The 144,179-nt window shown below is 39.9% G+C and overlaps 4 protein-coding genes across 5 annotated transcripts in view; 2 read left to right on the forward strand and 2 right to left on the reverse strand.

Moving 5' to 3' along the window:
* Positions 1 to 47,279: 47,279 nt before the first annotated feature.
* Positions 47,280 to 94,244, reverse strand: LOC109423553 (trichohyalin). Its single transcript, XM_019698541.3, has 5 exons — positions 93,917 to 94,244; positions 82,345 to 82,621; positions 57,805 to 58,340; positions 57,267 to 57,331; positions 47,280 to 47,840 (listed from the first exon to the last, which is right to left on the reverse strand). Exons 1-5 carry the CDS (start codon positions 94,238 to 94,240, stop codon positions 47,495 to 47,497), a joined length of 1,548 nt encoding a protein of 515 aa, XP_019554086.3. The 5' UTR covers positions 94,241 to 94,244; the 3' UTR covers positions 47,280 to 47,494.
* A 346-nt stretch (positions 94,245 to 94,590) lies between these two features.
* LOC109423569 (protein chibby homolog 1) lies at positions 94,591 to 94,996 on the forward strand. Its single transcript, XM_019698552.3, has one exon. It carries the CDS (start codon positions 94,591 to 94,593, stop codon positions 94,963 to 94,965), a length of 375 nt encoding a protein of 124 aa, XP_019554097.3. The 3' UTR covers positions 94,966 to 94,996.
* A 5,165-nt stretch (positions 94,997 to 100,161) lies between these two features.
* On the reverse strand, positions 100,162 to 118,377 carry LOC134292149 (protein hsr-9-like). The gene is made up of 4 exons (XM_062860955.1): positions 118,335 to 118,377; positions 103,842 to 104,433; positions 102,537 to 103,691; positions 100,162 to 100,321 (listed from the first exon to the last, which is right to left on the reverse strand). Exons 1-4 carry the CDS (start codon positions 118,375 to 118,377, stop codon positions 100,162 to 100,164), a joined length of 1,950 nt encoding a protein of 649 aa, XP_062716939.1.
* A 4,877-nt stretch (positions 118,378 to 123,254) lies between these two features.
* Positions 123,255 to 144,179, forward strand: part of LOC109423597 (fibroblast growth factor receptor-like 1) — a 23,017-nt gene continuing 2,092 nt past the window's right edge. The window contains exons 1-2 of one of the 2 annotated variants that reach the window (XM_062847170.1): positions 123,255 to 123,589; positions 144,108 to 144,179. The exon at positions 144,108 to 144,179 is cut by the window's right edge and continues 185 nt beyond it. In XM_062847170.1, coding sequence (XP_062703154.1) covers positions 144,163 to 144,179 — 17 coding nt within the window. In that variant the 5' untranslated portion in view covers positions 123,255 to 123,589; positions 144,108 to 144,162. Of the gene's footprint in view, positions 123,590 to 143,284 lie in introns of those variants that run through there. The other variant, XM_062847169.1, reaches the window with a different exon arrangement.

The following is a 144,179-nucleotide window of genomic DNA, read 5'->3' on the forward strand; positions in this document are numbered from 1 at the left end:
TAAAGCTGACACAAAATTCTTTATCCTCCTACAGCCCTTCTTCCATCCCGGTAAATCTTCGACTGACCTTGTGAAGAGGAGAATCCACAACCAATTCGAAGCATTTCTTTTTTTTTTGCTTGAGGAAAAAGGCTGGTAGCTTTCGAAAGCAGTGAGCACAAGTGTGAACATAAACACAATATATCCCTAGGGGGGCTTCCAGAACTAGTCACAAACGTGTTGGTGTTTATTGTCGACACAAATCGATTGAACATCACCGTCTCCAGTCCGGTGTGTGTGTGTTCCGAATGGGGCGGGGGCGTTGGCTGGCATGCATTGTCGGTTTTTCTGGCTGTTATCCCCATGTGTGTAAGATATTCCATTGGAATTTCGTACTTAACGAGGCTAAAGAATGTCTTTTATCAAATGGAATATAAGACTTCGAAATTCCTGTACAAAGATATAATAAAAAATTAGATGGACCGAGCTCACCAGTTTATCGCGTACACTGAAATCTCCATTAAGGTAGGATCCATTTAGGTAAAATCTATTTAGGTCCGTCCATTTAGGTAACGTTACCTAAATGGAATTTGATTGTGTGCAGAGTAGTTGGAGTACTCAAGATTACAGATAAAGCTAGTTTAGCCCTTTGGCGCCGGAGGCGTCATATATGACCCCAACATAGAAACGGCTGTATAAATTCAACCATTCAATAAAACAGAATACTGGGGGAATATTTGTATTTGGGACATCATCGATAACCTAGAACATCCTGAACACCATGATGTTTGGAAAAACAAAATAATTGACATACCAGCTGCTCTAAAAGCTGAACTTGGATGTGAGTTATGTTTATATGTATTCATTAAGCCTTCGTCAAGAATATCAAAAGTTGTTTTATATTCTGAGATGTTCTAGGTGTTCTAAACTGTCCTATAGTGAAGTACTTCAAATGTACACGAATAATTTTATGTATTTTTGTCACAAATAATAGCATTGCATAATCTACTGGGATCCGTGAAGTTCTTGACATCTACAATGTAATTCAAAGACACTGTAGGGATATTCCAGGTTAGCCACACTACCTTGGAGTTCAGAACTTCAGGTCTACACTCGTAACAGTAGCCACATCTGTTATACATACTTAGTAACGTTGTATAATCATCCGCAGTTACTGCAGCAATCTGTAGTCTACTAGCTTTTTATTCACCTTTGGGGCATTCAGGGTCGTCCAAACTGTTCTATAATGAAGCTCTTCAAATCTACAAGAATAACTTTATGTGTTTCCGCCATGCTGGGATCCGCGAAACCTTTGAAATCTCAAATGTTATTTAGAGACACTACAGGGATATTCCAAGTCAGCCAAACTACCTTGAAGTTCAGGACTTCAGGTCTACACTCGTAACCAAAGCCATATCTGTTATACTGAGTAACGCTGCATAATCAACCGCAGTTACTTAAGCAATCTGAAGTCTACAAAGCTTATTATTAACCTTTGGGACATTCATTGTCGTCCAAACTGTTCTATAATGAAGTTCTTCAAATCTACAAGAATAACATTATATGTTTCCGCCATGAATAATAGTACATATTGCATAATCTGCTGGGATCCGCGAAGCCCTTAAAATCTCAAATGTTATTAGAGACACCACAGGGATATTCCAGGTCAGCCAAACTCCTTTGAAGTTCAGGACTTCAGGTCTACACTCGTAACAACAGCCACATATGTTATACTGAGTAACGCTGCATAATCAAGCGCAGTTATATTTTTGTTACAATTTTCTAATCGAGTTCCTTACTGTTATAAAGCTTAGTTGATAAAAAAAACCACTGTGACATTCAGAAGACTTACTGGACATGATAGATTACAAATCGTAACTTTGTATAATGAATGAAGTTATCGTTACACCCGTAGACTTTAGGATCTAAACTCGAAAACAGTTTGGATGACCTAGAATATCCCGACTGATCTGATACTGTCTATGGAACTTTCAGAAGATTTACTGGACATAATAGATTACAAATCGTAGCTTTGTATAATGAAAGAAGTTACCGTTACACCCGTAGACTTTAGGGTCTAGACTCAAGGACAGTTTGGATGACGTAGGATATCTCAACTGGTCTGATATTTTCTATTCACCTTTCAGAAGACTTACTGGACATGATAGATTACAAATCGTTGCTTTGTATAATGAAAGAAGTTACCGTCACACCCGTAGACTTTTGGATCTAAACTCAAGAACAGTTTGGATGACCTAGGATATCCCGACTGATTTAATATTGTCTATTAACCTCTCAGAAGATTTATTGGACATGATAGATTACAAATCGAAGCTTTGTATAATGAAAGAAGTTATCGTTATACCCGTAGACATTAGGATCTAATCTCAAGAACAGTTTGGATGACCTAGAATATCCCGACTGATCTGATTCTGTCTATGGAACTTTCAGAAGATTTACTGGTCATGATAGATTACAAATCGTAGCTTTGTATAATGAAAGAAGTTATCGTTACACCCGTAGACTTTAGGATCTGAACTCAAGAATAGTTTGGATGACCACTGTCTATGGAACTTTCAGATGATTTACTGGACATGATAGATTACAAATAGTAGCTTTGTATAATGAAATAAGTTATCGTTACACCCGTAGGCTTTAGGATCTGAACTCAAGAACATTTTGGATGACCTAGAATATCCTGACTGATCCGATACTGTCTATGGAACTTTCAGAAGATATACTGGACATGATAGACTACAAATCGTAGCTTTGTATAATGAAAGAAGTTATCGTTACACCTGTAGACTTTAGGATACAAACTTAAGAACAGTTTGGATGACCTAGAATATCCCGACTGATTTAAATTTTCTATTAACCTTTCAGAAGACTTACTGGGCATGATAGATTGCAAATCGTAGCTTTGTATAATGAAAGAAGTTACCGTTACACCCGTAGACTTAAGGATCTAAACTCAAGATCAGTTTGGATGACGTAGGATATCCCATCTGGTCTGATACTGTCTATTGAACTTTCAAAAGACTAACTGGACATGATAGATTACAAATCGTAGCTTTGTATAATGGAAGAAGTTATCGTTACACCCGTAGACTTTAGGATCTGAACTCAAGAACAGTTTAGATGACCTAGAATATCCAGACTGATCTGATACTGTCTATGGAACTTTCAGAAGACTAACTGGACATGATAGATTACAAATCGTAGCTTTTTATAATGGAATAAGTTACCTTTACACCCGTAGACCTTAGGTTCTAAACTCAAGAACAGTTTGGATGACCTAGAATATCCCGACTGATCTGATACTGTCTATGGAACTTTCAGAAGATTAAAATGACATGATAGATTACAAATCGTAGCTTTGTATAATGAAAGAAGTTATCGTTACACCCGTAGACTCTAGGATCTGAACTCAAGAACAGTTTGGATGACCTAGAATATCCCGACTGGTCTGGTACTGTCTATTGATCTTTCAAAAGACTAACTGGGCATGATAAATTACAAATCGTAGCTTTATATAATGAAAGAAGTTACCGTTACACCCGTAGACTTTAGGATCTAAACTCAAGAACAGATTGGATGACCTAGGATATCCCGACTGATTTAATATTGTCTAATAACCTTTCAGAAGACTTACTGGATATGATAGATTACAAATCGTAGCTTTGTATAATGAAAGAAGATACCGTTACACCCGTTGACTTTAGGATCTGAACTCAAGAACAGTTTGAATGACCTAGGATATCCTGACTGATTTAATATTGTCTATTAACCTTTCAGAAGACTTGCTGGGTATGATAGATGACAAATCGTAGCTTTGTATAATGAACGAAGTTACCGTTACACTCGTAGTTTTTTGGATATAAACATAAGAACAGTTTGGATGACCTAGGATATCCCGACTGATCCGATGGTGTCCATTGAACTTTCAGAAGACTTACTGGACATGATAGATTACAAATCGTAGCTTTGTATAATGAAAGAAGTTACCGTAACACTCTTAGACTTAAAGATCAAAACTCAAGAATAGTTTGGATGACCTAGGATATCCAGAAAAAATATTCTGCATAATATTCTACCGTTTTCATGCTATTAACCATCCAAACTACAGCGAAACGTAGAAAATATCCATAATAATGCTTGGAAAAATTCCGGCTTCAAAGGGTTAAGCAATCAAAGCATAACGTTTACGGCGTGTTTAAGGGTTGAAAGTTTAAGAGTATCCGAGAACTCCCTGGAGTTTGGGCCATCTGATCTACAAGCGTTATCAGTGATCTATTGAAGCATTATGGATGAAATTCACGCTTACACAGCCCCATTTTGCTATGCGTTTTCAAGTGGTAAGTTCGTTGTCAGTTTGAAGATCTCCAAGAACTTCCTTGCGTATAGATCATCAAATCTACCAATGAATCATTAAGGTTCCCCAAGAACTCCCTTGGGTATAGGTCATACAATCTACGAGGGCTAGTAGTTGTATCTAAGAGCTATAAGAACGAGTCCCAGGCAGCTATGTTCTATCAAGTGATGGGTTCTATGATTGTATAGCATTTCCGAGAATTCCTAGAGTTAAGGCCATCTGATTTACACGCGTAATCCGTGATCTATTGGAGTATTATGAATGGAATTTGTGCTTGCATAGCCTCATGTAACTATGTGCTGTCAAGTGGTGAGTTCGTTGTCAGTTGAAGGATCTCCAAGAACTTCCTTGAGTATAGGTCATCGGATCAACAAACGTATTTGGCTGTATCTAAGAGATTTACGACTAAGGTTCATACTCGTCAGGTAACTATGATCTATCAAGTTTTAAGTTTGAAGAATCATCAAGGGTCTCCAAGAACTCTCACGAGTATAGGTCATCGAATCTACGAGGGCTACTAGTTGTATCTAAGAGCATTAAGAATGAGGTTTATACTCACACAGCGCCAGGCATCTACAGTCGAGTCTCTTACTAAACGAATTCCTATTAAACGGACTCCTATTAAACGAACTCCTACTAGATAGGGGTGAGCGTTATAGGAGACTAAGAGCTTATGAGATTTCGGCTTTTTGGGGGTGTGGCCTGTTATCTCGAGTGTGTTAAGAGTTAGCACAATACTATCTTTGGCAAAGTTTTAGGGCTTGATAAGATATACCATTTAGAACTTTGGTTCATATGATTAGTTGGCAACTTGGCCGCTAGAGGACCATCAACAGTTTGATGCTAAATTGCATTACAGGAACCGTATCAGGTTGTCAAGCAAACGTTACGATATGCGACAGCTCAAGACCCTGATAATTTGGAAGGATAGTGTCTTCTGGAAAGTTGTTTGGTACGCCAATAACTTACTGACGATGAGTTGCGAAGTTCGAAATTCCTCCACTGGGCGGCGCTAGTGAGCATATAAATTTTCAAAACCTCATATCTAAGAATCCCGATAACTTAGAAAGTTGGTGTCTTCGGCAAAGTTGATCAGTATGACATAAACTTACATAAAAATAAACACTTGTTTCAAAATTCTGCCACTAGGTGGCGTTTACCGGGGTTTTTCGTCTTTTTTCGACTTTTTTTAGGGGTTTTCGGCTTGGCAAAACTAGTGTAGCTCCCCCCGATAACTTAGAAAGTTGGTGTCTTTGGAAAAGTTGATCAGAATGACATAAACTCACATAAAAATAAATACTTGTTTCGCAATTCTGCCACTAGGCGGCGCTAGTGAACATGCAAATTTAGAAATCTCATAGCTCAGAATCCTGATAACTTAGGAAGTTGGTGTCTTCGGCAAAGTTGATCAGTATGATACATAATTACATAAAAATAAACACTTGTTTCGCAATTCTGCCACTAGGCGGCACTAGTGAACATGCAAATTTTAGAAATCTCATAGCTCAGAATCCTGGTAACTTAGGAAGTTGGTGTCTTCGGCAAAGTTGATCAGTATGACATAAACTTACATAAAAATAAACACTTGTTTCGCAATTCAGCCACTTGGAGGCGCTAGTAAACTTGCAAATTTTAGAAATCTCATAGCACAGAATCATGATAACTTAGAATTTTAAATCAAATGTCCCGTTTTATGTGAGTCTCTGGCATACTGATCAACATTGCCGAAGACACCATCTTTCTAAATAATCAGGACTCTGTGCTACGAGATTTCCAAAAATTTGCATGTTCACTAGCGCCTCCTAGTGGCAGAATTCCGAAACAAGTGTTCCGTTTCATGTAAGTCTCTGCCATGCTGATCAACATTACCTAAGACACCAACTTTCTAAGTTATCAACATTCTGAGCTATGAGATTTCTAAATTTACATGTTCACTAGCGCCGCCTAGTGGTGAAAATGCGAAACAAGTGTTTACTTTTATGTAAGTTTATGTCATACTGACCAACTTTGCCGAATACACCAACTTGCTAAGTTATCGGGATTCTGAAATATGAGGTTTTGAAAATTTACATGCTCACTAGCGCCGCCTCGTGGCAGAATTGCGAAACAAGTGTTCATTTTTATGTAAGTTTATGGCATACTGATCAACTTTGCCAAAGACACCAACTTTCTAAGTTATCGGGATTCTTAGATATGAGGTTTTGAAAATTTATATGCTCACTAGCGCCGCCCAGTGGAGGAATTTCGAACTTCGCAACTCATCGTCAGTAAGTTATTGGCGTACCAAACAATTTTCCCGAAGACACTTACCTTCCCAATTATCAGGGTCTTGAGCTGTCGCATATCGTAACGTTTGCTTGACAACCTGATATGGTTCCTGTAGTGCAATTTAGCATCAAACTGTTGATGGTCCCTCTAGCGGCCAAGTTGCCAACTAATCATATGAACCGAAGTTCTAAATGGTAGATCGTATCAAGCCCTAAAACTTTGCCGAAGAAAGTATTGTGCTAACTCATAACACACTCGAGGTAATAGGCCACACCCCCAAAAAGCCGAAATCCCATAAGCTCTTAGTCTCCTATTAAGCGGATTCCTATTGCGCCCCCCCGACCAGTGATTTTATAAGAGTCTCGACTGTATGTTCTATCAAGTGATGGGTTCTATGATAGTATACGATAATCTGGGCTTCTATATTCCCCTGAAACCACTCCGAAGACCATTATGACGCCTTGAAGCGCTTCGAAACGCCTCTGAACCCCCCTGAAACCACTCTGAAACCTCCTGAAACACATTGAAACGGCTTGAAACGCTTTGAAATGCCTCCAGAACCCCCATGAAACCCCATGAGCCTCTGAGGCCCCCTTAACCTTCTTGAAACGCTTTGAAGCGTCTTGAAATGCTTTGAAACGCTTCTGAAATCCCTATGAAACCTGAGAGAAATTCACCTGCGAACCTCTGGCCCCCTAGAACCTTCCTAAAATCTCCTGGCACGCCCTGCAACGCATTGAAAACATTTGAAACGCTTTGAAACACCTTTAGAACCCTTAAAAAACCTCCAAATTCACCTGAGAGCCTCCGAAGCCTAAAGTTCCTGTGAAATCTCCTGAAACGCCCTGAAACGCCTTGAAACGCTTTGGAACGCCCCCGAAACTTCCGTGAAGTTCAGCTGAGAGAATGTGAAGCCCTCTACTTAAAAGCCCTCTGAAACCTTCTGAGACGCTCTGAAACGCCTGGAAACGCTTCTGAACCCCCCCCCCCCTCCCAAACTTCCTTGAAATCCCTCTGACCATCCCCCCTTTACATCTGAACGCATTGACCCCCTCCCCTTTGCATCTGCAAGACACTTGCCCTTCTCAAACTTGTTTGCAATCTTGAAATCCATTTAAGTAATGAATGCATTTAGGTAAAAATTCTATTAAGGCAGTCCCGGCTCGTTACCTAAATGGAGGTTTGGGTGTAGTTCTATCTCATTTTTAATTAATGCGGGACAGCCATTTTATATATATACGTTTATCGAAGACAAATTCATATAGAAAACCCGGTATTAGAAATACAATCTTTTGAGCATCTGTAACACCTATGCCGCCTACCGAACGAATATCGAACTAATATCACAACTAATTGTGATCTTGCTCTATACTGGCCAATTAATTTGTATGAAGACGACATTCTCCTGTCTATCCAGTTGCTACACTTAGATACACTTGGAGATACAAGTCTTTTTGTCGCTAGGTGCCACCTCTCTCTCTTCTTGGCGTAACGTCCTCATTGGGACAAAGCCTGCTTCTCAGCTTAGTGTTCTATGAGCACTTCCACAGTTATTAACTGAGAGCTTCCTCTGCCAATGACCATTTTGCATGTGTATATCGTGTGGCAGGCACGAAGATACTCTATGCCCAAGGAAGTCAAGGAAATTTCCTTTACGAAAAGATCCTGGACCGACCGGGAATCGAACCCGTCACCCTCAGCATGGTCATGCTGAATACCCGTGCGTTTACCGCCTCGGCTATATGGGCCACCTAGCGGATGAATTTTGAAACTTTACATGCTTTCCACAAAACTAACTATTCCATTTTACAAAAAAAAAGCTATCTGAACTACTAAGTCTGTTTGACTTTCAGGGTAAAAAAAATCAGATTACGTCTCTTTACAAACGCCAACAGATTAATCATTGGTTCCTAAAACATACACTCTCACAGCTGCAATTCATCACTCCCATCGAGTCGGTTCAATTCCACGGAAATCCTCTTCGATTTCAACTGGAAAATGTCAAGCCATTCCGGCCGAATACCCATGCTGAAAAGATTACTTCACCAGGATACAGAGCACCGTCGCGCACGTTTCCCCACTTCCATTGACTAGGCTTGAATAAATCCATCACTTCCCTATCTGCAGCCCAACATCACCGTTGTGTCATTGTTTCGGAAAAAGCGAGCCTAAGCGCGGAGAAGACTCGATTGAATGTGTGTATCAAAGTTTGTTATCCACATCCCACACCCGGAGAGCCCGGTCGCTTCAGCCTTAGGCTGATATGCCTTTTATCAGTTACACCAGTCAGTCAGTAGTAGGCATCAGCTTTAGACACGACACGACACCAGTTCCCTCCGAACGACCATCACAACTTCATGACAAATGGCTCACTCGCACACACCGACACAGACATACACGACACCGGAACACGCAGCAAGTGATCACCACAGCACACATCCTCTTCCTTTTCGGATTCCCGACCTCAACCGACCCAATTCGGATCCGATTCGATTGGATTCACTCGACTTGGCGTGGATGAGGCCTGCCACGGACTAGAAACTGACTGACTGCTGCAGCACGGATGATGTTTCGAGGAAAGCACTCGTAAATACCTACGACGACGGTTTCCGGTTGTAGGACTAGTCCGTGCAGCATCGTATACTAGGATGACGACGACGACGGTTTGTCCCTTAGGGGTATCACGTCGTCGGGTCATCGAGAGGTTCAGATAATGCTGCGTTGTGTGCGAGCTTCGATATTGAAAGTTATAACTGCACATCACGTAATTTTTATGTTTGTATCAATTTGGTGCCAATTTTGCCTGAGCTTTATTTCAGTATGGTTTAAATTCATCTCAAATTTTATTTCGTTTTATCCTTCCTTGATTGTGTCTCAATTTGGCCTGAGTATCGTCTCAATCAAATCTTTAAATTGTCTCATTTTTATTTTTTTTATATTTTTTGCTTTTTAAATTTTAAATTTTATTATTTTTGTTTGATTTAATTTGTTTCATTTTTGTTTTGTTAATTTGTTTCATTTTTTCAATATTTTCTCTTTTTTTATTTCTTTTTCTTCAAAATTATCAATTTTTAAAATAGGTTCAGTCTTTTGTATATCTGTTTTTGATATCATTAAATAAATAATAACTTATTTTCATCCCATCCTAAACCATCTTAATTTTCTCTCACACCGATATCATTTTGTTTCTCTGTTTTGACTTAACTTTAACTCATATAAACAAAAATTAAATTTTATTCAATATCTTCCACATTTTCAAACAGTTTATTCCTCATTTCAATTTTGTTTCATGTTTCTCTCAAGTCTATCACAATTTAACCTTAGTTTTATCTCAATTTTCTCTTGAACAAGTATCGATATTGTCTTATTTTGTGTAAATTTTTCATTGTTTTTTTCGCCATGTTTTGATTATTTTTCAATTTTGTCTCAGTTATACTTCAATTCACTATCGATTTCATCAAAATCTGGACTCATTTTTTACTTCATTTTATCTGTTTTTCTCAATTTTATCTCAAATTATTTATTATTGTTTTTTTTTTCATCTTAATTTCTCGATTTTCTTGATTTTTTTCCAATTTTTGTGTCAATTTTGCCTCTGTTTTATCTGAGTTTGCTCTCGTTTTTCTCTGTTTAATTTCAATTTCATCCCGATTGTCTCCCTTTTATCTCACTTTCTCTTACTCCAATTTTATTTCGGATTTTTTGAAATTCGTTGTTGATTTTGTTTTTTCAGTTATTTTATTTTGCCTCATTTCAATTTTTACTTTCTTCATATTTGTCTTAATTTTTCTTCAATTTCTTTTCAAATTTTTAATCAAATTTGCCTTAATTTTATCCCCTTTTGCTTTCATTCCAAATTTCTATCAATTTTGTTTCATTTCTCTAACAATTTTGTCTGAATTTCTTTATGTTAGAACTACTGAATCCCCCATTTCAATCAATTCTGCTTCATTTGATTATATTTTTTTTCAATTTGTCTCAATTTTGTCCCAAATTTGTCTCAATTTTATGTTAGTTTTTTCTCATTTTTCCCTTAATTTTGTTTCAAAATTTCGAAGGTTTCGTTTAATTTCTTCTCAGTTTTCCCGCTTACCAATTTAATTGATTTCTAATTAATGTTTCTTCAGCTTCATCTGAATTTTGTTTTGTCTCCATTTTCTTTTGAATTTGAATCTAATTTGTTCCATTTTTATCTAAGGCGGATACAAATTTTATTTTGACTTTTTGTCTCCCCCTTAAAAAGCTTTTGGCTATATTTAGCATTTTGAGGGGGCAGATAAAAAATATTTTTCAAAATACCGGGTCGTGTTAAAAATTCTTTAACAAATCCGATGAGTTTTCAATATTTTTCAGATTAAATGACTTATTATTTTTATCCCCCCCTCGACCAGCCAAAGAGTGGTGGGACAAAAAGTGAAATAAATATTTGTAACGGCCTAATATCTTTTTGCCTTTCTCGTACACCAAGTGTACTGGAAAGGCTATATATTCACTCCAAAAATGACTTTTTGATAGGAGGCCCGGAGGGTCGAGTCACATATACCAATCAACTCAGCTTGATGAATCGAGGTGATGTCTGTGTGTGTGTATGTGTGTGTGTATGTGTGTGTGTATGTATGTGTGTATGTGTGTATGTGTACAAACAAACTCACATCACTTTTTGGCAGTAAACCTCAAACGATTTTAATGACCGACGGTTCATTCGACGCGGAATCTGGTCCCATTGTTTCCTATTGAAAATGGTTCGGATCTGTTCAGCGGTTCCCGAGTTATGGCCATTTAGGTGTTCCGGACCGGTACCCCAGGAAGGGGCCAGATATGAAAACGCTCCAAACCCATGCATGCGACACATCAAACTACGGCATTTTCGATAACTTGATGAATGGTAAGCAGGAAAATGGTCTCAGACTATATCTGAACCGGTAGTGTCCCGGAACCGGTTCCGGGTGTCCCGCTGGAAGTGGCCAAACATAAAAGCGAACTAAAACCATGCATGCGCCATATCAAACCAGATGAACGGTAAGCGAGACAATAGTCTCAGACCATATCTGAACCGGTTCTGTTTCGGAACCGGTTCCAGTGTCCCGCCGGATGTGGCCAAGTATAAAAGTTAACCAAACCTATGCATGCGACATATTAAATAGTGGCTTTTTTGATATCCTGATGAACAGTAAGCTGGAAAATATTCTCAAACCATATCGGAACCAGCAGTGATCCGGAACCGGTTCCAGGTGTTCCGCCGGAAGTGGCCAAATATAAAAATGAACTAAATCCATGCATGCGACATATCAAACCGCGTCTTTTTCAATATCCTTGTGAACAGTAAGCAGGAAAATATTCTCTGAACATATCTGAACCAGTAGCCAGAACCAGTTCCGGGTGTTCCGCCGGAAATGGCCAAATAAGAAAATAAACCAAACCCGTGCATGCAACACATCAAATCGCGGCTTTTTGGATAACCTGATGAACGGTTAGCAAGCAAGAAAATCGGCTCAGGCAACATCAGAAACAACTGGCACTGTTCCGGAATCGATTTCGGGTGCCCCGCCAAAAGTTACCAACTATTAAAGTGAACCAAACCCATGCATGCGACACATCAAATTCTGGCTTTTTAGGTGTCTTGATTTAGCAAAAAAAAAATTCCGACAATATTTGGGGCAACCGATTACGGGTGTTCCGCTGGAAGTGGTAAAATGTAAAGGAGAACAAAACCCATAAATGCGACACATAAAATTACTTTTAATACCATTAGTGTGCCGAAACCGGTTCCAGGTGGCCTGCCGGAAGTGGTCAAATGTAGAACGAAACCAAACGCATGCACGCATCACATTAAATAACGGCTTCTTCGATAACGCGAAGAGCGGTCAGCAAAAAATTGGTCACATTTAAGACTACCAGTAGTGTTCCGGAATGTGTTTTGAGTGTCTCGCCGGAACTGACGAAATGCAAAAATAAACCACACTCATGCATACGGTACAACAATTCGCGACTTTTTAGGAAAACTGTTTCACAATTGGGGTCTCCGGTTAGCCTAAGGTTATGGATTTCTAATCCGGCGACGACGGGTTCGATTTGTGTTCCGATCTGGAAAATTTTCTCGACTCCCTGGGCATATTATGTCGTTGTACTTGCCTCACAATATTCAAATTCATTAAATGGCAGGCAAAGAAAGCCCTTCAATTAATAACTAAAGAGGCAGGCCAAGTCCCAGTGGGGTCATCGAGTCGTAAAGAAGAAGATGAAGATTCACAATTGGCATGGAACTAGTCTGAGACCACATCAGGGACAATCGGTACAATCCCGGAACTGGTTCTGGGTGTCCTGCCGGAAGTGGTACATATAATGAGAAACTGCACCAAACCCATATGTGTGATACCATTAAACTACGCTAATTCGACAATGATTGCTGTCAAATTACCGGGGTAAACTTTTAATTCGACAAACTAACCCTATTTTAGTTTTTGTTTGAATTTTCGGATTCGATTGTGAACAAATCCTACAGATATTGTGGTAGTATGAATTGAAAACTTGTTTATTTTATGATTGTTGGCTTCCGAAGTTCACTGTGGTTGACCGGCAAATGGATCAGGTGTCGGATAGCACAAAATTTGAACTTCCGGAAGTAGCAGCTGCACGAGCAGCCGCTTCGGGTGTGAGTAACAGCACAATATCGGATCATTCGTGCATGAGACTGAGACACGCTTGTAAAAAAAAAAAATAAATCCTCACTCCAGTCGACTTTTTGGATTCCATTTTGGTCCCATATGAACTGTACAAAATTTCAGAGCAATCGGTGAAACCATAATTTAGCGCAAGCGATTCAAAGTTGGCATAGGATTTACTATAGGAAAAGTTACACTTCCGGACAAAAAATCCCAGAGATCTTAATTCAAATCGAACAGCGCTTATTGTATAAACATAATTTGTGAACTATTTCTTCGAAGACCGCTGTATATCACTGTGACATTTGATCATTTTTTAATTCGACAAATGTCGAATGAGCGAGGTACGAATTAAAAAGAGTCGTATTAAAAAGTGATTAATGCGGGGGGTTTGACAGTACATCAAATAGCAGCTTTTTCGATAACACGATGATCGATTCGTAAGACCATATTTTAGACAACCGGTAGTGTCCCGAAACCGGTTCTGGGTGTTCCCACTGGAAGTGGTCAAACGTAACAGTGATCCATACCCATGCACGCGATACATGAAATCGTGTATTTCTAAGTAACCTAATGAACATTAGCAATGAAATGGTCTCAGACTATACTTGGGAGACTCGGTCGGTAGTGCCCCGGAACCAGTTCCGGGTGTCCCACTGAAATTGACCAAATATACCGTGCGACACATCAAACCACGGCTTTTTTAATAACCTGAGGAACGGTCAGCTATAAAATAGGCTCACACCACATTAGAGACTACCGGTGAACAAAATCAATACAAACGATAAATATGTGGAAGAGAAACAAAATTTGACAAATTAAACCCACAAATATACAGACTATACTCACTACATATCGTTGTTGTTTTCAACGGTTGATTCAAATATTTAACAGTTCGCAATTGAACGCTTACAGCGCACGCATCGTTTGTGCTACTGTTTGACGTTTATTCACTACCGCCGTCTAGCTAGTGGATCGCAATTTGTTGCAATGAAATGTCTGTATAACTGTGATGTGCTAATCAAATCACACAATTTCAGATTCCTGAGGGGTGAAGATTATGCTTTTTGCTGAAATTCGAAGTGACCTGGGACGCGAAAATTGAGTTTTTACTTACTTTTCAGTGTCGCAACTCGATTCGGATGAGTGCATATTGTAGCTCTTAATTAGCTCAATGATGCGCAATGAAAATAATCGGTTCAAATTAATTTCGCATCTGCAACTTCGCATGTCACACGAGTCGCGATTTCGATTTGGTGATGCGACGATAATATACAGTAGGATGAGTCAACGTCGTATGGGAAAATTTGAATTTATTCGCATCAACCCCGAACAAAGGTTTCTTAATCCCCTTTTGCGTATAAAATTACTGGGTAAAATTTTAATGGACTGGTTGCGCCCTCGCGCTCTGTAAGTAGTTGAAGTTTACATGGAAAAAGTTATATCTTGGCTTGTAAAAATCGTCTTGATATTGATCGGCCTCCAGTGTTAGTGAAGATGCTCAAGCAGTCAACTGAGAAGTCTGATATTTTTCAGCTTTGCTTATACGTTGAACATAACGTCGGACTATGTGCCATCAATAAGTTTCAAGTCAATCAATTGATGGCTTTGATAAAATGCTTGCTTTTCTTGTAAAGTATTTATCAGGATTCAGAACACTTTGGCTTACAGCGACGGAAAGATCGTGAGAGCATATTCGACGAGAAAGGCACTATCACCGCTAGGTGGATTAATTTGGGTTTTTTTTTTTCATTTAGTTTTCATTTTTTATCATTTTTGTACCTATTAATTTAACCCTGTTATATTTATCCTTTGAAATATATGCGTATTTCGACTACCACTTGTAGTCAGTGCTTAAAATGTCATTTCGAGATATCCAATTTCAACCAACTACAGCTAATTTAGGAACTGAACCTGAGAATATGGTATATGAAAAACTTTTGCGGCCAGTTCTACAAGAAAGTCACGAAAAACCACTCTTTTTCAAGTTTAAGGTAAATATCACGGACTATCTTCGATTTTCGAAAAAAACGCGGGATTTCTGTGACTTTCTTGTACAGTATGACCCATAAAAAAATGCGACATTCCATTTTTTTGCAGTATTTGATGATTTTTAATGAAATAATCCCAATCAATTAAACTTTTTTGGATTAGGATACAATAAGGAGGTCATTGTCATACAGGATCTCTAAAATTTTTGTCAAAATATTCATTGGTTACGTATAGGGGGTACCTTATAATTGTTAACAATTTCTAAATAAAATCAAGTTTTCCTATAATTTTCATAGCAAAATGAACTAAAATAAAAACTTTTAAACACATGGAAACCATGAAGAAATATGTACTCTTTAATACGCCCATGTTTGAAAAATATTTTAAAAATAATTTCATGTTTAGGAAACAAAAACTAAAAAAGGTGCTACATAATAAAAACCGTATTTAAGATAAATTAATAAAAAACTTAACACTGTTAGAATTTTTCAAAACATTTTTTTGTCGATGAAGGCATATATACCTACCTTTATGATAGGTACAAATACTATGTACTTAAAAACAACTTCATGCTTAAAACATAATATTTTCTAAAAATTATCATTTGTCAAATAATTCAATTTTCACAAAATGTCTCTTAATTTATAAGTTAATATTTTTTTCGTGCTTGTCCGACGATCCAACCAACTCCTGAAGACCTTATCCAGCCATAAAAGTACTATTTTGAAAATAAAATTTGATTGAATGTGATTGAAAGCAATTGAAAGAAAATTATATCCTTAAAAAACGGCCTCTGGCGCGTGGACGATTTCGACATCCATATGTTCAACGTTATATTTCCGAAGGTATTTGCATGGAATCAGTCTATGTTCCTTTGCCATTATAAGATTAGTGGCTCTACTATACTATCCAATAGATACATGCGAGGTTAATCAGTTCGAAGTAGGGGAACGATGACTTTGAAAACTGTCGCATTTTTTTATGGGTCATACTGTAGAGCCACACAAGTTTTTCATATACAACATTCTCAGGTTCAGCTTCTAAAATGAGCTCTAGATGGTTGAAATTGAATATGTCGAAATGACATTTCCCGCACTGCACAGTGGGAAAAATTGAACCCGAAACACGACTAAATTCATTTTCTCAGCTGGGTAACAGGTTCTGCCAACGGCTGAGACCATTTTCGCTTGGAAAAAGTGTGCTGAATCGATTGGTCGAGGTCTCATTGGCCGGAGGCCTCACCCTGGCCAGCTAGAGGGCCGGAATCAATCCGAGTTCCTTACGGGAAGCAAAATCATTGTCATCCAAGAATACTTTCGCACCAGATATTTATTCTGAAGCCGCAAATCAGAAGTCAACCGCACTCCGGATAATATCAGTTGCATATTATGGTCCAATTGTGGTTCCGGAACAATCCGGGACAACCCGGAACATTAGGGTGGGGCTAATTTTAAAAAATCACTCTGGGATATGATTTCCCAAATGGAAATCGATCTACTAGTCGAAATAAGTAAGCTGTACAAAAATGAGTGGTTTTGGTTGATCTTTAGGGGTGGCGCAAAGGGTTTAAGTGATTTTTTTTTCTAGAGCAAACCTTTAAAAACATTTCAAATTAAGTTTTCAAACATAATTTTTCTAGACTAAATCGGTGATTTTAGAACCCAGTTGAGCCAAATTTGTGCTCAAAATTGCGATATCTCTATTGGTTTCTGAGATATTTGAAAAAAAAATGTTGTATTTTGGTATTTTTTGGGTTAGATACCAAAATATGCCTTTTTTAAACATCTCGGAAACCAATATAACGCAATTTTGAACACAAATTTGACCAAACTGGGTTCTCAAATCACCAATTTAGTCTAGAAAAATTATGATTGAAAATTAAATTTAAAACGTTTTTTGAAGGTTTGCTCTAGAGCTCTAGATAGCAAAAATTTTACTTTATCTTCTGAGATGCTTCCAGAATTTCCTTCTTTGCAACAATTCTTTTGAAATGCTTCTTGATTTTTTATAGGATGTTTCCAGATTCGGTCCAGGATGCTTCCAGAATCCTTTGGGTGTGCTTTCAAAATCCAACATGGATGCTTCTAGATTCCTTTATAAGCTGCTTCTAGAATCCATCTGGGTTGCTTTCAGAATTCTTTGGAAATGCTTCAAGATTAATTTTTGAATGCTTTCCGAGTTCTTCTGGGATGCTTCCAGAATAATTGTGGGATGCTCCAGAGTTCTTATGAAATCAGGGTATCTACTACTTGGAAAACGCCTGAAAACCGGGAATCTTCAGGTAATTTTATTGACCAGGGAAAACCTAAAATACTTAGAGAACTTCTGGGTACATTTCATAGCGGATAAAACAAATACTAGAAATCCGTTTTGAATTTTTAAATCAATTGTTATAATTGGGTTCTTTAGAGGTATTCGGATTGTTTAATAACCGGATTCTCCATCCAAAAATTAATCGAAATACAAAATTTCATAATGTTTGGTGTTTGGGAACAATTATTCAATTGCATTTAAAGTTTGTATGTCATTTTATCGATTGAACTGTCATGCTATCCACGAAAATAAAAACTGTTTTGTTAATTTAGGCTATAGAAAATAGCAATATTTTATTCACTGAACAATCCAATTTAATCAAACATTTTCAGTTTCTGAAAATAACCTGAATCTATCTCTGAAATACATTTTTCGGGGCTGAAATACTAAGTTAAACCATTTTGAATAAATTTCTTAACAAATCCTTAGAGAAATCGTGAAAAAATTGGATCGCAGGATGATTTTCAGGAATAATCTGAATTGGATTGATCATGAAAATACTGACTACATAAAGCGTTTCAATCGCATTTTCAAGCGCTTCTAAAAGTAATACTGGAAAAAATATTATACCATTAACAAAAATATTACTGACCAATCTTGAAGAAAAATAATAAAATAATAATCTCATAAGGAATTTGTAGGCATCCTTGAAGCAACTTGAAAGCATCCCAGAAAGTTTCTGGAAGAATACCTGAAAGATTTTTGAAGCATTGAAAACGAAATTTGAAGAAGGCATTAATGGATTTTCGAAGCATCCCAGAAGGAATATAAAAAGTATACCAGGAAAAGTTTGGGTGCATCCCAGAAGATCTCTGGAAGCATCCCAGAATCTGAAAGTATCACAAAAAAATCTGCAAGCAACAAAATCTGCAAGCAGATCTGGAAGCTTCCCATTTGGAATTTGAAAACATCTCAGAAAGATTCCGAAAGCAATCCAGAGGAACTCTTGAAGCATTCATAAAAGAGTCAGAAGAATCCTGGAAGTATCCCCGATATTATGTAATGGTAGGATTCTGGCAGCATACCTGAAGGACTTTAGAAACATCCCAGAAAGATTTTGGAAGCTTCCCATAAGGAGTTTGAAAGCAACCCAGAAAAAATTTGGAAGCAGTCAAGAACAATTCTGAAAACATCTCATTAGAATTGGTGGCATCCCAGGAAGAATCCCGGGATTCTTGTATAAGTATTCTGAAAGCACCCCAGAAGGATTCTGGAAGAATACCTACAGTATTCTGAAAGCATTCCAGAAAGATTCTGGAAGCATCGTAGAACGAATCTGCAAGCATCCTATAAGGAATCTAGAAGTATTCGAAAAGAAATCTGGAAGCATCCCAGAAGAATTTGGAAAGCATCCTAGAAAGAATCTGGAAGAATCGCAGAAAGATTTTAGAAGCAACCTAGAAGATATCTGGAAGCAACTCAGAAAGATTCTGGAAGTATCCCAGAAGGATTCTTGAGTTATCCTAGAAAGAATCTGGAAGCATCCCAGAAGAAATCTGAAATAATTCCAGAAAAATTTTGGAAACAACCCAGACAGAATCTCAGAGTAACTCTGAAGAACTTGGGAAGCATCTTTTAAAAAAATCTGGAAGCATCGTAGAAGTTTTCTGGAAGTATCCCAGAAGGATGTTAGAACCATCCTTGATGGATTATTAAAGCATGCTAGAAGAAATCTGGCAGTATTCTAGAAGAATTTTGGATGCATCCCAATAGGACTCTGGAAACATTTTAGAAGAATTCGAGAACCATCTCGAAAGAAATCTGAAAGCATCCCTGAAAGATTCTGCGAGCAACCTCGAAGAATTAGAAAGCAACCCAGAAGGAATCTGCAATCATCCCAGATTGTTTCAGGAAATATCCCTGAAGGATTATGTAAGTATCCCTGGTAGATTCTAGAACCATATCTGATGAAATCTGCAAGCATCCCAGAAGGAATCTGGTAACATCCAAGAAAAACTCGGGAAGTGTCTCAAAAGAAATCTTAAAGAATCCCATAGAGATTCTGGGAGCAACCTAGAAGAATTTTGAAAGCAACTCAGAAGAATTTTGGAAGCATCCAAGATGGAATCTGAAAGTGTCATGGAACAATTCTGGAAGTATCCATGATGGCTTCTGGAAGCATCTCAGAAGGATTCTTGTAATATTCCCGAAAATCTAGGAAATGTTCCAAAAGGAATCTGGAAGCACCCGCGATGGAATCTGGAAGTATCCCACTAGAACTTGGGAAGCATCCAGAAGGAAAACTGAAAGCATCCCAGAAGCAATCTGGAAGCATCCCAAAAGGATTCTGGAAGCATCCTATAAGTAATATGGAAGCATCTCAGAAGTATTTTGGAAGTAACCAAAAGGGTTCTTGACCCTACCTAGAAGAATTCTGGAAGCATCCCTGAGGGGTTCCGTAAGCATTTAGTCTAGAGAAATCATGTTTGAAAATTTAATTTGAAATGTTTTTTAAAGGTTAGCTCTAGAAAAAAATCACTTAAACCCTTTGCGCCTCTCCTAAAGATCAACCGAAATCGCTCATTTTTGTACTGCTTACTTATTTCGACTAGTAGATCAATTTCCACTTGGGAAATCATATCCAGAGAGATTTTTTTTTAAATTAGCCCCACCCTAATGTTCCGGGTTGTCCCGGATTGTTCCGGAACCACAATTGAACCATAATATGCAACTGATATTATCTGGAGTGCGGTTGACTTCTGATTTGCGGCTTCAGAATAAATATCTGGTGCGAAAGTATTCTTGGATGACAATGATTTTGCTTTCCGTAAGAAACTCGGATTGATTCCGGCCCTCTAGCTGGCCAGGGTGAGGCCTCCGGCCAATGAGACCCCAACCAAACGATTCAGCACACTTTTTCCAAGCGAAAATGGTCTCAGCTGTTGGCAGAACCTGTTACCCAGCTGAGAAAATGAATTTAGTCGTGTTTCGGGTTCAATTTTTACCACTGTGCACTGCTTGTAATCTTTTTCAGTGTCAGTTATTTGTACCATTTTGTCTCATGTTTATCTAAATTTTCATTTTTTTTTTTATTTTGATTTTTTACTTTTTTTTCACTTAAATTCCATTTCCAATTTTTCTCAATATTGTCTCACATTTTTCTCAATATTCCCTCAATTTTTTCTATATTTCGTCTCATGTTTGAATCAGGTTTTATTGCATTTCATCTTGATTTTGTCCCAATTAATGAAAAATAAAACAAAAACCAAATATAATTGTAACAAAATTAAGGCATTTAGCCTCTTAGTTTTCTAACGATGTCCTCCCGAGTTTGCTTTTTTTTTGTTTGTGTATTTATATCTCACTTTGTTCCTTTTTATTATTTTCACCTCAGTTTTCCCCAGTTTTCTTTTCATTTTGTTCCAGTTAACAGTTGCAACGATATTGTGGGATAATTGAGATAAATGTGGGTCAAATTGAAAAAAAAAAAAAACAATAAAAAATTGAAACTAAGAGGAAACAATTCAAAAAATAGATAAAGTTGAGACAAAACCGTTACAAATTCTAAAGAAATTTGCGACAAAACTTAGGACAAACTTGGATTATAGGATAATTAATGAAACCATGTCTCTATTAAGGAAGAAACTTGGACTAAATAGAGTCACGATTTCATTAGATCCCCATATTCTAAATTTGTCCTAGGCTTCAACTCGAATTTCTCTTGAGTTTGTATCAATTTCGTCTTATTTCTATCAAAATTTTTATTTTTTTTATTTTGATTTTTTATTTCAGTTAATATCCATTTCTTATTTTTTTTTTTTTTCAATTTTCTCTCACATTTTTCGCAATTCTTCCTCAATTTTGTCGCAATTTTGAGACACTGTTTTTACTTTCTCTCATGTTTTATTTTATTTATTTTTTGTTCTTGTTTTTTTTTTTCAATGATCAAAAAATAAAATAAAATCAAATATAATGATGACAAAACTGAGTAAAACTTGATGCATTTCTTCATTTTTTTTGGTTTTCGACTTTTTATTTAACAAAGCCATATTTTCAAAATCGTTTCCATAAAAAAAATATAAGATATCTTGATCCTTCCTCCAAATGTGCATGGGAAACAATTTTGGAAATATTGCTTTGTTATTTAATTAATATATGTCTCTCAGCACGACGAACATTTACTCACAGAATCCAAACCATAGTAGCAAAATTTTCATTGAACTTTCACTAAAGTCGACTTCAATCCCATCCAACTCATTCACCAAGTTTATTCGAATCGTGATAGCTTACCTCATAATCGAATGCAACCACCGAGCGCACGTTTTCCACAACCTCATCATCGACGGCGGACGACTACCATATTGGCTGCAGAGGGGCAAGGGTGTGCTTGCGCTATCGTTATCGCACGCACAATTTATGTAAACAACACGCTCCACGCTCTCCGGGACGTGTGGTCCATTTCGTAGCGTAGTAGGTACGTATCTCTTCATGATACACACTATACAGCCGAAGAAGCCCGGAGAAGTGCGGCGTGAGATGCATGCCAAACCAAGCGATGACGAGCGATTTCCGGTTAAGCCGGTGCGAATCGGACGGTGCAATGGTTTTCCTGCTGCTTGGTGAGCGATTTAGAGCGTCTGTAGTCTTAGTAAGTCGGTTCGGCATCGATATATTCCGGGATAGTGGGGATTATTCAAATGGAAGTTAGGTCGTACTAGACTGTTACGGGTAGTCACTGACACTGATGACAAAACTGACAAAATCCGATTAAAATGGGCCGAAATGGAAACAATCTGAAGACGAGTAATTGAACTTTTGGAGACAATGTCCAGTTTCGTGTTCAGAAGGAAACTTTTTATAATGACAACCATTTCAAATTTCTGCTGATCTGCGAACAGTTCTTAAATTAGAAAAAAATAGACAAAAATGGATCATAATTGAGATGACATTGAGAAAAGTTGAGATAAAAAAGAGACAATATTGAAACAACTCCAACATAAAAAGAGTCAAAACTAAGGTATACACCCGATTCTTAATTTGCACGATTTTTTTTGCACGGCCGTGCAAAAAAAAATGTCCATACAAAGAAAATTTTCAAACTCTTATTTTTGCATGATTCGTGAAGAAATCATATTACTTTTTGCACGGTTTTTCGAATTTTGAACCAAAAACTTTTTTGCATGGTACGCATCCCCCGTGCAAAAAAAGAATCGGGTGTATTGAGAAAACTTGGAAAAAAAGATACAAAACTAAGACAAAATAGGAACAAAATAGAGGTGAAAATGAAACGAATATGACTCTGAGGAAAAAAAAAGGTAAATATGAGTCAAAAATAAGGCAAACTTGAGGTAAACATAGTAGAAATTGAGTCGTAGCTGTAATAGTGAAAAGTAAAATGATATAAAGTATCAATATCATCGAAATAAAACAGGGCAGAGCTGAAAGGTAGATGAGTTAAAATTGAGTCATACCCTAAGACACAATTGAGACCAGAAATTGGGATGAAGTTTATAACAATTGAGGCAACATAGAAACATAACTCAAAACAAAAGTTAAAAAAAGGTCGAAAACAAAAAAAAACTAAAACAATTTTTTAAATATGATAAGTTCGGTATAGAGAGACAGAAACATAATTGAACATAAAAGCATTGCTTGCTTATTTACTTCCGTGAGAATAAAAGTTTTTGTTTATCACCTCCATGCTTTCAGCAAAGCTTGAGTATTCACAAAGGGCGGTTACGTATTGTCGTACATATCAGATGATGGTAGCTATTCTATGCAAAGTAAAATATGCTATCAATTCTGATATTTTTTATATATCTCAAAGTACACATTTTGCATTTTTAATTTTGCATGAGCACTCTGAGGCCTAGGGGTCTCCAGTTAGCCTACTGGTTAAGGCTATGAATCGCCAATCCGGAGACGGTGGGTTCGATTCCCGTACCGGTCGAGAAAATTTTCTCGACTCCCTGTTCATAATGTATCATTGTGCCCAATTGCTCAAATGCTCAAAGAATACTAAGTTGAAGAGAGGCTGGCTAAGTTCCAGTGGGAACGTATACGTAACGTATAAATAAGAAGAAGAAGGCCCTCTGGGATTCTCCTAGTACCCCATGAGACGCTTAAAAGCGCCCTGAGATCCTCTGAAACAATCCTAAAAACCCATTAAGCGTTTCTGAGACCCCTGGAGCCATTTGGAACTCCCTGAAACCACCGAAAGACCCTCTAAATGCCCCTGACCACCTAGTGCCCCGTGAAATCCCCTTGAACCCCTTGAAATGTCCCTGAGATCCCCTGGTACCTTTCGGAGAAGCCTTTGGACACCCTAAAACGCCCCTGCTCCCTCACAGTCGGCATAATCCAACTTTAAACTGAATACACAATAACCATGAAAACGGCAAATGGGCAAATTAGTGGGTCTAAAGGCTGAGCGGTACAGATTCTAAGGGAGTATTTGAAACTGGTTCCGGGGGGATATCAGAGAAGTTTAAAGGATTTCATAGATCTTGAATGGAAGTTTCAAGTGGATTGGGAGACCCAATGCGATTTTGAGGAGTTTCAAGGGTTTTCAATAAGTTTCAATGGGGTATCAGAGGGTATCGGAGGAGTTTTAGGGTGTTTCAGGGTATTTCCAGGGACGATTCAGAGTGTGTTATAGATTTCAAGGGGTATCAGAGTAATTGTCACGGGTTGTTTAGACTTTACAGCATTTCAAGAAGTTTCGAGGGTTCAAGGAGGTTTACGGGGGCATTTAAGAGCATTTCAGTGGCGTTTTAACAAAACCCTTGAGTGTTTCAAAAGCTTTGATGGACGTATTAGGGAGTTGCTGGGCGGGCTAAGGGACTCTCATGGCTTCAGGGCGATTCGGAGGGTCTCAACAAGTTTCAAGAATTTTCAGGTGGCTTCAGAAGGTATATTTGAACTGTGTCAGTCAAGTTATACGGACGATTCAAAAGAGTTTCATGTGCGTTTGAATGTAATGCAGGGGCTTTCAAGGAGGGTTTTTATGGGTGTTTTGCAGGGGTTTAGTGGCTTTAATGAGCGCTCAGAGGGTTAAACAGACCCCAAGCAGCGCACATGTCACAGAAGAGCCCCGACAGCGCAGATTTTTGGTTGCATAGGAGCTGCTGTTATGTTATGCTAGACCCAAATAACAATAAAAACTGAACAGTGGGAGTATTAGCTGAACAATAGCTGGTTAATGGTGTCAATGGCTGAACACAATGACAGCTGAATATTGGTCTGAAGTATGGCTTGTTCAACCTCTTCAATCAGCAATACAGAGATGGCTGAATATCAAGTTAAATAGAAAATTATTCATCTGGGTAACCAGCTTAAAAACATAAACCAACATGCAGAGTTAATCAATTGTTGTTCGACCTTTAATCAAATAATTTTTGACAGCTGACACAAGCATGATTTTCGTGAAGTCCACATCGCTTCTTCAGCCTCAATACAGACTTGGTTCAACTTATGCTCTTGACTGTTCAGACACAACAAGAAATGCTCTTGTTTTCGAGGATTTGTATGCAATTGTGTGTGATGTAGGTGCTAAGGTGAGTGACTATAAATCAGGAGATCCGAGTTCAATTCCCAGTTTTCCCACAGATTAATTTATACATTCCTAAATATCTCTTCTGGAAATAGACGCTGCTAATGGTAAAAATAGGCTCACGACAGTGTTTTTATTTTATTTTTACATAATTAATAAATCAATAATGAACCTCAAATCCGCTGAAGGTTGAATAAAATCACCAAAATTAGATGTTTAGGAGCTAAATAAAGGATTGTACCTCTTGTGCTAAGCTTTTCTTCAAATGAAGGTCGATTTGAAATAGTTGGAGAAACATTTGTACAGCATCAAATTGTTACCTGGAGAATTCCTTGCAAATGACTCGCGTACAATCAAAAACCTGTGCTGTCGTAACTTTCCTGTGACATGTATGTTGTTCAGAACTATTCAGGGGAATTCAGGGGAAATGAAAGGCATTTTTCTCGTCGTTTTGAATCGTACACAAACGTTTTAAGAGATTTCAGCAGGTTTCAGAGGGTTTATATTATTTATTGTTCCTGGGTGTATCAGGAGCATTTAAAGGGGGACTCGGAGAAGTTCAGGGAGTTTTCAGGACTTAAGGTGTCCTTAACCTTTCTGGACGCGTGCCATCAAGCAACCGCGCTCGCGTTGTTAGCGACAAGCGAGGTCTTTTGGTAGTGTTGTTTTTTTTACAACAGCGCGTGTCTTGAAGGGTTAAGGAAGTTTCAGGTTTTCTTTTTTTCATACTACATATGTCTGTACTATTGTCATAATTTAGTGAATTGTGAACAAGTTTTAAGTGTAGCGAGGGTAAGTTGAGAATGAGTTGAAGCTGATTCAAGGAAGTATAGAAATCGTTGAGCAGAGAGTAAAACATAAATGAGTTAAAGGGTCATGTCTTCCTCCTTCTTTTTCTCATTATTTCTTTTCTCTCATTTCCCTTCTACTTTTGTTTTTTTTTTCTTTCTCTTATTATCGTTTTTTGATATCTTCGCTATTTATTCTTTTAGCTTAACTTCTTCTTCATTTAATACTACCTTCTACGTTACTTTTTATTATCGTCCGTTTTTGTTTTCCTTCTATTTCTGCTTCATTATATTTTGTGATGATTACCATTTGTATTATAATGAATACTAGAAGTGATTTGAAATTAAGTCAAAATTACATTAGTTTCACCGAGAATGAGTTAAGGCTGATTCAAGAATAAAAAGAAAGAAAGGCGTGAGTGAAAAATGAGACAGCGCCTTATCATTCTCTCTTTTTCATATTTTTCCCTTTTCTCATTTTTCTCTTCATTTTTTGTCTCTCATCCTCCTCATCTCTTTCGTTTCATATTCTATCATTACTTTCTGTTCTAAAATATTTACGATTAATAAATTGCGAATGCCTAAGAAATGAATTGTGAATGAGTTAAGACCGATTCTAGAATGAATAGGAAATTTCTAAAATGAACAATCGGCCATTCAATAAACTTTCCCCATTAGTCTAAACACTTGCCCCAAAAGTTCCGGCCTCAACCAAGATTAATAAACAAATCCCCGAAAATCCTAGTAGTTTGTTCAATTACTTCCGCACGCAACCACGAACCGACCGGCTCAGTCAAGATCCGTAGGCGTTTAAGCACTTCTCCTATAAGCGATAATCAAACAGAGAATTTTGCGTGCCGAAAAGCACTTGACTGAACTTTTCCACGCTCCGGTAACGACGACAAGGCCCCAAAACAACGCGACTTCCTCCTCCTCGCAACGTGGTAAATAAGCGCGTAGGCGCGCGCGAAGTAGGCAATAATGGGAACATGCCGTGGTGCGCTTCGGGACCAAAGCTTTCAATGATTGATTATGGATTTAGTGCCCGGTCGTAAAGTTTCCCCGCGTGGGATTCCACAAGTCCCTCACTGAGAGCGTGGTTGGTGATAAAGCACTTGAGCAACATGTTGGGCTCTAAGCTGGAGGTGGGGATGTGGCAGAGGGGATGGAGTGATAAAAGCAAAGAAAGAATTAATTCTCAATTAGACAAATTGATATGGCCGTAGTGGTGGCTTGTGGGGGACTTTTATTAGAAATTTGCTTGGGAATTATTACAATCTTATGAAACACTGCATTGTCACGCGGAATTCTCGCAAGAATTCTCCGGGATTGATCAATCAGGATACAAGTTAGTATTATTGTACATTCAAGAGATAATTGTTAATCCATTTGGTGTAATTTTACCCTCTCGGGGTAATATCATCTTCTTAGTGTGGAATGTACCCTCTCGGGGTAATAGCACCATCTCGAAACCATTAAACCCTCTCGGGATTATTGTACACTCTAGCAATAACTTCCGTCTTCTGGAAGTGACTGTCGTTGAATAATGCATCTCTCATTGTTTTATTACCCCTCTTGCAGTAGTTGTACCCTCTCGGGGTAATTTTACTATGTTAAGAAGTATGCTTTACCCTCTCGGGGGTAGTTTTTTTTCAGCCTAATTGTAACAAGCTCTGAAGGCATTGACTTCATCATTCATGAAGCTTCCTTGACATGAAGTCTGCGCAGCTAGCGACATGCTAGTAATATTCAGTCATACACGTGCCTGTAAAACCATTACGCTATTGTTCTCGTAAGTACAGCTATTTCAGGTTTCTCGTTTCTTGATACCCGAAAAGGTCTAATTGTACACTTTCAGTATACGTTGTTGGCATGCGGCATTAGAGTCGAAATAGGACCAACCCCGCCTCATTCGAATTGTGACGATGTGTGCAGTAAAATAACTCTGCCAAAGGTCGTTCCCAATGTTTGCCAAGCTTTCTGCATCTGCACCAACTTTGGCGAGACCATCAACCTAACAATATAGCCGGAGCCAAAAGTTAGATTGCGGGTTTCGATTTTAATGCTTCGATGCTACCCGCACAGAGTGCTACAGCTGCATACTACTTTGTATATGGCACACTTTCTCGCACAGAGCCCCCAGGGGTATCGTAAAATGCACTTTGCATGCGCTCGCAAACCGCAAATCGAAAGGAGGAAAGATTCCCTGCGGATAGGAAGGATATTGCTTTGTGCATACAAATTAACTACCGGTGGTCGGATGGGATGGTATCGCATGCCACAGTTATCGTCCGTTGATGTTTGAGGTTACGGGCGTTCTGTTTTAGGAAAATCTCAAGCTCCAAGCAAGAAAAGAGTGGTTGGGTGGTTGTTCAACGACGACCACCACCACCCGGAACCGGAAGTCGGTAATTGAAGGTCTCCGGTCCGGTGTGTGGGGGGGAAAACTTTTCGGCCATTCATTTTCTTGGAAATTAGTTTCGGCTGGCAAGTGAAGGTACCAGTACGCTGCAGCATTCAATTTCCAAGGCTCCAAACGAGCCAGAATTGTGGGCCATTTTCCCACGGTAGCGATTGAAAAGTTTCGCTTTTCGCATGCCGATTATCTCTGAGTCATCGCGGAAGCATTTCTTCAGCTTTGTGAAGGCTGAGAATGGGATTTATTCACTTGCATGAGATTTGAAAACGATTGTGAGAATGAAAATTCCGTCATATAAAGTTACTTGGAATTCATTTAAAAAATTACCGTTTACTATTCGCCAATGAATGTAGCCAACCAATTGCCAAAGAAACACCCGATGTTTCGATTCATCTGCCGGGCACTTAAAACACAACTTTTTTACGTGTCGGGCAATTCCAAAAGTTGGCTCCTCAAACTCTTGAAATATCGCCTTCTTCTCTTCATTTAAAGCAATGTGCATTATCGTGGTCATCATCGTTATCATCCCACTGATTGAGCTCATCACTGCGTTGATCTATCTCGTCCGACCCCAACTTTCATCGACAGGTTCCCACGAAAAAAAAAACGGCAAGACCAACTTTTTCTCCCTAACCACTATTTCTGCGCTGTGCTGCAGTGGCAACAGCGGCACCTCAATAATGCTAGAAGTGCGTGAGACTGCTTTTTCTCGCGATGATAAAGGAATTTCCCTTTCTTCATTTTCTTACACAATCTCATCGTTGCAACATAGAAGGATACGAAATAGCTATAGCCGACCGCAGCAGAAGCAGCTATGTATACAAATCCACTGTAAAACCCTCCTGCACCCACCAGCAGAAACACTGTTTATGCGAAGAGGTTTTTGCATTGCATTACATAGAAACGGTGGTACCAACAATCTGGAACAAGTGCGAGATGGAATCGGGAAGAGCGTTTATTGTGCGAACAAGATAAATGGCAGTTGGTTTGAAAACTGGGAAGCAATAACATCGACGCCGCCGCCGCCGGGGGAAAAACTCCGGAGACTAGTGGCTGTATATGATATAATTTGAACACTCAAACACGTCAATGCAGTAACTTTGCTGATTGTTATGATCGAACTATTGAATGTCTCCATTTTTTCTAGGAATTCCTCTTATAATACCACAACTTCACAAGAGGTTTCTTTGGGAAATCTTTAGGAACTCCTGCAAAGATTCCTCCAGAAATTCTTGCTGGTATTCCTGTCTTTTCATTCCGAAGGGTTTTTTTACAAAAACTCCTCCTAGCATTACTCCGCATATTTATCCAGGAATATATCTAGAAATTCTCCTAGGGATTCTTTCAGGAATTTTTGCTGGGATTTTTCCAGAAATTGTACCGGGGAAACATCCAGGAATTTCTCCGCGGATCCTTCAAAAGATAAAAAAAATCTCTATTGGTGCCTTCCGTTATTTCTCCAGGAATTAGTCTAACGATGTGTCCAAGAATTCCTCCTTGGTATTCCTACACAAATGTATCTTGGATTTGGTTCAGGAATTTCTGCTGAAATTCCACTAGAAATTCTTGATGAAAATTCTCCTGAGTTTCATTTTGCGAACAATTTCTTCTGGGATTCCACCTCCAGAATATTTCTCAGGATTCTTTCTCAGGAATTTTAATCATTTTTCGGATATTTCAGAAATTGAATCCTCGAATTTTCCTAAGGATTCTTCTGGGGATTTCTTCGGATATAGCTCTTTTTTTGTGGTTTCTACACAAATTTCTTACGATGCCTTCAGATACTCCTGGAAGTTTTTATCCCATAATTCCTCGGGTTGTTTCTCAACGATTTTTTTTCAGGAATGCCAGAAAAGTTCACCAAAGATTTCTCCAGTGATTCCTGCTGGGATGTATCCTCTGCTGTACGTATGGTCCATGGCAGTGTGTCTCCAGTTCCGCACTGTGCGAAGGGTTCGCCAATAGTCCTCCACTTGATCGACCCACCTAGCTCGCTGCGCACCACGTCTTCTTGTACCGGTCGGATGGATCTTCTACCGTAGTCTCCCGATTTTCGCGATATGGACGATGGTTGATTCTCTCAGCAGCTGATGCAGCTCGTGGTTCATTCGCCTTCTGTAGGTCCCATCTTCCATCTGCACTCCACCGTAGATGGTACGCAACACCTTTCGAACGAATACTCCAAGGGCGCGTTGGTCCTCTGCACGAAGGGTCCATGCCAATAGAGATATCCCGGTCTAAAAAAAAATCAGCGTTTTGTACTTTGTGTGACGGCGAACTTTATTCGATCTTAGGGTTCTGCGGAGTCCAAAGTAAGCTCGATTTCCTGCCACAATGCATCTCTGAATTTCTGAGCCCAAGTACACGAATTCTTCAACCGCCTCGATTTCATCACCGTCGATAGAAAATCGGGGTGGCGGGCATGGGCACGGTGATTTTTCTCTGGAGCCCTTTGTCATCATGTACTTTGTCTTCGACACATTAATGACTAATCCAATTCGCCTGGCTTCACTCTTTAATCGGATGTACGTTTCCGCCATCGTCTCAAATTTGCGAGCTATAATATCAATATCATCAGCGAAACCAAGCAGCTGCACGGAATTCGTGAAAATCGTCCCACTCGTGTTTATTACCGCTCTCCTTATTACACCCTTAAAGGTGATGTTAAACAGCAAGCACGAAAGACCATCACCTTGCCGTAACCCTCTGCGAGATTTGAAGGGACTCGAGAGTGTCCCTGATACTCGAACTACGCTTGATCACTCGATTCATCGTCGCCTTGATCTATCGTATCAGTTTATCCGGGAATCCGTAATCGTGCATAATCTGCCATAGCTGTTCTGCCGTATTTTTGTGTCCAGATTATTTCGGGCACAGGGCTTAAGCAATATGCTGGGTAATACAGATTCAAGTCTGAATCGGAGCTGATCGAATTAAGAGAAAAAGAGTTAATAAATTTTCTTGAAGAGGGAAAATTTACGTTCAATCTGGAGATGAATTTCGATAGAAAAAGAATTATGTGGATTTATAAAGAACTATAGAAAACTCCTAGCATAGGTGGCAACTTAGGGGGTTGCATGGTTTTGTCCCCTCCATATTTTTCAGAGTACCGAAAAATCGTTCGACCGGCGCGAGTGTTTCTTGTTCAGTTCCAGCCGCATGCTTCTCCGGTGGAAGCATAATCTTTCGGGCCCAAACTCGACGCGTTACCGCGGATGCATTTAATGGTTCTTTTGAGTTTTGATTTTCTGCCTCGTTCGAGTACAAGAGACCAGGACAATCAGCGATGGAGAGATAGATGGGGGCACATGAGTGGGTGAGCTCGTTTCATACTATTGTTTACTGTAAGAAATTGAGATAATATTTTTGCAATTTCCATAGACTTTTATTGTTATTCATTTTTGTCTGTTTAGTCTATTTTTGTCTTTCTCGTACACCAAGGTGTACGAAAGGCTTTATGTTCACTCCAAAAATGAAATCTTGATAGAACCCCCGGAAGGCCAAGTCTTATATACCAATCGACTCAGTTCGAAGAGTTGAGATGATGTCTGTGTGTGTGTATGTAGTATGTATGTGTGTGCGTGTGTATGTGTGTATGTGTACAAAAATGTCACCTCACTTTTGGATAATAAATATCATCCGATTTCAATGCTTTTGGTTTCAATCGACGCGGAATATTGTCCCATTGTTTCCTAATGAAAATGGTTTGAATCGGTGCAGCCGTTCCGGAGGGTTGGCCATTTAGGTGTTCCGGACCGGTACCCCAGGAAGGGACCAGATATGAAATTGCAACAAACCCATGCATGCGACCCATCAAACCACGGCATTTTCGATTATCTGATGAACGGTAAGTATGAAAATAGTCGCAGACTATATCTGAACCGGTAGTCTCGCTGGAAGTGGCCAAATATAAAAGTGTTCCAAACTTTTGCATGCGACACATCAAATTTCGGCAATTTCGATAACCTTGTGAACAGTTGGCAAGAAAACCTTTTCAGACAATATCTGAATCGGTAGTGTTCCGGAACCGGTTCTAGATGTCCCGCTGGAAGTGGCCAAATATAAAATTGAGTAAATCCATGCATGCGACATATCAAAGCGCGACTTTTTTTGATAACCTAATGAAAGGTTGACATAGAAAAAGAATCAGACCATATCATAATCGGTAGAATCCCAGAACCGGTTCCGGATGTCTCGCTGGAAGTGTGTGTGTGTGTGTGTGTGTGTGTGTGATCCAACTAACCCCCACTGTCCGGCAGTGATATTATGGAAGAAAGATTTCTGCAATACCATATTGATGCTACTGCAAAAGGCTTTAGTCCGGGAGTTAGAAGGTGATAGCTCTATTGCAGATTCAGAGACCCATTTCAGAATGGCTGGAGAGACACGTCCATTCAGAAGTCACTTTCACTTACAATAAGCCCCGCATGTGTGCATTACCGTTATCAAATGGATAATGATACTGCAAACACACTTCCTGATTCAAAGATAATCTTCGAAACGTATTTAGTTTAATTTGTTAATTAATGATCGGAACAATCTCACCGAAAACCATCCAAGGTAGCGCTGCCATAGTGCCATCAGTGCCATCACCATGGTAACGTCTTTACGGCGCCGTCAGGTTTACTCCTCCTCTCGCCGCAATCAGGTCACTCCTCGCCACAACACCTTCGCACACGCTGTCAGTCATCATTAGAACACACGTCACTTTATCTCTATTATGGGCATGAGACCACAATGTTTGATTCTAGAACAATTCTCTAATCACTGATGGCATGATGTATTAGCCGAAAACCAAAAAACAACACAAAAAAAAACAAAATAAACACTCCAAACATGGATAGTTATCGGCTGGCAAAACGCGGAAAATTTCTGCACTCCCGATAACAATTCCGGCACCGCATGCGTTATTCGATCTGCTAGCAGCGGCATGCAATCACACACACGATAATTAATCTCCTCCGGATGGCGTAGCGCTGCCAATCGTATCACGATTTGACAGACACAATCTTCGGCAACGTGGAATTGATTTTGAAAAATGAAAATAGTTCTCCATAAATAATTCTTCCGAAACCCACGAAACACTGCACAATTCACACAGCACAAAAACTCTTCCACACGCGGATCCGGATGGCGTAGCACCGGCCAAACCGTCAGCATAATCGCGAACATAGAAAAATAAGCGGACGCGAAAAAATATGTGACGAGCAGCTCCAAACACGTCTGCACGCGGCAACGCCTACTCTCAGAACTCTCGTTCCGGATGTCTCGCTGGAAGTGGCCAAATATAAAAGTGATCTAAAACTATGCATGCGACACATCAAAATGCGACATTGTTGATAACCTGATGAACAGTTAGCAAAAAAACAATCTCAAACTATATCTGAACCGGTAATGTAACGGAATCGGATCCGGGTGTCTCGCCGGAAGTGGCCAAATATCAAAGTGAACCAAATCCATGCATGTGACGTATCAAAGCGCGGCTCTTTGATAATAAAAGGTTGGCATAAAAAAAGACTCTGATCATATAATCCCCTTAATGGTAGAACTATGAACAAAACCAGTTGGTTTTGCGAAATCGCAAGAATTTTGTTTATATCTGAACGTACACCACAATAAACACAAGTTTGTCAATTGAAAATCCGAAAGCACATATTCATTCAACTTTAAAGACTATCAAAGGGTGGGTTTTATACCAGGATAAGTTTTACCAGCCATTTTTATCCGCACTTTCCAAAACGAGTTACCTAGTTCTAGCATTAAGGGGGGATATCTGAACCGGTTCCGGGAGTCACATTGGAAGTGACAGTTTATAAAAGTGGACAAAACTTATGCATGCGGCACGTCAAATCACGGCTTTTCCGACAACTTGATGACCGGTTTTCAAGAAAGTAGGCTAAGACCACATTAAGTACTGGCAGTAGTGCCAAAACTAATTCCGGACTTCCCTCCAAAAGCGTCTAAATATAGAACTGAACCAAACCCATGCATGCGAAACAGCAAAGCGCAGCTTTTTTGGTAACCTAATAAACAAACGTTAGCAAGCAAATAAGCTCAGACTATTTAAGAGACTACCGGCAGTGTTCCGCAACCGCTTCCGGGCCGGAAGTGAAACCAAACCCATGCATGCGATACCTCAAATGATTTGAAATCACGGATTTTTAGGTAACATGATGAACAGTTACAAGAAAATAGACGCAAGCCATATCAGTGTGTTACGGAACCGATTCCGGGTGTCCCGACAGAAATAGTAAAATCTAAAAGAAAATCAATACATGCGACATATCAATGACTTATTCAGTAGCATGATAGACGGTTAGCCAGCAAATATTCTTAGACCATATTTGGGAGAACCGGTAGTGTTTCCAGAACTGGCGACGAGACGAGTAACCCGCCAAAAGTGGCAGAATAAAAATTCAATTCACGATAACTTTTGATTTCGTAGATAGAAATGTTCTCAAAGTTTCAGTAAGAATACTTGAATATCATACGTTTCGAATGTTAAATCCCAAATTTATGAGGGGTAGGTTGATGACCACGATCGTGATACAACCACAGAGAACAGACGTCTATCTTCGCTTTCTGCTTTGTGTAAAACTTTGTAACGGTCATATCAGAGTATGTGGTTATGCTCCCGTTGCGCGGCGCTAGCGTCCCATCACTTACATTGTTGTGTTGTCAAATTTGTTTCCAGTGCTCGCCGTTTTTGGCCGTTTGGCGCTCGTGTCGCTTTGTGGGCTAGTGTATTTTATCGATGAACACTGCCATCGTGGGGTCAAACCGATTTTATGTGTGGGACAGTCCCCGTTGGTGGCGTTGAGGTACACTTAAATCCTTTACACACGTTTTCGACGTATTTTTGTTCGAGCTTAAATGTCTGTTCTCTGTGATACAACCACGATTGATTATTAGGTAATAGTTCGAAGAGAATTTCATTGAAAATCGCCCTAAAATTTCAAATCGCTCAAACTCTCAATTCCCTCGATGAAACATTTCCAAAATTTCAAGGGATGATACCTGGATACTATATCTTTCGAATGGTTGGTACCGCTTAGATGGGTATTTTATTTTGTTAATAACGATTTTAGACACACCGTGAACAACATATACGACACCCAGCACCAGTGGTCCAATGGAGAGTTTTTGGTTCGACGAAAAGTTTTCTCCGACTTAAGTGAGAATCGAATCAACACTCCGTAGCTTACAATACGTCTGGCGTACGGCTGGTGCCATCAACCATGCGGCCACGATGCCCAACGGTATGTAGTGTCTTCTTTCAATGTCAGTGGAATTTCAGATTCAGATTTCAGAAGGCTTCTGTAGAAGTTTCATAATTTTCTAGGCGTTTCAGTGCAATTTAGAGAGCTTCAAGGGAGTTTCACGAAGCTTTACGAGCATTATGAAAACACGAGGAAGATTGCAAATGGGTTTCAAGGCGTTTCAAGGTGTTTCACTAGATATCTGGGGGCTTGGGTAGACTGTAAGATAAATCTACGAGTGTCTCACAAGAATCCTCAGAGGGCTGTAGGCGTTTCAAAGCGTTCCAATGGGTTTCCCCGGTCAGTACAAATCTTATTCATACTACAGAAAGAGTTCGCTAGTTATGCTTGCAGATCCAATATACTGTACTCAAGGGAACTTGCAAGTGTTGTAAAATTCATGTCGTAAGTACTACCGAGAAGTTCATGTGATTTTTTTGTGAACCGTGAATGTATACATAGGCGGCAGCAATTATTCACGATAAATATCCCAACTAAAATCCCGTCAGCAATAGGCTTGAGTAAGGATCGAGCCTACCACCCTACAAACTAAATGTGAATAAACACATTAGAATAACTAGCCACAGAAGTCCAATGTCGTGACTGTTCGTGTGACTAACATCTAGTTATCCACGTAGCGTTTAGTATCAAATAAATTATGTTTACCAAAACATAAGATGCTTTTCAAACTGGTCACTTGAAAACAATCAATTGTTATAATGAAAGTTATCAATTTAAATAAATATGAAAAGTGACAACAGCGCCATTGGAGTTCTAGTGTATTTGTATTACAATAACCGATTGTAGCTTAAAAAACACAACTAGATGGACACCTAACATCTACGGGGGGTGTCATGAGAAATGACACATCGAACTTTACTATTACTTTACTTTACTATTACTTTAGAGCTTTTAGTAGAACTTGTTACTTCAGACTCTAGTTTAATTTAAAAACACTTCACTAATACTTTACTTTTGCAAAAGAAAATAAAAAATGAATAACTCTTTTAAAGAAAAACTAGAAAGGACGAGCAAATTCCTTTTAATTCTACTACTGTGCTTATCTTTCGGACAGATAGGCCTATTTCGTCTGTGACTTACAGACTTCTTCAGTGTCAAGTGCTCGACTGAAGAAAACCTCGCAATCGTTGTGGTATTTATACTAGGAGTGTATGTGTAGGTACGTGTGTGGGCAAAAGTGTAGGTATAAAAATGTAGGTACAAAATTGTAGGTACAAAATTGTAGGTACAAAATTGTAGGTACAGATTTGTAAAAAAAAGGGGTGTATCTACCTGTTAGAAAACAGGGTGTCAATAAGATACCTAAAGCTAGGAAAATTCTACCGATTTGGTAGGTAGTCAATTGGTGTTTGTTGTGTTATTTTTTCCTGCCGATTTGGTAGGTAGTCAATTTGTGTTTTGTGTATTGTGTATTGTTTTGTGTGTGTTAGGTAAAAATTTAAACAGCCACGTGTACCCATTGCCCTGATCCTTGTTAAGTAGTTTTTTATTGTTTTGTTTGTAAATTTCTAAACTTTCTGCAACATCAAGTTTCCATGGGTTTGTAATGTGTCGTAAGAGTTTAATATTTGAAGTATTCAAAAAATGTCCTTCATTGAAAATATGTTCAGCAACTTTAGATTTAAAATGATGAATGAGTCCCTTGTCTGTGTCTTTGTGTGCTTTTGATACTTCTGTTATGTGTTCTTTGAATCGTGTGTTGAGTGTGCGTTTTGTTTGTCCTATGTATATTTTGTCACAGTGATTACATGTTACTTTGTAAACACCAGATTTTGTTAAGTTGTCCAACGGGTCTTTCGTAGATCCTAAGAGAGTTTGAAGTTGGTTAGCTTTGCTTGTGAAAACTAATTCAAAACCAAACTTTCTGAGAATTGGTCGGAGTTTTTTGGTGTCATTGTTGTAGTCCACAATTATCCGTTTAAGTGTAGGTTCTGTCCGTGTCAGTGTAGTCAAAGAACGTCTGTATTGTTGTTGTGTCTTTTTGTTGATGATCTGTTGTATTGTTTGTTTTGTGTAACCGTTCAACTGTGCTGTTTCGAAAATGTAATTAAGTTCTTTCCTTTTTTCTGTTTCACTTAGTGGAAGTGTCTGCATTCGGTGTATCATGTGATTGAAGGATGCAATTTTGTGTTGATGTGAGTGATTTGATGAATTTGGAATAGTGCGTTGAGTGTGTGTCGGTTTTCTGTAAATTTCGAAGGAAAGTGTTGATTCTTGTTTTACGATGAGTATGTCCAAAAATGGTAGTTGGTTGTTCTGTTCAATTTCATAAGTGAATTCGATGTTTTTGTGTGCATTATTGATATTGTTCAAGATTTCAGGTAAAAGATGTTTCTTAACAATGCTAAACACGTCGTCAACGTATCTCCACCAGACTTCAGGAAGCTGTTTGTTGTTTTCTAAGCGTTTTTCCAAATTTGCCATAAAAATTTCACTTAAAAATGGAGAAAGTTGATTGCCCATGGGGGCACCATTAAGTTGTTTGTAGGTTTCATTTCTGAACGAAAAATAATTTTCTTCCATACAAAGTTTGGTTAATTTGATGCATGTACGAACTTTCTTAATCCAATCTGAATCTGAATCTTCATATTGGTTCAGAAGCCAATCTTCTAGTAGGTTAATGGCCTCTTTAACTGGAATGCTTGGAAAAAGTGATTTAACGTCGAATGAAACTAAAATTTCATCGTCGTTAACGGATAAATTCTGTACTAGTTCTGTGAATTGTTCGGAATTCTTGACAGATCTACTGTGAAATTTTTTAGGCATGTTTTGGAATTCTTGTACTAAATATTTGGCAATTTTGTGTGTAGGTGAACCAATGGCTGAAACAATCTCACGCATTTCATTTCCAGGTTTATGAACTTTGGGAAGTCTTTTTATTCTTGGCAATGAAGGGTTAGATTCTTTCAGGCTTTTAATGACGCTTCCTAAAACTGGTGTAGACTCTTTGAGAGTTTTGTCAACACGTCTTACTAATCCTGGAAGAGGATCAGTACGTTGTTTTCGGTAAGGTCCATTTTGAATCTTGTTATTCATTATTTCATCATAGTCCTCTTTGTTCATGATTACTGTTTTGTTTCCTTTGTCAGCTTTCAGATAGAAAACTGGTTTCTGGTTAAGTTCTTTGATTATTCGTTGTTCTTTCAGGTGTTCTTTGTTCAATTTGTTTTGTTGTGTGTTTTGAATAGTGTTAGCTGTTTGTGTTCTGATTTCTTGAATCTGTGGTGTCTGTAAATTGTTCGTGTTGATAGCTGTTTCAATGTCGATTATGGTTTGTGTTGAATCTGGTTTAGCGTGTACTGCGTAGTTAAGACCTTTGTTGAGAAGGGTCAACTGTTCTTCCGTAAACTGTTCGGAAGAGCGATTGACCACTAACCCAGTTAGTTCTTGTGTTGTGTTTTGTGGTTGTGTAGAAGAACATGTAAACTTCGGATTTTGCATCTTTAATGCTTTAAGCTTTTTATCTAGTAATTTCCTTTTTCTTTCTGATTCACAAAATTCTGCAACTTTTACGTTTGTTAGAAAATTAGGGAAAGATTCAGGATAATCTTTCGCTAACTTTAAATGGAGAGAAAGTTTTCATGTTGATCTTGCTGTGTAGTTTTTTTATGCTTTCTTTGATGAGTGTTTGTTCAAGTGTCTTTACTATGTTGGGGTTTGTGGCTGTTTTAACTTTTACCTTGTGACTTACGGGAGTAAGCCTGTACTTTATACACTTCTTGAGAAACGCGATATCTTTGTGTAATCCTGCGATGGTCTTCTTAAACTCGATGAACTTATTCGGCTCTGACTTTGGCTTGGTTGCCATCTTCACTTTACTATTACTTTAGAGCTTTTAGTAGAACTTGTTACTTCAGACTCTAGTTTAATTTAAAAACACTTCACTAATACTTTACTTTTGCAAAAGAAAATAAAAAATGAATAACTCTTTTAAAGAAAAACTAGAAAGGACGAGCAAATTCCTTTTAATTCTACTACTGTGCTTATCTTTCGGACAGATAGGCCTATTTCGTCTGTGACTTACAGACTTCTTCAGTGTCAAGTGCTCGACTGAAGAAAACCTCGCAATCGTTGTGGTATTTATACTAGGAGTGTATGTGTAGGTACGTGTGTGGGTAAAAGTGTAGGTATAAAAATGTAGGTACAAAATTGTAGGTACAAAATTGTAGGTTCAGATTTGTAAAAAAAAGGGGTGTATCTACCTGTTAGAAAACAGGGTGTCAATAAGATACCTAAAGCTAGGAAAATTCTACCGATTTGGTAGGTAGTCAATTGGTGTTTGTTGTGTTATTTTTTCCTGCCGATTTGGTAGGTAGTCAATTTGTGTTTTGTGTATTGTGTATTGTTTTGTGTGTGTTAGGTAAAAATTTAAAAGACACATCGAAGCCATTAAGAAACGTGCAAAAGTCATGAGAGGGCTACGATTGCAGAACGAAGTCAAGAACGTTGGAGCCAACAGATGTATCGAATTCTTTTCACTTGACAAAAGAAAGAGTTGAAAAGGTGCAACGACTTGTGAATGGAAAGGTAGGGAAGCGGAAGCGGAAGGTCACCTGAATACCTCTATTTTCGTCCAAGCCTGGTTTTATCCACGATGTCTCCTCTATTATACAGATTGAAGCGCCCTTCGTCGTACCGAGTATCCGTGAGTTATTTCGACAAAGGCTGAAGACTGATTCGCTATGATACCAGTAGGACCTGAACGAGTAGCTGGCCTGAAGTACGCTGCCGTGAATCGCAAGTCAGTCCCATATGTAAAAAGTTGGCGTTGAGAAAATGGACCCTGAAGTTTTCAAATTCGATTAATAAGAAAAACTTCAAAAAAATGTCGTGACTTGAAAACTTCTGTGATCATCGTGAAACTTTCACAAATTGTTTCAAACGTAAAGAGGTAACTGTAGAAAATTCAAAAGAAACAAAAACATTGATCAATTTTGTATTGGAAGGTACAAAAGTTCGTAATGGGACTGACTTGCGATTACTTTTCAGTATGGGACAATCTGACTTGGTGTTTTTTTTTTTCAATTTTGCTGAACAAATTATATATTTTTATTTACGTAGCTGAAAGATCATCGGAAGAAAGGTCGAAAACGGGTATGAACTCAATTTTGCCCCCGGAAGTACAGTGAACAAAGAAGTGGCGCAAATTGTAGTAAACGTTTCGACCCTGAGGCATTTGAATCGAACAGCTTCTGTTGTACTCCAGGCTGACCTATCCAATACTTGACAAAATAGTGGAAAAATTAAATAAGTAGGGTCACAGAGCCATTAGCAATCTTACGCTCCCGAATTATTCGTATTCGAAAACTAGCGATTGTGTGGCACCAATTGGTTCCGTCCTTTTGGTTTTTATAACAACTCATTTATGATAAAACAAAAATTCGTAAATATGGAATAAAGCAAACAGCACTTGGTTGTTTTATTTTGAGTAGGATGAAAATGAGAGCTCAATGAAATCGACATTATACACAGAAACAATAAATATTTTTTTGCTTAAAAATAATTCAAACAGGAACGAGCTCACCCGGTAAATTACGTAAAATGCCTACAACATTGCTGTATGACATCTTCCAAATGGAATAGATGTAAATAGACTTTGCGGAATAGGGTAATTTTCCAATTGTTGCACGGCTAAAAACTCGCCTATTGTTGCACACTCCATGTTATTCTAATGAGGTGTGCAACAATTGGCGAATTTTTAGCCGTGCAACAATTGGTAAATTACCCTAATTATTTTATCTTATTATTTAAATTAAGTTGTTGTGGTCAGAGTTGCACTCTGTCACTGTCAATGGTAAACAAATCGCTGATTTTGATAGGCCAACTGCGATCCAAGTCAGCGTGCGCTCTATTGAGTCACCGTCACTTTTCTTGTTTCATCAGAACTGGACTGACTGTGATGATGTGCGGATATCACAGCACTTTAAAATTCGTTTAAAAATCCAAATGAAGATTTACCAAGTTGATATTTTAATATGTGGTACAAAATAACAAGTTTTGCATGTTAGTCACAAAAAAATTTGAGTTTTGGCGAAAACCACTAAAATATTACAACAGTTGCAATGATTGTGATCTAGAGTGCGAGTCAATATCAGGTCGTTACCTGTCATTGTCGTTTTGATATAGGGCACTGCATTGTTTTGATTTTGTATGGGATTTTGACGTTTCTTGGCCTTGTTGTTTACAAAATTTCTGTAAGAGTGAAAGAGAAGGCGCGAATTTCATGCAGTGCCCTATTGAACGGCCAGGAGTGATAGGGGCTGTCCATAAACCACGTGGTCATGAGGGGGGGGGGGGGGGTCGGCCAATGACCATTTTGTATGAACAAAAAAAAAATTTGTATGGACAAATGACCACGCGCTATGAAAAGTCCCAAAAAATGACCACGTGGTGACCATAGTGACGATGATGCAATATCACCACCTGACAAGACTGATATTACACAACTCTGGTTGAGGTTTTATAACAAACTACTGAATTAGCTAAAAGAATAGAGTTAAGAAACTATAGAGGACGAATGTCGCTGCTGTTCCCTTTGTTCTTGTTCGGAAACATGTCGGGTATCTATCTGTCAAACTGCATACTTTTTCGCTTTGACACTTATAGCCCGGCCTATCTCCGCCAGCAAGAGATGTTTCGGCAGCGACGCCAGCGACATTCGTCCTCTATAGTTTATTAACTCTATTGCTAAAAGTTAAATCCTGCTGTAAAGATATTGTAGTTTCCAAATCAAACCCTTTGCAATACATAACTAGCCTAAATCCCGAAGATGGCTTACAGAAATGAAATTGGCCAAAGTACCTACTAGCCGAAAGAGAAGAAGCAAAGCTATACGATAAGTAAGATAGATATTGACGATTTTATTGAGATCTCGGGGAATTCTCGGCATATTCTCAGTGGTGGGTTGGAAGCTTTTCTTCTGAAAAGGGTATGTTTATCACAAAGATTTCAGAGCATCGATTTGGTGGCCTTCAGTGAATTGTATCAGTAAAGATAATGACAACAGTCAAGTATTGTAGCAAGCCATGGGTTGCTTGTTTACTGAATAAATGAATGAATGCATGGAAATGCATTTTATGCCATTCAGTATCATAATTTATATTTTTATAACTCATTCTGGTATAATAATATGCCACAAAAGTTCAGCCTATTGGACGCAGTAGCTGAATTTGCCCAACAGGGGAGGAAAAAAAAATAATGGTCAATTTTTCCAAACTGGTTCATTATGCAACTGAAATGAGTTGCATAATGAAAAATGGTTGTATAATGTTCATAATGCAACTCATTTGAGTTGCATTATGAATATTATGCAACTCAAATGGGTCGCATTATGAAAAAAAATCATTGCATAAAATTTTGTATGTAACTCGTTGCAAAACTCGGCAAGCCTCGTTGGATAAATGTACGACTCGTGCTGAAAAAAACAACTTTTTGCAACTCATTACATAAATAACTATAAATGTAGCACATATTTTTCATACATCTAATGTTCCACCCCATGATCGATTCCTATCCAATTGTGTAAACCGGGTATCACACTTCTGAAGGTTACCACTTTTCCATAACCTAATGAGTGTATGCCATTGCAAACTATTTCCCGCGAAACACCTTTATTACTCAAAAGCGCTGGGTAGAAAACTTCAACAATAGTATTACGCTCGTGTCCGTAAATTCCTTCCGGCAGTACTGGAGAGACAGGACAGAGCAGTACCTGTGAACTGAACTATACACGACGAAGAGACAGATCACATCCCAGCTGGCTGCTGGCTATGCTACACGGAGAAAAAAAGTTGGTATTAAAAGTTCAATTGAACCAGAATTGATATTTATATTTTGCATAAAAATTATTTAGATTAATTAAACTACAGGGGATAGTTGAAATAAACCGCAATATTTTGTTTATGAATTTTCTCGATACCACGTTATTATTACGAACGTTTGATTAAAACAGCAAAAATATTGGTAGTTTCATATGATAGCTCTGAAAACCACCTACAAGGATCATGATTTTCAGGAAAATTCGAATGGAATGAGAATGGAATGAGAATGGAATGAGAATGGAATGAGAATGGAATGAGAATGGAATGAGAATGGAATGAGAATGGAATGAGAATGGAATGAGAATGGAATGAGAATGGAATGAGAATGGAATGAGAATGGAATGAGAATGGAATGAGAATGGAATGAGAATGGAATGAGAATGGAATGAGAATGGAATGAGAATGGAATGAGAATGGAATGAGAATGGAATGAGAATGGAATGAGAATGGAATGAGAATGGAATGAGAATGGAATGAGAATGGAATGAGAATGGAATGAGAATGGAATGAGAATGGAATGAGAATGGAATGAGAATGGAATGAGAATGGAATGAGAATGGAATGAGAATGGAATGAGAATGGAATGAGAATGGAATGAGAATGGAATGAGAATGGAATGAGAATGGAATGAGAATGGAATGAGAATGGAATGAGAATGGAATGAGAATGGAATGAGAATGGAATGAGAATGGAATGAGAATGGAATGAGAATGGAATGAGAATGGAATGAGAATGGAATGAGAATGGAATGAGAATGGAATGAGAATGGAATGAGAATGGAATGAGAATGGAATGAGAATGGAATGAGAATGGAATGAGAATGGAATGAGAATGGAATGAGAATGGAATGAGAATGGAATGAGAATGGAATGAGAATGGAATGAGAATGGAATGAGAATGGAATGAGAATGGAATGAGAATGGAATGAGAATGGAATGAGAATGGAATGAGAATGGAATGAGAATGGAATGAGAATGGAATGAGAATGGAATGAGAATGGAATGAGAATGGAATGAGAATGGAAAGAGAATGGAATGAGAATGGAATGAGAATGGAATGAGAATGGAATGAGAATGGAATGAGAATGGAATGAGAATGGAATGAGAATGGAATGAGAATGGAATAAGAATGGAATGAGAATGGAATGAGAATGGAATGAGAATGTAATGAGAATGGAATGAGAATGGAATGAGAATGGAATGAGAATGGAATGAGAATGGAATGAGAATGGAATGAGAATGGAATGAGAATGGAATGAGAATGGAATGAGAATGGAATGAGAATGGAATGAGAATGGAATGAGAATGGAATGAGAATGGAATGAGAATGGAATGAGAATGGAATGAGAATGGAATGAGAATGGAATGAGAATGGAATGAGAATGGAATGAGAATGGAATGAGAATGGAATGAGAATGGAATGAGAATGGAATGAGAATGGAATGAGAATGGAATGAGAATGGAATGAGAATGGAATGAGAATGGAATGAGAATGGAATGAGAATGGAATGAGAATGGAATGAGAATGGAATGAGAATGGAATGAGAATGGAATGAGAATGGAATGAGAATGGAATGAGAATGGAATGAGAATGGAATGAGAATGGAATGAGAATGGAATGAGAATGGAATGAGAATGGAATGAGAATGGAATGAGAATGGAATGAGAATGGAATGAGAATGGAATGAGAATGGAATGAGAATGGAATGAGAATGGAATGAGAATGGAATGAGAATGGAATGAGAATGGAATGAGAATGGAATGAGAATGGAATGAGAATGGAATGAGAATGGAATGAGAATGGAATGAGAATGGAATGAGAATGGAATGAGAATGGAATGAGAATGGAATGAGAATGGAATGAGAATGGAATGAGAATGGAATGAGAATGGAATGAGAATGGCATGAGAATGGAATGAGAATGGAATGAGAACGGAGTGAAACTGGAATGAGAATAAAATGAGAATGGAGTGAGAATGGAATGAGAATGAAATGAGAATCAAGTGAAATTTGAATGAGAATCGAATGAAAATGGAACACGAGTCGAATTACTTTTGCAGTACTTTTTATCCGTGTATTATAGGAAACAGCCGCCGCTCCGCTTCAGAACGGCGAACGACGCTATTGATCTTGAAGTTCTTGGCAAAACTTTCCTTTCTCGGGAATGGTTGAAAATAATAGCTTTTCTATCGATACCGCTCGTCGGGCGACTCCGATCCGCTGCTGGCTTCTGCACCATAAAAGTAAGGGGCAAAAGAATGGCACCCTTGCAACCCCAGTCAGTAATACAAATGGAAGGTTATGGTGTCAAATGCTCCATTTTATATGTTATAATTACCAAATTTGATAATTGAAGATCCCGATTTGATGGTCTACTGGAAGTCCTCCAAGTATCATTTAAATTTCTTCCAAATGTTCTCCTTGAATTTCTTAAGGCTAGCATCAGGACGATTCTTCAATGTTTCTTCAAGATTTTGTGCAGAAAAAAAAGCCTAAAATCTCTATTGGGTTGTCTAGAGTTTCCAGAGCAATTTTAAATGATTTTTTTCTTAAGAATTCTATTCCAAATGTCTCATAAAATTCTAACAAAATGCTAATGATTTGGGTTCTGATTCAGTTTGGTTTTGAATTTTACTGAAATGTTGCTTGTAATAAATAACCATTAGCACTATAGATAGTCTCTTACATCTTATAGAGCTAGTAAGTTCTTAACAGCTGTAGCGATTTTAAAATGAAGTGGTAGTCTATTTTACCAAGCTCTCCTCAACATGGCGAGCTGGTATAGTGTCGCGCTCGCAACAACAGCAAACGTAAACTAACGAGATGCAAAAAGTTTCCCTTTCGCCGTTCGTCTGATGCTGGTTATTGGATATGCCATCAAAGGGTTCAACTACCATGCCACCCCCTCCTCACCATGTACATCTTCAACTTCGTCTGCAATACATGGTCCAGCTGGCATTGTGTGCCATGCCCGCAATTAAAGTCTGGTTTATGAGTCCGTAAGACACGCAGTATATTGTTTTATTTTAGTTGTTCGTTGGTTGTTGTTCGTTGTTCGTTGTTCGTTGTTCGTTGTTCGTTGTTCGTTGTTCGTTGTTTGTTTTAGTACATTTTTAGTAATAGTTGATAAGTTATTGATCGCAAAACCCTTTTTCCTTCAGCCAATGGAAATTCAACACCTCGACTGTGTAAATCCGCTCGGAGAAAGTTGTCCCTTCGTTTCTTCCCGACAAATTTTTGCCGTAAAGAAACACCCGACAAATTATTTTCCACCGTTTATAAATGGTAACAAAAGCAAATTGGTGCTTTGCGAGAACTTTTCCATGCTATCGTCGTATGTACTTATTCTGAATGAATCTCGGTAGCTGCAGCTGCACGGGGGTGGGTGGGATTTGCTGCAGTCACAGGATTACCGCGCGGGTGGGGGTGGCGCTGTACTTTGTTGCTGCAGTTTAGTCCGCTTCTCTGGCTAATGCGCTTAAATGTTACTTTGGTGTAGTTGAGACTGTTGGAAGCAGTGATTTAAATTGACTTCCCAGCTGTGTGTTTGAGCTGGACTAACTTCTGTAATTGTTAATTGACTGGCCAACAAATTAGTTAGTCACCTGACAGTGAAATGCGAAGTGGTGTACCTATATGACTGGATTTTCAGTTACTTCCTATGAACAAGCAAAGGAAACTTCTGGATTTTTTAACGAAAAGGCAACGCAAACTGTTTTGAAGTACATCTGCAGATTTGTCATTGAATTTTTAGAGAAATATCAAAGTTTTAGTTTTAAAATAATACAAAAATCTTAATTACTGTTCCAAACTAAAACTAATAAATACGCACAAATTAAATAGAACATTAAAATTTCGGATGAAACATATCATGGGAAATTTACGTAAGAAATCAGTCTATATTTACTCCGTCTGCACACCATCATTATCAATCACTGTAAAATAAGCACAACCTCATATCTCATTTCTATTCAAGGCACGAAAGAGCACTGGATAGAGCATCCTACAAATCACGATGAAAAAACGTGCATCGCCACAACTACTCTACCGATAGTGATTGCTGATGACGATGACGATGCTGATGATGATGATGATGCAATTCCTTTGGAATCAATTGACCCCACCGCCCCTTGCACCGGAACCACCTGCACCCGTCGAGCTAAGGGGCGGCGCCAGCGTCGGTGGCAGCTTGGATGTCCTCAGTACAAACTCGGTTGGATCTGTTGGTGCCGGTGGTGATCCCACCAGCTCCATCGTCGACGTCGCCGTAGTTCCCAGTAGCTGATCCTTTAATTGATTGTTTTCCGCCTTGAGCATGCAATTTTCCCGCCGGAGAGCTTCCAGTTTCCGGTGCAATCCATCGGTCAGTGTCAGCATTTCGCTCTTCCAGCGATGCTTGAGCTGTTCGTTTGTTTGCAGCAGCCGGTTCAGGTCCTGCTCCCGGGCCTGGCTGGTTCTGTAGGAATTGAAAAGGGAGAGATAAAAAAAGGAACGAAGATATTTAATGATTAATAAAGGGCCCCACTATGATCTTCCACTAATCAAAACTAGATATAGAATAGAAACAATGCAACAAGAAACTAAAACAAGATTTACAACAAAAATAGCGCAAACTGTAATTGTGATAACTATCAAAGAGAGCTGCAAAATGATAAGTAGACAGACGATCTGGAAGTAACTCTGGCACACATAATCAGACATAACATCAACAACAATTTTCTCGAAAACCAATCGCTCAGTTTACACTACCACCATCTGGTGACGTTGTTGTACGAGTCAAACTGTCCACCAATAAAATTCAAAACAATCGTTAAAAACGTTGTCGAAGGGAATCGTGCTAGTGCTGCGTCTGTTTGTTTGTTCCTACTCCATGATTCCACGGAAAAATTGACGGAAAAGACCGCCAGTTAAGAATTCAACATCAGCGAGGACCTTAGGCAGAACCATGATTAACTCATGGTAACTGCAGCAGCAGCAGAGCCTGTGGAGATAAAAGTGACGGAGTCTTCCCAAATTTTGGCCCTTGCATTCGCGGGTCAGAGAGAGAAAGGGGTTTTTGAGCTATACCGAGAACAGAATATTGTCCCCGCTAATAAAACATGGCAGGTTGGGCTGGTCACGTCGCAAGAATACCAGGAGCAATGCAGGTGAAGATAGTATTCAGTAGAGAACCAGTATAACAAGAAGAAGAGCTATTCAGAACCAATAATGTGTATACGAAACTGTAATAATGACAGTAACTATGGCACCGGTGGTCAGTGCTTTTATAAGGGAGAGTAAAGGAAGGTTACAGCTCAAGTAACAATTTTGATTTTATCGAAGTTATTTAGCGATTCAAAAACCCTAAACATAAAACCATTGATGCCGACTTTAAAGTCATCTCGAATTCTAATATGCCTACATAAGCCCACGTTCTGGCTAGTTGGCCCAGTCTGATTACGATCTACAGGGCTTTCGTATGCAAACCGGCTTAGGATTTCGGGTTGTATCATAGTTTAAACGTATCCCCGATACAACCTTCTAAATAAAACCATCTTCTGACTTTTCAAACATTTGTTTTGTTTATTTATCACTAATGTTCAATCTTCAGAACAAATTATGCTTGGTTTTTTTATACAGCCATCAATTGGAGAGATGTCGATCCGGAGTTCAGATTTGTTTTCCTATTTAATACGTGTTAGGAGACATGCCACGGGAAATTTGTGGTGAATGTGACTGTGATAATAACAAAAAAAGTGCACCACACAAACTGTGCATTAATTGGAAGTTAAATGCATTTCATTTACTCGATGGAATTGGGTTTTTCAACATAGCGGAGTTTCAAAGACATTATGAAATTTTTCTGAAAATAAGCATGACGGAAACATGTTGAATCGTTAAGTTTGATCTCAAGCTGTACGTAAAATCATAATATTTAGTAGTGATTTTTCTGTATTAACATAAATTATCCCGGCTAGGCGTCATATTTTTCTGATTAAACTCTGTGTTCCTGATGATTCCTCCAATAGGACTAACCCTCCTGAGGTGGTCATATCTGAGCTCATGACAGAACTAGCGGTTTTATCACAGCATTTTTTTGGTTTATGTTACGGCCACGAAATCTTTTGTTGGTTTTATGCATTGCCTCACAGTTTTATGTATTTGTTTACAAAAAAAAATCTCTCCGACAACAACCGCAATTGAAAGTTTTATTGAAATGGTATATAATAAGTGATAAAACTAATCCATGACTACTTATTGCTAGTCTTTAACTGAAGATGTTTATAGCAGAAGTTATATGATAGTTTTATGGAATGCCAAAGGTGCAAAGTAAAAAACTACCACATAAAACTAATATAGAACAACTAGCTTTTTCACATGCTCGTACAAAACCAGGATAAAACATGAATAAACCTTCAAGGCATGCTGATTGTTACTTGGGAGGGGCGTTACAGGGAGTTCTAAGGGGTTTTAATGGGTACTAGGGGCATCTTATGGGTTCTCTGGGACTCAAGACAGTCCAAAAGGCACTCCATAGGCATTTCAGGAGGATCTAGGAGACCTGTGAGGCGCTTCATGGTGTCTCAGGCGGTCTCAGAGGCGTTCCAGAGGTCTCACGGAAGTTTTAGGGGAGATCCAGAGGGCTCAAAGACATTTCAGGAGATCTCTGGGGGTACCAAGGAGTCTGAGGGGTCTCATGGGCGTTCAATGGGGCCCATGGGAGTTTCAGGGGGTATCATGAGACCTCTGGAGTGCTTCAAGAGATCTTAGTGGTGTCCTAGGTTCCAGGGGCTTTCGGCTGGGATCCAGGGGCGTTTCAGGATGGTACTTGGATGTCCCAGGGGCGTTTCAGGGTTTTATTGGGGTCTCATGAGTTTTCAAGGGGGCTCCATGGGGTCCCTAAGGCACTTAAAGGAGTCTCAGAAGGTCTCAAGGGCGTTTAAGGGAATCCAAACCACTTCACCTGGACTGTCGTAATCTGCAAAGTGATGTAAGCACCATTGCGAATTTCGACGTCTTTTGGTATATATTTGGTGAAATAATAACACTCTGGTATGTCTACTACCTTCGGATGCAAGATCTGGTGATAATCTCGCATCTATGGAAGAAAACATAGCGAATGATTCAGAGTTTGATGAATAATGACTAAAATCGTTTCAATATTGTAATTTTACAGAAGAACGGCAGTGAAGTACCTGGATGTTTCAGAGGGCACCATGAGCGTTCATTTCAGGGAGTCTCAGAGGCTTTCAGGGGATTTCAGGGGTTTCACGAGGGGCGTTTCAGGAGCATTTTAGGCGGTCTCAGAGGCGTTTCAGGGGGTCCTAGGCGGTTTCAGGACGTTCCATTGAATTTCAATGGAGTTCCTAGGGGCTCATGTGGTATCATGGGTGTTTTAGCTGTTCAGGATTTCAGGGGGTTTCAAGAGGTTCCATTGGGCACATCATACTATTGAAACGATGCGGAAATCCCCGAAATTCCATTGAAATATACATGAACGCCCTAAAACTCCTGAGATCTCTCTAGAAAAATCCTCGAAACCCCTTGAAACGTCCCTGAAATGCCATGAACGCACCCGAAAACTCCTTGTAGCGCCCCTGAAATGTTATAAACGCCCCTAAACCCTCTCGCCCTTAACATATTCTTGAAAACCCCCGGAAACTCTCTGAAATGTCTTGAAACGCTCCTGAAACCCTTTGTAGCGCCCCTGAAAGGCTCCCGAACCTCCCCTCCCTCTAAATCGCCCTCTAAATCGCCTCCCTCTAAATCGCCCCTTTTTATGTGCTTGATGGTGTAAATTCAAAGAGCAAAATTTTCATGCGCTCAGTGCGGACAAGCCTGCCCGGATAAAAAATTACCATTCGTTACATGGTAAATATTATTAACATATGACTGGTTTTATTGTTCACATTAAAACACGCAGTAGATATATTGTTACGTTTTACAATAGAAATCAAGCCCATATAGTTCGTACAATAAGTGAACATTAGTTTTATTAGTGACTAATGGAACATTGAAGCCGACTCTTCCGCTACTCACCGCATCAAAACAAAAGCGCCACCGTATATGGACGTTCACACAGTGACAGCAGTCGAGTTACGTCAAACACACAAGGCTACGGTGGCGCTACCTGTTCATTTCATAGCGGCCGTTTTAGTTATTTTAGTGATCCATTGATTCGATTGTTTTTCTATAGTTCTTAAATAATTTAAAGTGACTATGTACCAGTAAAAATAATTTTAAGTCGTTTTTATACAGTTGGAAAAGTGTTTGCAAAGTTCTCATGGATTTTTTTTTATTAAAAGAGAGATTATTTATCAATAACACTTGAAAACAATTCGTAACAAATAAATAACAATAAATATTATTGTTGATTGGATCGAGGCTTGGATCATGTTATTCTATTCTGTATAATCACATACAAAACCACTTGACAAATTATTTTTTTTAGTTTTCGTTTTAAATTTGATACAGTAGTTGTTTTGGTTATCGAATGTTATTTGGTAAAGCTGGAACGACTGACACACGTCAAACCGTGTTGGCAGAGGAAACTCTCAATTAATAACTGAAGAAGTACTTATAGAAAACTAAGTAGCTGAAAAGCAGGTTTTATCCAAGTGAGGACGTTACGACACGGGATGAAGATGAACAATGATTTTTCTATTGTTTCCAAATAAATTAAAGGAATCTTGTAAATAGTAAACTACCATTGATAACAATACAAAAACAATTAGTTTAATGGGGTCAATTGAACCGATGTTAAAATAAACATGCGATAATATTTGTTGTTATGTAAACAGATTTCGCCTTTGAAAAACCATAGAATTCATATTTCTCGGTAACAATTTTCTCCAGCATTTACAGGCAAGGTAAGTTAAAGAAGATAGGTTATCCAGATCGCCAATGTTGCATGGCGGCCATCTTAGATTTTTTTGTTGTTGCAACACAACGTTGCCCGTTGTTGGGTTGCGGTGTTGTGGTGTTGTGGCACTTTTCACGTTGTGATATTGTTGGCGTTGCCGGGTTGCAACACCAAAACAACACCAAACAACACCAAACAACACCAAAAAAACGCCAAACAACACCAAACAATACCAAAACAACACCAAACGTCACCAAAACACCACCAACCAACACTAAACAACACCGAACAACTCCAACAACAACAAACAACACCAAGCAACAACAACAAACAACAGCAACAACTTACCTTCCCTACCACCCTCCCCCGCGCGTCCCTCGCCTATAAAATTACCAACTCAGACAACCTATCTTTTTACAACAATCTTGAATTACAGGTACTAATGGCCACATGAATTGTGAACGATTTATGGTATGGATCATATGACCTGAGGTCTGACTTGTGATATTTGGCAGTTATTTGAAAGTATTGATGATAGATTTTATCAACAGCTGCCAAGCAATACATACCAGACAGATATCAGAGTGTTTGATTTTTATCATAAAATATGCATACAATTCTGGCGGCCGTTAGTGCTCGTAAATGCTGGATATAAATGTTACCGGGAAATATAAATTCTATGGATTTTCAAAAGCGAAAACTTCTTACAAATAACAACAAATACTATTGTAATTTTATTGTAACAACGATTCATATGATGCCATTCAATTAATTGTATTTGTATTGTTAGAACAATGAAAAAACATTAGGATATATTGTATTCTTTTGAAAATTGCCCTAAAAATGTCTCATAAAAACACAATACATTCTATTGTTTTTCGCGGAAAAATGTATGAAAATTTTCTCAAAATTTTATGGTTAAGATACATAACAACCACCATTTTTTATTGTAAAAGTGCCATTTACCATTCGCCGAATGGTATAGCACAATAAGGGTGATGGTGAATGTGCTGTGTCAATTACAATATTTTTAATGGTGAATAATTGTCGAAAAAATGATGTTGTAACAATAAAATTTATCGTATTTTTATGATATTTTTTATCAGGGTGTCGCCCTTAGAACGCTTTGAAACGTCCATGAAATCCCCGTTATACTTTTGAAACGCCATTGAAATTCCCGTAATCCCATTTAAACACCCACGAAAACTGCCGGAGCGCTCTTAATACTTCAGGACCGTACCTCCTGAAAGGCCCGTGAAGCCCTCTCCCTTATAAGAACTCTTTAAGAACTTCATCGAAACCTCTTGGTCCCATTTGGAATGCCCAGGAACAGCATCTGTTCGCGCGATCTTGATTTTATCAAGGACTTTATGCTAGATCTAATTAAAGCCCTGACCTAACTAATATACAAAATGTCTTTTTTCTATGCTCTTTTTTTAATTTTTACACCCCCAGCCAAATGTAATCGCAAATCGACCATGTTCTGATTGATGGACGGCACTTCTCCGACATTATCGACGTCAGGACCTATCGTGGTGCAAACATCGACTCTGATCACTACCTGGTGATGGTTAAACTGCGCCCAAAACTCTTCGTTATTAACAATAATGTTCCGTACCGGCCGCCGCCCCGGTACGTTCTAGAGCGACTGAGGCAACCGGATGTCGCCACTGCAGACACGCAGAATCTCCAGGCAGCGTTGCCGGACAAGTACCTCTAGAGGGGCCTCGCGATGGTATGCTCGAAGTGGCCCCTCTAGAGGACTGCTGGAGTACAGTCAAAGCAGCCATCAACATCGCAGCTGAGAGCACTACCCGAGCAGAAGGGCATACCTTACAAATACCATGTGAAGAGCAACATGTGCTCTAATACATCAAATTGTTATTACTGCGTTATTCTACGAAATGTTATGAGAACATCACAATAACAGTTGGAGGTATTTGAGCAGAATTTGGTATTGATGTAGTATTTGTTGGTTCAGCAGTGAAAATAACCGAAGAACAAGATTTGCTATTACAACATGAAGTCATCGAAGAAATGAAACATTTGATAACAAGAAATGTTATTAGTTTGTTATTCAATAACTTTGGAATAACAAATACAGTACTTGAAATTTTAGGTATGCATTCATTATCGAAATAACAAGACTTGTTATTTTGTAGGTGTTATTTATACAAAATTTTGGTATTCGTTTTTGGTATTTTGCCTCTTATTACCACTTAATGAAGGACATATCAAGGTATGGTAGTATTTAAGATAAATACCTTGATATGTTATTCACTTGTTATTTTCTTCTGCTCGGGTATCGGTTACGTAGAACGAAGTCAACGAAACGATTGGTTCGACGAGGAGTGCAGAGCGGTTCTGCAGGAGAAGGACGCAGCGCGGGGGGGAATGCTGCAGCATATAAACCCGACAGAATGTGGAGCGATACAGACAGAAGCGGAAACATCAGACCAGTCTCTTACGGGAGAAAAAGCGCCGCCTGGAAGAAGCGGAGTGCGAGGAAATGGAACTGCTGTGCCGTTCACAAGAAACACGTAAGTTCTTCCAGAAGCTCAACGCATTCCGCAAAGGCTACGTGCCGCAAGCCAAAATCTGCAGGGATAAGGACGGGAGCCTCCTAACGGACAAACGTGAGGTGATCGAAAGGTGGAAGCAGCACTTCGACGAGCACCTGAATGACGAAGAGAATGTAGGCACGAGAAATCAAAGCAGCTTAGGAAATGGCTATGTTGGTGCTGCAGAGGACGGGAACGAGCCAACTCCCACGCTGAGGGAAGTTAAGGATGACATCCACCAGCTCAAAAACAACAACAACGGCTGGTAAGGATGGTATCGCAGCTGAACTCATCAAGATGGACCCGGAAAAGTTGGCCACCTGTTTGCACCAGTTAGTAGTCAAGATCTGGGAAACTGAACAGCAGTGGAAGGAAGGGATAATTTGTCCTATCCACAAGAAAGGCGACAAGTTGATGTGTGAGAACTTTCGAGTGATCACCATTTTGAATTCCGCCTACAAAGTGCTATCCCAGATCATCTTCCGTCGTCTTTCACCTAAAGTAAGTGAGTTCGTGGGAAGTTACCAAGCCGGTTTCATCGACGGCCGGTCGACCCAACGCACCACCTGTTAATCGACTTCAAGGCGGCATACGACAGTATCGACCGCACAGAGCTATGGAAAATTATGGATGAGAACAGATTTCCCGGGAAGCTTACCTATCAGTCTGGGAGAACAACGATGGACGGTGTGCAGAACAGCGTAAGGATTTGGGGTGGAATATCCAGTTCATTCAAATTTCGACGGGGACTACGACAAGGTGTTATGGAACGATTCGGAAGGTGTTATGCGACGATTCGGACTCAACAGCCGGGGTACGATCTTCACGAAATCCGGCCAATTTGTCTATTTTGCGGATGACATGGATATTATTGCTAGAACATTTGGAACGGTGGCAGAACTGTACACCCGCCTGAAACGTGAAGCAGCAAAGGTCGGACTGGTGGTGAATGCGGCTAAGACAAAGTACATGCTGGTAGATGGGACTGAGCAAGACAGGACAAGACAGGGGATACGGTGGGCAGGGCATGTTGCAAGAATGCCGGACAACGACCCTGAAAAGTTGGTGTTTGCCAACCATCCGGTTGGTACAAGAAGGCGTGGATTGCAGAGAGCACGATGGGCGGACCACGTGGAGCGTGACCGACGTTGGAGAGCTGCAGCTGCAAATCGAGTATTATGGCGGCAAATTGTTGATTCAGTATTATCATGAATTTGATGTTAACTAAATAAATTAAATGAATCCCCAGCCAATGGCATCAAAAGCAGTTCCAGTGTATTTGACATAGGACTCCTCCATAAACTACATAGACCAGGGGTTCCCAACCTTTTTGAGGTGGCGACCCCCTTTGAAAGTTGTCAAAACATCGGGGGCCCGCTGAAAATGTTTAGAAAAAATATGAATTAAATTAACTAAACCGAGTTTTAGGGTACAGTGACGTAGCCGCCATAAAAACCTCTTCTTTTTTATTCGATACTCATATTTCGCAAACAATGAAGTCACGTACATTCAATTTGAGTTGTAGCTGAAAAATAGCGACGCAGCCGAAATTTTTTTTGTCTCTGAAGGCGTTTTATATTGCTTTTTTCACTGAAAATTTTCAATGCTTCGCTGAGCAACTTGACGTTTGCTCCCAGCGAAAGCTTACACGATACAGCAAATCGATGAAATTAACACTAACACAGCAAAAAATGCGTCGACAATAACTTAATACACATGCATTTTCTGCGAAAAGCTCTAATTGCATGACAACAATCCACTCCCATAACTAACGGGCGGCCGCCGTCAAATATCAGGATTGCCAGCTGTCCGGCGACTGCTGTCATGTTTCTTTGTCGCCGAATCTGGCGCTGGGTTTTCGGTGCGGTAACTCAAAGGTGGGAATAAAATTTTGGGGTTTGCGCGCAATACTGAAGAATTGTTCCTCAAATTGTGGCTTTTGGGGGTGGCGGTATACAAAATTAAAAATTAGTATAATTTGCACAAAATTGAATAAAAATTGAACAATTTTTTTGGTAACATCGCGGCCCCCTGGACTGGCTTCGCGGCCCCCCAAGGGAACCGCGGACCACCGGTTGGGAACCCGTGACATAGACTTTAGAGGAGGGAGGAGGGGCTTGCCAAAGTCTGCAGTCCATACAAATTTTTAAAATGTTGTGTGCCCCAAAGTCTGAAAGGGGAGGAAAATCCCGAGAGCGATTGTTGTAAAATTTTATGGTAAATACAAGAGATTCGATTCCACGCATCGTGCGAAATTCATGATCACAGAAATCCATCTATAATCCAGTCGCTCTCGCCATCATTTTAAGCCATGCACGTGTAACCCATATCCTCCCAAAGAAACGAAATAAATTGAATGGGAATTCAACCGGAAAAACTATTTACCATCCCGATGGAGACGAAAAAGCCCCTACAGCAAATTCGAAGAGTGAAAGAAAAAAAAATACAACAAAGCCACTATCAAATCCGAGTATCTTACTTGCTGATTTCGCGCTCCTTCGTCATCGTCTTCTGGAAGGCTTCCAATTTCAATTCCATCTCAATCTGCAATGAAAACAACGAGTTTCTATAGGTACCTATGTGTACTGTCTGTGGATAAAAGTGCGACGAAGAACGGCTTTCGTCGTCGTCGCCGTCGTAAAAGACGGCTGACTGTGATGGGCTGTAACGTCACGTTGAAGTTTTTGAAAGCTTTTCACTGTTCCGCGCTTTCGCTAATTAAATTGAATTTTTGTATTGGGGCGGTGTCGGAATTCAGGAATTGAAAAGTCGTCGGAATGTGTAAGGAAAGGTAGTCTACAGTAAGAAATGTTTGATCCCACCATTTCAGCTTCATGTCATTTCAGTCGTCTGATATTTTCATTCTTTCGATGCTCAACCTTATGTATTCAGGCTTCTGAGAGTTTAGCCTTACGTTTTTCAGTGACGTGGTATGACCAAATATTATACAACACATTGTCCTACGGTTGACTACCCTCCCGTACAAAGCACACACAGTCATAATCCCACATACTCACTATCAGTTTGGAAGCAGCATGAAGATCCGCATCCAGATTCTGGTTCGTCACAATCAAACCCTTGAACTTGTCCTCCAAGGCCCGCGCCCGGCTTTCGGACTGACTGGTTTTGTCTCGCTGCTGCTCCAGTGAACTTTTCATCTGCTCCAGCTGTCGCTCCAGGGCGCTAATCCTATTTTCGTACCCCACTCGAAGAGCGTTCATTTCCTGTTCCACCTTCTGGGCCGCTTGCTCCATCACTTGCCCTATGGTGGTAGCGAGAAAATCGCACTCATCCCGGACTCCCCTCTCCCGCGCCGCAACCGAGTTTTTCTCCTCGATGGCCGTATCGGCAATCTGCAGGGCTTCCTGCACTTTGATTAGAGCCTGGTTCTCCCGGCTCATGTGCTGCCGGGCCAAAGCGTTGGCCTGATCCAGAAGCACCTCAAGCTCGGCTTTCTCCCGCATGGCTCGTTCCAGGTCGGTGCCGAGACGCGATTCAGTCGAGTGCCGTTCTTTGACGGTGGCCTGCAGCTTCTGGTGCTCGGTTTGCAGGGCTGCACCCGGTATGGCGTCAGGACGGATTAGAATCGAATCGAACGTACATGGCGTGGCGATATGAAGCAATGAAACGAGAAAATACGGCTTTCATTAACATGCATGACATTTCCTTTCAAAGTTCATAATTGATCAGCTAGCTGGCAGCGAATGCAAGGAAGTTTTAAGATAAAAGGTGGATTGAGAAGAGATGAGCATATGGAACAAGGCGTTTGTTGCAATAATCAATAGAAAAATTAAATTTCATAGCATAATCACTAACAAACAGACGTAACACTCTATTTTTTCCATCGTACACCGCACCGTTTTAATGGTCAATTTTATGCACTGGAACCTACTGAAACCTCATTTAAAGAAGGAATTTTTAATGAGGAATCTTAGTTTGCAAGAAAAGGTCTTGCTCCTGGGTATTTGAGATGATGTCAAGGGAGTTTCCAGGAAGTTCCCAGAGAGCCTAAAAAAGGTGGTTCCAAGAGGCTTCAGATGCTGGGGCCCGTGGCTGGGGCCTTTCGTGTTTCAGCCTTTTGTACGTAACCCAGCCACTACGCCACGGGCCCCAGCATCTGAAGCCTCTTGGAACCACCTTTTTTAGGCTCTCTGGGAACTTCCTGGAAACTCCCTTGACATCATCTCAAATACCCAGGAGCAAGACCTTTTCTTGCAAACTAAGATTCCTCATTAAAAATTCCTTCTTTAAATGAGGTTTCAGTAGGTTCCAGTGCATAAAATTGACCATTAAAACGGTGCGGTGTACGATGGAAAAAATAGAGTGTTACGCCTGTTTGTTAGTGATTATGCTATGAAATTTAATTTTTCTATTGATTATTGCAACAAACGCCTTGTTCCATATGCTCATCTCTTCTCAATCCACCTTTTATCGGGTTACGTACAAAAGGCTGAAACACGAAAGGCTGAAATAACAAAAGGCTGAATTACGAAAGGCTGAATCACAAAAGGCTGAAAATGTCAAAAGGCTGAAATAATGATTCGACTAGTTCTCAAACGGCGAGCTTAAAGGCAGTCATGCGGGCCTAAAGGCAACACTAACATCACAGACAAACAGACATAACACTCTAATTAATCATAGCGTACACCAGGGGTTTTCAGATCGTGCACCGCGGTGCACTTGGTGCACCACAAGGCATTGACAAGTGCACCACGGCGGTTCCAAAATTCTGCCTTCATTTCAAAATTCTGCTTTCAATGCCACAGCATCAAATATTCTACAAAGAATGTATCTTCAAGAATTTCGCTAAAAATCTTGGAAGTAATCTAACTAGTAGTACCGTCCACCCTCGGTAATTTGAACTTCTGGTAGTCCTGAGGGAATTGAAAAACATTTTGCTGATAACCTTTTTTATGCTGTTTTGATTTATTCACAGCGTTTCGTTTCACCCCGTTTCATGAGCAGAATGACGTTTGAACCATTTGAACGATGTGCAGAGTACCGGGTGTCAAATTATAAAGTATTCAGATTAGAGGCGGTCAAACCAACGGGGTTAGACGGTATTGCATAAGGCCTGAGAAAAGATCTATTAATGATTTCAATCAGTTTTCCAGGAATTCTATTAAAAATGTGTAAATTATTCCAAATGAATCTTCTTCGTATCTCATTATTTGGCCAGAAAGTCGTGAAAAAATTTACCAAATACCTTGTCAGAAATATGTAAAAGTTCTAATAGTAAAGATGCCATAGATTTCAAGGGGTTTTTGGCATAGTTTTCTTCAGAAATCCAGTAATATTATTGAAAAACAAAAGTAATCAAACAGAGGCCAAGCAGGAGTACGTCGAGGTTCTAAGAACCTGACAAAAACTTTTCAATGTGGCAAGGACATCGCACGAAAATGTCCAGAAAAAATATCCACAGCAAGAAAAAAATCTATGTCGGACAACTGTGTCAATCGAACGAAACTCTGACATGTTATAAGAACAAAATGCAAGTCAATATATTAATCACATGTGTGTGGGAAAAAACTATTTCAAAAAGGAGTACATGCACTTGAAAAATACAACTTTTTTTTTAACAAATTCGATATTGCACTCTTTTAGTCTTTGGACAATAATAACCAGGTGCACCGCGTAGAGACTTATTTCCAAAAAGTGCACCGTGAACCAAAAGGTCTGAAAACCCCTGGCGTACACTAATATAATGATCTTTATGAAAATTTGCTAGTTAGCCGACCACTTGCATTGGTTTTGCTTGAGTTTGTCATTTGACGCACACTACCGCTCACTGGTTCATTGGACGAACATGCTTCCGTTACTATGTTCGAAATCGGAAAGCGTTAGGACTGTTTTTCCGCGCTAAAGTATGCATTATTGATCGCCTACATAACTATGACAGTATTTCTCCAAAGAATAGTATATATTTAAAGGAAGGAAAAATCTGTTATCACATTGTTGGCAGCTGCAATGGCAACCAATCTCCATAACAGCATGACTCGAAAGAATAGCTCATGCTCAAACAAGGAAAAATCTCCAATTGAAATACCATCAGTAATTTTTTGTGTTAGTTGGTATGCATCATTGGCCTCTTCACTAAGCATATTCTATGACTAGGACTCATATATGTAGTCGATCTGGTTAGCGAACGGGTAGTCATGCTGAGGGTGACGGGTTCGATTCTCCCTCAGGACAGAAACTTTTTGTAATGGAAAATTCCTTAACAACCGCGGGCATAAAGTAAATATCTTCCTACCTGTCGCACGATATACAAATGCAAAGTGGTCATTGGCAGAGAAGGCTTTCAATTAAAACCTGTTGAAATGCGTATAGAAGCTGAAAGCAGGCTTTGTCTCAGTTGGGACGTTACGCCAGAAAAAAAAGGAAGGAGAAGTACTATAACTCATTTCCTGCATTTTTGCAATTTCAGCCTTTTGTGCATTCAGCCTTTTGAAATTCAGCCTTATGTTACTTTCAGCCTTTTGGTTCAGCCTTTTGTCCATTCAGCCTTTTGAAATTCAGCCTTATGATAGCATCCCGTAGTGGCTACACGTTTGCTTCATAAGCAGATGGTCATGGGTTCGATCCCAGCCCCGGCATTTTCGTCAGTTGCTCTTTCCCCCTGAGAGCAGTTGACACTGACCCTCTTCTGACACCATGGCTCAAATGGACCCATATACTTGGACATCGGCAAACGGCAACCCATAATGAACCCCCAATCGTACTGGAAGCAGGAACAACCAACAGTCACACATCAACTTCCTTGTGCTCATCATTCTTCCACGATAGGGCAGAAAGTGAAAGCCGCGCGACGGCCGCCAGTTCGATGTAGTACAATTAGAAATAGAATACATTTAGGCGCTGTACAAAGTTGCTTCCAATTGGAATCGCTCACGCAGTGCCCCACACTGGGGCAGGATTGAAAATACATGGAAAAAACCTCTAGCTCGTCGACATGTCGAGATACTCATTTGGTGTCTTCAGAGAAAATATTTCTATGGACATGGTCGATATTCTGAGCGATAGTCAATTTTTCTAACGTTATTCGCATAAAAGTCCTATAAGCCATTTTGGCCAAATTGCATTTTAGCGATATGGTGTCTTCGGCAAAGTTGTGCGGCTATTTATGCCGACAAAGTTTGCAGAAGACATCAAATTTTCAAAGCCTACTATTCTTGAGATATTGACCGATTTATAAAATACCTACATAAAATCGATTTTTTCATTAAAATTCGTTTTTCAACAAATTTAATGTCCGTTTTCGAGTTATAATAATGAAAAATACTAAAATAAAACATATATTGAGGAAATTAGTTGAAAAAAATAAATAATGCATTGATTTTATATAGAAAGTTCCCGAATATCACGCAAAATTTATATAGGACGTTCTTGCAGTCGGGCAAGTTCGGGCAAGTTTTTTCATCGGCAATCACATAAAAAATACATTAGCTTTCATGTAAAAAAATTTCACAGACATGATATTTAATGATTTTTTCTAAATTGAGTTCAAAGTTTACTGTTTTGGGTAAATTAATACAAAATTTATGCTCATAAAATACTTCGTTTTAAGATGCCAAGTCAACCATGAAAAGCATAGATGCAATTCAGTCACAGGTTTAGTTGTTTCTAATCTCCAAACAAATTGTAAAACGCAAAAATGTCCCAAACGCCAATGAAAGTATGCTTTGGTTTTATCATTCGTCAATGCGTTATACAGCCATATATCATGAATATTTTTTGATTGTATGATTATTATCTTTTTTAATAGAGATATTAAAAAAATGTGAGAGTTATAAGCATAAATAAATGTATTCAATGATCTAAAAACTCAAAAGCATGTGAGTAAAAAATGTAGAAAAGCTTTTCAATTAACCTAGTCGTACATACTAAATATTTAAATATTTTGCGTACTAAGCAAAAATAATAACAATTCATCAGAAATATACCAGTAAAGAACTATTCTTTGTTATTTGATTCCTCTATTATTAAGCTGTCTTTCAAATCAGTGGCCATCACAGGAAGCAAACATATGTCTAGATCTCTTTAAAATGTGGATGTGTTGTAAAACAGTCGTTGAATCATCACGCAAATACATTACGTGTGAATAAATCATTAACGAATGATAAAATCAAGGCATGCTTTTATTGGCGGCATTTGGGACATTTTTGTGTTTTACAATTTGTTTGGAGATTAGAAACAACTAAATCTATGACAAACTGTATCTATACTTTTTATGGTTCACTTGGTATCTTAAAACGTAGTATTTTATAAACATAAATTTTGTACTAATTTACCCAAAACAGTAAACTTTGAACTCAATTTAGAAAAAATCATTAAATATCATGTCTGTGAAAATTTTTTTTACATGAAAGCTAATGTACTTTTTAGGTGATTGCCAATGAAAAAACTTGCCCGGACTTGCCCGACTGCAAGAACGTCCTATATAAATTTTCGGGATTTTCGGGAACTTTCTATATAAAATCAATGCATATTTTATGTTTTCCAACTAATTTCCTCGATATATGTTTTATTTTAGTATTTTTCATTATTATAACTCGAAAACGGACATTAAATATGTTTAAAAACGTATTTTAATGAAAAAAATCGATTTTAGGTAAGTATTTTATAAATCGGTCAATATCTCAAGAATAGTAGGCTTTGGAAATTTGACGTCTTCTGCAAACTTTGTCAGAATATATGCGAATAACGTAAGAAAAATTGACTACCGCTCAGATTATCAACCATGTCCATAGAAATATTTTCTCCGAAGACACCAAATGAGTATCTCGACATCTCGACAAGCTAGAGGTTTTTTTCATGTATTTTCAGTTCTGCCCCAGTGTGTGCCCTAGTGGACAATAGAGCTGTAAATTAGGTTGAGTGATTGAAGAATAAGAGGCTTCAGATGCGTTTCAGGGGATTTCGAGAGCCTGTTAAAAGTGCTCCGACAGGTTGGCGTTTCATAGGATTACGGGTATTTCATGTGTGTTTTAATAGTATATGGGGGTTGCAGGGATGTTTTAAGGGGTTGTAAAGGCATTTCAGGGAAATTCAGGAGCGCTCAACGGGCGTTACAGGTGGTTTCAGGGGCGTTTCAAGGCTTCTCAGAAGCATTCCAGATAGTTTCAAGGGACTTCAGGAACGTTTGAAGGGCGTTCCGAAATTTACAGGGGTACTTGATAGCATTTCAGGGGCGTTTCATGGAGGTTTTGGTGCCTTTTGAAAGCGTTCCAAAGATTTTCAGGGGCATCTCGAATTGATTACGGGGATTTCAAGGGCATTTCAATGGGATTATGGAGGTATCAGGGGTGTTTCAAGGAATTTCAGGGGCGTTTCAAGGGTTTTTAAGAACTTTTTAGAGGTATTTCAGGAGCCTGAGGTAGTTTCAACAAGGGATATCAGGGGATACAGAGACAACAGGGGATTTCAAAGGGGTACAGGGACTCTCAGAAGCTTTTAAAAGGTGCTCAAGGATATTTCAAAGGGGTTATGGGGATTTCAGGTGCATTTCAATAGTATCATGGGGGTTTCAGGAGCGTTTTAGGAGGTTTTGGGAGCGATTCATGGGGCCCTCAAGAGCCTTTTAAGGGCATTTCATGACATGTCAGACGCGTTTCAGAGAGTTTCGGGGGTTCCCAAAGGGTTCCAGGAACGTTTTAAGGACGTTTCGAGACGTTCCCGGGACGTTTGATACCGTTTCAGAAGTGATTCAATTGGGGTTGCATGGGCAGATGAAACCCCTTGAATCTCCCTGAAACGCCACTGAGACCTCCAGGTACACCCTGAAATCCCCTGCAAACCCCTGAAACTTCCCTGAAATCTTCTAAAACGCCCCTGAGACCCCTTGAAACGCCATTGAAGCCTCTTAAAACCCCTAGGTGACCTCCCAAAACCCAGTAGACCCTCCTATAACGTCCCTGATGTTACCTGGAACGCCCACGGAACCCCTTGAAGTGCCCCTGATATCTCCTGACACCCTTTGAAACTCCCTGAAATTACCTCCTGGTATACCCTGAGACCTCCATGTACTCAATGAAATCCCTTGAGACCTCCTGAAACGCGCCTGAGAAACCCCCTGAAACTCCATGGGCCCTCCTGAAGAGCTTTTAAGAACCCTCCGAGATCCCCTAGGACTCCTGAAGAGTCCCTGAAAACCACTGAAGTGCCCCTAAGATCTCTTGAAACGTCCCTGAGACCCCCTGAAACGCTCCTAAGATCCCTGAAATCCACCTGATACCCACTGTCAGCGGGTCGCGTGGATCCTTCGGGCTGACTAATAGACACGCATTATTCACACGACTTCGTAGTCGATCGGACTGATTACACCTTTGTTTGTTCTCTCCAATACTTATAGCTACCTTAAAATGTACTACCTAAATTAGATATTTGCATTGAGTAAGTCACTCACGTTCTCAGTCTATTTAGTCTAAATGGTCAGCTGTTAAAAGCAGGCTCGCTGTTTCATTACACTAACGATCTGGTTCTGGTTTGGTATGAATGAGGAAGTTTGAATGTATGCTACTTAGCGCTCTGCGGGTGCTTTTGGTAAGTTTAGTGTTCTTTTTAACTTTAGGTTGGAATGTAGCAAATGGATTTTGGGTTTAAGTGAATGAAATGTATGAAGAAGGGAAACCTTGTAGGTCATGAAGAAAAGGTCACCACAACTGGGACCACCTGAAACTCCCTGAGCCCTCCTGAAGCGCCCCTGAAGTGCCTTTGAGACCCCTAAAGCACCCCTGGGAACCCCTGGAATTCTCTAAAACCACCTGTGACCACATGAAAAACCCCCGGGGTCACCTGAAACTCCCTTAGCCTTCCTGAAGCGCCCATGAAGACCCATGGGATCTTGGGACTCCTGAAACGCCCCTGAAACCGCCTACAACCCCCCAAGACCACTTAAAGCGCCCCTGAGACCTCTTCGTACCGTTTGAAACTCCTTGAAATGCCCATAACACCCCTTGGATAATCCCTGAGACGCCCTCCTGGAACGCTGTTAAGATCCCTGAAACGATTTTGAGACCTCATGGGTTCCCGTGAAGCGCCTTCGAGATCCTCTCTTTAGACATTTTTCCAGGGATTTCTTCAATTATATCTCCTCCCGAGATTCATTTTTGGATGTCTTTCGGATTTTTCCCCGGATTCCTTTGCAATTCCTTCAGGGATTCCTTCATTGGCTCCTCATAGGATTGCTTTTGGGTTTTTCCCGGGTTTTTTGAATGATTTTTCACGTGTTTTCTTTAGAGACTCCGTCTGAGATTAATTCAGAGATTTTTTCAAGAACTCTTCCCGGGATTCCCTTAAAAATGTCTTATCGATTCACTTCTGAGATTTCCTTATTGATTTCTCCCGGGATATCTTCTGGTAATGTTTCAGGTATTCCTTCAAAAATTCATTTAGGGATTCCTATTGGGATTTCTCCTGGAATCTATCAGGGATTCCTTCAGGATTTTTTCAAATGATTACTTCATTGATTTTTTCCAAGCATCCTTCAGGAAATCATCCCAGTAGTCCTTCCGAGATTCTTCCTGATTCCTCCACTGATTCTTTCAATTATTCCATCAATGATCCTTTCAGACATTCCTCCAGGGGTTTCTTCCGGAATTATTAATTTTCCATCCGGTAGCTTCAGGGATTCCTTCCGGATTCTTTCAGAGGTTTCTTCCGGGATCGTTCAGGAGATTCGTAAGGACTTTTGAGATTGTTCCAGGTATTACTCCGAGATTGTTCAAAAATTTTCCCAGAGAATTCTACCAAGATTCCTTAAGGCCTTAAGGCGAAACTGGAAGCATTTCCTCACTTTTTGGTTTTTGATTTTTTATTAAATGACGAAGCACAAATCCCCCAAAGTGAAGGGGAACGTGCCGCCTGAGCCAATGTTCTGAAATAACGAAGCAATATTTTCAAAATCGGATTTCGTACACAGGATCAAGGATTCAGGTGGTTAATGTTTTCTTTTTTAAGTAAACCATTTTTGAATAAAATTTCGAAAAAAAATATGGTTTTTGAATAATTGGTAAAAGTTTTACACCAGAAAAAAAATCCAGGAGATAGCTCGATCCTTCCTCTAACTGTGTATGAAAACCAATTTTGAATATATTGCTTCGTTATCTATCTATCTATCTATATATATAAAAATGCAGTGGCATACGTGGGACCACGCATTACTTGAGAACGGAACGTCAGATTTGGGTCGTCTTTGTTTTGTTCTGTTAGTTTTCACCCAAGGAAGGTTTATGAGCCGAAAATCATGGAAAGATAGTGTGTTTTTGAAAATCGATCTTCCATACTTTTTGACCGGGGACTTGGTCTTGGCTACAAACTTGAAACGTCAAAAAACGCAGTAGGCAAGACAAAGTTTGCCGGGGACAGCTAGTTTAATATAAAATCAAAAATCTGGAAAATGAGGAAATGCGTCCAGTTTCACCTTAAATCCTCCCGGAATTTCTGCCGAGACTCGTCCAGGGATTCTTTCAAGGATTCATCCCGGGATTCCTTTATGTATTCTTTCTCTGATTTTTTTCCGAGATTCCTTCTGGGATTTTTCAAGGGATTCTTTCCGGTATTCTTTCCAGGTATTCCTACTGACGTCTTTCTTTCAGCGATTTCTCCCAAAATTTTATCGTTAAATCTGTACGGAAATTTTTAGTTACTTCGCTCAGAGATCTTTCTCTTGAGATTAATTCTTCTGAGATTCTTTTAATGATTTCTCCAAGAATCCTACAGGGATTTCATCATGAATTCCTCTGGGGATTCCTTCCAAGGTTTCTCCTAGCATTCCTTCGGGATGAATTTAAAGTATCCTCCAGGATCCGCTTAGAGACTCTTCTTGAGATTCTATCAGGTATTAACGCAGCGGACCATAATCCAATGGAATGGTGGATTGAGCTATGATACCATGCAATAAGGGTGTCTGCCGATGGGGTTCAATGAGTAAAAGGGTAGAAGGTAGGGTAGAGTAGAGGGTAGAGTAGAGGGTAGGGTAGAGGGTAGGGTGGAGAGTCAGGGTAGACGGTAGGGTAGAGGGTACGATAAACAATTCGGTCGACAATCGGGTATAGGTTTTGGATGACGGATAGGGTAAAGGGAGTAGGATAGAGGGTTAGGGTACATGGAAGGGTAGACAGTAGGATAGAAGGTATGGTAGATAGTAGGACAGAGGCTTTGGGTGAAGGGTAGGGTAGAAAGAAGGTTAGAGGGTTAAGGTAGAGGGTAGGGAAGACGATAGAATAGAGGGTTTGGACGAAGACTAGGAGAGGGCAGAGAGGACGGTAAGGTAAAGAGGAGAGAGTAGGGTAGTAGAGATGAGATTTTCTCGAGATATCTTCAGGAGCTTTGTCCGGGATTTTTTCAGGCATTCCTATCGAGAATCCTTCCAGGATTCTTCCCGGAATTCCTTCTAGATTTCCTGTAGGGATTGCTCCTGAGATCTCTTCAAAGGTTTCTGCAGGGATTGCTTAAAAAAATCCTGAAGGGATTGTTTTAGTTTTTTTTTTGGGATTCCTTCAGGGATTCGTGCTAGAATTCTTTCAAAGATTCCATCCGGGATTCCTGCTGCGAATTTCCCCCGAAAAAAGAATATGAATGAATACAGAATTCTGTTGAGATTTCTTCAGGTTATTCTACATTGTTTAAGTATTCGTGCCGTAATTTCTGGGATTCCGTCAAAAAATCTTCCTAATTTTTTTTAGGGATTTCTTCAGTAATTCCTTTTGTGATTTCTTCTGCGGTTCTTTCAGGGAATCCTGTTCAGCTTCCAGTCCGAACTTCTGCCATAATTCCTCTAAGGATTCCATTGGGTATTGTCTTCGGCATTCCTTCAGGAATAGCTTCAGGGATTTCCGCCGGGGGTGTCCTACGTTAGGCGGAAACACGAAAGGCGGAATCACGAAAGGCGGAAATACAAAAGGCGGAATTATTGAAAGGCGGTAAGACACAAAAGGCATAATCACGAAAGGCGGAATCACAAAAGGCAGAATCACATAAGGCTAATTAAAATTTGGCGGACTTTTTGAACCAGCAGAGCAAACGGCCGGCCGTTTGCTCTGCTGGTTCAAAAAGTCAGCCAAATTTTAATTAGCCTTATGTGATTTTAACACTCATGCCACAGTTGGTGAAATTGACATTATAAGAAGAGGTTGCCTATTAAGGCATAGTTCAGAGTGTACGCCTCCAACTGTCAACCCACTTCCTTGCCATCTCCGGTGCCCATGAACAGAATTGACACATTTCCTCTAGGAAAGAAGCCCGTGTACCGTGTGTGTTGCGAGCGATGCTGGGTCATTAGGCCGAAAGATCACTAGGCTGAATGATCATCAGTAATTGCAATATAACAATTATTGTCAATTGCTATTTTAACAATGAAACTAGAAAGAATAGCCTATGTTCAAAAGAAGGAAATAAATATGACTTGAATACAGTAGTGTCAGCGCCCAAAACTATGGTAGAAATGGTACTAGAAAGAACAGCCTCTGTTTAAAAGAAGGAAAAATTCATGGGTAAAATATCAGTTGTTTTAACATAAAAATCATTAGATACTGCGTTAATGAAGAGAAGGAAATCTAGACGAATTTACATGTAATTGCCATAAATTACGAAAGCAATAGAAATGTAAAAAGTAATCTACGGTAAGAAAAGGGAAACTATCTTTTTTTTAAATCGAAAAGTTCCCATATTCCGCATGATCATGCTGAGGGTGACGGGTTCAATTCCCGGTTGGTCTAGGAACTTTTCGTAATGGAAATTTCCTTGACTTCCTTGGACATTATGTACCTTCGTACATGCATTAGGGTCATTAGCAGAGGAAGCTCTCAGTTACTAACTGTAGAAGTGCATAGTACACAAGCTGAGAAGCAGGCTTTGTCTTTAGTTGGGACTAAAGGGCAAGACCCCATGACCTTTCGGCCTTATGACTATTCGGCCTAATTACCATTCGGCGTAATGACCTTCAGTCGAATAGCCTGACACCGTTGCTGGTATATAGTATTAGTCGACAATCGAAACATTTGATTCAACGCTAACTCGACATCGACGGGTTATATTTTGATCACCTTCTCGACATTGACTCAACTTTACCTCAGTGTCGACCCAACATTGTTCCAACTGAGGGCACAGAGGATACTTTGACTCGACATCTGGTAGACATATCATGTCGGGATTAAATTGCAAAATTTGTATGTGTTTGACGTATTTCCTATCCAGCTGGTCATTTGAACAAGCAATCCTCTTCATATTTGCAACGTGATTCAAATTATTGATTCAGTTTCTGTTTGACCAAACCATGTTTTAATGTGATTGAATATTCGACGTTAGCGCTACTGACGATTTTTTTTATACTGATTCCACCTTTCTGAAATTACGCCTCACGTTATTTTCCGCCTTTCGTTACACTCTTAAGGTGTTCCGCCTTTTGAGTTTCCGCCTTTCGTGATTCCGCCTTTCGTGTTTCCGCCTTTTGATAGGCTCCCGTCCGAACTTCTGCCATAATTCCTCTAAGGATTCCATTGGGTATTGTCTTCGGCATTCCTTCAGGAATAGCTTCAGGGATTTCCGCCGGGATTGCTTTAGAAAACCCTAAAAAGATTCTTTCAGAAATTCTAACCAGCATTTCTTCAGTGATTCCTGATGGGAATACTCCACAGATTCTTCCTGGCATTTTTTCAAAAAAAAATCTGATAAGATATATTCAGAGAATCCTAGTGGAACTCTTTCAGATATATGCGTCGGGATTCATTCTGGTATTCCTTGTAAGATTATTCCAGGGATTTCTCCAGTAATTACACCCGAGATATCTTCTGTGATTTCTTCAGGGTTTCCTGTCGAACTTCCAGCTGGGATTCCTCTCAAGATTCTACCAGATATGCCTCCCATAATACATTTTGGAAATCCTCCCGGGATTCCTTCAGGGATTTCTACCGGGATTGCTACAGATAATCTTGAAAGCATTCTTTAAAGTGTTCTAGTCGGCATTCCTTCAGTGGATTCAATAGGTCGGCTCTAGAGGCACGTTCTCCTCCATTTGGGAGATAACTAGGGATTACTGCTGGAATTCCTTAAAAAGATCCCTTCCTGAATTTCGTGAAGGATTCCTTCAGGAAGGGTTACTGCTAGAATTGGTTCATGAATTCCTCTTTATCGTTATCTCAAAGATTCCTTCAAGGAATCTTGCTGGATTCTCTTAGGTATTAGTTCAGGATTCCTGCTAGGGTCTCTTCTAAGATTATTCTTGTTTATTTTTTTACATTCCTCCCAGGGTTCCTTCCACTATTCTTTCGGGGAATCCAGTAGAGCTACCAGCCGGCATTCCTATCGTGATTTTTTTAAGGATTCCATCAGGGGTTCTGTACGGCATTTCTTATGTGACTTTCAGGTTTTCCTCTCGTGATTTCTTCAGGGAATCTTTATCCAGCGTGAGAGTATAAGAGTAAGAGAAAAATAGAGAAATAGAGAGAAATAGGCTTTCTGATGCACCAAGATATCTCTACCCGAGCAGAGGAAAATATCAAAATAATAACAACGGAATCACAAAACCTGTTTTTATATCTCGGTTTGTTATTTTTTTTTTTTTTTTTTTTTTTTTTTCAAAGTGATTACGGCGGTAGCAACACTGTGCTTATGTTCTACACCGCACCCTTTCCCTACATTTGCTTCTAGGAGCCTCTATTTTTGTTTCAACACACAGAAGTACGTAGGCGTGCGTGGCCCAAGTCGACACTGTTTTGGCCTGCGTTGAACAAAAATAGTTTTAATAAAAGTTTCCCCTTTTTTTCTTTTTGTCAATTGTTTTTTTGTAGTATGGTCCATGTATTTAGTTAGGTTCTTGTCAATTTGTCAGTTATTCGAAGTAGATCTCCAAGGTAATAGTCAATTAAGTCATTCTGATCTGTTCTATCATAGCAGCTTTAGTCTTTGCTTTATTGAAGTGTAGTTTTATTGGAAATATGCTGAATGTCGTTATTAAAAAAAGACGTCTGGAACTGTGTCCTGCTAGTTGTTTCGTCATGCACATACGTCATGTCTTAATAATGCCTAGGAGATTAACGAAAACACGTGTGTTTGGTCGGCTGTCCATTGCGTAGAAACTCAAGGAAAATAGGTTTCTTTATTGTCAGTTGTTATGTAAGCAAGCCTCGCCAAGTTGATCAGTTGATTGTAATAAAACAAAAATTGCTTGTCAACTATTATGTATTCATCCCCCTACAAATACTATGAAAAATATTCAAATTCGTTCTGTCCTATCGGTCCTACCTCGATAAACCATGTCATTTTCTCATGCGTGGCCTAGAAATGTCAACCTAGACATACAAAAGTAACGTTGTTCAGTTAATAAAAAGCAGTCAGCTTTTGTCCGAAATGTCACGTCGAACGCATTGATGTCAACAATGCGTTTAAATGTTCGCACGTTAGCTTCGAATCTATCAGCACAATTAAGTGCTGCAAATCTCCTTCCCACTATTAATTCGTCGGTTGATTTTAATTGCATTATTTAAAGAAAATATGACCAACTAATATGGTAAAAAATCGACAAAGCTACTATGACATTAATAAATTACTAATCAAAATCAACCGAGAAACGTGGGAAATAGAGCCCAAACAACATTTTGAAGTCAGCTGGCTGTTAAAGGTTCCAAAATCTGTCACAAATCCTATATTACTTTTATTAGGATTTGTAACGATCATCAAAACCTTCTAAAATCCAACCGACTTGGAACTATTGCTTGGGAATAGACTCTACTGAGCCCTGGCAGATCCTCCGTGTTTATCGAGCATGTCTGATGCCTATGATCAGTCATACTCCATCTGCAGCAGCCGGTTCGTGATGAACCGTTGGAGGCGCATTAAAGTGTTAAAAAGGTGATATGTTTCACTAAAGAACACTACATTACAATAATCAAAATGAAACTCCTTCACTTTAATACCGTCAACCCCTGCGAACTTGGCCAGGGATATCTCGGTTTGTTATTATTAACTTATTAAGTCATCACCGTTCCATAACATGTTCTGTTGGGCAATCTTATTTTGTTATGATCGTGCTCTTGGTATATTTTCTTTGAATTACATTTCAATAACATGTTTTGTTGTAGCACAAGTTCATTTATTATTGTGTCATTGAGACTAGTACAAATATTTGATCATTAATATTACAACATAACTAAAAAAAAAAAAAAAAAAAAAAAAAAAAAAAAAAAAAAAAAAAAAAAAAAAAAAAAAAAAAAAAACTAGCTTTGCAATCAAAACTACACCATTCGAGATTTTCGTTGTTCACAGCATTCCGTGAGGAACTGTAAGAGAAAATATTATTTTGTCATCAGTTCCTCTTCTTACTGGCATTACGTTACAGTGCCAACTTATCAGCCTTTTGTTTTACAGGGGATACTCAAAATAACTGGGACAGGTAAAATTTTACTCTTCAAAAAATGTTCAACTCGTTGAAACTTTTCGAAAAGGGCATCAAACATTCTCAAATTTTTACTGTAACTTCATCAACTAGTTGTGGATCAGTGGTTCAAATTTGGAAAAGATCGGGCCATTATACGCCAAACTATAAAGGTTCTAGAAAAAGGTATAATTATCCGATAGCCAACTTTGAGCTGTTATATCTACAGAATCAATGAACCGAATGCAATGAAATTTTGATCATTTATGACTAATATAATGAACTTTGAAAACAGTTGACTTAATTTGAAATTATTAATAAGAAAAAAAGTTATAGCGATTTCATTTGTTCTATGTTTTTTTAGTAAATTTATCTATTTTTCATATGCATCCCATTACTTTTTCAATTTAACCCTCCAACGCCCAAAAAGGAACCAATGGAGAAACCAGATTTTTTTGATTGGGAGATGAATCATACAATAGAAATGTTCGTTTCACCGAACCGGTTCATTTTACCGGTTCACTTTTGAACCGGTAAAAAATATGTTATTGTCCCGATTAGGAATCTTTCAGTTTTTATAATTTATTCTCATGGGAGATTGAACACTTGTATAAAATATGTGTTTGAGTGAACCGGTTTTCTCAACCGGTTCACTTTTGAACCGGTAAAATCAATAATTTCGTGAAACTGGTATTATGCTGATGTTCTACATATTATGATGATAAAAGAGTGGAGAATACATTATTTGTTGAACCGGTTCGTTTAACTGATGCGTTTCTGAACCGGTGAAAATATTTAAATTATCTCGCTTGACGATAGTTGAAGTTTTATCACTTTTCATGGCAGACCTTCCAGAAAAATAATAAAATTAGTGATTTCAAAAACCGGTTCGCTAAAACGGTTCATTTTTTACCCGGTATAATCAAGAATTTTATCCCAGTAGTATTATGGTGATATTTTGCGTATTACGATAATAAATGGATGCCCATTCGACAAGAAAACATGATTTTGGAAACCGATTCATCAAAATTATAAATAGTGAACGGGTGAAATAATTTTGTTGTACCACTTGATAACCGTTGGAGATTCATAATTTATTTTGATGAACGATTAAACATAGGACCAAAAAAAGGGATAAGGAAAACCGGTTCGCTAATCCGATTGAACTTTTGAAAAGAAAAAAATGTTCCACTTATGCTGTGTAAATTAAAAAAAAAAATTTTTGAAGAATGATAGATCAACGAGACTAAAAGATTTTGCAAACTGGGAGGTAATACCAATCTAGTTATGAACCGATTAAAATATACTATTGTCTAGTATGAGGAACGTTGAAGATCTCTAATGTATTTTTTTTGTACTTGTTCATACGACAAAAAGAACCGGTTCGTTTGACCGATACACTTTTTAATTTTATTTTATTTTATTTTATTTATTTTATCAAACATAACGTAGACTACATTTTCACTTATAACTACAGTATCGAACATCAGAAATGCCTAAAAGCCGTTTTCCCTTACAAACTATGTAGTCAAAAAATACGGACACGTTTAATGCTTCCGGTGAGTTATTCATTCTTTTAACGAAGCACGATACTAGACAACGAACTAACTTGCAATGCCCAGTGGCACAGCCGAAATCTTTTCCTACGGTGACACTAGCCGCACGACCACGAGGCCCCGAACTTAGTTTCGAGTTGGTGGGAGATTGACGTTGAAATATATTAAACATAATGATGAAAACTGTCAAATCAAAGGTCACGTGAAAGATGTTCCTTCTTTTATTAAATGTACAAAAAGTAACCGATAATGTCCAAGGGTTTGCCAGTAATCCAACTATACGACTATCTGATCAGTTATGTACTCGTCATAGTGTGAATTGTTGGAACAAATCAATTTGAAAATTGAATTGTTAGAACAAATCTATTTGAAAATAATCAGGACATTCTATAGAATAACTATAGTTATTTATTATTGAATTACCCATGTTTACGGATACTCGTACGGATACATGTACTCGATGAAACTTTTTCAATTTTTTTTTGTGATACAGCTTATACCTAAGGCTTTAATATGCAGCTTCGTTTGAGGTTTTACATTCACTACAAAAAATATTAAAGCTTTAATATATGATTCATGACTAATCAAAATTTCAGTGTTTTTGATTGACGTACAAAAAAGTTATGAACATTTGAATGAAAAATTATTTTGACCAAAAAATTGCTGTACGGACAATTGTTTGATACACTGTATAAGCCACAGGGGTCACTAATAAATCAGACGGAACATTGCTTCCTTCCTTAGATTACTAAAACAAATGAGTTTGGAAATCATCGTGGCGCTCTAGCACAATTTTCAAAAATGGAATATTTTTACGGATGTTCCGGACAACTCGAAGGTCCATCCAGTGGCCACTTTGATTTCCAAAATTCTCACAAAAGTGATTTTATTCTCATATTATTGAAACAAATATGTTTGGAAAAAGTCGCGACGCTCTAGCACAATTTTCATGAATTGACCACTTCTACGAATGTTTCACATACCCCAAGGGTCCATCAAATGGGTCCTCTGATTTCCAAAGCAATCACAGTAATGATTTCATCCTTAGGGCTTTCATACAGAAAAAAAACGTTACGGAGGGGGTAGGGGGTCTTCAAAACCAGCAAAAACCGTGCCACTCTAGCATATTTTTTATGAATTGACCACTTTTACGAATTTCCTGGATAAACCGAAGGTTCATCCAGTGGTCTTTCCGATTTATAAATCAGTCGCAACATTGATTTCAATCTTAAATTGCTGAAACAAATGAGTTCGGTAAAAAAAATCGCGACAATCTAGCACAATTTTCATGAATCGTCTACTTTTACGGATGCTTCGGATACCCAAAAGGCCCATCCAGTGGTCACTCTGAGTTACAAACTAATCGCAATAGTGGTTTCATTCTTAGATTGCTGGAACAAATGAGTTTGGAAAAAACTGCAACGACCTAGCACATTTTTTATGAGTTGACCCTTTTACGGATGTTCCAGATAACCCGAAGGTCCATCCAGCGGCCACTCCGTATTTTGAATCAGTCATAATATAGACTTTAACTTTTGGTTGCTAAAACAAACAAGCTTGGAAAAAAACTGCGACATTGCAGCACAATTTTAATGGTTTGGCCATTTTTACGGATGTTCCGGGTATCCCGAAGGCCAATTCAGTGGCCACACAGGCTTACAAACCAGTCGCAAACATGATTACATCCTTAGGTTATTGAAACAAATCAGTTTAGAAAAAATCGCGACGATCTAGTATATTTTTTATGAATTGACCACTTTTACGGATGTTCCGGATCTTCCGGCGGGTATCATATTGGCCATGTTACTGGCCATGCTGGTCCATGGTGTTATTTTGCACTGTGCTAGCTAATTAGCAACGAAATAAAATTGTTTTGGCTTTTTTGCACTTAACAATTGAGTATAATCACTGCTGTTTGACCGAAAACACGTTAGGTACTATTTGGGGGCTCCTGGAATCGGTTCCTGGTACCAGAACCATTGCGGCAGTGGCCATTTATGATTTTTCTATACATCCCACATTCAATATGCATCGCTTCCTGCAGTTAATAGTTTGAATCAGTTTAAATATTTTGCTCAGTCAATTTAATTAACGAAAATTTTCCAAAACTGATAAAATCGGATTATTGAGAACATACTGTAAAAAACTTTCAACTACACCAGATAAAATTGAAGCACATCTGAAGCCAATATAAATTACGTTTAGTTTGAATCATAATGTTATTTCGTCTTTGTGTTATGACAGGTTATAGAAAATTGCCTTATTCTGCTTGTAGTCGATTCCCGGTGGTCACTCCAGATTGACCTGGACCACTTCCGCCAAAAATCAAAATAGACTAGTATAGCTTTCATTTAAAACCAGTTGCAAAAGATTTGATCAAGGATTCGATTTTTAACAATCAAAACGAAACAGGTGTCACCTAGAGGTGACACTGGGCGTTGGAGAGTTAATGCCGGCTATTTGGCTGCTTTCCTTTGAAACATAAATATATTCAAGTCAATTAGAGGGAATTTACATGAACTATAATTACCATCTCGAATTTTGAAACGATGATGAAGTTTCGGATAAATTGGTGTTATATTAGAAAAATTATCTAATCGTTATAGTTTTCTTTCGTGTAAAGAATTTTAAGTTCAGTCAAAAGTTTTTAATAGCTCATTATGTCATTAAGTCATAAATGATCAAAATTTCATTGCATTCGGTTCATTGAATCCGGAGATACAACAGCTCAAAGTTGGCTATCGGATAATTATACCTTTTTCTAAAAGCTTTATAACTTCGTGTAGAATAGGTATATCTTTTCCAAATTTTGGCCACTGATACACTACTAGTTGATAAACTTACAGTAAAAATTTGAGAATATTTGATGCCCTTTTCTAAAAGTTACAGCTAGTTGAACATTTTTTGAAAAGTGAACATTTTACCTGTCCCAGTTATTTTGAGTATCCCCTGTATAAGCACTTTGAAAAGTATACCTGTTTTTTTTGTCCCAGTTTCAGTTAGGTATGAATACGAAAATAGAGAGTGTAATGTAGTGTTAGCTATTTGAGGAAACATTTTGGATCAACTGGTGGAATTCAACGACGAACAACACATTTTCAACAAAATGTAAAAAATAAGTCATAAGGAACTCCATTGATTATTTTTAGACATTTTATTTTTATTGATTTCACTTCATCGAGCCCTCTTAGATTAACTAGGATAAATGTGTCAATCAATAAGGTAATAATGTAAATTAATCTTATAAACAATGAATCACCTAATAAAGGGTTTCAAAACGACGGTAGTTTTTCATCTTAAGTTGTTTGGAAAATGAACGAGAATTATTGTTTCTCTCTGTTTTTGATAAGAAATCGCTTGAGACAACAATAGCGTCCCAATTATGAATGAAACATTTAATAATAGATCCTATTGTTGCGTATCCCATTGAATGCATATGGGACTTTGGAGGAGTTCCTATCCGCAACAGAAAAAAAGCAAATTTTGTTTTCAGATTGTTATCAATAACTTATTCATATCAAAATTTGTTATTGAAATTCGCAAAATTCACTGTTATTAAGTTGTTATTAAAACTAACAAAACATGTTATTAAACAGGCCTTCCAGGAACATTTTTTTGTTATAATATTTGTTATTTTGCCGCTTATGACAGACAAGCTTATAACAGGATATGTTATGTAAATAACATGAAAATAACTCATTCCGGTACTCAGTTATTTTTCCAAAATAACACATTTTATTATGCTGTTGCTATTCCCTTCTGCTCGGGTAGTAAACTATGATGTCATCTGACAGTCATTTTCTTATTCTTCTAGAGTAGTTGTCCTTTCTTTCACTGATTATAGATGCATATATCTATACGGATCAGAATACAGTCGGGTCTCCTATAAGACGCTGCCACCCACTTTACACCCACCGTAATTCCCACGTTGTCTTTCAACCAATTTAGTTCATTTTCGGTATGTGACTAGCCTATAATATAGTCTTACTGCAGGCAAAAAAATCAACTGGATCGGATGCAAGTCAGCTGGAAAATTGCAGTGGGCGTAAAGTGGGTGGCAGCGTCTTATAGGAGACCCGATTGTCCAACGTTAGTATAGAAGTTGTGCTAAAACAGAGCTTGAAAAAATAAAAGATGTTGAGAACCCGCATGGAAGATTTTTTTTTTTAACTACTCCTGTTTCTTGTTAAGTCATGTTTATTTTATTGGGACACCTTCGACGTTCATTAGGGAGTGCTGATTGCATCTATTCCTCGTAAATCTAAGTCCTGGGCCGTGAACAAAAACATTGGTTTGTATTTTTTTTTTTTTTTTTTTTTTGAGAAAACGAAATTATTTCCTGAAACTGTACTGAACTGTACTGGCACAACTTTTATTGTGATTCGATACAAAAGGGTAATATTACTATGAATTTTTCAAGAAAATTTATTTAAAAAACAGAAAGATACGGTATATCTGCATCAATTTCGAAATCATTGCCGTGACAAAGTCAATGTCGCCAACTATTCTTATTAATTTGATGTAGGCGTAATTGAGTAGCCGCAAATCTCTGAATATCATCTGCTTTAAAAAATATAACAAATATAGCAAATCAGATCTTTCACGAGGTCAAGAGTTCAGCTCGCCACTTATTCAAGGGAGAAAACTCGCATTTAATTTCATAACACAAATCACGTTGTGGAGATTTTTCCCAGGGTAGGACACTCAGCAGTAGTTTCCATTAATATAAGGTTAATATTACATTAATTCATTAATATCGATGATGCAGATCATGGTGGCAGTGATTTTTTTAATTCAAAGACAACTGACAACTGTCATCAATCTGATTGCCAACGAAGACGGTGTACAAATTGTCTACAGAAACTATAGACAAAAGAACTGGTGGACCTCTTGAAGAAATCTCTCGTTTTTGAAGGATCCCTCTGATTAAATACTCAGATAAAAATCATATACAATTTCTGAAGGGGTTTGAACCCAAAAATCCCATAAACTGGAGGAATTATCTGAACAGAATCATTTAAAAAATCCTGGAATTATTCACTAGAAAACCTCTGAAGAAAAAAATGTTTTGAAGATTTTTTTAAATAATACCTGAAAAAATGAAGAATCCACTGCGGGTAATTATAGAAAAATTTCCTGATTTTTTTTTATTTTTTTTTAATGCTAAGAAATAGAATTTGTAGTATTTTAACTACTACTGTAACTTTGTAACTCTGAATGAACCCGTGAAGCAAGGCCTGCATAAATAAATAAAAACCCAAAGCAATGCCTTAAGGAACTTCCAGAAAAATCTTTTGAGAATTGGTTAAAGGAATTTCCAAATAAATGCTCAAGAAAATCCCTTAACCCGTAGGCTACGGGGCTTACAACAAAATTTCAAACCACTGCCAAAGACGCAAACATCAATAATTTTCAATGAAATTTTGAGGTTCACTTTACTATTAGTTGTAGTTTCAGTTATGCTGAGAGCCACAAAAATTGAAGCCACGAGGATAGTTTTATTCCGGTGGACGTCTGGGTCAGGAGGGGTAAAAATTGTATAACCTTCCTTTTAGAAAGGCCCCATTAGTTCGAATTCAAATGAATTCATCTGAAAAGTTGTTAGTTCCTATGTATTATTGTATATTACGTCAGGCCTGGGGGTTAAGAAGTATATAGGTGGTGTAGAACTTTTTCCAGGCCTCCAACATATTTTCAATTTTGAGTCTAATTTCTATGCGCTTGTAAAAGATTTTGAGGCACGCAAGAAGTAGATTTTTCTGTCCTAAGGCAGGTCTTAAGCATATTGAATTTAACTATAAGTAAAACTTGATATAACCATACTGTTTTTGTTACAAAAATCATGTTTTCCACGAAAGTAAGACGATTGTACAAGAAATTGCCTACTTTTAGGCGATAAATGCGGTACCTTTTGTGAAACATTAAACGCCTAAATGTAGGCAATTTCTTGTAAAATCGTGTTACTTTCGTGAAAAACATGATTTTTCTAACGAAAACATTATGTTGCCATCAAGTTTTACTTATAGTTTAATTCAATATGCTTAAGACTTAGCTTAGGACAGAAAAATCTACTTCTTGCGTACCTCAAAATCTTTTACAAGCGCATAGAAATTAGGCAGCGGTTTGAAATTTTGTTGTAAGCCCCGTAGCCTACGGGTTAATAAATTAGCTAACACTTGAAGGTATCTCTGGAGAAATTCAAGCAAAAATTTCCGAAAGAGTTTCTGGAAAAGTTTCTGAGGAAGTTTCTGAAAAGAAGATGATTTCTAAGAGAATCTTAGACTCTTTGTAAAAACATTATCCTGGAATTGCAATTGTTTTGGAAAGGTTTGGAGGTTTTCCTGGAGAAATTCCTAAAAAAAATCCTAGGAGTTCCATGAAAAAATACTAGCGTGGACTTATGTAGCAATCCTTGAAGGCATTTCCTATAGAATTTCGAAAGAAAATTTCTGAGGAAAGCCGTGAAACAGTTTCAAAATAAATCTTTTGAGAAATTTTTTGAGAAACTCCTGAAGAAAGGCCAAGAAAATTCCTGGGGGAATTCCTGAAAGAATCTCTGGAGAAATCCGAAAAATTTTGGAAACCTTGAGAAACCAGCTTTGATTTTATCACGACAGGACCGGTAGTGACTAAGTGGATAAATGATCTGTAAATAAGGTTAAGCGGCTTAAATTTAAAAAAAATGAAACTTAACCTAAATAATAACAGAAAGATTCGGTAATAAACGAATGTATTTTGAAATCATTGCTGTGACAAAGTCCATTGCGATATTAGTTTAATTTGATGTGGGTGTAGCCGCATATTTCTGAATATTAATCTGCTTTAGAAGGTTTAACAAATCTGATCTTTCGTTAGGTCAAGAGCCCACCAACAGCCCGCCACATTAAACAAGAGAGAATAACTCGCATTTAATTTCATAAAACAAATCATGTTTCGAGCTTTTTTTCCCAAACGAACAAACAAAATCAAAAATAACAAGTCCGAATTGGAAGCTCCGAAAACGAACAAGTAAAACCACCGAGAAAAATTTGAGCCAACATCTTCTCGGAATGGAACCCCGCTTCCCGGATTAAACACCTCTTCAAAATTTTGTGGCACACATCCGACATTTCCCTCGGTCTGGAAAAGTTTGTTTCACTTTCTGAAACTAAAGCTCGAAGAACAATCCAGATCTACCCACTCGGATTGGTTGTACGCCAAATGGCCGCACCGTGAAATACATCTCAAAATTAAGTGGCTATGTTTTGTATTTACCACATAAATCCTGGTCCTTCAGTAGCTCGATTCCAGGTAATAAAGAAACTGGATTTCCTCAGAGTGTGTTGAAGAAAGTTTATATTCGAAAACAATAAATTGACTTAAGTGGTTCGTCAGCTGTCAAAAACAAAAATTGAACAAATGGAATTTATCATACCAGCTAATTATAAGCTTTGATCTTCAAAGTACTCAAAAACAGCGTCGAAAAATTTAAGATTTAGCCTCTGTATCAGTCTGTTATCAAATTTCGATTCATAATCCACAGTCCATTGCTAGCACACGTAGGCGGTGTGGTGAGTAAAAATGCGTGCTTTCCCAGTATACTATAGTAAGCGTAGTACAACAGTAGTATGAGCTTTAGTTATAGTACATACCGGCCAAATCCCGCTCGACGGCGCGCAGTTGTTCCTGTCCGGTTGCGCTGGCTACCTGCAGGCGTTTGTTTTCCTCCGTACGTTGGGCGAGTTTGGTGCGGAGCGAAAGCAAATTTTGCTCCAACAACTGCAGGGCGGCCGTGTACTGCTGGCGGAGGTTCTGCAGCCGGTTGTCGGTCGGCTGTCGCAACTGTCGCCGATATTCGCCTATCTCCAGCTCGAGTATTTGGATTGTCTTCTGAGAGCTCCTCCAGAGGCTTTCCAGGGTATTCTTTTCCTGTGCGTTGGAGTTGGAGACAGATGTGAGGACACAGATGAAAGGAGTGGGTTGGAAAAACATCATTTGAGTGGAGAGTTTGTGCGGTACCGTGATGCGTTGTAAAACGTATCAAGTGTTTAACGTTGATCATTTTTGAATTTCACTTACTATGAAGCCTGAACCATGTAATCGTAAAAGCAGTCATAGAACCCTGAGCTGAGAATCAGGCTCTATTTCATGCAGTTCGAAGGTAGTACTAGAAAAAGTTTAATAACACTAAAAAATAAAAAAGCTACTAACAGTCAAGGCTCCAAAATATGTAGGTACACTTTGTTAAAATCATTAAATCAGAATTGTCGAAATTTAGACATTCTTGTAAGTTGTGAACAATAAACGCATTTTTTTTTTTTAATTCAATCACTATAAACGAATTTCAACCATTTTCTCACTTAACAACATGAAAGTAAACTAGGGGCCATCCATAAACCACGTGGTCATGTTGAGAGGGGGGTGTCTCAGGCAAAGACCACGGTCCATACAAATTTATTTTTTTTTGTGTGAACGAAAGTACACGCGGGGGGGGGGGGGGAGTGTTCGGAATCTCCCAAAAAATGACCACGTGGTTTATGGATAGCCCCCTAGGTTGCATTTCCGCTACAAATATGGAACATCTCTAAACCTGATCAAAGCCACCCCTTTCCACAGTAACCTCGGCGTACTAGCAGCAGCAGCGTGCCTGGAGTGTCTGCTTTTCTCCGAAATGATAATAACCGGCGAGTTCGGGTAGATGGGCTGTTCTCAGGCAAAGCGAAGCGAAACTCTTCTCCTCCAAGTGCTTGCTGGCATGCTGTCTATTCAGCAAAGTGACACTTGAAGTTTGAAGTTGAAGTTGAACTTTCGAGAGCGACTGTGTGTAGGAGAGCGAACCGAAATTGATTTTGTTGGTTAAAACCAACAACGGAACAATGCAGGAATAACAACACTGAATTTTTCATGTCTTCACACTTCCTATGAATCGATTATTAAATTAGACACTTTAATGATACTTAAGATACTTGAAATGTTCTTAGTAAAACCCTAATAAATCTACCTGATGAAGGTGCATTTTAAGTTCAATATAAGTTATCAGCAAGAAACCTATCATTGAAAATCGCACTTTTACACCTTTCGTGGCATAAAAATCTTGTCATTTGGGAAGCTTCTGTTTAGTTTTCAATTTCATAAAATCATCTTTTCATTAATTTGGCACAATCTTTTAACTACATAGGCTCGTCTTTGGGCATCTCATACCAACCCCTTCCACCCTCGTAGATTACATCCATACAAACTTAAGGTACACCACATTTCGTCTGGAGCGTAGACTTTGGTCAAAAACCTCCTACATACAAATCAATACTATCCAATTATCCAATTGCGAGTTTAAGAAATGTATGAAAAAACAACCAGATTAGTCGACGCACCAAAATCCAATTTTAATTCCATAGATCTCAGGATGATTTACACAAGGATTTACACCTCATTGACTCGAAGCCACCCACGGAGTAACCAGCTATTCAGATAAAAAAAAACTTAAAAGAATACGCTTCTTCAGTAAGAGAACATCAGATGACCTTACAATCGGACTGAATACCCAAAAAATAATTCAAAGAGCACACCAAGAACAGTCGTAATCAATCAGAGAATACGCTTCTTTGAAAAAAAAACTTAACTTATTTGGAATTTGTTGCGGCTCTCATAAACATAAAAAAAATATCTTTATGGATTTTTTAACTTTTTGCGGCCTCTTATATTGGAAATAACTCTTAGTACTTAAATATAAAAAATCGTTTATATGATTTCCTAAAACCAACGCAATATGTCGCCGTATGTGTAGCAAATTGAAAATTTTCTTTCAAAAATTCCTGGAACATTTTTTTAATGAATCTTTTGAAAATGTGTTAAGCAGTTCTCACATAAATACTCCCAATCATTCCTTCATGGATGTAGAAGTAAAAGGCCAGCGTCTTTCTGCTTCAAGAGTTTATTACATTATGAACCAGTCTAACGTCAAACTATTTCTATGCCCTAAGTCATGGCCTACCTTAACCTACTACATCTCGGGCATCCTGACATTATCGATGTCCTCATCGATATCACTACCATCAGATATGTGATCACACATCCATTTCCTCATATTTTGAGGTGAGCAAACCGAATTAAATGGGACATTTGCAATTTGGAATCCATCAATATCAGTCACAACGTATCTTTCATTTGGCAAAACTTTTAGAATTTTATACGGTCCTTTATATTTAGGTGCTAGTTTATGTTTTTCGTCAGTTTTCAAGACTATGAAATCACCTTCTCTATAAACCATATTCTTTTTTCTTTTCCGGTCAGTATTTTGTTTATTATACTTGAGTTTTAAAATTTTGTCTATGTGCATTTTCACGAGTATCTGAAATATCAATTGGCTCAGATAATGTTTGTCTGTTAGCAACAAAATGTTCAATGTTATGATTTTCACAATTTAAATTATTCTGTTGAATTCCAAACAATAGCACACTAGGGAGATTACCAATTGATCTGTTATAAGTATTATTAAACACAAACTCAACTTTTGGTAATAATTGGTTCCATTTTTCAGTCGATTCATTACACAATTTTGCAAGCATTGGAGTTAGTGATTTATTTACTCTTTCAACTTGACCATTTGCCTCAGGAGTATAAGCTGCCGTTTTGACATGTTCAATTTGATTGATATTGATAAAATCATTAAACCTTTGCGATGTGAAACATTTACCTCTATCCGTAATAATCCTATTAGGTTTGCTATAAAAATTCATGTAATTAGACAGATGAACTATAGTTTCATCTGAACTTATAGTTTTCGCTGGAAATAATTTTGTAAACTTTGTAAATGCATTTATTATCACTAAAACGTATTTTGCTCTATTTGAAGATGCTAACTGGATTGGCCCATAATAATCTAAATGAATAGTATCAAAAGGCTTGTTCCCTTTATCAATAATTTTAACAAATCCTTCCTTCTTTTCGGTAGGACTATAAAAAATACAAGTCAAACAATTATTTATATAACTTTTGACAAATTTCCTCATTCTATTAAACCAAAATTGCTTTTTTATCTCATGCACAGTTTTTTCGATTCCAATATGACCACAATTGTCGTGATTTAACTTGATAACTTTGTCAATCATTAACCTAGGAACAACTAATAAACGTTTAGTTCCATCTTTCTTAAATAGTACTCCATTTAAAAGTTCAAATTCTGGAAATGAAGATCTCTCCAGTAGTTCCTTAATTTTGACTATTTTGTTGTCTTGTTCTTGCGCTATTATAATATTTTGCTCTATATCATGATCACTCAAAACATTAATAGTATTATCAGTATTATCTATTCTACATTTTTCAATTACACCAATTTGTTGAATCTTATCATCAGAAGATTGCTTTTTTATTGTTGTATTTTGACGGCTTAAAGCATCCACATGTTGCATTTTTGAACCATCTCTATATTGTAAATCAAAATTGTAATTTTCTAAAAATAATGCCCACCTACAAATTTTAGGATTTACATCTTTTTTTGACAAAGTCTGAACCAAAGCACTACAATCAGTAAAAATTTTAAAATGAATTCCGGATAAATAAATGTGAAATCTTTTAATAGCATATACAACAGCAAGTGTTTCAAGCTCAAAACTGTGCAGTTTCGATTCAAATTCATCAGTTTTTCTGCTAAAATAGCTAACAGGATGAAAAATATTATCATCTTGTTTCTGAAGCAACATGGCACCAAATCCAAAAGAACTTGCATCACAATGCAGTTGTGTTTCAGCGTGTGGGTCAAATGTAGCAAGAATCGGGGAAGAAATTAGTTTATTTTTCAACGTTTGAAAAGTTTCTAAAGCAGTATTCTCAAAAGCAAACTTTGTGTCTTTCTTTAAGAGGTTATATAATGGTCGAGCAATAGTTGCAAAATTTTTTACAAATTTTCTAAAGTAACTTGTTAGTCCTAAAAAACGCTGGACATCTTTACTATTTTTAGGAACGGGAAAATTTGAAATACTTTCAATGTGAATTTTGTTGAGTTTTTTCCCAAATTTATTGATAGTATATCCTAAGTAATCTATTTCATCAAATAAAAACTTACATTTATTAAGATTAATTTCCAATAAATTATCATTTAAAATTTGAAAAACTTGAGCTAATGTTTCCAAATGTTCTTTGAAATTTTTGCTAGCTATTAAGATATCGTCTATATAAACAACAATTTTACCATCATCAATCAATTGTTTGAATATTTTATTGATAAACCTTTGGAACACTGCAGGAGCATTACACAATCCAAATGGAACACGAAGGTACTCATATTGGCCTTTTGGTGTCACAAAAGACGTATATTTAGTAGACTCCTTGGCTATTCTGATTTGGTGAAATCCGGACTTTAAATCAATTATTGAGAAAATAGTTTTACCTTTCAAAGAGTCTATCAAGCCATCTATAACAGGTAATGGGTAATTATCTCTAATAGTATTTTTGTTCAATTTCCTATAATCCACGCAGAGTCTAAAATCATTATCTTTTTTAGGAATCAGTACTATTGGACTTGCGTAAGGGGAATTGCTTTCTTTAATAATTCCCTCTTTTAAAAGATCTTTAATTTTTTCATCTACTTTATTTCTTTGAGAAAAAGATAATCTCCTCGGTTTAAAATTAAAATGCACGTCATTTTTCAGAGTGATTGTCATTTCATAGTCTGTGGCTGGCATTACAGGTTTTTTGTTGAAAGCATATTTATTTTTATAACATTCCAAAAAATTTGCCTTCTGGTCATTAGTTACGTTTCCAATATTTGATAACAATGTTTCATAACTATCGGAACTGATGTTGCATAAAATATTTTTATTTACCTTGATAAGAGATGGATTTTCAATTTGCAAATACCTATTGTCGTTCTCTCGAATGCTGATACCGTTTTGAATTACCGTTCGAATTTCTGGCCGCATGATCACATCTCGTCCGATTATGGCATCGAAGAGTCCCATTAACTTATCAGCAAAAACATAAAATTCAATTCTGAAACAAATATTTTGAATGATTACTTCACTACTAAACAGTCCTAAAATTTTCAGTCTGTTTCCACTAATACTCCGATAAAAATTTCTATTATTTAATTTAGAAATACTTGATTTTTTCAACTAATCCACGGCGTATTAGTGAAATCGGACTTCCTGTATCAAATAATGCTTTATGGCTACAAATTTGATTAAAAAATTTAAAATCTACCAATCCGTGACGTCCATTGCCTGATTCTATGTCATTTTCTACTACAGCATATACATGTTTTGATGTCAGAACATCCTCTTGTTGGTTTCTTACAAATCGGTTAGTCCTCTGTAACTTCTCACGTGACTTCCAGCAAAACGCAGCAACATGTCCAAATTGATTACAGGAATAACATTGGATGGGCTTTCTCAACGGCACTTGTGATCTTGTTTCACTTCCAATCATACGAAACGCTTGAAGTATTTCCGCAACAGTTTTGAAATTTGATAGTCTAGCTTGATTTTTCAATACAGGGTCCATGATTCCTTCAACGATGTAATCAATCAACTCTGACTCCGGCATCTTCAGATTTTGCGCGAGAACTTTTTTGGCTTGACAATAATCAGCGAATGATTCAAATTTTCCAGACCAGGTCTTCCTTTCCAAACGCTTCTCTACTTCAAACGTATTTATTGGGCAGTCAAAAAACTCTTGCAGGCTTCTTATTAGATCAGCATAGTCTTTCATCATGAAATCCGCTTGTGAATGCAACCAGGCTTGCGCTTTTCCCTTCAAATTTCTTATCACGACCAGCTTCATAACAAAACTACTAACATTCAGGGCTTGTTTCGTGTTCTCCAAGACAGCAATGAAATGATTCACATCCTCTTCGGCACCCCCAGAATACGACGGCAACATCGAAGAAATGTCTTCTGGCTTGAAATGACCGAAATTCGTTTGATGATTCTCTAGGCCTTGAAACACTGCAGACCTTCTGACACCGAAGATTTCAGCTTGAACAGACGAGTTTGATTGACTGGGATTACGAACCTCTACAAAGTCTCCCCTTCCGTCTTCAATGCGATTCAACACCGATCCGGAAGTTGGTTGGGCAGCGGGAGCAGCAGCATTCATTGCGCTTGACGCGACGATACCTGCAGCCGATGATCCGCAATTTTGCAGTGAACGTCCTCCAGTCTCGTAACCACAAACAGCTCCAGAACTTGAACCGGAAACCGATTGACCAGCATTTCCGGCTGCATTTACCATTTCTACAGCATTCTTGTTGTGCGACGTCTGGTTTTCCTGTGCTCCAGAATTCGAGGCAATACTTTGTTCCAGCTCAGCGGTTGATTTCTGACTTCGAAGAAACATGGTGTATCCCACTTCTGAATTGTAGAAGTAATAAGGCCAGCGTCTTTCTGCTTCAAGAGTTTATTACATTATGAACCAGTCTAACGTCAAACTATTTCTATGCCCTAAGTCATGGCCTACCTTAACCTACTACAATGGATAAAAAAAAACTCTAGAATGGCTTCTATAAATTTCTTCAGAAACTCATGCAGGGATTCTTGCCATTTTTTACAATATTCTATCCAGGAATTTCTTAATAAACTCTTCTGGATAATCATTTATAAATTTATCCAAGGATACCCAAAGAAAACCATTCGAAGATATTTAAAAAAGTAAAATATTCTGAGTTGAATTTTCAAAGATATTTCTTCCTGGGATTCCATTGGAAATATTTCCAGGTACTCCTCCAGACATCCCCTCTGTAACTTATTTACATATTATTTAAGAATCTCCATGGATTTTTCCGAAACTTTTCTTTATGGAGAGCTTTAGAAATTAAAGAGATTTTTTTTTTGAATGCCATGGAATAATTTCCTGAATTCTCTGGTATCACTATATGAAATTCGTTATATATTATTTCTCCATAGTTTTTACTATGGATGATTTTTGTTTTAAAAGTTCTCCCAAAGATTTAATGAGTAATTTTCAGAGATAACTTTTGAGATTCTTTCTGGGAAACCTTTGGAAATTCCACTTGGGATTCCTCCAGAAACTCATAAGATTTCGTCAGGAAAATCGTGCATAGATGCTTCAGGAATTCTTTCATGAATTTCTTAAGAAGTTTTTCCAGAGATTTTCTAGAAAGTCGTTCAGGAAGCCCTTAAGAACTTGCTCTAGATATTTATCAAGATTTGTTTTCTGGGAGATAAGTTCTTTAGAGATTACCTCAAAAATTACTTTGGGAGTATTTTACAGAAAATCATTTATAAACTTCTTCGGCGATTTTCTAAAACTTTCCCCAATATATCTCCATGAATCCATCTTCTCGTATAATTTCAAAAAATAAATTCCCATGCATATGACAGAATTCTTCAAAAATATTCTGCAAGATTCCTCCTATAATTCCTTCAGAAATGTCACTACTGATTTCTCCAGAAATCTCTCAAAGAACTGTTTGAAAAAATCTTGCCCCAAAATTTTCTTCATTTTTTACCAGTTCTTTAATTTGCAGGCTCACACGCTGCGAACAGCTTTACAGAGCCGACCTTCTAGTCTAATTAAACATAATATAATTAATTTTAATTTTACCGAGGATTCATTAAGAAACTATTATAGAAATTCCTCCGGAAATTTCTCGAATGAATCCTTTAGATAACTTTCCTTGGATTTCGTCATGGACTCGTTCAGATAGCTGCAGGCAAGGCTTCCAGGATATGGTTTTCAAGTTTTGCTTGGATTTTTTTTTTCAGAAATTCCACCAAGAATTACATTCAAAAATCCTCCAATATTCTTTTCGGAAAATTCTCCAAAGCTTCCTCAAGAAATTTCATCAGAAACTACTTTGACAAACCCTCAATGGATTGCTTCTTAAGATGCTGCATGGATACTTTCCAAAAATCATCTATGGATTTTTTCAGAAAATCTTGCATAATTTCGTTCGGAAATTTCTTCAGGTACTCTTTATGACAATCTTCCACGGGTTGCGTCAGAAATTTCTACAGAGTATCTTCCCGAAATCTCTCAGGAGACTCGTCTCGTAATTTCTCTATGTAATCCTCTAGAAAATATTAAAACGACCTCCTTAGAAATTTCTTCTCGGATTCTTTTGAAAATCTCGCTTAAATCTTGCACAGCTTTCGGAAATTTGTTCAGCGATTCCTTCAGAAAACCAGAAATTCAAAATTTCTTTAGAAATTACTCCAAAACTTTCTTCAATAGTTTTGTTCCTGGGATTTCTTTAGAAAATCTCCAAGGCTTTTTTTCTGTTTTTTTTTCTTGAAGTTGCTACAAGGAATCTTTTAAAAAACCTTTCATGAATTGTTTCTAAAATAACCTATTTAAAATAAAGCACTACATCGCACAATGGTTTATTTTCCCATTTTCACGCTCTTGATTTATAGCTCGTAAAATTGAGGAAATAGAGCAATGGTGTCTTCGGCAAAGTTGACGGGAATGACCAGCGCCATCTTTTGACACTTAGAGTTTTCGGATCAATCCCCCTAAAAGTGAGATACAAAATTATTTTTTTTTAATTTTTTGAGATAGCGGGTTGACGCCTTCGGCAAAGTTGTAGCATTCGAGAAATAATTTTCACATGATTTTTTTTTATTTCTTTGCTTAAGAGCTATCGCCCAGCCTAGGAAAAATCACCCAAAAACTCAAAACCATTTCAAAATCTCTACAATATAGTCCTGAAACTGTTCTGAAAAACCCTGAAACACTACTTGAAGTTCCCTGTAAAGTCACTAACATACCTTCAAGCGATTCTGAAACCCCATTGAAACCGTTGAATTCCCTGAAAACCCATAGAAACCAATAGCACGCTTCGGAAGCCCCTAAAATCCCCTCAAATACTTATTTACTTACCCAGAAACTTGCTAGAAACCCCCAAAACTCTCACAAAATCGCCTGAAACTCAGCTTAAAACTCTTAATACGCTCCCAAAACACCTTAAAATGCACTGAAACCTCACTGAAACCCCATGAAACGCCCAGCGAACCACCCCACTTCCCCCAAAACACCCGGCGACGCTCATGAAAAGTCCCTCAAACCCTATGAAAATCATAAAATCCTCTACAACTTTTCTGAAACACACTGGTTTTTTGAGATGAAAACATTTTGAGATTTTATGATTATTGTTGAAATATTTTTATTTATTTTTTTTCATAGAAAATTTTATTTTCCGTGTAACTTTAAGGAAAATAACTTAAGAGTGTATTCGATTCCCTTAAACTTTAAAACTAGGATAGACTAATTTGGGAAAATTTTAAAATATGTTAATTGTAGCGATTCAATACAAAATAAACAAAACATCAATTTTTCAATGATTTTTAAAAATGTAAATACGCTTTAAAATACACCAAAAATCATTTTGAGATATACAAAACAGTCCTGAATATCAGTCAAAAATATAAAAATTTTGATCTCCCACGAAACAAAAATTAAAAAAAAATACTCAAAATATACCCCGTCTAAAGGCGGGGTTGGGTATTAGAGGGTTAAAACCGCCTCGGAACGTACCTAAATCCCCCCTGAAACATCAGAAATGCCTCTTCAACTTCTTGGCACCCTCATGATCTCCCTAGATCTCCTCTGAAACACACCTGAAGCACTCATGTTTTAGGAGTCAAGCACAGAGTGTGCATACGGTAGAGCTTGATAGACTCAACCAATTGCACACAATTTGCCTCTTTCGAGTTGGATGCGCATAACAACGTGTGCCGCACGCAAAAAAAAATCGAAGTCCCTGATGCCAACATGAAAAAAAAAGAAATTGTATATTGATTCTGCCGATTCTACAACTGCAATTAGTGGAACGCGACCACTGAGTGACCACGTATTAGGGTAGCTCTCAAATCAATCGTTTACTATTGGTTCATACAAAATCCTTGGAGAAATTCTTGACAGAAGCCTTTGAAGAGCTTCTAAAGGAAAACTTGAAGAAATTACTACTGCAATCCTGCTGAAGGAATTTTTAAAGGTATACATGGTGAAATTATTTGTGAAACCTTTGAAAAAGCTTTCGAATGAATCATGAGGATCCTAAAGGAATCCCTGAAGGAATTCCTCAAAAATGCACAAAACAATGCCTGATGGAACTTTTGGATAAATTTCTGAAGGAATTCTTGGAGGTGTTCCTAAATAAATCCTTGTAGCAATTCCTGAAGTATTCCATGGAGGAATTCCTCTGGTAATCCTTGGAGGAGTTCCTAAAATAGGCCTTGAATAAATTGTCAAAGCCGGTTTTGCCCCTGAAGGCGTTTCCAAACTAATCTTTGGAAGAATTCTTGCAAGAATACTTGAGAATGTTTCACAATTAATTTGAGGAGGAGTGACCATTTGTATTTGTATTTATACAGTCAGGTACGAAGATACTGAAAGAAGTCAAAGAACTACGAAAGCTTCCTGAACCAATCCGAAATCGAACCAGTTTCCCTCGGCATGGTATTGCTGAATACTTATTCGCATACTGCATATAGGCCCTCTCAAAATAAATCCTCGGTGAAATTTCTGGAAAACTTTTAGAGATCCTGACCGATTACTTTTAGGAATTTCTGCAGAAACCTTTGAGCAATTTTTAAATAAATTTTTGAATTAATCCTTGTAGAAATGTATAAGAGGATCCATGGAGTTATATTTTAGGTATCCTTAAATAAATCTTTAGGAGAGATTTCTGAAGAAATTATTCATGAAAAAGTTGTAAGTTTACCAGAAAAACATCATTGAAGGAATACGTGATGGATCCGTTGAAGAAATTTGTTAAGAATAACTTAAAGAAAACCTTGATGGAATCTCTGGATGGATTCTGAGACAGTTTCAAAACTTTCTTAAAATCATAATAATGAGATCTATTTTATCAACTAATCTTCATAATATGAATGAGTTAAACTTTCTGTGCAAATTTGCTGTAGACACGAACTTGGTGGTTCGTAATTTAAAACATGTCACAAATTGTGTATTTTCCAAGCACAATGGATAGCGCCATGCAGCGGTAAAATTACGCACTAAACACTTCCTAAAAATGTTCATTTGTTATACATTGCATTTTCAAAACTCAAACTGAGTTGATACAAAGATGATCAAATTGCATTTTATTATTTTGTTTAATTTATTTAAATTTAAATATAAATATGATATTTATAAACCAATCTCGTTTTCAGACCAATTCCCTAATCAGCCATTGATATAATGATGTTATGTGTTTGTTGTGTACAACTAGGAAATCAGTATTATCAGAGCTCAATGCAATCTTACATCCGTAACAATCTCCAGTTGATTCTTCAAGTTCGTTATCACTTCATCCGATATCCTATTATAATTTTCGGGATCAAAACCTCCGTCACCGTTGCCGCCTGTCCCATCCCCACTCGCACCACCAAACGCTTGATTGCTCTGAATTAATCGGCTCAAATCCGCCCTAATAGAGTCGTGTTCTGTCCGGTAGCACTGAATCTCTTGCTGGATACAGCGATACAGCTCATCAATGCTGCTAATCGGATTGGATTGCACTGGAATCACTGGGTCAGTTTGGGTCACCGCACCATCGTTATTGTCACCACGTTGATGCCGATTGGACATCACCAAGAACCAGGAAACACTTAAATGACCGACCTACTGGGGGGCACGGAATGCTAAACTAGAGTGAAGCCGGAGTGAAGGGAAGAACATCACCGCTTGCAGCCGATGTGGTTTGTTTTTGTTTTCGAGCGCGCTTGGCGCGCCATGGTAACCATTGCGGTGACGGTGGCGGCGCTTGGTTGGTTACGCTCCGTTGCTACCAACGACACGTGCTTTAGTACGCGCGCCAACAACAATCACCCCAATCACCCCTTTTCTCATATCCCAGGAGGATCCTGCCTGACACCAGCACAGCGCCAGGCTGACTCGCACAAACTTACCAGTCCTGTTGGAAACCACCCAACCGAGAGATGCCGATTTTTACGAAAAAGTTCGCACCGAAAGTGGCTCCCCCGCGTACGACAAGGCTCAACATTGGCTGCCCGCCGCACCAGGAAGACCTGGACGAGTTCCGCAACATTCGGCTGAACCTGCTGGATAAGCAACTGTGCTTCGTCGATGGGGTTTGGATGAGTGCCGCTGCAGCCGGGACAGCTCCCGTTGCTGGTTCCTCGGGGATGGCGGCTTTGTCTGCCTCGACCACCGCCATCGACGATCTGCTGCGTATGAAACGACGCATCAAAACGCTCGAACAGGAGAACAATCTGTACCAGGTGAAGTTGGACGTGCTGCTGGATCTGCTGACGGAGAACGTAATCGAACTGAGCGCGGTAAAAGGTCAATAAAGTGCTGCTCGGGTGGCAGGTGGAAAGTTGAGTTTGTTGTTTGTTTCTTTTCCCTTGTTGTTTCCTTTGCCGGGAAGTTGTAGCTTGTGAGTTATTTAAGTGGTTGATTTAAGTGGTGAAGTCAAGGATAATGCTTGGTGTATGTGTTTCGATAGGATTTTTCTACAGAAGGTGGAATTGAAGGAACTGATTCTATTTTTGGAAGGAGGAATCCAGAAATTGGTCACAGCAATGATCGCTTCTATTGATTTCTAAAGAGTTCGAACATCATCAAGAAACAAAACACAGTGTCCATTGAGTTGATCTTTTCTCGACATCTCTCAAAGATGCTAAGAGATGAGACGCGAGAGATAAGAAATGAGAGATCAGTGATGAGAGATGATGATGAGAGATGAGAGATCAGTGGAAGAAATGAGAGATGAGAGTTGAGAGTTGAGAAATGAGATGTGAGAAATTAGAGATGAGAGAAAAGAGATAAGAAATCAGATTTGTGATATAAGAAGTAAGAAATGAGAGATAAGAGTTGAAAGGCGAGAGGTGAGATATAGGAGATGAGAGATAAGAATTGAGAGGTTAGAGATGAGTAATGGAAAATAAGAGATAAGGGATGAGACATGGGAGATGAGAGTTGAGAGAGGAGAGATGAGAGATGAGAGATGAGAGATGAGAGATGAGAGATGAGAGATGAGAGATGAGAGATGAGAAATGGGAAATGAGAAATGAGAAATAAGACATGAGAGTTGAGAGTTGAGAGACGAGAGATGAGATGAGAAATAAGATATGAGAGATGAGAGTTGAGAGATAAATTATGAGACATGAAATGTGAGAGATGAGAGGTGAGAGATGGGACATAAGAGATGAAGGATGAAAGATGAGAGATAAAACATAAGAGATGAGACATAAGCGATGAGAGATAAGAGATGAGACTTGAGAAAGGAGAGTTGAGAGACGAGGAATAAAATATGAGTGACCAGAAATGAGATAATAAAGATGATTATTATTATTATCATCTTTATTTACGAGATTTTCAGCCCTGGGCTGGTTCATCTCGGAAAATAAAGATGAGAGGTGAGAAATAAAAGTTGAGAAATTAGAGGTGAGAGATGAGAGGTGCGAGATGAGGGATGAGATAGAGTAAACAAGAATGAGAGATAAAAGATGAGAGTTAATGATGATGAGATCAGATGGGAGATGGAAGATGAAATATCAGAGGTGGAATATAGGAGATTAGAGATGAGGCATGAGAAATGAGAATTAAGCAATGAAAGATGTGATATAAAAGATGAGAGAAAGATGAGAGATGAAAGGTGAGAGATGAGATATCAAAGATGAGAAATGAGGGTTGAATGATGAGAGATAAGAAATGAGAGATGAGAAATGAGAGATGAGAAATGAATGAGAGAAATGTGAGATGATTTGTGAGAGATGCGGGATGAAATATGAAAGATGAGTGATGATGATGATGATGATGGAATATGAGGTATGAATAATGAGGGATGAGAGATGAAAGATGAGAGATAATTGACAAGTGATAAAAGATAAGAGATGAAGATGATGATGATGATGATGATGATGATGATGATGATGATGATGATAATGATGATAATGATGATGATGAGAGATGAGACATTAGAAATAAGGGATTGAGAGATGATGATAATGATAAGAGGTGAGAGATAATGAAATATAAGAGAAGGGAGATGCTAGAATAGAGATAACAGATGAGAGACAAGAAATAAGAGATGCGAAACGATGAGGATGAGAGAGATGGAAGATAAAAGGTTAAAAAAAATATGAAAACATGTAATAAAAGCGACAAAGAAGGTGACTGGAAATAAGGGTGATTGTGATGGTTAAGATTGATAATTTCGTTTTTAGAACGAAGAAGGCAATTGTAAGTTGTGATACATTAAAGTGAAATATAAACTAAGTGAATTGTTGATGGAGAATTTAAACTTTCAAAATAATGAAAGAGTAAGACAGGAGTAAAAAGTAGGAATTGAGAGGGATACCAGGGAAAGGATCAACAGGGTATATGGCATAAGCAGCTGTAACGTGCTACCGAATAAACAAGGCACAGGCTTTACAGGAAAGGGGTGATGGTGGGTGTTGAAAGGCATTTAATGCGAGTTTAAGCGGCGTTTAATGGAGTCCAAGAGTATTCAGTTATTTAAAAAAACATGAAACTACCCTGAAACACTTTAAACCCAATCGATGCCTCTTATCCGACCCCCGAAAACTTAATTCCTCATATCCTGAAACACACTGGAACCTTTCGAAACGCTTTTAAATGACTTGAAACCCTCTGAAAACCATCATGATTCTCGTTTAAAACCTTTAAATACCCATCATATAACTTTAATATCCATTACTAAGATACCCTTATAATCGAAGCAAACTCTATAATCCCTATAGAATAAGGACACCTTGAAACGCCTAAATCGCCTTCAAACTCCTAAAATCCACAAAATGCCTTGAAAACCCTTGACATGCCTTGAAATGCCTGTGGAGAATTCTCTCAGCATTCTATGGAGAATCCTCACAGAATTCTGTGGACAATCATCACAGGATTCTATGGAGAATCCTCACAGGATTCTGAGGAGAATGCTCTCAGGATTCTGAGGAATACCCTCTCAGGATTCTGAGGAATACCCTCTCAGGATTCTGAGGAGAATCGTCTCAGGATTCTGAGGAGAATCCTCTCGGGATTCCGAAGAGAATCCCATCAGAATTCTATGGAGAATCCTCTAAGGATTCTGTGGAGAATCCTCTCAGGATTCTATGGAGAAACCTCTCAGGATTCTGTGGAGAATCCTCTCAGGATTCTGTGGAGAATCCTCTCAGGATTCTGTGGAGAATCCTCTCAGGATTCTGTAGAGAATCCTCTCAGGATTTTGTGGAGAATCCTCTCTGAATTCTGTGGAGAATCCTCTCAGAATTCTGAGGAGAATCCTCTCAGGATTCTGAGGAGAATCCTCTCAGGATTCTTTGGAGAATCCTCTCAGGATTCTTTGGAGAATCCTCTCAGGATTCTGTGGAGAATCCTCTCAGGATTCTGTGGAGAATCCTCTCAGGATTCTGTGGAGAATCCTCTCAGGATTCTGTGGAGAATCCTCTCAGGATTCTGTGGAGAATCCTCTCAGGATTCTGTGGAGAATCCTCTCAGGATTCTGTGGAGAATCCTCTCAGGATTCTGTGGAGAATCCTCTCAGGATTCTGTGGAGAATCCTCTCAGGATTCTGTGGAGAATCCTCTCAGGATTCTTTGGAGAATCCTCTCAGGATTCTTTGGAGAATCCTCTCAGGATTCTTTGGAGAATCCTCTCAGGATTCTGTGGAGAATCCTCTCAGGATTCTGTGGAGAATCCTCTCAGGATTCTGTGGAGAATCCTCTCAGGATTCTGTGGAGAATCCTCTCAGGATTCTGTGGAGAATCCTCTCAGGATTCTGTGGAGAATCCTCTCAGGATTCTGTGGAGAATCCTCTCAGGATTCTGTGGAGAATCCTCTCAGGATTCTGTGGAGAATCCTCTCAGGATTCTGTGGAGAATCCTCTCAGGATTCTGTGGAGAATCCTCTCAGGATTCTGTGGAGAATCCTCTCAGGATTCTGTGGAGAATCCTCTCAGGATTCTGTGGAGAATCCTCTCAGGATTCTGTGGAGAATCCTCTCAGGATTCTGTGGAGAATCCTCTTAGGATTCTGTGGAGAATCCTCTCAGGATTCTGTGGAGAATCCTCTCAGGATTCTGTGGAAAATCCTCTCAGGATTCTGTGGAGAATCCTCTCAGGATTCTGTGGAGAATCCTCTCAGGATTCTGTGGAGAATCCTCTCAGGATTCTGTGGAGAATCCTCTCAGGATTCTGTGGAGAATCCTCTCAGGATTCTGTGGAGAATCCTCTCAGGATTCTGTGGAGAATCCTCTCAGGATTCTGTGGAGAATCCTCTCAGGATTCTGTGGAGAATCCTCTCAGGATTCTGTGGAGAATCCTCTCAGGATTCTGTGGAGAATCCTCTCAGGATTCTGTGGAGAATCCTCTCAGGATTCTGTGGAGAATCCTCTCAGGATTCTGTGGAGAATCCTCTCAGGATTCTGTGGAGAATCCTCTCAGGATTCTGTGGAGAATCCTCTCAGGATTCTGTGGAGAATCCTCTCAGGATTCTGTGGAGAATCCTCTTAGGATTCTGTGGAGAATCCTCTCAGGATTCTGTGGAGAATCCTCTCAGGATTCTGTGGAGAATCCTCTCAGGATTCTGTGGAGAATCCTCTCAGGATTCTGTGGAGAATCCTCTCAGGATTCTGTGGAGAATCCTCTCAGGATTCTGTGGAGAATCCTCTCAGGATTCTGTGGAGAATCCTCTCGGGATTCTGTGGGGAACCCTCTCGGGATTCTGTGGAGAATCCTTTCGGGATTCTGTGGAGAATCCTCTCGGGATACTGTGGAGAATCCTCTCGGGATTCTGTGGAGAATCCTCTCGGGATACTGTGGAGAATCCTCTCGGGATTCTGTGGAAAATCCTCTCGGGATTCTGTGGAGAATCCTCTCGGGATTCTGTGGAAAATCCTCTCGGGATTCTGTGGAGAATCCTCTCAGGATTCTGTGGAGAATCCTCTCAGGATTCTGTGGAGAATCCACTCAGGATTCTGAAAATTACGAGAATAAAAAAAAAATCATCATTGAAAACTACCTGTTCCAACACCCAAGAAATTTGCATGATGTTGAAAATAGGGTACCTATTGTGGTAGAAATTGCAACCGTTTGATACTATATCACAATAGGTGTTGTCCAAACAGTGTTAACGTAAAGGCCAAGCCACTCTACCACAAGATCCCTTTCAACACACCTCGTAAATAAATGCTTATAATGGTGCGTCGGTGCCGGAAAATGTGCATTACATCATGTTCCTGTCGTCCCTGATTGTTGCTGTTTTCGACCGGTTACTGCTCCACACTGTTTCTTAGGACTATCCGGAGCACTACTCTACACATATCAACAACATCCTAGCTCGGCCATGAAATGGGGCGGACAGACGATCTGATTTGTGTTTATGTGCGCTGCTTTGCTTCCATATCCAGGCCAGGTCGGATAACAGTATGGCGAGAGGCGTCTATCCTCCACACCACCCGTTACGGAACACTACCTAGCCTCTCGTTTTCAGCATTCCCACGTGGGCATCACATGAGAGTGCGGAGCGGAACTAAATGGCCCGGTAAAATGTTACATCAGCTTCTTCGGGGTGGATGAAGGCGGGGGCGTGTTGCTTATCTGACGTATATCCAGTTGAGGTGGCACCTTCGCTTAGCCCGTATTGATTTTGGTCATCCTTTTGGAAAATGGAAGCGGAAAGGCTGGGGCAACTGGAAGTTCGTTATGGGTGTTCATGTCGTCATTCTTTACGAACCTCTTGGTAGCTTACAGAATTGAACAACCCTCTTGCGTAACTGTTCCGGCTCGTAAGATGCGAAAGGAAGGTGAGAAAATTGCTACTAAGAGAGTGGATGCTACAGCTACATCCGAGATCCGAGTGTTGCACTTTGTGAATGAATCTTTGCTAGATCTGGCAGGATTCTTCTTCAACCATATCCAGAAAGGAGGAAGCAATTGAAACACGGGTGCTGCTGCTGCTGCTGCTGTAGTAGATATGCACTCCTTTGATACTTCCATTATCGTGCTCATTCACACGTGTAGCATCGCAGAAACGCAGACAGGAGGAGTGTCGGTAAGTCTAAATCTCAAGGAGTTGTGGCTGCTGCTGAAACATCTTGCTCCACAACAGTCAGTGGCGGTGGAAGAGAAGGGGTACAACCTGATTTCCTTTACTTCTGTTAACAGCTCTGTCTGTTCTCTGTATGTTTTCAGTCTGTTCTTTATCTACTTACTTTTTGTTCTCTATCTATTCTCTGCCTGTTCTATGTCTGTTTTCTGTTCTTTGCCTGTTCTCTGTCTGTTCTCTGTCTCCTCTCGATCTGTTCTCTGTCTGTTCTCTGTCTGTTCTCTGTTTGTTCTCTATCTGTTTTCTTCCTGTTTTATCTGTCTGTTCTCTGTCCGTTCTCTGTCTGTTCTCTGTTTGTTCTCTATCTGTTTTCTTCCTGATTTATCTGTCTGTTCTCTCATTGTTCTCTGTCTCTTCTCGATCTGTTCTTTGTCTCTTCACGATCTGTTCTCCGTCTATTCTCTGTCTCGTCTCTGTCTGTTCTCTGTCTATTCTCTGTCTGTTCTCTGTCTGTTCTGTGTCTGTTCTTTATGTCTACTCTGTCTGTTCTCTGTCTGTTAACTGTCTGTTCTCTGTCTGTTCTCTGTCTGTTCTCTGTCTGTTCTCTGTCTGTTCTCTGTTTGATCTCTGTCTGTTATCTGTCGGTTCTCTGTCTGTTAACTGTCTGTTCTCTGTCTGTTCTCTGTCTGTTCTCTGTCTGTTCTCTGTCTGTTCTCTGTCTGTTCTCTGTCTGTTCTCTGTCTGTTCTCTGTCTGTTCTCTGTCTGTTCTTTGTCTGTTCTCTGTCTGTTCTCTGTCTGTTCTCTGTCTGTTATCTGTCGGTTCTCTGTCTGTTCTCTATCTGTTATCTTCCTGTTATCTGTCTGTTCTATGTATGTTCTCTGTCTGTTCTCTGTCTTTTCTCGAACTGTTCTCTGTCTGGTCTCTGTCTGTTCTGTGTCTGTTCTTAGTTTCTACTCTGTCTGTTTTCTGTCTGTTCTTTGTCAGTTCTCTGTCTGTTCTCTGTCTGTTTTCTGTATGTTCTCTGTCTTTATTCTGTCTGTTTTCTGTTTGTTCTCTGCCTGTTCTCTGTCTGTTCTCTGTCTGATCTCTGTCTGTACTCTGTCTGTTCTCTGACTGTTCTCTGTCTGTTATATATCTGTTTTCTGTATGATATTTGTCTGTTAAGTCTGTTCTCTGTCTGTTCTCTATCTGCTCTCTGTATGTTCTCTGTCTGTTCTCTGTCTGTTCGCTGCCTGTTCTCTGTCTGTTCTCTTTCTGTTCTCTGTCTGTTCGCTGTCTGTTCTCTGTCTGTTCTCTTTCTGTTCTCTGTCTGTTCTCTGTCTGTTCTCTGTCTGTTCTCTGTCTGTTCTCTGTCTGTTCTCTGTCTATATTTTGTCTTTTCTCTGTTTGTTCTCGGTTTCTTCTCATTATGTTCTCTGTCGGTAATCTGTCTGCTCTCTTTCTGTTCTCTGTTTGTTCTCTGTCTGTTCTCTGTCGGTTTTCTGTCTGTTCTGTGTCTATTCTCTGTCTGTTCTCTGTCTATATTCTGTCTGTTCTCTGTTTGTTCTCTGTCTCTTCTCAGTCTGTGCTCTGTTTGTTATCTGTCTGTTCTCTGTCTGTTTTCTGTTCTCTGACTGTTCTCTGTCTTTTCTCTGTCTGTTCTCTTTCTGTTCTCGGTTTGTTCTCTGTCTGTTCTCTGTCTGTTCTGTCTGTTCTCTGTCAGTTCTCTGTCTGTTCTCTGTCTATATTATGACTGTTCTCTATTTTTTCTCTGTCTCTTCTCAGTCTGTTCTCTGTCGATAATTCTCTGTCTGTTTTCTGTCCGTTCTCTGTCTGTTTTCTGTCTGTTCTTCGGCTGTTCTCCGACTGTTCTCCGACTGTTCTCCGGCTGTTCTCCGAATGTTCTCCGACTGTTCTCCGGCTATTATCCGGCTGTTCTCCGGCGGTTCTCCGGCTGTTCTCCGGCTGTTCTCTGGCTGTTCGGCTGTTCTCCGGCTGTTCTCCGGCTGTTCTCCAACTGATCTCCGGCTGTTCTCCGGCTGTTCTCTAGCAGTTCTCTGGCTGTTCTCCGGTTGTTCTCCGGTTGTGCGCTGGCTGTTTTCCAGCTGTTCTATGGCTGTTCTCCGGCTAATCTCTGGCTGTTCTCCGACTGTTCTCCAGCTGTTCTCCGGCTGTTCTCCGGTTGTTCTCCGGCTGTTCTCCGGCTGTTCTCCGGCTGTTCTCCGGCTGTTCTCCGGCTGATCTCCGGCTGCTCTCCAGATATTCTCCGGCTGTTCTCCGACTGTTCTCTTGCTGTTTTCCGACTGTTCTCTGGCTATACTCCGGATGTTCTCCGGATGCTCTTCAGTTGTTCTCTGGTTGTTCTCCGGCTGTTCTTCGGCTGATCTGCGGCTGTTCTCCGGCTGCTCTCGGGCTGTTCTCCAGCCATTATCCGGCTGTTCTCCGACAGTTCTGCGGCAGTTCTCCGTATGTTTTGCGGCTGTTTTCCGGCTGTTCTCTGGCTGTTTTCTGGCTGTTCTCCGGATGTTGTCCGGATGTTCTTCGACTGTTCTCCGACTGTTCTCCGACTGTTCTCCGGCTATTATCCGGCTGTTCTCCGGCTGTTCTCCAACTGATCTCCGGCTGTTCTCCGGCTGTTCTCTAGCAGTTCTCTGGCTGTTCTCCGGTTGTTCTACGGTTGTGCGCTGGCTGTTTTCCAGCTGTTCTCTGGCTGTTCTCCGGCTAATCTCTGGCTGTTCTCCGACTGTTCTCCAGCTGTTCTCCGGCTGTTCTCCGGCTGTTCTCCGGCTGTTCTCCGGCTGTTCTCCGGCTGTTCTCCGGCTGTTCTCCGGCTGCTCTCCAGATATTCTCCGGCTGTTTTCCGACTGTTCTCTTGCTGTTTTCCGACTGTTCCTGGCTATACTCCGGATGTTCTCCGGATGCTCTTCAGTTGTTCTCTGGTTGTTCTCCGGCTGTTCTTCGGCTGATCTGCGGCTGTTCTCCGGCTGCTCTCGGGCTGTTCTCCAGCCATTATCTGGCTGTTCTCCGACAGTTCTGCGGCAGTTCTCCGTATGTTTTGCGGCTGTTTTCCGGCTGTTCTCTGGCTGTTTTCTGGCTGTTCTCCGGATGTTGTCCGGATGTTCTCCGGCTGTTCTCCGACTGTTCTCCGGCTATTATCCGGCTGTTCTCCGGCTGTTCTCCAACTGATCTCCGGCTGTTCTCCGGCTGTTCTCTAGCAGTTCTCTGGCTGTTCTCCGGTTGTTCTCCGGTTGTGCGCTGGCTGTTTTCCAGCTGTTCTCTGGCTGTTCTCCGGCTAATCTCTGGCTGTTCTCCGACTGTTCTCCAGCTGTTCTCCGGCTGTTCTCCGGCTGTTCTCCGGCTGTTCTCCGGCTGTTCTCCGGCTGCTCTCCAGATATTCTCCGGCTGTTCTCCGACTGTTCTCTTGCTGTTTTCCGACTGTTCCTGGCTATACTCCGGATGTTCTCCGGATGCTCTTCAGTTGTTCTCTGGTTGTTCTCCGGCTGTTCTTCGGCTGATCTGCGGCTGTTCTCCGGCTGCTCTCGGGCTGTTCTCCAGCCATTATCCGGCTGTTCTCCGACAGTTCTCCGTATGTTTTGCGGCTGTTTTCCGGCTGTTCTCTGGCTGTTCTCTGGCTGTTTTCTGGCTGTTCTCCGGATGTTGTCCGGATGTTCTCCAGCTGTTCTTCGGATTTTCTTTGGTTGTTCTCTGGTTGTTCTCTGGCTGTTCTCCGGCTGTTCTTCGGCTGTTCTCTGACTGTTCTCCGGCTGTTCTCCGGCTGTTCTCAGCCATTATCCGGCTGTTCTGCGGCAGTTCTTCGCCAGTTCTCCGGATGTTTTGCGGCTGTTTTCCGGCTGTTCTCTGGCTGTTCTCCGGAGGTTCTACGGCTGATCTTCGGCTATTCTTTCCCTATTTTTCTTCTGTTCACCACCTGTTTTTGTCTGTTCTGTCTGTATTTTTTCGGCTGTTCTCCGGCTGTTCTTCATCTGTTCTCCGCCTGTTCTTTTGCTGTTCTCCGACTGTTCTCCAGATGTTCTCCGGATGTTCTCCAGTTATACTCCGGCTGTTCACCGGCAGTTTTTCGGCAGTTCTTCAGCTGTTCTCCGGCTGTTCTTCGGCTGTTCTCCGGCTGTTCTCCGGCATTTCATCGGTTGTTCTCCGGCTGTTCTACGGATGTTCTCCAGGTGTTCTCCAGGGGTTCTTCGGCTGTTCACTTTCGGATTTCTGTTCTGTCTGTTCTGTCTGTTCTGTCTGTTCTGTCTGTTCTGTCTGTTCTGTCTGTTCTGTCTGTTCTGTCTGTTCTGTCTGTTCTGTCTGTTCTGTCTGTTCTGTCTGTTCTGTCTGTTCTGTCTGTTCTGTCTGTTCTGTCTGTTCTGTCTGTTCTGTCTGTTCTGTCTGTTCTGACTGTTCTGTCTGTTCTGTCTGTTCTGTCTGTTCTGTCTGTTCTGTCTGTTCTGTCTGTTCTGTCTGTTCTGTCTGTTCTGTCTGTTCTGTCTGTTCTGTCTGTTCTGCCTGTTCTGTCTGTTCTGTCTGTTCTGTCTGTTCTGTCTGTTCTGTCTGTTCTGTCTGTTCTGTCTGTTCTGTCTGTTCTGTCTGTTCTGTCTGTTCTGTCTGTTCTGTCTGTTCTGTCTGTTCTGTCTGTTCTGTCTGTTCTCTCTGTTCTGTCTGTTCTCTCTGTTCTGTCTGTTCTGTCTGTTCTCTCTGTTCTGTCTGTTCTGCCTGTTCTGTTTGTCCAATTGTCCCTCAAACCTTTCCTGCACACGCTTCTGCCTCCCTAACCCAGGAATCTTCCTTTTGACTTCCGCCATCGTCACCACGCTCATCATCATCAAGATCATCAACAGCAACTGCAAGCAGTAGCAGCAGCAGCAATAGCACCAAGCCAAGTGCGAGCAAATGAAGCATGTTAAGCACTTTCATGGATCATCGTGCACAAGTTTTACAATATTTGCATTATGATAAGAGCCTTCCATCCAGAGCGCCATCCCAGGCAAAGTTTTGCCTTTGGTTCGATGTGGGTAAAATGCAAATACAGCCCCCGAAGGCACTCACCACCGACCGAACCCGATCTATGTGTGTGTCTTGTGATATGGGGGTAGGAGGGTAAGTTCTTGCGTAATGTACCTCTTAGCACCGGAGCTAATGACTACCACGGTGCATTGTTAAAGACGCAAAGTGGCACTCTGGGATGGCAGGGGCGAGGAATGCAATAGCCTTCCTACCTTTCCTAGATAAAAACGAAGTGTGTTGTGTTTATTCAATGTTTCCCACACAAAAACACGTTCAGAGCTTGGATCAATAGAGCTGCCGGATTCACTTTTGCTAGCATGTGCATAAGATGGGCGGGCACATCCCATCTGATTTGCCACATTGTAGTTTTCCTGGGTAGTGCTGCTCTGAAAGACAACCGGACAAAGTTTGGATATCCTTGCGTGAAATTGTCATTCAGGGACGTGGATGGAAAGCGATGGAATAGTGTTGAGGTACTTGAAAGTTGATGGTTTTATTATTCCATTGAAACTTTTCTTCTTTCGGGTTGATGGTGAAGATTTTGGTATAATGTTACGGTTTTAGTACTTTGTTTTAAGTTTTGAATTATCTTAGATGGTTTTACAGGTGCGTTATCTTTGCAAGATAATGTTACCAACTTCAGCTTTGTATTTTGTCGTTTGCCATGACATTTCTCCGTTTTGTTATCTGCAACAGTTAAACTTGATTTTTTCTCCGTTTCAGTTTTACAATAGATTCCTTAAAAAAGATATACGTTATTGTCAAGTTCCACCTCAAATGGTGTGTTGGTGAAATTTGATGAACAATGGACGTTATTTTTGATGTTTTCAAATAAAGTGGTGAGCTCGTTCCATATATTATTTTTCTGCTTCTGTTTTTTGAGTTCCAATCATCAATTTTCTGTTTACTATTTAGTTTTATTGTACCACGCCCTCATAATTTGAAATCATCTCGTTCATCATAGCGTTAATTAAAAGAGATTAAAACATTTCAGCACCTCATCATCAGAAAAAGTTCAGCGATGAATACAATTTCGCTTCTAGTAAAAGTGAATGATTGAGCCTCTTTATATCAAATTGATTCCTTAGAGCCGTCCCAGAAAGGTTCCTTCAAAAACAAAAGCAACTCGATAACAATAATAAGGGTTCTCTCGCAAAAGTCGTCTAACTCCAAATAATAAACAAACCCACCAACCAATTCTGCCACCGTCTTGGTAAAATCCTTCATCCCCATTTTTCACTTTCCGAGCTCTAAATTATTGTTCCGGGTGGATTTATTTACCATTTTTCATTTTGCACCCAACTGAGCAAAAAAAGAGCCGGTGCGGTGGTAGAAAAGCAAACAGACAGACTCCGGCTCAGATTCTCGTTTCTGTTTCTTCTGACTTGGGCTACTGACCGACCATCGAGCATCGCGGGGAATATGGAAACCGTTGAGCCAAAAATCGTTAGAAAACATAAGAAATAAATTAGCACTCCCATGAACAGCAGCAACAGCAACAACAACAATGATGGGTATAGCACTTTGGGAGATTTTTTTCCTGGCATTGATGCCTTACTTTTTTCCAGTTCCGGATACTTTGCGGTGTGAGACGGATGGATTGCAGAACAAATCGGACCTAGTCTTGGGGACAGAGGGCGGGGGAGAAAAAATGGAAAAGGATTTTCAAATCCTATACATTTGTCGGACTGTTGCGATAAAAGTTTTCACGAAGTATAGATTTCAATAAGAACGATTGATTGATTCTTTACAAATCCAAATCCAATCTAGACTTTCTGCTCTGCTATTTCCTGTCTGTTCCGTCTGTTTACTGTCTGTTCACTGCCTGTTCACTGTCTGTTCACTGTCTGTTCTCTGCCTGTTCTCTGCCTGTTCACCGCCTGTTCACTGCCTGTTCACTGCTTGTTCACTGTCTGTTTACTGTCTGTTCCTGCCTGTTCCTGCCTGTTCATTGCCTGTTCACTGCCTGTTCACTGCCTGTTCACTGCCTGTTCACTGCCTGTTCACTTTTTGATCACTGCCTACGATTGTTCTTTATCTGTTCTCAGTCTGTACTCTGTCTGTTCTCCATTTGACTATGGATGTTCTGTCTGCTCTGTCTGTTTACTGTCTACTCTGTCTGCTCTGTCTGCTCTGTCTGCTATGTCTGCTCTGTCTGCTCTGTCTGCTCTGTCTGCTCTGTCTGCTCTGTCTGCTCTGTCTGCTCTGTCTGCTCTGTCTGCTCTGTCTGCTCTGTTTGCTCTGTCTGCTCTGTCTGCTCTGTCTGCTCTGTCTGCTCTGTCTGCTCTGTCTGCTCTGTCTGCTCTGTCTGCTCTGTCTGCTCTGTTTGCTCTGTCTGCTCTGTCTGCTCTGTCTGCTCTGTCTGCTCTGTCTGCTTTGTCTGCTCTGTCTGCTCTGTCTGCTCTGTCTGCTCTGTCTGCTCTGTCTGCTCTGTCTGCTCTGTCTGCTCTGTCTGCTCTGTCTGCTCTGTCTGCTCTGTCTGCTCTGTCTGCTCTGTCTGCTCTGTCTGCTCTGTCTGCTCTGTCTGCTCTGTCTGCTCTGTCTGCTCTGTCTGCTCTGTCTGCTCTGTCTGCTCTGTCTGCTCTGTCTGCTCTGTCTGCTCTGTCTGCTCTGTCTGCTCTGTCTGCTCTGTCTGCTCTGTCTGCTCTGTCTGCTCTGTCTGCTCTGTCTGCTCTGTCTGCTCTGTCTGCTCTGTCTGCTCTGTCTGCTCTGTCTGCTCTGTCTGCTCTGTCTGCTCTGTCTGCTCTGTCTGCTCTGTCTGCTCTGTCTGCTCTGTCTGCTCTGTCTGCTCTGTCTGCTCTGTCTGCTCTGTCTGCTCTGTCTGCTCTGTCTGCTCTGTCTGCTCTGTCTGCTCTGTCTGCTCTGTCTGCTCTGTCTGCTCTGTCTGCTCTGTCTGCTCTGTCTGCTCTGTCTGCTCTGTCTGCTCTGTCTGCTCTGTCTGCTCTGTCTGCTCTGTCTGCTCTGTCTGCTCTGTCTGCTCTGTCTGCTCTGTCTGCTCTGTCTGCTCTGTCTGCTCTGTCTGCTCTGTCTGCTCTGTCTGCTCTGTCTGCTCTGTCTGCTCTGTCTGCTCTGTCTGCTCTGTCTGCTCTGTCTGCTCTGTCTGCTCTGTCTGCTCTGTCTGCTCTGTCTGCTCTGTCTGCTCTGTCTGCTCTGTCTGCTCTGTCTGCTCTGTCTGCTCTGTCTGCTCTGTCTGCTCTGTCTGCTCTGTCTGCTCTGTCTGCTCTGTCTGCTCTGTCTGCTCTGTCTGCTCTGTCTGCTCTGTCTGCTCTGTCTGCTCTGTCTGCTCTGTCTGCTCTGTCTGCTCTGTCTGCTCTGTCTGCTCTGTCTGCTCTGTCTGCTCTGTCTGCTCTGTCTGCTCTGTCTGCTCTGTCTGCTCTGTCTGCTCTGTCTGCTCTGTCTGCTCTGTCTGCTCTGTCTGCTCTGTCTGCTCTGTCTGCTCTGTCTGCTCTGTCTGCTCTGTCTGCTCTGTCTGCTCTGTCTGCTCTGTCTGCTCTGTCTGCTCTGTCTGCTCTGTCTGCTCTGTCTGCTCTGTCTGCTCTGTCTGCTCTGTCTGCTCTGTCTGCTATGTCTGCTCTGTCTGCTCTGTCTGCTCTGTCTGCTCTGTCTGCTCTGTCTGCTCTGTCTGCTCTGTCTGCTCTGTTTGCTCTGTCTGCTCTGTCTGCTCTGTCTGCTCTGTCTGCTCTGTCTGCTCTGTCTGCTCTGTCTGCTCTGTCTGCTCTGTCTGTTCTGTCTGTTCTGTCTGTTCTGTCTGTTCTGCCTGTTCTGTCTGTTCTGTCTGTTCTGTCTGTTCTGTCTGTTCTGTCTGTTCTGTCTGTTCTGTCTGTTCTGTCTGTTCTGTCTGTTCTGTCTGTTCTGTCTGTTCTGTCTGTTCTGTCTGTTCTGTCTGTTCTGTCTGTTCTGTCTGTTCTGTCTGTTCTGTCTGTTCTGTCTGTTCTGTCTGTTCTGTCTGTTCTGTCTGTTCTGTCTGTTCTGTCTGTTCACTTTCTGTTTTCTATCTATTCTCTGTGTGCTCTTTACCTGTTCGCTGTCTGTTGTTTGTAGTTGTCCAGTGAAACCTAAAATAGTGGCATATGTACCTAAAAATCCATTAACATCAGTCAATCGTGTTAAATTCTCAGCAATTCTAATCCTTCTTTCTAAAAAAAAACTTGGCTTTTAATTATATGGATTACCTCTAGTTTATCGGCTTTGCAACCCGATTTGGATAGGTACGGGTGATGGTGGTGGCCGCTCCAGTCTGGCACGTGTCCGGAGTTTCGAAAGAACTTCTCCGAAATTTCTGACAGGTGGGGCTCTGTTGACTTGAGGCGAAATTGTTATTACCACCAGTACCAGCAGGTAGCAATCGTTTGCAAATCCCATCCCGGAATGAGTGTGCACAAAACCGTTTAGGCGCCCCAGCCGACGATGATTATTTGCGTTCTTGACTCCTTTTTTTCGTCATCTTCCTATTTGCCAGGTTGTCGTTGTTAGAAAGGGTGAAAAACGATTTCGCACGTGCAGGAAATGACTTTTCGTTACGGAAGAAGTGACGCATTGGGAAAAGTTTTGTGAGATACCTGGTTTGTCCGAAGAGCTTTTCGGATTAATCGATGTCGTAAACGGGCAATTTGCACTTAGATTTCATACCTTGAAAAGGTTGTTAGAAACGGGCTTTTACTTTAGTCAGTTTAATTTTTGTTTTTTTTTTTTTTGTTCTTTTATTTTTCGTTTGTTCAGTTTGTTTTCTGTTTATATTTCCTGTGTATTTTATGTTCATCTTAAGTTTTTTATTCTATTCAGTCTGTTCTTTATTCGATCTAGTTCTATTCTTTGTTTGTCTTTCTTTTTTTGTTTTACTCTTTGCGATTTCTTTTTATTCTATAATTTGAGTATTATTAGTATATTCTCTGTTTCTCTGTTTATTCTTTGTTTTTTATCTGTTATTTTCTTGTTTTCTATTTGTTCTCTGTAACATCTGGTTTCCGTTTGTTTTAGGCATATTTTTTGTACATTCTCTGTCTGCTATGAGTGTATTATTTGGGCTATTAGTTTGTTCTATAAAGACACTTCTCTTTGGATGTTCTAATGTTAGGTCTTTGTATTCTGGATGTTCTACCTCTTCAGCTCGTTATTCCTTCTCCTCTCTCTTTCCCACCCTTTGAACTCAGCTTTGTACGCATTGTTGTTTCTGTTTGCTTTTCCATGTCATGTTTACCATTTTCCCTAGCCCTTTCGTGTTCCAGAAAACGTTTAGCTTAAGTGATTTCTCCTTCGGTAACGCACAAAACCGTACACCCAACTGACCGTTCAACGTGTGTTCACTTTAGCACCCCAACCAAGAATTGAAAGCCAAGCCAGAATCTGTGTGTTGTATGTGTTGTGGTTCCCATTGAGGAGGGTACCATAGAAAAAGATCCATTTTTCCTTGAGTCAGCAAACATTTCACACAGCTGAGTTGCTCTCCATAAGAACCATGACGACGACGACGCCGATAGTCCGAGAACGAAGAGCTTTTGACAGGCATCGCCGCACCACACCGGGCGAGTGTTATGGGGTAAATATTTGCTAAAAAAGAAAACAGCACACCCAAATGGATGTGGCAATAATGATGCAGCGTTTAGGAGCGGAAAATCTAACCGTGGAAGGAAAACCGTGGTGCTTCTTTCTCGCATTTTTCCCCCCAATCTTGAGCAGGGTCAATTTGGGGCAGCAGACGAATGACAGACGATTTTCACTTGATTTGATTAGGACGGAGTCGTAACATTTTTTGCGTTTGTAACCGCAATCATCGCAGCTGCTGTCCCAGTGACAGATGATAGATCAGCTCAATCAAATGGGACAAGTTGTGCTTGGGAAAATGTGATGATTAGGATTAAATATGAACTGATTGATTAGATTAAAAATCTCAAAATAGTTAAATTAATTCTTTGAGGCGTTGTTTTCTAATCACATTTGAATACATTCAGATTCAAGAATACCTTCAGAAATCCTCCATGAATGTCTGCTAGAATTCCTCCAAAAGTCTTTTTGAGACTTTTCAAAGGATTTCTTCATGGAATCCTCCAGAAATTCATTCAGAGATTATTTCAAGGATTCCTCCAGATATTTCTACAAAGATTCAACCAAAGATTCTTCTGGCATCAAAACTAGAAATACTTGCTTTGATTCCTCCATCTGTTCCTGAATAGGTAATCCATGGGTTTCTCTAAAAAAATGGTATTCCTACTGGGAATCGTGTTGAGCTCATTTTAGCAACAATGGCTGGAAATCGTCCATGAATACTGCTGGGATTCCTCTAGACATTTCTGGTAAATCCTCCAGCACCCTTTTCTGGATTTCCCATGGAAGATCAGTAATTGGAAATATTCTTGTTGAAAATGCTTAGGGAACCTCAGCAAGATTTCGCGAAGAGTGGAGCGGAACTGGTGTGATGGTTAGAACACTTGACTATCACGCCGAGGACCTGGGATCGAATCCCACTCCCGACAAACTCGCAAAATGTGAGTTCTTCTTTCGGAAGGAAAGTAAAGCGTGGGTCCCGAGATGAACTAGCCTAGGGCTAAAAACCTACTGAATACAGATAAAAAAAATCGCGAAGAAATTCTAGAAGGGATTCCTGGGTGAATCACAGCAGTAATTACTGGAAGAGCTTCAAGAGGAGGGACTTGGGGAGTTCCAGGAAGAAATTCTAGAGGAATCATAGGAAGAAATTTCGGAGAACCCGAAGCAGGTATCCCTAAAGGAACTCTAATAGTAATTGCACGAGAAATTCTATTGTATTACTCTAAAAATGCCTCATGAGATTCTGGTAAATAAAATTTTTCCATGATAAACGATTCCTTCATAAATTGCTCCAAGGATTCCTTTAAGAATTTCTTCAAGTATTCCTGTGGGAACTCACAAAACATTGTATAGAATTCGCTTAAGGGGCTTCAGAGGCGTCATGTGAAATTCACAGGAGTTCCGTGAGTGTTTCAGAGGCATTTCAAATCATCAGGCGTTACAGGGCATTATAGGGGTTTTAGGGAGCTTTTGCGGCACTCAGATGAATTTCACGAAGGTTTAGCTAGCTTTTCAAGGCGTTTCAATTTGTTTTGGGGGTTTCAGGGGCGCATTAGGGAGCATCAAAAGCTCCTGAACCACCAAAAGTTGAATTTCACACGATTTCCAGTTGATTTTTTTACGGAGGCGGGGGTTTTAATGCGTTTGAGGTTGTTTCCAGGCGTTTCAAAGCGTTTCAAAGCATTTTTGGACGTTTCAAGAGACTTTCAAGGCGTTTCAGTGGTTGCAGAGAGGTTTAAGTGGGTTTTCAGAGGCACTCAGGTGAATTTCACGGAGGCTTCATGAGGGTGTCAGAGGCGTTTCGATGGCATTTCAGGAGGTTTCCGAGAAGTTTAAGGGGGCTTCAGAGGCTTGCAAGCAAGGATCGGTTTATACGTCTCATCCCATTCACATTCACTGCTCTGTGCTGAAGCGAATTCTGGAAGATGCAGCAAAGGGTTATCATGGAATGCGATACGCAAGTTGCTTCCGCTTTCGATGTGTATGAGTACGAATGAATAATTTCCAAGTGTGGCTTCCAACCATTCATCGGAGTTTGCTATCGTCGCTGACAAACAGGCACACAAACATAAGCGACAACCGTTCGCTGCTGACTGACTTCGATTGTGAATGAAGATGCAAAGTGGAAATCAGGAATTCTGAATGAGAGTGAATTTCACGGAGGTTTTATGGGGGTTTCAGAGCAATTTCAAAGCGTTTCAATGCGTTTCAGGAGGTTTCAGAGGAGTTTTAGGAAACTTCAGAGGCTCTCAGGTGAATTTCAGAGGCGTTTCAAAGCGTTAGTAGCTGAGATGAAGTTTTCGGATACTCCTATACAATAATAGAACTCAACACTTGATAGAACATAAACGCTTGAGTCTGTGTGAGTATGAACCTTAGTCATAAAGCTCTTAGAGACAACAAATTACGTTGGTAGATCCGATGACCTATACTCAAGGGAGCTCTTGGAGCTCCTTATATAGATAATGAACTCTCCACTTGACAGCACATAGTTACATCAGCCTATGCAAGCATAAATTTCATTCACAATACTCCAATAAGTCACTGATTACGCTCGTAGATCAGATGGCCTAAACTCCAGGGAGTTCTCGGATACTTCTATGCAACCATAAAACCCACCACTTGGTAGAACATATATGCCTGAGGCTGTGTAAGTGTGAACCTCATTTATAATGCTCTACAACTAGTAGCTCTCGTAGACTCAATGACCTTTACTCAAGGGTGTTCTAGGTGATCTTCACCACTTAATAAATCATAGTTACCTGAGGCTGTATAAGTATGAACCCAGAAGTCGTGAAAATTTTAGAGACAACCAAATACGTTAGTAGATTGGATGACCTATACTCAAAGAACTTCTTGGAGATCTTCAAACATACAATGAACTTATCACTTGACAGCACATAGTTGCTTGAGGCTGTGTTGGCATAATTTTTAAGATAGTCCAACAATCATAGAACGCACAACTCGATAGAACATACATGCATGCACACCAAACGCTTTCAGCAATATTTTGCTGAATTTTGCCGAGCTGAAGGGTTCAGCAATATTTTTTGCTGAACTTTCGGCAAAGTTTGCTGAATTTCAGCAAAACGTTACTGGTGATCAGCAGAGTTTACTGAACAAATCAGCAAAATTTTGCTGAATTTCAGCAAAATGTTTACTGAAACCTTCAGCTCAGCAAAATTCAGCAAAATTTTGCTGAAACTCTCAAACGATTTTTGGTGTGTGATACTGTGTGAGTATGAACCTCATTCATAAATTTTGTAGATACGACTACATACACAGAAAAAAATATTCATGTAAGTTACAGCGAGAAATAATGCACATAAAGGGAATGCTAGAGTTAGTGCGTATTTACATGAGATATCATGCAAAATTACGTTACAATTGTATAAATTTCCGCCAATAAGATTTCCGCGATGGTTGGCGGAAATTCACACGATGGTAGTGTAATTTTACATTATATCTCATGAAAAAATACACTAACTCTAGCATTCCCCTTATGTGCATCATTTCTAGCTGAGTTTTAGTAAATTGCAAAATAAATAAAGTGAATGTATTTGCGAATCATTATGGAAAACACGCTGTTTATCGAAAAACATCCCTTTTAATAAGAATCTGACCCAGTGATTCACAGGAATGAATCCGGCCACACGAACCAATCCGACGTTCTCTATCACCTTTTTCAAACTAGGCATGCGTGGTTTGAGTATTCAAATTAGTCTGCCGAATGACAAGATTTTAGTTCGTTTGCGCTGCTTAAGGCCAACGCTGACGGGTACACGCTGACGCTGACAGGCAACCCGTCAATTTTCAACACCCTCACCCCCTCCGCTCTGTATGACACTTTTTGTATGTGACCTCTGAAATATTTGTATGGTTTATCGCACTTTGTCGGATCCTTCCCCCATAAAATGTGACGTAATTTATGAACAATGCCTTTGGCGTGTTAAGAGGTTTCAATGGCGTATCAGGGAGCTCATGGAGTGCAAGAAAGTTTCAAAGGACTCCAGGGTTTCTCAAGTAGTTCCATGACGTCATTGGGGAGCTTCTGAGAGTTTTCAGAGACGCTTAGAGAGTTTCAAGGAGGTTTCATATATGATTCAGGGTTGTCTCATGGAGTAGTATGGGCATTTAAGAGAGTTTCAGAGACATTCAGGGGTCGTTTCAGAGGGCCTCAGGGGAGTGTCTGGGAGTCTCATCGTATTTCAGGGCGTTTTGGGAGCTCTTCGGGGAGTCCGGGGTCTACAGGATTGCTGAGGGTTTCAGGGAAGTTTTCAGCGGCATTTCAGGAGGTCTCATGTATTTTCAGAGTTGTTTTTGGTGGACCTACTGAAGCTTCAGGGGGTTTATAGAGTTTCAGGAGCGTTTCAAGCGATTTCATGGGCGTTTCAGGGTATTTTAAGGGTTTTTAGAAACATTCAAATAGCTCTCAACCTAAGCCCCAAAAACCCCTTGAAACGGCTAGAAAGGTACCTCAAATCTTTCCAAATCACTTAAAATCCCCTGGTACGTCTTTGCAATCTCCTGATTGTCATCTAAAACTCTCATGAAATATCTTTGAAGGACTCTGACATGCCAATAAACACCTTTAATTCGTTGGAGACGATATTTTCGCCTTTCTGGATGCAACCTCACTGTTCTAGAACACTTTTGTAATGGTCAGTTTTCTCGGCTGGGCTAATGTGACCCATCGGTCTCCAAAGAGTTAAAAGGGCTCTGAAATCCCCTGAAACGCTCTTAAAGCGCCACTAAAAGACTTCTGAAACCTCATGAAACTCCCCTACTCCCGTTGGGATGCCCCTAAAATTTGTAGGAATACCTTTAGAAAGCTCCTGAAACCTTCTGATGTGCCTTGAAACACTTATCTCTATGAAACACCTCTGAAATCCCATGGAATACATTTGACAGGCTAAAAAAACACCCCTAAAACAACTCTCTGAAGCTCTCCTGCAAATCCCCTGGAAATACCATGAAATTTCTTAAAACTCCCCTTTGAAACCTGCCTGAAACGCCCTTGAAACTCTCTGAAAAGCCGCTAAAAATGCCTTGGAATCCTTTTTTTATAGGCTCTCTGGGGTCTTTCTGGAAACCTCTTGGTCTCATCTCAAACCCCCATGGAGCAAATGAGGAGTTTCCTCATTACAAACACTGACTCAATTAGGGCCCAAAATTATCTCATGTTCATGCATTGTTGCAATTTATGCACATTTTTAATTCACGAACCCATTGAAAAAAGACGTTCAAGTGTATTACCCAGACGGATCTCAAAGAAGCAGGAAAATTTCAGCACCATGAGTGGCGAGGAGATCTTATGAGCGAGGCCAAGCGGAATTTTAGAAGGTGAATTTCCTAGAAGTTTCAGATGTGTTTCAAGGCGTCTTCGGGCGGTTTTCTAGGTTGGAATGGTAAATACCTCTTCAAAACGGGAGTTGTTTTAGATGGAATAAAAAACTTGTTACCAAATAATAGTCCAATAATGAGTGAATGACTGTATTAGCTCCTCGTGTATTTATATAACGATAAAAACAACTTTGTGATACCCGACCGTCTATTTGTTGGAACATCTACAGGGTTGCCTACTTGATGAATCCTCTACACTCCTCTCCGATGGAAGAATCGCAGCAGCTTGTCGGTGTGTTTGTGAGAGTCCTAGGGGAGCTTAAGGGGGTTTTGAGGCGCTTCTGGCGTTTCAGTCAGTTTCAGGTGATCCAATGTAGGTTTCAGGGAGTTACAAAATAAGGTTCCTAGGGGTTGCCGAGATTTTTGTGAAAATCAGGGAAGTTTGAGAGGGGTGTCAAGGCGTTTCAGGGGGTTTCAGGGGACTTTAAGAGAGCCTTAAATGGGTTTCAGAAGGGTTCCAATGTGTTTCAGTGAGTTTCAAGGGGTTTCAGGAGGTTCAGTGGGTTTTAAGGGTAGGTTCCCGTCTGTTTAAGAGAACTTTCTGGGAGTCTCATAGGTGTTTTAGAGGTGTTTGGCTGAAGTTCCCTTCAACTCTCTGGGTCCGTAGAGGGTTTTTAGATGAGTTTCAAGGCATCTCAAAGCATTTCAGAGGGTTTCAGAGGGTTATCTTCAGGAGGTTTCAAGAGAGTGCTTTAAAGGGAGTTCTAGAGAGATTCTGGAACAGATCCGGGGAGTCTCAACGAGGTTTCCATGCGTTTCAATGGATTTCATGGAGTTCCGGAGATTTCAGAGCGATTCAGTGGAGCTTCAGACGGTTCACACAGATAAAAATAATGAAGCTTACACGTCATGTAATCATCATTTTATTTTTTTCATTCTCCAACCACTTAACCTAATTTACAGCTCTTTTGTCCACAAGGGCACTGCGTGAGCGATTTCAATTGGTAGCTGTACTTACACTCTTCATTTTAGTCATGTAAATTTCGTGCTGTGATGGTTTACAGATATATCATGTAAATTTGTGTTATATGTCATATAATCTCTCTGAGTCATGCTGAATTACAATATATATAACAGAAGTTTACATGATTTTCCATTACATTTACATGATATGTCATGTAAACTTCTGTGATATCCCATGCTCCATTTGTATCGTGTGTCGCAGAATTTAAAACTCTTTTTTATCTGTGCAGGGATATTTGGAAAAACATACATAAATGATGAAACAAAAACTAAATCTCAAAGCAATAAACTTCTCCAGGGTTTTTGGAATCCCAAAAGTTCTTAACAATGTCTTTTGATTTTGAGCTATTCAATGAACATGATCGATAATGGACGGTTTCTCAATTTAGCGAGAAAAAATACTGTTAAATACGTAGACTTGGTTTATTTTTATTCAGAGAAGTTTGGAAGCTCTTAAATAACTTAAAAGTATCTTATAATGCTTCATTAGATTCCAAGAGGTGATACATGTTCTTTACTCATGTGCACATTCTTTGTATTATATGTTCTACTTTAGTTTGTCAATATTTCTTCTTTTTCGTAGCTTAACGTCCCAACTGGGACAGAGCCTGCTTCTCAGCTTCCGTGTTCTTCAACAATTGTGAACTGAGAGCTTCCTCTGCCAATGAACATTTTGCATGTGTAGTGACAGGCTTGAAAATAAGTACTCTATGCCTAAGAAGTCAAGAAATTAAAATAGCGAAAAATTCCTTAACTGACCGGGAATCGAACCCGTTTCCTTGATGTTCGATACATACCTCATATCTTTTTTCTACAAAAAAGTCTTGTAACTTCAAGAATCAATACAAAAAAATGTTGTATGAAAATGTAAAGCACTCATTGTTCCAGGACGACTAACCGTTCACAAACCAGGGCAGATCGAAAATCTCATACAAGGTGTACAGTGTACACTGTACACAGAACTTCAACGAAAAAATGTATTTCCCGCAGCATTCTTCCACACTACATCGAGCGATTTTATGTTTTCTACAATAATGGTCAAGCGTGCGTTCCTTCGAAGAGACATAAAAACCAAAGGTATTTCGAATGAAAAATGTGGTTTACTCGTGGCACGTACTTGTTGTGCCCATCCGGAGAGGAAACTACATAGTATGTATGTGGCTGGGAGGTAAAGCGACGACGGACGCCATGATGAACTACTGTGGCTTTCCCATGCGTTATTGTTTGAGCCGAAACCGCCCGAGAGTGGTCGGAAAATGAGCATCCGTTTCCGGGGTTTTCAGCCAGCGCAGCAAAGTCCTTTCTCGGGTACGGATTACGGTGGTGCTTTCGGGGAACAATGCGGCACGAAAAATTAGTTTAAGATAGTGTATGGTTTTGCTCCATAAATTTCGAAAAGAAAATCCAGCATTCACAAGCAGACCAACTGGCAAGCACTAATGGCGACCGATTCAATATTTCCGCAAGCTTATTTTTATTTCGGTCATTACTCACGCAGCACCCACCTGTGCCGTGGCGGCCAGGGGCATTCACTCGGCTAAAATAGCCAAAAGAACATAAATCTCTGCTGCAGACATACGCACGGATCTGCTGAACAAAATTGCTAGGCAAAAAAAGGAAACGTACATTTGATTTCATTTTCTCTAATGTGCACTGTAGAATGGTACAAAAAAGTTAAACCAGACAACTCAGACTCAGACAGAAAGGACAGAACAGACAGAACAGACAGAACAGACAGAACAGACAGAACAGACAGAACAGACAGAACAGACAGAACAGACAGAACAGACAGAACAGACAGAACAGACAGAACAGACAGAACAGACAGAACAGACAGAACAGACAGAACAGACAGAACAGACAGAACAGACAGAACAGACAGAACAGACAGAACAGACAGAACAGACAGAACAGACAGAACAGACAGAACAGACAGAACAGACAGAACAGACAGAACAGACAGAACAGACAGAACAGACAGAACAGACAGAACAGACAGAACAGACAGAACAGACAGAACAGACAGAACAGACAGAACAGACAGAACAGACAGAACAGACAGAACAGACAGAACAGACAGAACAGACAGAACAGACAGAACAGACAGAACAGACAGAACAGACAGAACAGACAGAACAGACAGAACAGACAGAACAGACAGAACAGACAGAACAGACAGAACAGACAGAACAGACAGAACAGACAGAACAGACAGAACAGACAGAACAGACAGAACAGACAGAACAGACAGAATTGCCGGGGCCCGTAGCGTAGTGGCTACACGTTCACTTCATAAGTGGATGGTCATGGGTTCGATCCCAGCCCCGGCACTTGCAGTTTTTCGTCAGCTGCTCTTCTTCCCGAGAGCGGCTGACACCTGACCCTCTTCTGAGCATATGCTCTAACGAACCCGGAAAACTTGGATATCGGCTAACGGCAACTCATAATGGACCCCCAATCGGACTGGAAATAGAACATAAACCACACCATCAGCATCGTGCTCATCATTCTACCATGGACAGGGTAGAAAAGACAGCAGCGCAAAGGCTACCAGTTCGAATTAGAATTAGTGGAATTAGAATAGAATACATTTAGGCGCTGTACAAAGTATAAGTGCAGCCGCCAATTGGAATCGCTCACGCAGTGCCAAAGTGGACAAAAAGAGCTGTAAAATTAGGTTAAGTGATTGAAGAATAAAAAAAAAAAAAGAACAGACAGAACAGACAGAACAGACAGATGAGACAGAACAGACAGAACAGACAGAACAGACAGAACAGACAGAACAGACAGAACAGACAGAACAGACAGAACAGACAGAACAGACAGAACAGACAGAACAGACAGAACAGACAGAACAGACAGAACAGACAGAACAGACAGAACAGACAGAACAGAAAGGACAGAAAGGACAGAAAAGACAGAAAGGACAGAAAGGACAGAAAGGACAGAAAGGACAGAAAGGAGAGACAGAACAGACAGAACAAACAGAACAGAAAGGACAGAAAGGACAGTCTGAACAGAAAGAACAGACAGAACAGACAGAACAAACATAACAGTCTAAATGAAGAGAAAACAAAGAAATAGAAAAGTAACAAAACAAAGAAAACAAATAATAAATTTCAGGATGTTTTACTTCGCGTGTGAATAATTTGAGCACCCCTGCTCTAAAAGATCGAAGATAGCACTGGAAAGGTGTTAAACGGTAAGTACCAGCTGATAAACCGCGCTTCACGGTCATGTAAGACGTGCTCAACCCGTTTCCGCTCGAGTCCGAGATCCACACGCTCGAGTTTGTTTGTATACATTTTCCCGCCCTCACTCCGCCACATGCGTACTTCGCTTACGTCTCATCAGCGTGCCAATGCCAATCCGGGACCACCAACCACTGCTCGGCGCATTTATATTTATCAATAAATTTCCAGTCAATAATGGGCGGCCAGCGGCATGGGTGAAGAATGTGTTAGTTTGCAAACGTTCTCCAACAATCACTACCACCAGCACCACCATCACCATCCAAAATAGCTAGGGGTTGTCTATGTTTACGCACCGCGCTTCAGTCTAATTTTAACCGCCGGTTCGATCGAAACACGCGAAATTATCTCGGGCGAGGTTGCAGTTTTTCCCATCGCGAATCCGCGTGCAGAGTTTTCCAAGAGGAATATTTGTCCTTTGATCTAGGAGGTGCGTTGCAGTGAATTTTTGACGAATAGTGATCTGATGACTAATGTGTACCTTTTTGGAGCAAACTTGATTTATCTAGGCTTTAAAAGGGATTTATTTTAGTCTTCAGCTTTGAAATAACAGCGCAGAGAACGTCTCCGAGGGATTCCTTCAGGGATGTCTCCGAGGGATTCTTTCAGGAATGTCTCCGAGGGATTCCTTCAGGAATGTCTCCGTGGGATTCCTTCAGGAATGTCTCCCGAGGGATTCCTTCAGGAATGTCTCCCGAGGGATTCCTTCAGGAATGTCTCCCGAGGGATTCCTTCAGGAATGTCTCCCGAGGGATTCCTTCAGGAATGTCTCCCGAGGGATTCCTTCAGGAATGTCTCCCGAGGGATTCCTTCAGGAATGTCTCCCGAGGGATTCCTTCAGGAATGTCTCCCGAGGGATTCCTTCAGGAATGTCTCCCGAGGGATTCCTTCAGGAATGTCTCCCGAGGGATTCCTTCAGGAATGTCTCCCGAGGGATTCCTTCAGGAATGTCTCCCGAGGGATTCCTTCAGGAATGTCTCCCGAGGGATTCCTTCAGGAATGTCTCCCGAGGGATTCCTTCAGGAATGTCTCCCGAGGGATTCCTTCAGGAATGTCTCCCGAGGGATTCCTTCAGGAATGTCTCCCGAGGGATTCCTTCAGGAATGTCTCCCGAGGGATTCCTTCAGGAATGTCTCCCGAGGGATTCCTTCAGGAATGTCTCCCGAGGGATTCCTTCAGGAATGTCTCCCGAGGGATTCCTTCAGGAATGTCTCCCGAGGGATTCCTTCAGGAATGTCTCCCGAGGGATTCCTTCAGGAATGTCTCCCGAGGGATTCCTTCAGGAATGTCTCCCGAGGGATTCCTTCAGGAATGTCTCCCGAGGGATTCCTTCAGGAATGTCTCCGAGGGATTCCTTCAGGAATGTCTCCGAGGGATTCCTTCAGGAATGTCTCCGAAGGATTCCTTCAGGAATGTCTCCGAGGGATTCCTTCAGGAATGTCTCCGAGGGATTCCTTCAGGAATGTCTCCGAGGGATTCCTTCAGGAATGTCTCCGAGGGATTCCTTCAGGAATGTCTCCGAGGGATTCCTTCAGGAATGTCTCCGAGGGATTCCTTCAGGAATGTCTCCGAGGGATTCCTTCAGGAATGTCTCCGAGGGATTCCTTCAGGAATGTCTCCGAGGGATTCCTTCAGGAATGTCTCCGAGGGATTCCTTCAGGAATGTCTCCGAGGGATTCCTTCAGGAATGTCTCCGAGGGATTCCTTCAGGAATGTCTCCGAGGGATTCCTTCAGGAATGTCTCCGAGGGATTCCTTCAGGAATGTCTCCGAGGGATTCCTTCAGGAATGTCTCCGAGGGATTCCTTCAGGAATGTCTCCGAGGGATTCCTTCAGGAATGTCTCCGAGGGATTCCTTCAGGAATGTCTCCGAGGGATTCCTTCAGGAATGTCTCCGAGGGATTCCTTCAGGAATGTCTCCGAGGGATTCCTTCAGGAATGTCTCCGAGGGATTCCTTCAGGAATGTCTCCGAGGGATTCCTTCAGGAATGTCTCCGAGGGATTCCTTCAGGAATGTCTCTGAGGGATTCCTTCAGGAATGTCTCCGAGGGATTCCTTCAGGAATGTCTCCGAGGGATTCCTTCAGGAATGTCTCCGAGGGATTCCTTCAGGAATGTCTCCGAGGGATTCCTTCAGGAATGTCTCCGAGGGATTCCTTCAGGAATGTCTCCGAGGGATTCCTTCAGGAATGTCTCCGAGGGATTCCTTCAGGAATGTCTCCGAGGAATTCCTTCAGGAATGTCTCCGAGGGATTCCTTCAGGAATGTCTCCGAGGGATTCCTTCAAGAATGTCTCCGAGGGATTCCTTCAAGAATGTCTCTGAGGGATTCTTAAGGAATGTCTCCGAGGGGGTTCCCTCCAGGAATGTCTCTATGGGATTCCTTCAAGGTGGTCTCCTAGCATTCATCCATTGCATTTCAATGACATTCGCCATTCATTTCGAAAGGAAGCAATTAAACCAATAAAATATTGGACACGAATGAGCAATTAACTTTTAAACTAACTGCAAACGGTTATTATCGTTGCTCATAAAAGTGAAACCCATCACCACGTGTTGATTGTCGCCAATAATCATAAAAAAGGGATCACAAACTGCGGCAGCAGCTGCATTCCTCCAACAGACCAACCAACCAACGATCCGATTACGTGTGAAATGGACATCAAATTACTTGTGTTCCCCACCTGCCTCAAATGACCGGCTTCTCGGTCTTGGACGAATCCTTCCACGAGCCAAGGTTCGCTGCAAATAGTCGGAAAACAATAGGTAAACCGCTCCTCGGTGTTGGCAGAAAGACCTCACCCATTAAGCTCTGGGACTCCAACCTCGATCCCCTTATCCCACCACCACCACCACCACCACCACCAAATCAAATAGAAACGGAATCATATCGGTGGCAAAAAGTGGCAAACAACTCGTCGGAAGCTTCGAACCTTACCTATAACAAAAACGGTTACGACGAGGAGGACGACTACGTTCGGTCGTTCCGCCTGATAACACGACAGAAGTCTAGCTTTGGAGATAACAAAGCCGACGACGGCGGCGGCGATTGCAGCTGCCATCGCCAAACAGCTATCTCTTATCTATCGGTGGTTATCTATCGATTTGTTGGGGAACAGGGTTAGCCTGGTTAATGTGGTTGGTGGTGCTTCTGTGTGTTTCGCATTGGTTGAGGAAGTGCAACTTACTCGAAATAATTTGCCATAACTGAGCAATAATGATATAATGTAATCATAGTTTCTAGAAAATTTTAAATTAATAAAAACTGATTTGTCTAGCAATTGTACATTTGAATTCGCTCACTACTATGATCGTTGTTACAATAACAAAACTACATTTCTTTGATGATCGTAAGGACGTGGCCGGTGCAGATATTGGCCGTTTTGTTGTAGATGCCCTGAACTATGAACTCCAACAGCAGCAACTTTCCTGTGATACAATTCAATTTCCAAATTGCAATACTAACATAAAACGAGCTCACCAATTTTCAATACACCAACTTAAATTTTTTTTCTCGGTTTTTTTGAGGCTCCATTCTACAGAAAAAAATAAGATATTACGCGGAATTCCTCCGAAAAATCGTCACGGGATTCCTCCGGGAATTCCTCCGGGAATACCTCCGGGATTCCTCCGGGAATTCCTCCGGGATTCCTCCGGGAATTCCTCCGGGATTCCTCCGGGAATTCCTCCGGGATTCCTCCGGGAATTCCTCCGGGATTCCTCCGGGAATTCCTCCGGGATTCCTCCGGGAATTCCTCCGGGATTCCTCCGGGAATTCCTCCGGGATTCCTCCGGGAATTCCTCCGGGATTCCTCCGGGAATTCCTCCGGGAATTCCTCCGGGAATTCCTCCGGGAATTCCTCCGGGAATTCCTCCGGGAATTCCTCCGGGATTCCTCCGGGAATTCCTCCGGGAATTCCTCCGGGATTCCTCCGGGAATTCCTCCGGGATTCCTCCGGGAATTCCTCCGGGATTCCTCCGGGAATTCCTCCGGGATTCCTCCGGGAATTCCTCCGGGATTCCTCCGGGAATTCCTCCGGGATTCCTCCGGGAATTCCTCCGGGATTCCTCCGGGAATTCCTCCGGGATTCCTCCGGGAATTCCTCCGGGATTCCTCCGGGAATTCCTCCGGGATTCCTCCGGGAATTCCTCCGGGATTCCTCCGGGAATTCCTCCGGGATTCCTCCGGGAATTCCTCCGGGATTCCTCCGGGAATTCCTCCGGGATTCCTCCGGGAATTCCTCCGGGATTCCTCCGGGAATTCCTCCGGGATTCCTCCGGGAATTCCTCCGGGATTCCTCCGGGAATTCCTCCGGGATTCCTCCGGGAATTCCTCCGGGATTCCTCCGGGAATTCCTCCGGGATTCCTCCGGGAATTCCTCCGGGATTCCTCCGGGAATTCCTCCGGGATTCCTCCGGGAATTCCTCCGGGATTCCTCCGGGAATTCCTCCGGGATTCCTCCGGGAATTCCTCCGGGAATTCCTCCGGGATTCCTCCGGGAATTCCTCCGGGAATTCCTCCGGGATTCCTCCGGGAATTCCTCCGGGATTCCTCCGGGAATTCCTCCGGGATTCCTCCGGGAATTCCTCCGGGATTCCTCCGGGAATTCCTCCGGGATTCCTCCGGGAATTCCTCCGGGATTCCTCCGGGAATTCCTCCGGGATTCCTCCGGGAATTCCTCCGGGATTCCTCCGGGAATTCCTCCGGGAATTCCTCCGGGATTCCTCCGGGAATTCCTCCGGGATTCCTCCGGGAATTCCTCCGGGATTCCTCCGGGAATTCCTCCGGGATTCCTCCGGGAATTCCTCCGGGATTCCTCCGGGAATTCCTCCGGGATTCCTCCGGGAATTCCTCCGGGATTTCTCCGGGAATTCCTCCGGGATTCCTCCGGGAATTCCTCCGGGATTCCTCCGGGAATTCCTCCGGGATTCCTCCGGGAATTCCTCCGGGATTCCTCCGGGAATTCCTCCGGGATTCCTCCGGGAATTCCTCCGGGATTCCTCCGGGAATTCCTCCGGGATTCCTCCGGGAATTCCTCCGGGATTCCTCCGGGAATTCCTCCGGGATTCCTCCGGGAATTCCTCCGGGATTCCTCCGGGAATTCCTCCGGGATTCCTCCGGGAATTCCTCCGGGATTCCTCCGGGAATTCCTCCGGGATTCCTCCGGGAATTCCTCCGGGATTCCTCCGGGAATTCCTCCGGGATTCCTCCGGGAATTCCTCCGGGATTCCTCCGGGAATTCCTCCGGGATTCCTCCGGGAATTCCTCCGGGATTCCTCCGGGAATTCCTCCGGGATTCCTCCGGGAATTCCTCCGGGATTCCTCCGGGAATTCCTCCGGGATTCCTCCGGGAATTCCTCCGGGATTCCTCCGGGAATTCCTCCGGGATTCCTCCGGGAATTCCTCCGGGATTCCTCCGGGAATTCCTCCGGGATTCCTCCGGGAATTCCTCCGGGATTCCTCCGGGAATTCCTCCGGGATTCCTCCGGGAATTCCTCCGGGATTCCTCCGGGAATTCCTCCGGGATTCCTCCGGGAATTCTTCCGGGATTCCTCCGGGAATTCCTCCGGGATTCCTCCGGGAATTCCTCCGGGATTCCTCCGGGAATTCCTCCGGGAATTCCTCCGGGATTCCTCCGGGAATTCCTCCGGGATTCCTCCGGGAATTCCTCCGGGATTCCTCCGGGAATTCCTCCGGGATTCCTCCGGGAATTCCTCCGGGATTCCTCCGGGAATTCCTCCGGGATTCCTCCGGGAATTCCTCCGGGATTCCTCCGGGAATTCCTCCGGGATTCCTCCGGGAATTCCTCCGGGATTCCTCCGGGAATTCCTCCGGGATTCCTCCGGGAATTCCTCCGGGATTCCTCCGGGAATTCCTCCGGGATTCCTCCGGGAATTCCTCCGGGATTCCTCCGGGAATTCCTCCGGGATTCCTCCGGGAATTCCTCCGGGATTCCTCCGGGAATTCCTCCGGGATTCCTCCGGGAATTCCTCCGGGATTCCTCCGGGAATTCCTCCGGGATTCCTCCGGGAATTCCTCCGGGATTCCTCCGGGAATTCCTCCGGGATTCCTCCGGGAATTCCTCCGGGATTCCTCCGGGAATTCCTCCGGGATTCCTCCGGGAATTCCTCCGGGATTCCTCCGGGAATTCCTCCGGGATTCCTCCGGGAATTCCTCCGGGATTCCTCCGGGAATTCCTCCGGGATTCCTCCGGGAATTCCTCCGGGATTCCTCCGGGAATTCCTCCGGGAATTCCTCCGGGAATTCCTCCGGGAATTCCTCCGGGAATTCCTCCGGGATTCCTCCGGGAATTCCTCCGGGAATTCCTCCGGGATTCCTCCGGGAATTCCTCCGGGATTCCTCCGGGAATTCCTCCGGGATTCCTCCGGGAATTCCTCCGGGAATTCCTCCGGGATTCCTCCGGGAATTCCTCCGGGATTCCTCCGGGAATTCCTCCGGGATTCCTCCGGGAATTCCTCCGGGATTCCTCCGGGAATTCCTCCGGGATTCCTCCGGGAATTCCTCCGGGATTCCTCCGGGAATTCCTTCCGGGATTTCTCCGGGAATTCCTTCCTGGATTTCTCCGGGAATTCCTTCCGGGATTTCTCCGGGAATTCCTTCCGGGATTTCTCCGGGAATTCCTTCCGGGATTTCTCCGGGAATTCCTTCCGGGATTTCTCCGGGAATTCCTTCCGGGATTTCTCCGGGAATTCCTTCCGGGATTTCTCCAGGAATTCCTTCCGGGATTTCTCCGGGAATTCCTTCCGGGATTTCTCCGGGAATTCCTTCCGGGATTTCTCCAAATACATGTATTAGGGGTTTGGATTTTTTTTTATTTAGAAAAAAATGTAGAAAACATTAAGTGCAAAACTTGTCAACAATTATTTGAAACGCAGAACTTTCTGAAGCATTACCTCATCCTCGCATATCCTTTCACGCGTATCATTAGTCTAGCAAATGTGATTGAAATGCCTAAAGAGGCTGTATCCTCTCGAAATGGAGCATCTTTACCGACGACAAGATATGTACGCTGAAATTGCGCTCCGACTTCTACAGGTTTCATTTATCAATCCGACGAGTGCGAGTACCTCTAGCTAGACTGACTGGGCTGAATGAGCCATGAATCAAATCCAAGCAGCGCGTGACACATCACGGTGTTCTTGGTACAGGTATACGCCTCATTTGATCCATTTGGATGGTTGGAAAACGAACGATGTGAAACGTGAAATCAGATTCTCGGAAAATGGGAAACATTGTCAATGCGTGTGAATTCTGGAAAATCACTTTTTCATTTCTTTGCTGGCGATGATGATGACGACGACAACCGAGGGAAGCCAACAAATGGAGTCAATGGCTGTGACTTGGGGAAAATAAGTATGAGTTGATTTGGTGTTAGATAATTTTGGTTCTTATGCAACCGTTGAAGAATATTCAACTCTGAAAGTTGAACGTTTGTAGCAATTTCAGTAAAATGTCGTTTCGACAATGCGGACTTGAATCCAAAACGACTTCCAGGAAAAAATCACCAAATAAGGTTTATCGTTCTTCCTTGAAGCCGCTTTAACCGAATAGTCGTCAATTACCGGTGAAATATATCGAATTCCATCAACTCCTCCCACACCCTAGTTGGCACCCTCGAGCCGATTCTATGGAAGTCAATCTGCCTATTTGCCTATTTTTTTTTTTTTTTTTGCTCTTCTCGAGAAAACATCCACATAACGCTATCGGATGCTGTGGATCACTCGACCCTGAATCGGAATAGCTAATGGGGATAAAAAGAGGCTTATGATGACCATGGTTCACCAGTTTCCTTAAAGAGATTTCTGTAAAATTTTTATTTTCTTAAAATAAGAAAGATATAAAGAACCCATTTAAATAAGTATCATGAACACCTAAAAAATTATTAAAAAAAAATATTTTTTTTAATTCTTTGTAATATCTCAACTGAGAGCTTAGGATGGCAAGAATCCAACAAAAAAAAACAAAAACTTTTCCAAAAAAAAATTTTTTTTTTTTTGTATTTCTGGAGCTCGATTTGAATAGGTCGTATGTGATTTTGTCGATATAAAATTCGATCAGTTTATTTTAGTTATTGTAGCAATATGGGAGATATTTTGGAGACTTTTAATGATGCAACGGAAAGCCTGTTTTGTAAGGATTCTGCTGCATGTATCAACTTAGTTCAATTTCAATAGTTTTTGCTGTAATAAGCGAATCCAACTGATCGAATTTTTAATCGACAAAAGTACATACGACCTATTCAAATCGAGCTCCAGATTTTTTCATTTTTTTACAATTTTTTTTTTTTTTGTTCAAAGCTTAGAAAATCCGGGAAACCATAAAACTTCATTCGGCAATTTTGCTGAAAATTTTGACAACTATAACTGCGAAAATCATCAACGTGTTCCTAAGAGAATTCCTCTATAAATTCTATTGATTCGTTGAAATTAATTAAGAAATGTTTCTAAAGATTTTCCAAGTCTCAGACTTCAAACTCAATATTAAACTTCAATCTCATTGCCGAAGCCAAAAGGCCATTGCTAATACAATTCGCAAATGCCGTACCCATTGCAATTTCGATCCGCAAGCTCATCATGGTGGTCATGCCATGCCTCGCTTAGACCGCAGCACAAGGTCCAGCCAGCATCTCAAGCTTGAACCCGAAGGCCAAAGTGGTCGTCTCATGGATTAATGAAAATGAATTGGTACTTGTGTTGTACTTTGCCAACTTCTCGTGTTTCTTCTCTCTCTCTCACTGCTTCTGCCCTTCTATTGGGAAATAAATAACAATTTGATACCGACACCGGCACCACCGGCTGATCTGAGACTGGGTGGAGGATCCCTGCTCTTCTTCAAGTGGTTGTTACAATTCGGAGCAAGATTTTGATTTATGTTGGTCCTTGGGGATGATTTGCGAGCGAGGACGATTTGTGGCTTTTTTCGGGGCCCTTGTTGCTTTGGATTTGAACTTGAAGTTGGTCTTACCAACTTATTAAATTTTAGAAAAAAAAAATCTAACGTCTAACAAAATTTTGCTTATCAATGTGCTTTGTAGAAGACGCTATTGAAACTATTATATTTTATAGGAATTCAAAACCACCTGTGGGTGGAAATGGAGAACGGTACATAAATGACTTGCAGCCATGAATTCGGAAGAATTCGTCAAACTCCAAGAAATACTCAGTTCCTCAAGTTTTACTTCCAACGATTCGCAGAAAATATGTTTTAGATGAATCCTGATTTTTTTTTTGTAAATTATTCCAGAAATATCTCATGAAATCTTTATTAGAGTACAAGGGATCAAATTGGTATGACTTCAAGAAGATTTCAAAATTCTCAAATTTCTTTTATTCTATTTCGGGTATTTTCATCATTGACAGATCATAAGGATCAAGCAGCCTATTGATGAAGAATATGCGTCTTATAGTGAAAAGTGCTAGGCAGTGATACAGTAAATGTTCTATTTCTTCTTATCAATACCACAATAGCGACCTGCGACATGCATCGCCATGAAGTTTTTTCATAAACTTTCCCTTTCTAAAATTTCAAGAATTTGCCAATTTTATTTTTTTTTATTTCATCATTTATCTCCAAATGTTATATTTAAAATCTGAAAAATTCAGAAAAGCTCACAATTGCACACAAAAATATCATAGAAGCTTTTCCCGAAATTAATTTCAAATGGTTTTTTCTAAGAAGTTTAAAATTCAATTAAATTCAAAATGTGGAATAATTTTTCAAAAAAAAATCATTATCCGTCATTTAACACATTTTAAACTCTTTTTCGTCTCTTCTAGGAATAAATTCTGGTATTTCTGGAATTTAGCACAAATAAATCTAAAAGTTCTTATGTTCCATTTTCTCTACGAATTTTAAATATTCACTTGAAAAGTTATGTAAGAAAATATCCATTTTTCAGAAATTTATCTAAAATCTCATCATAAATTACCCCAAAAAATCATTTCCATTATTTTTAAAAATTCAGCTAACGAAAAAAATAATCCATATGCTGTAATCCAAAAATTTTGATAGGTTACCAAACATGTTTGCCAGAAAATTCTTCAGAAAATGTGTTAAAATGTGACTTTCTTTTTTTTGTGTTTCAATAATTTCTCCACTGCAACCATGAGGTTCCTCAAGTACTACACAAGGTTTTTTTTCAAGAATCTCGTTAAACCATTTTCCAAAATATAAACCTATTCGAAACTTCCAGAACTTTATCCAGAAATATCTCTTTTAAGAAGAGATTTTTCCTTTATTTTCATAAATTCCACCCTCGAGTTCTCCTTCAATCTTTCGAACACGGTATCTGTTGAAGTCGACCAGATCGTTTTGCAAATAAATCTTAACGAGCTTGTTGAAGAATTTCTAAAGAAATTCCTATTGAAACAGTAGAATTTATTTCTACATTTTTTTTGCAAATTATTATAGCCTCTGGATGATATTCTACACGTACTTAGAGAAGTTAAGGGGGAACGTTCAAAATTTAAGCAGCTTGAAGTTTATATGGGAAAACTTGGCCAAATGTATGCAGAAATCTCAAATTTTCGATGATTGCCGCTAGGTGCCGCTTTCAATAATTGATACCTTTGGTATTTTTGTAGATGACTATATTCCAAACCACATTTGTCTAAGACCGCAAAGTGATCTGACGCCTGTGAAAAAAGTTATATTTACCCTAGGCGAAATGAGGCGGTATTTCATTATTAATATACCGCATTTAGTTCATCACTGGACTGCGCACTCACCCAAGTAGCCATGAAGCTGTATATTGAGCCTTAATTTCACTTTATAATGTATTATATGATATGCGATATAAAGATGCTTTGTCATATAGGTACCATTAAAGTAGGTTTACAGTCGAAAGTGGCGCCACTATTGTGGATATAATGCTTCACCACAAAGCTTTACTGTAGTCATTGCTAAAGTTTATAAAAAGCTTGTACCATATAAACGCTTTTAATCAAATATAGCTAATGCAATGAAATCATACGGCAAGTTTGTTTGAAGCACCATGACTTTTGTCTCTTTACCTGATCCAACTTCTTCGCTGATATTTTTTTATCTGTATCGGGAATCGAACCTAGATTGCTGATGCTGCACCACGATGGAACCCGGACGCGCTAACGGTTTGTGCTTCGATTGCAATGCAGTTCTATCGCGAAAATGGCGAAATATAAAGTAAAGTATTCCCAGTTTAAACATTAAGGTGTTGTGTTTTTATTGCTGACTGCACCCCAAATTGGACTGACACAATAGTGTGCACACACCTTCAAAGTGTGATTGCAGCGCAGGACCACGTCGGATCGAGTTGGGGTCTTCGGTGCACTTATTCCTTGTAAATCAAGAAATAAGTGCACCGAAGACGTCGAGGCGATCCGAGGCAATTGTGCACTTTTATCACACTTTTTAGGCGTACCAAAAATAGTGTGATAGTCCAATTTGGGGTGCAGTCAGCAATAACAGTTTGAAAAAGTTGTTCTAAATGATTTTTACTCCCTCAATGCATATACAGAAAAAAATATGTAATAAAAATTTAGTGAGAAATCATGCACATAAAGGGAATGCTAGAGTTAGTGCATATTTACATGAGATATCATGTAAAATTACGTTACGTTCGTGTAAATTTCCGCTAATAGTCGCGTAACCGGTTGGAGTCCATGATGGTTTACGCGATGATTGGCGGAAATTTACACGATGGTAATGTAATTTTACATTATATCTCATGTAAAAATGCACTAACTCCAGCATTCCCTTTATGTGCATGATTTCTGGCTGAATTTTAATTACATATTTTTTTCTGTGTATTTGACAGGTGTAGAATAAAAGTTACCTTGCATTAGCTATACTAGATTACGGTTGAGTTAGTGCAATGATATAATGCTTATGATTACTTGGGAAAGAGAGCCTTCCTTTTGCAGATTGGACCTTTAGATATTGTTTGTCGCCAATTGCGAGCAACAGACGTGTTGCGAACGATTCATTTGAAAACGCTTCACGTTTCAAGGGTTCTCTCAATGGGCTTCAGGGATTTCAGGGGTCTCAAGGGCGCTTCAGGGGGTCTCAGGGGCACTTCAAGTGGGTCTCAGTGGATTTCAGGGGAGTTCCTGGGGCATTTCATGGAGTAAGAAGAGATCACAGGGGCGTCCCAGGTCTCAAAAGGTTCCAGGATGCTCTAGGGAGTATCAAAGGCGATTTATGGGGTCTTAGAGGCGTTTCAGCGGGTTATTTGGAGGTCTCAGTAGCGGTTTCCAGGGGCTGTTCAGGTATCCCACACTCTTAGAAAAAATCATGTAAATTTAAGTTTACGTGGATGCACATAAAAGGAGCGGCCCGTTTGATACAAATTTACGTCTTCTATCACAAATAAAGTCGAGCTAGCAATCGCTAGAGCCGAAGCGAGAGATAAAACATGTAAGTAAAATAATGAACTGAATTTGAACTCTGGTTCGCTGATTGAGAGGCACGTACTATACCTCTCGGCTATATCACCGAGTTGTGAGACAAACGATAAATGTGAAACTGTTTCTACCTATCTGGTCAGATGGGTTTGTTGACATCTTGTATAACCAACTTGAACTTACATGATGGATGTAAAATTGAGTCAAATTTGCCATTCAGTCATGAAATGTTTACGAACGTTGATGGTTTACGTCACGTGTAAATTCCTATTTTTTTAAAAGTGCAGGAGGTTTCAGACAGTGAGCTGTACAGCACTTTTTGTCGTATTGTCAGATTTCTTGAAACGTAAACATCGCACGGTCGTTGAAGTGTTTCAAAAAAGGGCTTTGCACAAAAGTTCACGCGGTCTATCGTTTTCGAAAGGAACAACCGCACCGTAGGAAACGCCGCAGTATTATTTCCCATAAGGATGAAGTAAACAGGGAGTGAAAACCGCGGCTATACCTTTCGGAAATAAACCACGTAGACCAGAGTTTTAGAGGTTCGCTGCTGCGGTAAAAGTAGATTCGAGGGGGTTTGAGTTTCAGAGGATTTTTGAAGGGTCTCAAAAACGTTACGCAGGCATTTTCAGGGGTTTTTAGGAATCTCAGGTGCGTTACATTGGGTCAGTTTTGGGTTTTAGGAAGGGTTCGTTCAAATATTACGTAACGCTAAGGGGTAGGGGGTCTAGCGCTGTGTTACGCTTCATTCAAAATTCCAAAAAATCCGATATATAAGTCATTACGTGAGGGAGGAAGGGGTTCTAAAATTGACAAATTTAGCGATACGTAATATTTGAATGAACCCTAAGGTATCAGAGAATTTTCTGATAACCCTTCACAAGAACCCTTGAAAACTCTTTAAACGTGTCTGAAACCTCCATTCATTCATTTAAAATGCCCCTGAACCCCCTTTGATCCGTAATCCCATTGAAACGGACATGGAATAAGTATCATCATCATAATGCCAATGAAACCCATTGGAAAAAAATCAAAAGGATCCAGAAACCCCCTGAAATGCCATCAAACGCTCCTAAACCACTAGAAACAGCTTTCAAAAGTTCCTTAAATCCCCAGAATTTCTCTGAAATGCTTTCAAAGCCCATTGAACCGCATCTGAAACTCTTTGTTACGCCCTTGAAAGACTCCTAAGACCCCCCCCCCCTCCCTGAATCGCCTCCCAAGCCCCTTGACACGTTCTTGAAACACACTTATCCACACTCCTGAAATCTTCTGAAACAGCCTCCTGAAATGCCCCTGAAGCCGCTTGGAACCGGCTCTACCCCATTTGGACTAATACCGTTTGGCATAACAAGGATTATGCACATTCTTAAAAAGAAGGCTGTTCTTTGTATTATGCCAAACGGCATTATGCCAAATGGCCATTATGCCAAATGGCCTTTATGCCAGACGGCGTTATACCAAATGACATTATGCCAAATGGGGTAGAGCCCTTGGAACCCTCTTTTTTGGGAAAGCTTCATCTCAAATGCCCAAGAGCAAGACCTTTTCTCGCGAACTAGGTTTCTTCGTTAAGGCCCTGATTTAATTTATGCATAATTTTTTTTCTTTTTATGCCCTTTTCATTTTATGCACTCCCAGCCAATGGTATAAAAAGAGGTTCTAGTCTATTTAGTGAGTTTTTTCCCGCATTCCGTTTTGGTTTCTAAACGTTGACCAAGCGTATCCTTTGGACTTTATCCTCTCACTCGCAAATTCCCGTGACACCTAGATCTGCGAGGAAGGAAAGGGCTCTACACCTTTCTAAGGGGCTGTTCATAAACCACGTAGAAATAAATTTGGCCATCTCATACAGCCCCTCCCCCCTCGTAGACTTTTGTCCATACAAAGATTTTGAAATTTGCATGAAGCGTAGGCTTTGGCCAGACCCCCTCCTGCCCCTACGTAATGTATGTGCAGACGCGCCAACTTGGTCAAATTATTGGGGGGCAAAGCCAGGTTTTTCTGATTTTTTGTATGGGAAAATCGGAAGATCGTCAAATATTGGAAGGAGGGGGGGCAAAACCATGCTTGCCCCCCCCCCCCCCCCCCGAAGTTGGCGCCTATGTGTATGTAAACTTGCATTTATCTTTTGGAGAGTGTCTTGTATGGGAAATATCGTACCTAACATAAATCGCTTAAAACCCTCCTTTGGCATTTGGGTTATTTTTGACCCAAACCGTACACTACGTCAGCGCGCTGCCGCCAACATGATGCAAAAGGAAGGTTAAAGGGAGAAAATCAATTATGGCGAATAATTAGTACTATAACCATATTTGGAAAACAGATTCTAGTTAACTTTTGTTTCGCTGTGTTATCTAGAGAGTTCTTGCAAATCAGAGTTGATAACGTAGTGAGCATTCCATTATGACCAGGACATTCAAGAGATTAACATGTGATAGAGAACGGTGTAAACTACCTTCCTCCTCTTCTCTTCTCTTCTTGGCGTAACGTCCTCACTGGGACAAAGCCTGCTTCTCAGCTTAGTGTTCTATGAGCACTTCCACAGTTATTAACTGAGAGCTTCCTCTGCCAATGACCATTTTGCATGTGTATATCGTGTAGCAGGCACGAAGATACTCTATGCCCAAGGAAGTCAAGGAAATTTCCTTTACGAAAAGATCCTGGACCGACTGGGAATCGAACCCGTCACCCTCAGCATGGTCATGCTGAATACCCGTGCGTTTACCGCCTCGGCTATATGGGCCCTCATAAACTACCATGTAAACTACCTTAACTGTCTCTAAAACTGAGTTATACATTGAACTGAATATTTGCGAAAAAAAACATTAATCTTCCCAGTACGGTGTCTTTCTGCAAAACCCAACTACTCCAAAATTCATAAGATGAATGACTTTTCTATATCTGGAAAGACGAGACCACCCACCTGCTGCCAATGAATGATCTGATTCGGCTCGGCCCTCCCGCTTTCTTCTGCATCCGTGTTTGGGTTGAAATAAGGAAAGCTATTTTCAAATCGTGTGAGATGCATGCATGGAAACTGTGTGTATACACTACAATCCAGTCAGGTTTATATTTAAATATTTCCACCGATCGACTTGAAGTGAGGTGAGACGGGTTTGACTTTGTAAGTAAGTTTTATTGCCCTTTTTTCGTCTTCACCTTTCGGTAAACAAATAAACAACTTTCGATAAGTGGTTTCCCCTCTTGGGATTGTGCTGAAAGTACGATACTTTTTTAACAGCAGATGTCCAGCGAAATTGGACCACAAGATTTTTTTATCTCATGATATCCATTTATAACTGATTGTTAGCTACGTTGTTTACAGCGGCACGTCGAACATAAAATTTAAAGTTGCACATTCATAAGGCTAGAGATTTCTCCGGAGTCACCGGTCGAATTTTCTGAAGTAATTGAACATTTATTTCTATATTTACAGCGGCACGTCTGAAGTACAAACTTTAAGATATGTATATGAATATAAGAAATGTTATATTTAAAATGTATAACGCTGTTGTTGAATGATTGTTTATGCAATGTTGCTAGCAAATTGATCAACTTGTCAGCGTAAAACGATACTTAATATCTTAGAAGTGTACTTTCGAAATTCCTAGGCGCTTTCATTATACAATCATCCTAAAAGCGTTAAATCCGTAAAAAAATCTTTTTCTATTTTTACAGTGGTACTGAAAAAGCGAAAGAGATTTTATCAGCCAAATTACAACTGATTCAAATTGGAATTGATGACATTATTTGTTTGCGTTTACAGCGGCACATTAGCAGTATTGAGAAGAATATACGTATTATTTTTTCTCAGAGGAAAATCCGTTCTTCTGTGTATTTACAGTTGCCGTAAAGCAGCTTGAACTTTTAATCTGTATGACAGAAACATTATTTTATGCATGTATCCAAAACTTTATGTTTACTTTCTAAATAAAACTTCGATTGGTTTATGTCTGGACAGAAACGACCACACTTAAGATGTGCAGGACATCTTTTCATTCTTGATGATTTTCTTTCACCCCCATGCAAACGAAACTTTTGCCTCGACAGTCCTCTCAAAGTTCTCTTCCTCCCACTTGTTGGGTTTTTCACACAGAATATATTTATCGAACCTCTTGTTTATTTCAGACCCGAGCCCCTCATCCACCCGCCATCCCCATCGGATCAGTTTCGGTTAAAATTTAATTTCCATTACCTTCTCTCGTTCCGCACAGAGCAGCAGAGTACCCTCGCTGCTGAGTTCTACTCATGAAGCCCGATCGATAGATACCCATATTGCATGATATCATAGCTCAAACTCTCATTCCGTGGCTGCCATCTTCGATATGGTCCGCCATCTTGAATTTCAAAATGGCGTTTATTATTGATTTTGACTTCTACTCTTCAAGCCCGATCGATAGGTACTCATATTGCATGGTATTATTGCTCAAACTATCATTCCTTGGTCGCCATCTTGGATATGGTCCGCCATCTTGGATTTCAAAATGGCGTCGGATATTCATTTTTGAGTTCTAGTTGTGAAGCCCGATCGATAGATACCCATATTGCATAGTGTCCGAAGCCGAAGCCAGCATTGCCGTTAAAAAGCATATATTCTGGAATTTTGACAGCCATCTTGGAACCTTAAGCAGCCATCTTGCATTACCCCTGCTACGACCTCCACATCCTAAAAATTGTGTATACCAAATTTGATTGAAATTACTTGACGTATTTCAGAATTATGCCTATGTTCCGGCATACATATACAGCCATTCCATAGAAAAACGATATAGTGCATCTCCGATTGTCGTGAAACTTGATGGACATGTAGTTCTTCGGAAATAATTAGACCCGTATTTTTTTATTTCGTCATTAGGGTGATCAATTTTCATATAGGGTGGTCCAAAAAATTAAGGTATTTCAAAACTAAAAATTTTCAAAAAATCGTAACTTTTGAACCAGTTGACCGATTTTAAACTCCTTTTCTTGTTTTTGAAAGCTATTGAATTGTAGTTTTCAGGAAAAATACGTTAAATGGGCTAAAATGTAAAGAGTATTATAAAATATGCAAATATATTAGTTTTTTCACGTTTTCATGGTCTCGGGACCAAAGAGGTACCCTGGTTTTATATTTTTATCAGAAAATTCAGGAAATTTGGCGTAACATATCAAAAAATCAGAGATGTATGTTTTTTAGTTTTTGAGATATGATTTTTTGAAAATAAAAGATTAAATTTTCCCATACAAGACACTTTTTTAAATTTGATTATATTTTGATTCCTTATAATATTGTGGATACCAAAACCACCAGGAATCACTTTAAAAAGCAATACAATGCCAAGGGGCCAGACACGTATAATTCTTGGCATAGTATATTATAGTATACTAAAATAGATTAGTGCATCGTAGCAAACTCTGCTGCCGATTTTTTCGATAAACAATGTTTGTTTTTTTATTCATCTGTCACAACCTTGATTTCAGCCAGTACGATTACTTTGATGATAATACATTAATATACAAGAATATACATTAATATATTAATATACTGCAGATATACTAATATACTTCTAATACACTCATTATGCTAATACGTGTCTAGCCCCTTGTACAATGCATAGTTTTATGAGAATTTGCAATTTCAAGCAATTTTAGTGTAGCTAGTACTAAAATATATGACTCTCTATATTCAAAAAATCATATCTCAAAAACTAAACAACAACAGAAATGTTGATATGTTACACCAAATTTCCTTAATTTTCTGATAAAAATATAAAACCAGGGTACCTCTTTGGTCCCGAGACCATGAAAACGTGAAAAAACTAATATATTTGCATATTTTATGGTACTCTTTACATTTTAGCTCCTTTAACGTATTTTTCCTGAAGACTACAATTCAATAGCTTTCAAACAAAAAAAAAAGTTTAAAATCGGTCAAATGGTTCAAGAGTTTCCCGAGAATTTTTTTCAAAAAATTACTTAAGAATTCTTCTTCCGAATGTATTTCCTTAGATTTCTACAGGGATGCTAATCAACCCAACAAACATTGTAGCTGTATAAGAGTTAAATAAACAATTTTTAAGCAAAAATCAGCTTAAGAAACTGTTTTCAGCTATCTCTGTTTCTTGGTAAGATTTCTTCAGAAATTCCGTCAGAGGTTCTATTAGAAATTCACACAATTACTGATAGGATTACTTTTAAAATTACTTTGAGGAAATACTTCAGTACTTTACAGATTTTTTCAGGGATTTCAGTAAGGAATCTGATCGAAAGTTATTCCAATAAGTTTTTCAGAAGTTCTTCTAAAATTTCTTTACAAATTCCACCAGGTTTGCTTCGAAAAATATCCCAAGGAATTCTCCAAGAATGCTTTGCAAAATTCCTTCTGCAGAAATTCCCAAAAAGATTATAGAATTCCTAGAATGATTTCTTATTAGAAATCGCTCTAGTGTTTCCACCATCTCCTGGTCAATCTCCATCCCTGCTGAATATTTTCGGATCTTCCTTCATGGATTTTTCAATAATACTTCCGAAAACTACACGAAAATTGCCGAAAAATTCTTAAGGGATTGCTGAAGAAATTTCTTAGAAATCTGGAAGATTTTCTGAAGAAATTTTAGGACAAAAATTCCTGAAACAATTAACAGGGGAAAAGTGCTAGTGGGATTTGTGTAAAAATCCGTGGAGGAATTTCTGAAGGAATCCCTTCAAAAGTGTCTTCAAAAAATGCAATCAAAGGAACTGGTGGAATTCTTGAAAAAATCTCTCAATAAGTTTTTGAAGGATACCTGGAGGACTTTCTGAAGGAATTCTCACACTCATTTCTGAATTACCCGTTCGGTACTTTTTTAACGAGATTATAACAGCAGTACGATCTCGGTAGTATCGGTAATTGATTTTACTGAGGTTCAGTAAAACAACTGTCAAAATCGTATGGAAAAGGTAAACAATGCATTTTAACTGAACGAGCTCGGTGCTCAGCAGTTTTAATCTCGTCAAAAAATTACCGAACTCGGTAATCAAAATTTAGTGTGCTTGGAAGAATTTTTAATTATATTATTCTACAGGATTTCCTGCAGTAACAAAAAAATCCTAAAGAATTGTTTACAATAACACTAAAGAAGTTTTTTTTTTTTTATGGGAGCGGACCTGGTGTGATGGTTAGAGCACTTGACTATCACGCCGAGGACCTGGGATCGAATCCCACTCCCGACAAACTCACAAATGTGAATTCTTCCTTCGGAAGGGAAGTAAAGCCTGGGTCCGGAGATGAACTAGCCTTAGGGCTAAAAATTTCGTTAATACAGATAAAAAAAAAGTTTTTTTTTTATGAAATCTTTGAAATAATAACCCGATTCCATTTTGCACGGGTAGTTTTTCTGCTATGATTTTTCATTCACCATGTACCATGTCTACATGTCCACACACTTTTACTTACTTGGCAGAACTGGAGAACCCTCTGCAGGTCTTCATAGAAAAAAAAATCTGGAAAAATTCATTGAAAAATGCTGAGCAATAGATTCTGCAGTGATTTCTGCATGAATTGTTTAGAGAATCTTTGAAGGAAGGTCTAATAAGAAATCTCAAATAATGGCTGAAGGGATATCTGAAGGAACTATTGGAGGAACCCCTGGAAGAACTTCCAGAAAAATCTCTTGAAAGTTTTCCAGAGGAATTAAAAAAAAGGAAATAAAAGCTCAAGAAAACTCCTTAATAAATATTGCATCATCCGAAGGAACCGGGAGATATTCAAACAATAATTTCTGATAAAGTTTCTGGAAAATTTTCTGATTTCTAAAGAAAACCCTAGAGGAATTTATACAAAAATCTCTGAATCCTTGTGAAAAAAATGTCTCCTGGAATTGCATCTCTCACAGAAACGTTTTGAGAAACTCCTGAAGAATCCCCTGATGATTTTTCTAGCAGATTTTTTTGATAAATTTCTAGAGAAAAATTATAGTTAAAATTCAGAAATATTGATTATGTTTGGCTACGCAGTCATTTATTGAACAAACGACGTTCATTATTTGCCCGACGTTTCGACACGGGGATTGTGTATTACTCAGGGGGTAAATATTTGTATCGTCCTATGTTTGGTCTAACTATAACTGTCGGGTTTAGTGGTTTTTGGTACATGACTTTGAAATTTCTATTTTTTCCCGCACAACTTGTACTGCTCAATGGCGCAGTACAGTAAGATTGAAAGTAGAGAAAGATTGCGCCATTGAGCAGTACAAGTTGTGCGGGAAAAAATAGAAATTTCAAAGTCATGTACCAAAACCGCTAAACCCGACAGTTATAGTTAGACCAAACATAGGACAAATAACGATACAAATATTTACCCCCTGAGGAAGACACAATCCCCGTGTCGAAACGTCGGACAAATAAAGAACGTCGTTTGTTCAATAAATGACTGCGTAGCCAAACATAATCAATTCCACCAAACAGTCGATTTATCATCAGTTTGATTCAGAAATATTTCTTCAGAAACTATGAATGAAACACATCAAGGAATACAAGCATGAACTTATGTAGCTAACCTTTAAAGACTTTCCTAACGAGTCCCTTAAGGAATCCCAAGAGAAATTTCGCAAGGATTTTTTGAGGAAACCCGTGGACCAGTTTCAAGATAAATCTTTTGAGAAATTCTTGAAGAAGTTTGGAGGAAAATTCTTGGGAGAAAAGTCAACTGAAAGAATCTCTGGTAGAATCCCTGAAGATATCTTCAAAGAAATACATGAACAGAGATACCTAAGCTAATTCTCCGGACACCTTTCCTAAGCAAAATGGACCTAGGGTTAGTCCTTCTTTTTCGACTGGTCAAGAAACGACTAAGCTTCCTGACATTAACGTCTTTAAGTTAAATCTTTGCTACTTCTTTCGGGATAGTCGTTCGCCCAACTCAACAACTATATTTGATTCTCTGGAGATTTTTAATCTGAGTCGTATTGTGCATTAAGACCAGGAAATTTTTAGGGTTTTTAAAAATATGTAGTTATCCACGTGAATGTGATCTTGTACCGACTTTTCGAACCCTCTAAGCAGAATACCTTCTTCGAATGAGTGTAATTAGTTTCGTACTCTTTAATTACGCCCCATTTTGCTTATCCTTTGGCAGATACGCGTATTTCGACTACCACTTAAGTGGTAACATTTCAATGACAAACTGGTCTTGTAGAGGTTTTTAGAACCTTTATAAAACCAAATACCTTTTATTTTGGTTTTATGGTGGTTCTAATAACCTATTCTAGCCCCTTTAACTAAAAAATGCTGCTTGGGAGTTGTAATATTCCTCAGTGTCAGTCATCCAACATAACTGACACTGAGGAAGATTACATGTGGTAGTCCAAATACGCGTATCTGTCAAAGGATAAGCAAAATAGGGCAGAATTAAAAGGTACGAAACTGATTACACTCATTCGAACGTAGATGTGGCCAAACTTCCCTTAACATCCAGTTATACTTAGCGGCAAATATTTCACTGGCATTGAAGTGAAAATTTGCGAAAAAATATCATCAATCTTCCCGGTGTGGTGTCTTCCTACAAAACCTAACTACCACAATTCATAAGATGAATGACTTTTCTATATCTGGAAAGACGAGACCACCCACCTGCTGCCAATGAATGATCTGATTCGGCTCGGCCTTCCCGCTTTCTTCTGCATCCGTGTTTGGGTTGAAATAAGGAAAGCTATTTTCAAATCGTGTGAGATGCATGCATGGAAACTGTGTGTATACACTACAATCCAGTCAGGTTTATATTTAAATATTTCCACCGATCGACTTGAAGTGAGGTGAGACGGGTTTGACTTTGTAAGTAAGTTTTATTGCCCTTTTTTCGTCTTCACCTTTCGGTAAACAAATAAACAACTTTCGATAAGTGGTTTCCCCTCTTGGGATTGTGCTGAAAGTACGATACTTTTTTAACAGCAGATGTCCAGCGAAATTGGACCACAAGATTTTTTTATCTCATGATATCCATTTATAACTGATTGTTAGCTACGTTGTTTACAGCGGCACGTCGAACATAAAATTTAAAGTTGCACATTCATAAGGCTAGAGATTTCTCCGGAGTCACCGGTCGAATTTTCTGAAGTAATTGAACATTTATTTCTATATTTACAGCGGCACGTCTGAAGTACAAACTTTAAGATATGTATATGAATATAAGAAATGTTATATTTAAAATGTATAACGCTGTTGTTGAATGATTGTTTATGCAATGTTGCTAGCAAATTGATCAACTTGTCAGCGTAAAACGATACTTAATATCTTAGAAGTGTACTTTCGAAATTCCTAGGCGCTTTCATTATACAATCATCCTAAAAGCGTTAAATCCGTAAAAAAATCTTTTTCTATTTTTACAGTGGTACTGAAAAAGCGAAAGAGATTTTATCAGCCAAATTACAACTGATTCAAATTGAAATTGATGACATTATTTGTTTGCGTTTACAGCGGCACATTAGCAGTATTGAGAAGAATATACGTATTATTTTTTCTCAGAGGAAAATCCGTTCTTCTGTGTATTTACAGTTGCCGTAAAGCAGCTTGAACTTTTAATCTGTATGACAGAAACATTATTTTATGCATGTATCCAAAACTTTATGTTTACTTTCTAAATAAAACTTCGATTGGTTTATGTCTGGACAGAAACGACCACACTTAAGATGTGCAGGACATCTTTTCATTCTTGATGATTTTCTTTCACCCCCATGCAAACGAAACTTTTGCCTCGACAGTCCTCTCAAAGTTCTCTTCCTCCCACTTGTTGGGTTTTTCACACAGAATATATTTATCGAACCTCTTGTTTATTTCAGACCCGAGCCCCTCATCCACCCGCCATCCCCATCGGATCAGTTTCGGTTAAAATTTAATTTCCATTACCTTCTCTCGTTCCGCACAGAGCAGCAGAGTACCCTCGCTCTTGAAAAGATGACCCTCGATGGAAAACCGACAAAATGAAACCATCTCCTAA

The sequence above is a fragment of the Aedes albopictus genome, chromosome 1 (assembly GCF_035046485.1).
Source record: "Aedes albopictus strain Foshan chromosome 1, AalbF5, whole genome shotgun sequence".
NCBI classification, from domain to species: Eukaryota; Metazoa; Arthropoda; class Insecta; order Diptera; family Culicidae; genus Aedes; species Aedes albopictus.

Coding starts and splice junctions, on each gene's coding strand:
- LOC109423553 (XM_019698541.3), bottom strand. CDS start 94,240: ATGTCCAATCGGCATCAACGTGGTGACAATAACGATGGTGCGGTGACC. Junction 58,341..82,344: donor CGTCGAGCGGGATTTGGCCG/GTATGTACTATA, acceptor TACCGGGTGCAG/CCCTGCAAACCGAGCACCAG. Junction 57,332..57,804: donor ATGCTGCTTCCAAACTGATA/GTGAGTATGTGG, acceptor TTTTCATTGCAG/ATTGAGATGGAATTGAAATT.
- LOC109423569 (XM_019698552.3), top strand. CDS start 94,591: ATGCCGATTTTTACGAAAAAGTTCGCACCGAAAGTGGCTCCCCCGCGT.
- LOC134292149 (XM_062860955.1), bottom strand. CDS start 118,377: ATGAGGTATGTATCGAACATCAAGGAAACGGGTTCGATTCCCG. Junction 103,692..103,841: donor CGGAGAACAGCCGGAGATCA/GTTGGAGAACAG, acceptor GAACTGCCGCAG/AACTGTCGGAGAACAGCCAG. Junction 100,322..102,536: donor CGGAGAACAGCCGGAGAACA/GTCGGAGAACAG, acceptor ACGAACTTCCAG/TTGCCCCAGCCTTTCCGCTT.